This window comes from Pezoporus flaviventris, unplaced genomic scaffold, assembly GCF_033815535.1.
Source record: "Pezoporus flaviventris isolate CSIRO_AGI_PZ_B2104156 unplaced genomic scaffold, CSIRO_AGI_Pfla_v1 ptg000002l, whole genome shotgun sequence".
Lineage (NCBI taxonomy): Eukaryota > Metazoa > Chordata > Aves > Psittaciformes > Psittacidae > Pezoporus > Pezoporus flaviventris.
This window is the reverse complement of record NW_026892550.1, coordinates 69,690,488-69,828,703: the sequence shown is the minus strand read 5'-3', so window position 1 is coordinate 69,828,703 and position 138,216 is coordinate 69,690,488. Positions and strand designations below refer to the sequence as shown.

Below are 138,216 nucleotides of genomic sequence, written 5' to 3'. Positions count from 1 at the left end.
TGGGGGAGCAGGGGGTTGCACCTCCTCCGCGGCACCTTCTGATGGAAGGGGAGAAAAGGAAGGGGGTGGGGGTGGGGGGTGGGGGGAAACCCTGTGCTCCCGCGAGTTGGGGGGGGGAACGAGTTGTAATCTTCCCCCGGTTTCAACCGACCGGGGACGTCTGTTCCTAGTTTCTCCGTTGCTACCGCGGCAGTTTTCTTTTCTGCCTTGTATCTTTTTATACAGTTCATTACTTCCCTCCGTGGTTTACCGAGTTTCTTTGCCTTTTTATAATCATTAAGCACTGAGTCAAATAGTTCATCACCAAACTTTCGCCACTCACTCTCCTCAAATATTGTATTAGGATCTGCAAAAAAAATCCCTTAGCCTTCCCTAGCCGCTAGACCTGCTAGCTGCTTTAGAGTCTCAGGCTCAATTCCCCGCTTTATAAAAAGCACTGTAAAAAGTTCAGGGCTCAGTTCCCCGCTCTTATAAAAAGCACTGTAATAAGTCCAGGGCTACCTCTCGGTCCATTTTCATGGCCAGCCTTTTCCGGATCATCTTCTTCTGGGTCGTCCTGTAACCTCGGTCTCCGGATCGGCCTCCCGACGCAGCAGTGTCTGGTTCGCCCCAGCGGCGGATTCCTTTCGGTTAGTCCGAGCACCCGGGTCCGTCACGCCACCGCAGCAGCATTGCCCGCGCTTCCCGGCCACTGCCGCCGGCGCCGCTCACTCGCCGTTCCGGGTCCCCGTCGAGCGGGGCCGTGTATCCGGGTCCCCGTTAAACCGGGGCCCTGTATCCGGGTCCCCGTCGACCGGGGCCCTGTATCTGGGTCCCCGCTAGTCGGGGCCCTGTATCCCGGGTCCCCGCTAGTCGGGGCCCTGTATCTGGGTCCCCGTCGACCGGGGCCCTGTATCCGGGTCCCCGTCGACCGGGGCCCTGTATCCCGGGTCCCTGCTAGTCGGGGCCCTGTATTCCGGGTCCCCGCTAGTCGGAGCCCTGTAATCCGGGTCCCCAGCGACCAGGGCCCTGTAGTCTGCGTCCCTGTTCGGGCGCCATTTGTAAGCGGCGAGGAAAAGCAGACACGCTAACCCAATATGGGTGATAAGCAGCTTCTGCTTTATTTGTGACGCAGTTCACATATATATAGGAGTGGTATTCAGCCACTCCTTCTTGGCACAACAGTATTGGTTAGCCCCCCCACAGCTTCCTCCACATTCTCCTCCCAGGTCCGATCTCCGGCCACCTGTGGGGGCCACCCCCTGCCTTGCTTGCACAGTCCTCCAGAACTCTATGGTCCTGCTCTTAGAGTCATTCTGCAACAGCACCTAAAGACTAGATTTTATGGGGAGGAAAAAAAATATTAACGTAGGGACAGCATCTGCAACCAATGGGATTCACCTTCTTCTACCCCATAAATATTAATTTTGGCATTTTGAGCCTGTGTCGTGGAGCCAACATCATGGAGCCCCTTGAGAGGCAGGAGGGAAGTCTGCACTGGAGATGTGTCATGGTTTCAACCCAGCCGGCAGCTAAGGACCACGGGGCCACTTGCTCACCCCTGTTCTGTTCCCCTGGGTCAGCTGTCCTGTCTCTGCTTCCTCCTGGCTTCCCCTCCTCCCTGGCAGAGCATGAGACTCAGAAAGTCCTTGGTCAGACTAAACATTACTTAGCAACAACTAAAAACATCGGTGTTATCAGCGTCGTTCCGAGGCTAAAGTCAAAAACACAGCACTGCACCAGCTACTAAGAAGGAGAAAAATGACGGCTACTGCTGGACCCAGGACAGTAAGGAAACATTTTTCCTTGCTACCTGCAAGTGTAAACTCAACATCCCCAAGCTTTCATACACATAGCCCTTTACAAAATCTTAACTACTTCCATTGCCAGATAACATGCCCACCATTTTGGAGTCTGTCCTGGACTTCTGGGTGGCCCACTGCATGCTGCCTGGTGCTCTTCAGATACAGCCCAGCAAGGGTTCCCAGTCCCTCTCCCCCTCCTGTCTCCAGACCAGAGAGCACTGTCCCTTCCCTTTGCTGCAGCAGCAAGGGAGCACTGGAAAAAGAAGCGGGCAAGACTACTGGGAAAACGGTGACAAGCTATTCCGCTGTCGGGAAGGAGCAGTGCTCTCAAACAGCTGTGTGTGCAAGGCACTGCAGCAGGTCTGCATGTGCCTCCCTTGGGTGCTGTCCCCAAGCAATGGGGTGGTGCTGGCCACCTCCAGCCAGTGGCCCAGTGTCAAGGAGGAAGCCTCGGCCACGGGGCAGCAGTTCCAAAGGTGATGACCCGCAGAGAATGTCACTGTCAGCTCATTGTGATGTGTGCGGAGAGCTGACAGGGAAGCAAAGACCTACTGAGGAGGCCACTGCCAGTGACTGTGGCCACCCTGTGGGCAGAGGGACAGTTGCCCCACATGCAGGCACCTCACATGGCGCACTGGGGTCATATTTCTTCTCCCAGCTGGGCACAGCAGATGATCCTGAGGTACCCCGGACACCACAGGGTGCAGATGGCGTCTTCTTCCTGGGAGAGGAAACGTTGCAGCTCAGAGCTGGACAAAGCAGCAGCTTTTCTCCCCAGCCTTGTTTCTAGCGACTACCTCGGGACCAGCTTTCAGGCAGTCCACGGAGTGCTGCTCTTTGCAGATATTTCAGGTAGGGTGCGCAGGGAGGAGCAACTGTGACATCGAGGAACGTGAGCCATTCTGGCACACACCAGGCCCTTTGGAGCCCTGCCCCTGCTGCTGATAGTGAGTGGCCATAATGAATGCTGAGGTCTTCTGCTGGGATTCCCAAAAAGGATGGGCTATCATGGGTGGTTAAGCACTGCTGCAACCCACACTGTGTTGGGGCATGGGAAGGTGCCGGGCTGGGCACCCCGGCTGGCCAGTGTGGAACTGGCTGCCAGGTCCTTTGGTCCCCAGGGCATTCATTTCCTGATTTCTGGGTGTCTCTGTTGCAGATTTCACCTCTTTGACAGAGCACTGTATCTGGAAGGGTGGTTCACAGAGAGGCACTGATGAGTTGGCGGAAGACCTCAATCACTACCTGTGTGACGTTTTGGAGGGTAAGAGCCATGCTGCAGGACTGCCTGGCGGCAGGCCATAGGGCTGCTCATGGAATGGGGAGGCTGGTATCCTGGGCAACCTAGTCCTGCTTCCTTGGAAGGGCTGGGACTTTCTGTGGCCTGGAGGAACAGTGAGAACAGCCAGGCTCTCCTGGCAAGTCAGGACAAGTGCAGGTCCTTTCTGCTCCCCACTGTGGCCAAGGAGGCACCCACTTTCTCAGCAGCCACCTCTGTGCTTCTGATGGGAACACCCAGCTCCATGGTGCCTGGGGGCCCAGAGCAGGCTGAGAGCACCAAGCAAGTGCCAGCGCACAAGTGACCTGGACATGCTGGCACTGGCGTTGTGTGGGAAAGACAGGGAGAGACAGAGACCCTTCCAAGCCCATTTTCTCAGGGGATGTCTTGACCCTTCTGAGCTGATTATGAGCACATTCTGGACACCCCTTTGGCAGCATTTGTAAAGAAAAGCAGAAGAGGCCTCGAAGAGGATGAAGGGTCTAGAGCATCTCTCCTACAAGGAAAGGCTGGGGGAACTGGGCCTGTTTAGCCTAGGGAAGAGAAGGCTTCAGGGGATCTTACAGTAATGTGTCTAAAACTTCAAGGGAGGGAGCAGATTAGACAGAGCTAGGCTCTTTCCAGTGGTGCTCATTGTCAGGACCAGAGGCCATGCCATGGGCACGCACTGAAGCACAGCAGTTTCCCTCTGTAAGTTGGGAAACACTTTTTGGCTGTGAGGGGTGACTGACTGATTGCCAGGGAGCTTGAGAAATCTTCCTCTTTTGGCTCTTCCAAAGCCATCTAGCCAGCGTCCTGGGCAGCTGGCTCTGCCCCGCTTGAGAGCAGGGTTGGACCAGATGGACCCCAGAGGTTCCTTCCAGCCTCCACCATTCTGAAAATTAGGTGGCAGCTTGAGGCCATGCCTCTGTGCCTTCTGTGCAGGTACCAGGGCTGCAGCCCCTGGGAGCCTGGGAGGCAGGCCAGGGTGGTGCTTTTCCTAAGCTGTGCCGGATAGTGCACCATCGCCTGGGTGCTCCGCTCTGAGCACGGGGGCTTCCTTTGTGGATTATGGAAGAAGGTGTCCACATGACTCTTCCTTTCCTTCCCTCTGTCTCCAGACATGCTGACTCTTGGAGGTGACATCTTGAAGTTTGCTGGTACGTACTTAGGATGATGATGCCCATGGGTATTAATCTGCAGCACGGGACTGCTGTGGCAGCTCTGCTGTCCTCCTTCAGAGGCTCTGTGCAGCACCTTGAGCCATCTTCCTGGCCACTCTCATACGCCTTTGCAGCGCCCTTTCTCAGGCTTCTCTTCCCACCCTGGGCCTGCAGTTTGGCTTCGGCAAGGGTGGTGGCTCCCCTCCCTCTGCCTCAGCTTGCAGGGCTCTGTGCTGGGGGTGAGGGCAGAGGCAGCACTGAGAGGAGGAGACCTACTAGAAGGTGAAGCCGAAGGCATTTATTGGAGTGCTGGTGAGGGACGGGGGGACGGGGGAATGGAGGGACGGGCTGGTGACAGCACAGCTCAGGCTGCCAGGCTGCAAGAGGAGGAGGAGTCCCAGCGAGTCCAGAGGTCCTCCAGAGGCCTATGGCCTCCCACAAGTCCATCTTTTTCAGCACGTCATCTGGTTTCTGCTGTCCCTGCCATGGAGCGTAGGTCAGGGAGAGTCAGGTCTCAGCAGAGCCTTGACGTTCCCTTGCTTTCCCCAGGGGATGCTGTGCTGCTGCTGTGGAGAGCAAGACCCAGTGAGATGGCCAAGACCATCAGCCTTGTGGTGCACTGTAGCTGGCAGATCCAGAAGAAGTACCGGAGGCATGACATGCTCGTGGGTCAGAAATTCCGACTTAAGATAGGTACAAGTGCTGTGCCAGGTGCAGATCTGTGGCACTCTCCTGTGCTTCACACTGGCAGGGAATGCGGGGATCCCCGCCTGGGGCTAGCGCCAAAGGAAAGCATCTCCTGCAAGCATTCAAGGGGCCACCTGTAGTTGGACACCAGACCACTGGGTTTGTGTGCGTTCACAGTTAGAATTAAACCTGGCAAGGGATCTGAAAGATAACAGGAAGAGCTTCTATAGGTATGTAGCAAATAAAAAGACAGACTAGGGCAACATGGGCCCTCTCCAGAAGCTATCAGGAGAACTGGCTACCCTGGATTTGGAGAAGGCTGAGGTTCTTAATGACTTCTTTGCCTCAGCCGTCACTGGCAAATGCTCTGAGCACACCACCCAAGTCCTGGAAGGCAGATGCAGGGACTGTGAGAATGAAGACCTTCGGCCCACTGTAGGAGGGGATCTGGTTCAAGATCATCCTAAGAACCTGAATGTGCACAAACCCATGGGAACTGATGCAGTCCGTCTGCGGTTCCTGAAGGAGCTGGTGAATGAAGTTGCAACTGTCCATCATATTTGAAAAATCATGGCAGTCATGTCAAGTTCCTGACGACTGGAAAAAGGGAAATATAACCCCCATTTTCAAGAAGGGGAAAATGGATGACCCAGGGAACTACAGACCAGTCAGTCTCACCTCTGTGCCTGGCAAAATCTTGGAGCAGATTCTCCTGGAAGGCATGCTAAGGCACATGAAAAACAACAAGGTGCTTGGTGACAGCCAGCATGGCTTCACTAAGGGGAAATCCTGCCTGACCAATTTGGCGGCCTTTTGGGTGACATGGTCTAGTGCGAGATGGCAGTGGGGTTGGATCTAGGTGATCTTAAGGTCCTTTCCAGCCCTCACTGTTCTATGGTTTTATGATTCTGTGAAGCTCAAAGGAAGAGCAGGTGTCAGGTTGAATACTGGGGTCTTTGAGCATCTGCTGTCGGCCAGATGCCTGCAGGAGGAACTTATCCCTTCATTTTTCAGGTGGAGGCAGCTTTGCATCCTTTTCCGTGTTGGATTCTCCCCTGCCTTTCACAAAGAGCAAAGGAGAGCTGCATTGCTTAAGGCTGTGAGAAGGGTTTTGCAGGCTGCAGTTTTTCTTGAGCAGACAGCTACAACCCGCCTGCATGTAAAGGGGGTGGGCGGTGATCAGGGGCTTGGTTTGCTGGGTTTCTGGGGCAGGTTAAGACAGCCAGCACTCTCAACACAGTGTCACTGTCCACTTGGTTTGTCTATTTCTTAACACCCATTTAAGGGTCCTGTGTCAGTAGCCCCTCGAGAAGGATGGAGGATGCCCTCCCCCTCCATAATGACCATCTCCCCACTGGGGTTCAGATTGGCTTCTGAACAGCTGAAATGCTGGAGGCTGTAGAGCTCTGCTTCTCCCTCTCTCTCTCCCAGGGATCTCTGCAGGGAATATGCACCACCTGAGGTTTGGAGACGAGAGGCAGCAGTACTTCTGTGTCATTGGCAAGGCCCTGGAGGATGTCTGTGAGGCCGAAAAGCTTGCGGAAGCAGGTGAAATTGTCCTCTCAGCCTCCTGCTGGGAGCTATGTGAGAAGCACAGGCTCAGAACCAGCCATATTGCGGGCAAAACAGCTGTGAAGGTAGGTGGATGGGACAGCATCTAGAGCCATTCTGAGGACCTGGACCTGAAGGAGGGAGGCCTCAGAAAGCTGAAGAGCTGAATGTGGAGAGAGTTGTAGCTCTGAAAGGGGAGAGCAGCTGATGCTCTTGTCCTTTTATGTTAGGAGTAACTCTGGGCTGGGCTTGCTTGGTTTGAGGGGTCAGGAGGCACTGGAAGAGTTTTGGCCCCACCAGCAGTGTCCTCCGTGGGTCACGGAGCTGTTGACAGCTGGGGGATGCTTGGAAGACGTCTGCTCAGCTCCAGGGTTTCTGAGGAAGCACTGCTGTCCTGTCCAGCCAGATAGGCTTCTTCTCCCCTTTTCTGGACAGTGACAGTGGAGGGCAGGATCTGTCCCCTGGGACTCCTGGAGAAGCCAGTGTCAAGTGCTTTCCTTCTGTGTACCTTCAGGTTACGGGCATGAACCAGATGTCTCTGTCGGAATGCCAAAATGTTTTAGACAAGCTTCCACAGAAGGAGAAGTGCTGCTTCACGGAAAACGAATGTGAGTGCCAGATTCACCTTGTTTTGGTTTTGCTTGGAAACGTGGGGCCTGGCTGCTGCAGGGGTCAGGGATGAACTACCGCTCCCCTCTTCCCCTCTCAGTTAGCAGTCATGCTTTTGGCCCTCTTGTGCATCAGCTGGGGCAGTTGCTGCTGCTGCCATCTCCTTCCAGGGGACAGCTCTGCCCTAAGCACCTGCAGGTGGCAACACAAGCAAACGCAGGAGTCTCTCCCCTGTTGCCAGTGCTAGCCCCTGCTTTCCAACAGCTCGTAGTCCCATCTTCCCACAGCAACCATGTGTGTTTCCTCTCCGCAGATGCTGTCAGGCCTGCTCTTTTCTTGAACCCTGATACTGATGTGGGAGACATACTTAGTTACATCCCAAAAGCTGTTCTCAGGAAGGTACGCCTGGGCCGTTGCTGCTGGGGCTGCTTTTTTTGCAGGGCAGAAGAAGTGGTGCATTCAGAGAGGGAGTTTCCATGAGAGCAAGCCAAACAAAGAAAATGCATCCCGAGATGACAATGTGGGCAAATTGGGCCAAGGGGCACAGGTGCTGCACCACTGGATGAGTTGTCCTCAGAGAGATGGGTGGTGGGGCAGACATTTGCATCTCTTGTCTTTTCTGTGGGTATGGCTCTTCATGTTCTGTGGACGTGATGGCAGGATAGAGGGGAGAATCCACTGAAGCCCCATGAGCATCGCTCAGTGTCACCACTCATGTCCGTAACTGTCCCAAGATGGGGTGTTACCGGAGCGCCCTTCTCGCCTTTGTCATTTGTGTTCTGATTTGGTATCTGACTGCTGCAAGCTGGGCAGCCTGCCGACCATTTAAACCGAGAGGAGGATCTTCTCTTCCCCTACTAGTACCTGCTATTGCCAGGACACCAGCTCTCCCTTTGTACCTGGCGTGGGCAGCCCCTGGGAGAGCAGGCTTGTGAAGCCGTCATGCTCTTGTCTTCCAGCTTGAAGACAGAGTGCCGCAGGACTTCCTCTGTGAGCTACGGCCAGTCACCATCCTCTTCCTCCACCTGAATTTTGATACAAAGGACATAGTATCTTTCCGCAGTGTCCTCAGTGAAGTCAGCAGCCTGATGCAGGAAATCGTCTGTCCTCACAAGGGTGAAGTGAACAAAGTCTTCCTGTTTGACAAAGTGAGTGTGAGGTGGAATCATCTCCCCCCAACCCAAGAGGGTGGATACTGAGCAAGAGGGGAAGGTTCCTTCTTAGGCATTGTGGCAAGATGTGCTGCATCTGTCCTTGGCAGGGCTGTACATTCCTTTGTGTGTTCGGACTCCCTGGAGTAAAGCTGGCCCATGAGAGCATTCATGCCTTGCAGAGTGCTTTTCAGATCTTCAACTCGTGCTCCAAGATCATTGCAAAAACAGGGTGAGTGTCTGGTGGGGCTGAGGGAGCGCATGCTGCCTGGGCCAGCGTAAAGCAGAGGAAGAAAGAGTGTTGCGTCTAGCTTACCCTCCCCTGTCCTCCCTTCCTTGGCAGGAAGGAAACAGTGCCCTGAGAGGTGGCAGGCAACCCCTGGGCTTATCCCTGGGCAGCCAGGCAGAGTGTCTCCAAGCACACCCTGCTAGCCACCATGCTGGAATGAGCCCTAGTGAAGGCGAGAGGCTCCTTGGTGCCAGAAGCAGCACCTTCTGGGTGACTGGCCTGTGAACAGTGATGGGGCCTAGACACCTGATCTTACATTGCTGTCATCACAGGCAGTGACGCTGTGGCACCTTCTTCCCTCCCTCTTTTCCCACTGGTCACAGGTCACAGCTCAGGGAAGGGGGTCTCAGGAGAAGTGCCCAAAAGTTCCTGCCTGTGCTCTAAGCCCTGTTCCTTGTCCTTGCCGCCTGGGTCCTTTACAGCCCTGAGCTCTCTGTACCCCGAACCCCAGGCTGGCAGGGCAGGATGGCCAGTGGCCCAGGCTAGTGCTGAGGGGAGATGCGGGAAGAGATGAAGCTGGGTGGGCAGGACTGCACCTGGAGCGCTTCTGAAGCCGTGTTGTTTCCCTGTGTGCCAGGACAGTGTCTGTGTCTGTTACCAGTGGGATGGCGTTCTGTGGCCTCATTGGCCACCCTCTGAGGCACGAGTACACAGGTACAAGCACGTGTGTGCGGTGTGGGAAACTGGCGTGAGCTGTTGGGAAGAGGAAGACAGGCTGGGGAGAGTGCCTGTCCAACAACCAGCCAGGAATGGCCCAGGCAGCACCAGTCCTGGGCTGGGGTGGGACACTGGGCTCCACAGCTGGTTGTTCCCCTGGGATCTGCTTAACCCACTGTGGGGCTGCGGGTGTCGGATGTAGGGCAGCCGTTGGTCTGGAAGGGCACTGTGGAGCTGGTGGCACAGGTACATCACTGTGTGCTCTTTCTTCATCTCTCTGGCAGTCATTGGCCAGAAGGTGAACTTGGCAGCCCGGATGATGATGAGCTACTCTGGGCTGGTGACCTGTGATACCACAACCTGTGCCAGCTCTGGGCTGCCCTCTTGCTACTTCAAGGAGCTGCCGGAGAGAAAGATGAAAGGCTTCAAACATCCTGTCACTGTCTATCAATATGTGGGGATCACCACCAACAGGTGAGTGTCCTCTTGAGAAGTCTGGATGAGGGGATGGTGGCATCAAGGGTCCAGCTTGGCCAGCATAGAGGAGTTCTGCAGAGAGAGCAGAAGCCGCTCTCCATTCACTGTGGATGAGACGGTCAGAAGCCCTGGTGTAGGAGGCTTTTTACCTCTCTTCCCTGCTGTTTCCTCTTGCTGGGAGAGTGGGAGTGAAACCACAGGAATGGGGAAGGTTTTGTTTTGGTAGACACAACCTGGCTTTCAGGCTCTGTCCAAATGGCTTTCAAACTGTGCTTTCCGTGCTGTGCTCGCTCTACCACATGCCCTGGTAATGCTGACCCAAGAAGGTTTTGTCCTAGCTGCTCTTGAGTGGGAAGCTTTGGGCCAGTCTGGTTCCCATGGATAAAGGTGGACCCTCAGGACATTCTTCATCATGTCTTCCTCCTCAAACCTGGGCTCTTCCTCTGGGCCAGGATTTGACCTTCTTTTTGGATGATGGTTTGAATGTTAGTCTCTGAAAATACAGGAAGACTTAAGCCAGAGGTGCCAGGTGCTTGGAATCCCAGCCCATTGGGTCCTTGTTTCCAAGACTCTCGGTTTTTCCTAGCCAACGCAGTAAAGATATCTGCTAACCAGCAGCTCACTCTTGCTTCTTTCACATGTCTCTGGGTCTGGCCTCTGTTGACGGACTCTCAATATATTCTCTTGTCCTGGTGTGGCTGTTGGGTTTCTTAATGCTTAAAGCTCTCTCAGCATGCCAGCTTGAACTTTGGTGGGGGGGAGCATGCAGGGGATAACATGCTGCTCGAAAGAAAAACAGGTACCCTGAGGAGCACATCCAGCCCCTCCATGCCAGGCTGCTTCTTGATGTCCCTTGGCTTCTAACCAGCTAACTGACTTGTACTTTCTTTTTCCCCTGCTCCTAGCATATTTGGCATGGCTCTTGCCATGAAGATGCCAGAGAACGCCTCCTTGCTGGGTATGTGGAGAATGCCTTGCTCTTCTGAACCCCAGTTTCTTCCCCTCAGTAACATGTATTGGGAACGGAAAAGGTTTTGCTGGGGATAATGTTGCCTGCAGAGGCCCTGAGGAAGTGCTGGCTCTCTCAGTGCCTACTTAGTTGATATCTTTGGGGTGGGAAGCAGGGTGAGGCGCTCGGTGATCCCAGGCAGGCTCCAGACCTGATAGGAAGGTTTGTTTCAAGCTGCTCACACCCTGGGGGCTAAACCAGTCCCACATCCTTGGGATCAGGAAAGAGATTTCCTTCTGCTAGACTGATGGGGAGTTTTGGTGGTTGGTTCTCCCCCTTGTACTCCTCAGAGGTGCTTTCTTGGCAGCATCTGCTTGTAAACATGGAAAAGTCAAGCATCATGGACGCCTTTAATCACTCAGTGTCTTGCTGGATGTTTTGGGCCCTGTCATGGGTTAACCCCGGTAGGGAACTCAGCCCCACACGGCTGCTCACTCCCCACAGTGGGATGGGGAAGAGAATTGGAAGGGTAAAAGTGAGCCCACTGGATACGGACAGCTTAATAGGTAAAGCAGCTGCTGTGCATCCATGACAGGCAAAATCAGGCATTCTTTCACTGCCTCCTGGTGGCAGGCAGGTGTCCAGCCATTCCCAGGAAAGCAGAGCTTCAACATGTGTATCAAGGACTTGGGAAGACAAACACAGGAACTCGTAATGTGCCCCCTTCCTCCTCCTTTTCCCCAGCTTTTCTTGCGAAGCACTCATCATATGCAATGAAATAAGCCAGCTGGGGTCTGCTGTTGCAGCTGTGCCCCATCCCAACTTCTTGTGCACCCCCAGCCTGCTTTTGCTGGCAGGGTGGCATGAGAAATAGAAAATGCCTTGATGCTGTGCAAGCCCTCTTCAGCAAGAACTAAAACACGGTTGTGTATCAACACTGATGTGCTCTGTGGCCAGTCGTACAGCCAGGAGAAGATGTTCTAAGTCTGTTTGGGACACAGCTGCCTGAAGCAACTCAGATCATCCCTTCCAGCCTTGTACTGGATCCCTGAGGGGGGATTTGCATGGGGCTGTCTGAATCTCTGTGGGACAGGGCATCCGCTACCACTCTGAGGAAGGCAGAGGTGCAAAAGCTGGGACAAGAGGGTTGGAAGGCAGCAGGGGTATCGTAGGCTGCCAGATGTGGTAGTGGGAGGGAAGCTGTGGTGGAGGGTACCAGCCAAAGGGACGGCTCTTTGCTTTCTAGCATGCCCCAGCAGCTCATTTTCTTGTTTGTCTTCACAGGTCGGAAGAAGGAGATTGACCTCTTTGTCAACTGCTTGGAAGCCTCTAACCGTTTTGGACAAAGACACATACTGGCATTTGAGGGCGCAAGGGGCGCTGGGAAGAGCCAATTACTTAATCACCTGTCCCAGTTAGGCCAGTCTGCTGGCTGCAGGTACAGGGTTTTGTCCTGTAGTTTTGGGACACTGCTTCTTTCCATCCCTGAGAGCCATGGAACACTCCAGCCCCTTGGCCAGTGTGCCTTGGCCTTGGACTGAAGCCTCCTCAAAAAGCCTCATGGAGGCATTCCATAGTTATCTCCTGCGTGCTCTGCTCCTACCCCTGTCTCTTTGGGGTGTTGGAGGTGCTTCTTGACCTGTGGTGTTTCCTCCTTCACAAATAGAAGGAAAAAGCCCAAACTCGGTGCTTTGCATTGGATTCCAGATGCAACATATAGCAGGGTGGCCTGTCTCAGAAGCCCTGCTTGCCCCCTGACTGTTTCCCAGAAGGAATACTGGGCCAGAAAAGCCTCTCTGTGGCTGAGAGGCAGACTGCTAAGGTCTGGAGCCCAAAGGCAAACTCCACTTGCTCCATGATCACCTCTTAGCTCTGCAAGTCCCTCTGCAGTAGGGAGGTAGGGAGACATGGACCAGCGCTGCAGAAACCAGAAGGGGTCTGGACCTAGCTCTCCCAGTGGCTTGGCAGCAACTGCCTCTCTGTGCCCTTTCTCTTACAAGGAGTGAAACTCCCGGTACCACTTTGAAGTGGGAGGCTGAAGAGTTCCCCCTAAAGGCAACTCCAGCTCTTTTGTCTTAGAAGACTTGGGCCGTTGGGGATCTCAGTGCCTTTTGCTTTTGCATGGCAGGGTATTTGGCATGGAACTGCTAGAGGTCAACGTGAGGCAGTCCTTCTCTGCCATGCGTATTCTGATGGCCAGGGTGATGGGCCTCCATGAGTGTGAATCGTGCAGTGCCAGGGAGCACGTGCTACGGACAAATCTCAACGGGATAATCGAAGAGAGCAACTACTGCCTCCTCAATGACATCTTCCTTGTCAAGGTGAGAGCGAGAGGCCTCTCTGACCCTGGAGAAGGCTTTCTCCTGAGCCCTTCTGGTTCTTCAGCAGTCTTCTAAGGCTGCTGGAGTGCCTTAGCTCAGGGGGAGGGATTGCAGGGGGTCACAGCACATGTTTCCCATTCCTGGCCCCGGGGGCTGCCTGTATGTGGTGACTTAATGTCCCGCGCTGCATCTGGCAGTGCCTGGTGCCTTGTTCGGCATTCTGGAAGCAGCACTGGAATGAGGCTGGGTCTGACCTTGTGCTGAGGTCATTGCTGTGTGAGTGGTCTGCTCCAGCCAGCCCAAGATCCCACAGTCAGAGAACCAGCTCTTCAGCCCACCGCCAAGATGCAGCTCTGCCTGAGCCTCTGCTTTAGGCTCTAGTTGAAGTCCCACTGTGGCCTCTTGCACCCGTGCTGGGGAGAGGGAAGGTGCTGAGGCAGAGCAGGGAGGGTTTGCTCTGCCATCTTGCTTGGTGGGTAGGTGTAGCGAGCCCTGGAGACATGTTTCTCCCTGACTTTGCTTTTCTGTCTAGTTTCCCATTTCAGACAAGGTTCGCCAAATGCATGAAATGCAAAGGAAAGAGGAATTGCATTCAACCTGGGCAAAAGTGCTAGAGAAGGTGAGCATTTCTCCTTTTCTCCTTCTGGGTCAGAGGAGGAAAACAACCCTGCTGGCTCTGGGCTCTGCGCCACAGCAGTGTGAGTGGGTGGGAGGACCTGGTCCTTGCCCTCTAGGGCCTGAGAAACCCCCCATGTTCTCTCCATAGCCCGACAAGCATACTAGTAACTTTCCTCCCTTAAAGCGTTCCCTGGAGGAGAGAGAATTCTGCGTTCCCTTGCCCAAGCTCCCTCCTTCTGCAGGGCAGGTGATGTTAAGCATGACCTGAAAATCTCAAAGAAATTAGGCATTGGGAAGCTTCCAAGCACGGAGTTGGTTGGGGTGAGACTTGAGAGCATCCTCTCAAGAGACAGAGGCAAAATCTCCTTCCCTGTAAGACACTTGAGAATCCACTGGATTCCCCTCAGAACAACTCTTTTTTTTCCAGACCATTGACAGAAATGCCATATTTGTCATCGACAATGCCCATTTCATTGACCCCGCCTCCTGGAGTATCATGGCACCTCTGCTCTGGAACATCTCTGTCTTCATGGTCATGAGCTTATGTCCCGGCTTTGCAAGAACCGAGAGCTTTCACAAAGCCACAGCAAACAACCTGATGTCCCATAAAATCATCTGCTTTCAACTAGAGAAGCTGAAACCTTCAGCTGTGGTGCAGAAGCTCTGCCAGGACCTTGGAGTGGTCAGCATCCCTAGGGCTTTAGTGAGGTAAGTTGGAGCAGGGGAGCTCCCTGGACACGAAGCATAGGAGCTGCCAACCCTTTGCTGTTTCACAAGGAGGAAGGGAGGAAGACCCCCAAGGCCAAGCATATCTGGGGTGTGAAAAGGGCTTGGTCTAAGTGGCCAGGCTGTGTGGCAGATTCCCTGGGGCAGAGGTCTGCCCTGCTGCCAGAGAGCACCTAAGCTCCTGAGGAGAGGAAAGGCAGGGCTTGCTGCTCTGTGCTTTGGGCACTGTCTGCAAGTCTTTCCCCAGGGACTTCAGCAAAGGCTGGAGGTTCAGGGGGGCCAAAAACCACATGCCAGCAGGAGGACCTCCCTTTCAGAAGTGAGGTGTAGCTGTGACAAAGATGCTGGCTCCCCAGCTATGCCTGAGTGGCTTGCTACCCACCTCAACTGTTTTTCCTTTTAGGGTGGCGAGTCACTGGAACATGTTGTCCAAAGATGTGGTGAATGCTCCACCCCTGGGAGGGTTCAAGGTCGGGTTGGACAGAGCCTTGGGCGACATGGTCTAGTGTGAGGTGTCCTTGCCCATGGGAGGGGGTTGGAACTAGATGATCCTAAGGTCCTTTCCAAACCAACCCATTCTATGATTCTACTTCTCTTGTGCTGATCACTGCTGGATCTGTTCCTGCCCAGGTTCCTTGTCCAAAGAAGCTTGGGGATCCCGTATTACTTGGAGGAGCTGGTGCACTTCCTTCGTTGCAACGACATGCTCTTGTTCCGCACCAAGAAGTGGGGTGAAAAAGCAGAGGACAGCTGGGAGAACCTGAACAGTAAGAACCTTTGCCACTGACTAATGAGTTGCTGTGTTGCATTCCCTACAGCACAAACTTGCCCCTTCATTGCCCCATGGATTAGGGGCAGAGTAAGATCTTGCAGCAGATCATGCAGAACTTGGCCTGGCAGAGGCACGGGCTTCTGTGTGCCTTGTTGTCAGGACAGCCAAAGCAGTGGCTCACAAGTTGTGGCTTGGAGGGGCCTCAGTTCTTGGGGCTAAACCTCAGGGGAAATGGTTCTGGACCACGTAGGTTGTGGTCGTGAGACGTTCTCATGAGCACAGAACTTATGTTGGCCAAATGCTAGCTTAACTGAGAACAAACTCCAGCTTGAGGTGAGGGCCAGGAGCGGGAAACTTCCAGTGAAAACTATTTTGCTCTGCTTAGAGAGCATGTTCAGCACCCGCAGGTCAGTGCACCTGTACTGTGTGGTGTGAAGGGGCCTTGGACTATTTCAGGTGAACTTGGAAACATTTTCAGGCTGCAGGTCACTTTGCAAATTGCCTCATTCCTTCTCTCTTGCTCCACCTAGCTTTTGCAGTCTTGGAGTCATCCCTCACAGCAAGCTCAAGGTCCAGAGCAGGGGCTGCGGCCATGATCTGCATTGTAAGGCCAGGCGTGAACCTGGACAGCACCATGCTGCCCAGTAACTTGAAAGGTGAGGGGCAGAGAGCCACTCTGCTGGCTCTTGGCTGTGCCGCAGGGGCTGGAGGGAGGCTGGGCATCACTGTGCTGCAGAGTCACCCTCTCAGCTTTGGGGCTGTCCTTGGAAAAGGTGGCTCTGCTCCAACCAGCAACAGTCCTGGCATTGTGGGCAACCATTTTTCCTTCCTGTGTGTGGAGCAGCTTGAGCCTGCTGGTTGCTTTCCAGCAGCAGGTAGAAGAGGAAAAGTTGTTGATGCAACACTAAAATGACTCCCTTTTCTCACAGAAGCAAATCTTCTACTGGGACAAAAATTTGACTTGCCTCTGACTCACCTTTGAACACAGCTTCTATCTTGCTACTTTCTTTTTGAGTTCCCCAGCTAACAGTGGTTTCATGGCATGTTGTGGTGGTTTAAGCCCAGCCACGCATCTCACACTGTCACTCCCCCCCACCCCCCCACCCCCCCTCCCGGAGGGATGGGGAGGAGAATGGAAAGAATGTAACTCCAATGGGTTGAGATAAGAACAGTTCAGTAACTAAGGTATAACACAAACCACTACTGCTACCACCAATAATAATAATGATAAGGGAAATAACAAGGGAAGAGAATACAACCGCTCACCACCTGCCAACCGATACCCAGTCCGACCAAGCAGTGATCTAACCCTTCCTGGTAACTGCCCCCAGTTTACATCCTGGGCATGATGTGCTGTGGTATGGAATACCTCTTTGGCTAGTCTGGGTCAGCTGTCCTGTCTCTGCTTCCTCCTGGCTTCCCCTCCTCCCTGGCAGAGCATGAGACTCAGAAGATCCTTGGTCAGACTAAACATTACTTAGCAACAACTAAAAACATCGGTGTTACAAGCGTTGTTCCGAGGCTAAAGTCAAAAACACAGCAGTGCACCAGCTACTAAGAAGGAGAAAAATGACTGCTACTGCTGAACCCAAGACACACGTAATTAAAAAAAATAAACCACTTTCCTGTGGATTTTCATGGAAGTTCACCTGTAGCCAGGGGAACTGTCAATGACTGTTGAATGTCCCTCCTGTCTGTCAGTAGCCATTTGTATGAACCTTGAAGAAACATTCCTGCTCTTAAGTTGTTTTGCCCAAAGCAACCCAAGAAGAAAAGTCAAAGAAAAGAAGAGTAAGGTCTGGCTGAGTTGAGACAACCTTTCTCGGGAGCTCTGAGTTCACCTCTGAGGTGGTGAAAGTTGTCTGTTCCCTGCTTGCAGGGCTGGCAAAAACCTAGTCCAGGTTTGGCAGGGCACATTGTGGGACGCATGTACCTGCTGGATCCTGCCCTATCCCAGTGGGGGAGTGTGTCTGTTGAGTGTCTCACTTTTTCCCAGGCCCTGTGAACTGCAAATCCAGTAGGAGCGGAGCCATTGTGCAGACACCTGTCCTGGGCTGCAATTGCCCAGAAGTGGCCAGTGTAGGGCCAAAGCCTATCCTGTTCATGCGTCGAATCTTTGCAGTGCCTCCAGCCTCAGTGTGGGGAAGAGGTAGGACTGAGACGTGTGGCTTCTCCTTGACAGAGATTGTGCTGGCTCAGCTGGACGAGATCACCCCACTGGAGCAGACTGTTTTGAAGTTTGCAGCCATCATCGGGCCGGTGTTCACTACCCAGCTGCTGTCATACATTCTTCCGATTAGAATGAGGCACAAGATGACTACCTTGTTGGACAGTCTAGTGAGTGACAACATCCTCAAGTGGACGGAGAGCACTGAGGAGCCAGAAGACGTCCAAGATCCTAGCAAGGAGCCAGCCACCCCTCCGCAGGCAGAGATTGGTAAGTGGTAGCAGTGGGGTGGACAAGGAGCTCCCAGATGGGCTCCTAAGGGCGTGGCGTGATTCCCTTCCTGTGAGGGCTGGCATGGCTGTTGGGGATGGGTTTGTCAAAGCTGTTACAAGTCAGTCTGAAAGCACACTAGGTTTGCACTGGAGGGAAGTTCCCACCAGCTGTCCCAAATGCCTCTGCTCCCCTGAATCCAAGTGCTGCTCGTAGCGCAGGCATGGGACGAGTGGAATCCCTGACATCCTCTCCCAGCCACCTGCAGCATCCAGACAAAAGATGCCCTCCAGAATGGCCCAGGGTCTTCAGCAAGCTTTTATTGGGCTTTGATTACCCTGTGATGCAGGGTTCCTGCTCAGGAGGCTGGTGGCTGCCATGCCAAGAGCGGGGAGAAAGTGCTGGCTGGGGCTTGCTTTGGCTGGCAACAACATCCCCAGCTCCTGCCTGGACCAGTGCAGCTGAGAACTGCATCCCCAAGGCTGTGCTAGCATCAGCCCTTTCACCCCATGCTGCAGGGCTTGGCGTGCAGCAGCACTGTTGCTATTCAGGATGTGCACCGAGGCATGACTGGCTCCCCATCTGGCCACAGCTTGGGCTCATACAAAGGCCCTTTGCCTTGCAGGTGTGGAGACCTCCCCCCCAAGCAAGCAGAGTGTGGGGTGTCCATTTGGTGTGCTGATGTTCCATAAGCCGCTGCTGCGGGAGGCTGCCTACGAGCTGTGGGTCCAGAAACAGCGGGTCACCCTGCACTCCAAGTGTGCTGCCTTCCTGGAGCGGTATGCACACAAATGCCAGAGCTGCGGCCAAGGGGACTTTATTGTCTTCCACCGCTTCGCTGTCAGCAGCACCCAGGACAAAGGGAGCTGTAAGGACTTTGATGATGGGGATGACCCACACACCTGGAAGGCCTTGGTGCTGGCTGGAAAACAGCTGAAGAAGGAGAGGTTTTACATCTCTGCAGGTATGCTGTGCACCATGCTCTGTAATTTGGGCCCTCCGGGAGCCCAGGGATTGGTGCTGGGGGTCGAGTGGGAGTAGATCTGCTAGGAACGAGCCCAGCAGGAGTGGACACCCACTGCAGACTTTCCTCAGTGTGTTAGCACCTTGCAAGGATCCTTGCAGGCCTACTGGGAGAGGGAGAGCAACTCTTATCCCAGGATACATGTGGGAGGTGTCCCTGGTTTTCTTTCAAGGTATTACAGATACTCAGGAGGAGCAGGAGCAGCAGCAGCAGCAAGCTTTTGTGGAAGAGGATTTTGGGTGAGCAGACAAGGTTCTGATTCTTTTTGAAGCGAGTGAGTTCAGGGTGTGCAGAGGAGACAAAGAAAATGCTGGCTTTTGGCTGTCAGCTGTGACTCTAGCTTAGCGAAGAGCCTTTCCGTGGGGTGGGAGCTGAGAGGAGATGGCTGTGGAGATGAGTGAGTGCTTAAGGACGCCCACGGCTCAGTGTCAAAGAAGCCCTCGCTTTCCAGTTCCTGCAGAGTAGTACTGCAAAATCTACAGGGAAAAAGCCACCACAAGGGCTCAGGTGGTTTGCCTGTGGGAGGTGACAGAAAGCCTAGCTTCTTCCTTACTCCCTCCTCCCAAAGGACTTGTATGACTAGTACCTGTCTGTGGCTTCCTGCTCTGCTTTGCACAAAGGGCTTTTGATGTTGTCTCTGGGAAGGAAGACCACTCTAGATGATACCCTTGTATTCTTTGCTCTCTTCTTCCCCTGGGCACTGTCCTCTGGGTAGTGCGACTGACAGAGAGGACAACAATGCGCTCTCATGTGACTGCAAAGGCATCGTGGAGTCAGTGCTTGTGCCATTGGTTCACCACTACACAACACTGGGCAATGCTGCCAGAGCCTTTTACTATCTTCTGGAGACTGCAGCTGCCTACCTGCATGTCTCCAACTACTACATGGTGAGTCGCCCTGCTTGCAGTGTGTCCTGCCTGGCTCTGGGAAGGACAAGTTTGCGTTGCACTAGGACACGACTTTGTGGGTCCTTGGAAGGAAGATGTTGAGCTCTGAGCCTCACTTCTTCCTTTGGTTTGCCTCTTGTGTGGGAAGAGGCATTGGGTGCTGTGCCCTTAGCATGAGGGGCATTAGCAGGGAGGAGGCCTGAACGATCAGTGGTGCCTGTGCTCTGAGGCACACAGTCAAAAACATGACTGTTTGTGCAGGTATCACCAGGGGAAGAAACAGACCCTCTGAAGACAGATGCCAGAGGCAATGGGGGAGGACAAGGGTAGCCATGGGCTCTGCACTAATCTCACCTGCTCTCCGTGTGCTTTCACAAAGGCCCTCAGGAAGCTGAGCGAAGCAGATATCCTGAGGAACTCTCTAAAGAGTAAAGCGAATGTGATATCCCGCTTTGAAGATGCCACCTTCTTCAGCCTCAAAGGGGAGGTAAAGGCGCGGTCTGGAGGGATCTCCTGAGTGATGGAGCTGGATGCCTTCCCCAGATGCAGTGGACAGGAGAGCTCTGGCTTCTCTGGCCACTGGCAGATCCCTGCAGTCTCTTGGGCATCTAGTCCACATTGCGATGTTTCCCTTTTCCTGTGCAGGTCTGCTATGGTGTGGGACGCACAGAGCTGGCAAAGAAAATGATCAGAAAGGCTTTGAGCCTGCTTGGAAGGCCATTTCCCCGGAACCGCGCTGAAGACTTTGTCAGGTCGCAGGTTGAAAAATTGCAGTGTGCCGCTTATGTTGCCAGAAGAGCATCTTCCCTTCCACAGAAGGCCCAGTAAGAAACACGACCAAGAACCCGGGGGAGAAAGAGTTATTTCCTACCTGGTCACAGGCATATGGGCACAGACCTGACGAGGCTTGAGGCCACACAGAGCAATGTGAGGGTAGAACAGGGAACGATAAAGTTCCTCTCTCCCTCCCTCCCTCTGAGGCCCTTGGAACAAAGCATACCTTAGGGTATCAAAGCAGCTTGCAGCCAGGGATGTGTCTGCTGGCACGAGTTGTGGCAGTGGATTGGTGCTGGCTGGGAAGAGAGAGCTGTACTGAAAAGGGGTGGGGGGGCTGGAGGCAGGACCAGGGCATGGAGAAGGAGCAGTAAGAGGAGCTTGGCCCCCCTGGTGCTGTCAGGCCAACATCCTCTCTAGCGGCCAGCTTCCCACTGTGGTACTTGTTGTTTGCCCCTTTCCCTTCTGGCAGCTCCCCCTCCATCAGCTCTATTTCCTCCAAGGAAGTGTAACGGTCTTGTCTGGCACCCGTTTTGCCCCCTGGCCCTGTCTGACCCAGCTCATAGGCTCTAGCCTGTAGAGCTAAAGCCTCTGGGCCTAGCAGTTTCTCTTGCTTGGCAGGAAGAAGAAGCTCGCCTGGCTGCTGCGGCAGAGCCGCTGTCTTTCCTTACTGGAGCACCTCTTCAGGCTGGAGGGCACTTCTGCTGGATGGAGGCTGTCCTGCCTGGCAGCGCGCATGAGGGCCAGCACAGACAGGGCAGTGGACTTGTATCTGTCAGCAGCCTGCACGAGCTATGATGCTGGCTTGGAAATGATCATATAGTTCATTACCACCATCTATCTTACATTTGGAGAAAGACGGTACTCTCCAAATATTTGTAGTACCGTAAGAAGCAATACATACAAATTATTAAATATTCATGTGTCCCTTCGCATTCAGATTAAATCCTTTTATTGTTACAGGATCTGTAAATATCTCCCAGGACACAGAAGGGAAAGGACAGGAGAAGCAGGCAGTTACTTGGGAGTATTTGCTGGGCTTGGTTGGTTTTTGTTGCGTCCCTAATGAAGAGTCCATCCCCAGCATCCCTATAGCCCCCGTTCAGATACTGGAAGGCTGCTATGAGGTCTCCACGCAGCCTTCTCTTCTCCAGGCTGAACAGCCCCAACTTTCTCAGCCTGTCTTCATACGGGAGGTGCTCCAGTCCCCTGATCATCCTCGTGGCCCTCCTCTGGACTTGTTCCAACATTTCCATGTCCTTTTTATGTTGAGGACAATGGAACTGCACACAATACTCCAAGTGAGGTCTCATGAGAGCAGAGTAGAGGGGCAGGATCCCCTCCTTTGACCTGCTGGTCATGTTCCTTTTGAGCATTTGGTCAATGAGAAACTGAACCTGAGCCGGCTTCAGTGTGCGCTCACAGCCCAGAAAGCAAACCATATCCTGGGCTGCATCAAAAGGAGCAGGACAGAGAAGGGAAAGGACAGGAGAAGTAGGCATTTATTTGGGAGTATTTGCTGGGCTTGGTTGGTTTTTGTTGGGTTTTTGTTGTTTTTTTTTCATTTTACTTATTGTTTAAATTGATTTTAAAATTATCTACCTCTTTTCGCAAGGATTTTCCAGCCAAGTGCAGTCATTTTAAAAGAGCTTTTAAAATCCTGTTGCATTATAGAAGTCTATTATATAAAAGCATGTATTAGTTTTCACGTAATACTATGAATACTATCTTCAGCCCAGTGGTCTCATCTAAACAAATCCAGTGGCTCCCTGGATTAAATCCTTTGCAAGCATTCAATATCATCCAAGTCTTAACAAGTTAGAAGAGCCATGAGGTGGAAGTTCACACCTGGAGGCAGGGAAATGAGCAACTTCCAGTACTTTTTACCAGCAGTGGTAGTCACCTGATGGTAAAAAGGGTCCTCAGACTGACAGGTACAGCTTCACTGACATGTCCATCTGGTGTATACACTGTACATTTCCCATCCTCAGTCCAAGTGAAGTGTCTCACCTCACCCACGTGTTACTGGTACAGCCCAGATGCCCTACGGCCTTCCTTGGAACTTCTTGAACGTGTGCATTTGTTGATCTCCTTCGCTCCAGAGTCAGTGGAGCACTGCTAGTGCTGCCGCTGTGCGGCCTCTTGCAGGGCTGGGAGAGTCCTGGGGGCCGGGGCCTTCTCTTTGGGGTCAGCAGGACCCTGCGGAGGGCGGCTGCAGCGGGATCTGCCGGTTCCAGGGCACAGGGTGCACTGACCCCCCCTTGTGACGTCGCGTGTGGCGAGGCCAGCCTGGCTCATGCCTGGGGTCCTGCTGCGCACGCTGCGAGGTCTGCAGGGTCGAGCGAGGCTTCTCCTGTTGCTCTGGGTGCTCTGGGGCTGCTGTCAGCAGCACTCGCTGCCCATCCCAGAGCCATCACCAGTGTTTGCCTGGCCCTGCCCGGCTCAGGTAGACGCAGCGCATGACATGTGGAGAAACATTAAAAAAGCAGCAGAAAATCAAGGTGATGTAAACCTGCCCCAAAATCTGAATGCTACATATCCCGTCCGTCACGAGGCGAAGCGACGGGAAGGAAAATGGCGCTCCCGCGAGAACCGGGCGGAGGCAGCGGCGGCGGCTTTCCTCCGGCGAGGGGCTGCGCCTGGTGGCGGCGGGACAAGAAGCTGCAGAGCACGGGCGTGCCGCCTCCACCTCCGCGTTGCGGGAAGGAACAAGGATGTCAGAACTGGAAAGAGGATGTTGATAAGAAAGATCAGGTACACCTTTTGCCCGATGTCGTAAACGTAACCGCAAGGCAGACACAGAGGTGCTTGGCTAATTGCTTGGAAGCGTATAAATGTCGTGTAATCCTTGTAATAAGCAATCCAGCTTGTACTCTACCTCTGGGTCCGTGCCTTCCATCCTCACAGTCAGGAGCACAGGCAAGCTGTTTGGTGCATTTAGACTGCTGCGAGGGGCCAGCTCCACCGCCTTGAGCACTGAACCTCGCCTGGAGCCCCAGCCACTTGCGGCTTTCCGCCCCGCTGCGGATGGGCTGGGGTGCGAGGGCCATGAGACTCCAACCGAGCACTTGGCTGGCCCCAGCAGCACCTGTACAAGTTACCGGCTGAGCCAGGCCTTGGGCGATGTGGCCTTTTCCCTGGCCATGAGCTGAGGTCCTTTCTTCTGGAGAAGCTGTGGCTCCCCCATCGCTGGCAGTGCTCAAGGCCAGGCTCGTCAGGGCTTGGAGCAACCTGCTCTAGTGGAAGGTGACCCTGCCCGTGGCAGGGGGTTGGGACTGGATGAGCTTTAAGGTCGCTTGTAACCCAAACCAGTCTGGGATACTATGATTCTGTGACATGAAGAGCAAAAGCTGCGTGCTCACTGTGCTCAGGGCTGTGGTTTCAGCTCCTGGAGGAGCTTACCAGAGCCACCTTCCTTTGCCAGGTACAGTGGGAGCACGTGTCAGTGGCTGAGGGTGGGAGTCCCAGTGTGATATCCAGCCCAGCCACATCCAGTCCTCTGCAGCTGGGCAGGGATCCTGGTAAGAGAGCCACGCTCATACCAGCCTTGGGCTCTGGGGCGTCGAGAGAGCTGCCTCTCCAAAGGACGGGTAGTCTCGTTGCCGGAAGGGTGCTGGTCCATGCCGCTGGCAGCTTTATGGCCACTTACAGGTGGTTTCATTTCCAGCCGCAGCAAAACTTGAGGGTAACTTCAGGACAACAAGCCTCCTGAGCGAGATGTAAAATGGAAAAGTTGAATCTGAGATGGTATTTCCGCCCCCTGGAGTGGTCTGAGGGGATGCCCCGGGGCTGAGGTGCAGAAAGAAGGTGGAAACAACGGAAAGGCTGTCCCGGACGAGAGAGGGGTTGAGGTGATGGGGGCTCCTGAGGGAAACACTGCTCCCAGATTTCCAGGAGCCTGCAGGTCTACATTAGCTCCAAATGAGAGGGGTTTCCCGTAACGAAAATGCTGCTCCCAGCCCTGTAGGTGGCTGCAGAGGTTCAGAGCTGCGGTGTGGGGAGGGTGCCTCTCCCTGAGGAGAGTGTGTGGGGCTGTGGAAGTGGGTGGAAAGGGCTGTGTGTGAAATAAAGGTTTTGGGAACCTGTGGAACAGTGGAAGGGGAAGGTTTGAGTGGGAGACGGTGGCGTGGGGTGGTTTTGGGGGTAACTGGGGAAGGGGCTTGAAACCTGGGTTTGAGGGAAAGACAAAGCGGATGGAAGAGCTGACCTGAACAAACAGCTTCAGGGAAGCTTCAAGCACAGCATGACTGGCCTTGCCTCTTCCCTGTGCATTTTGCAGGCTGCAGTTACCTTGATTATTGATAGAGTTCCATTTTTCCCACATGAAGGGTGAATATTGCTTCCCCAGACAGCTGTTACCTCGCAGTAGCCGGTAAAACACCAAGAAAGTATGTTCAGAGGAAGGAATGGGTGGGTCTTGTGGCTCAGCAGGATCCCCTTTAGCACCCAAGCTATTTTCATACCTTTGGGGTTCCCCCCCCCCCCCCCCCCCCTCCCCCCCGCCTTGCTCTCTCCCCCTTCAACTTCCCCAGTTTGTTTCTTTATGATTTTTAAGGAAATTACTTAGGTTCGGTTTAGGGCATTCCTCCATCCCGGTTTGAGTGTTAGCCCGTTCCATCATCCTTCACTGTAATAACCGTATTTCGTGGTTTAAGCTGAGCCTGTAACCCAGAACCACACAGCCGCTCGCTCTTTCCTCTCCCTTCTTCCTCCCCCTGCTTCCCCTGAGCTCACCTGGTTTTGTCAAAGTTCATTCCTTGTTGGGATGATGGTCGGAGGGAAGTCAGGGTCAGTTGATGGTGACGTGAGGAGAGTTCTGCTGCTGCTGCTGGCTTTTCCCATGACTTTATTCTCCACTGATGATCATGACAGCACATTTCTTCTTTTCAAAGCCCAGAGTGGTGGGGATGGGCATCCAGCTGATGGGCTATAAAAGTGTTATATACCAGGCAACAGCATATAATTGAGTTCATTGGCTGTTTTCCCCCCAGACTGAATCTCCTTGAGGTACACACGGGAATTCCCCATCTTCCCCCATCACCCACCAAGTATATCCGGGTCCCTGAGCAAAAGCAGTCCCACGAGTGGGTCTGCCTTTACCTGAAGCAGGAATAACCCAGACCGTCTTCTCCAGCAAATTCTTCATGTGCACCACAGGAACTTTATCCCCTTCTACAGTATGTGAAAGTTCTGACTGGGCTGGGCCAGCCCTGTTGGCAGATCCTCTGGTGTTGACCAACCAGGTGGCCTTTGGTAAGTGTGTATCCCAATGCTTGAAAGTCCCACCACCCATTCCTCTCAGTGTAGTTTTTAACATCGTACCGTTCGATTTCCCAGAGGCTGGTGCATGGTAGGGGATGTGATATACCCACTCAATGCCATGCTCTTTGGCCCAAGCGTCTATAAGGTTATTCCAGAAATGAGTCCCATTGTCTGACTCAATTCTCTGTGGGGTGCTGTGTCACCACAAAATCTGTTTCTCAAGGCCCAGGATAGTGTTCCGGGCAGTGGCGTGGGGCACGGCGTGTGTCTCCAGCCATCCGGTGGTTGCTTCCACCACGGTAAGCACATGGTGCTTGCCTTGGCGGGTTGGTGGGAGTGTGATACAATCAATCTACCAGGCCTCCCCATATTTGTACTTCAGCCATCGTCCTCCATACCAAAGAGGCTTTAACCGCTTGGCTTGCTTAACTGCAGCACGTTTCACACTCATGAATAACCTTGGCAATAGTGTCCATTGTTAAGTTCACCCCTTGATCACGAGCCCATCTGTATGTTACATCTCTGCCTTGATGGCATGAGGTGTCTTAGCAACAGCTAAAAACACCGGTGTGTTACCGCATTATTCTCAGACTAAAGTCAAAAACACAGCACTGCACCAGCTAGTAAGAAGGATGAAAATGACTGCTACTGCTGAACCCAGCACACCATACTGATGAAGAGTCTCATTTGTCGGTTTTATGTGCGTGGTCTGGCTGTTGGGTGCCACTGGGATCCTGGCAAAGTGATCTGGGAGAAGCGGGAAGGAAAATATCCATGTCTGTGTGGTCTTAATAGTAATCAATCAGTGCACTGCGTGATATGCCTGCACTTTCTTGCTTCAGCAGGCGGCTTTAACCTCATTTAGGTCAGTGTGAATGTATCCTGGAGGGGTCATTTCCCAGATTTTCCCCCTCTGAAAGCTGGAAGATTTTGTCTTAGGGGGGATTTTTAACCTGAGAAGCAGTGAGACTAAACTGGATTGATTTAAGTGCTCTGGGACAGAGCAAAACAGAAAATAGTGCAAGGCATCGCTGCAGAGTTGATTACTTCTTGTGTAAGAGCCACTGCTTGGGGTTCATCTCCTTCTCCCCTCTGCATTAAACAGCTCTGAGCCCTGATGTTTTTTCGGCACTGGACCAGCTCGACCTTGGTGGGGTTCCAGCAGTGAAGATGAGTGGCATTGGTTGGTGTTGGCTGTGGTTGGAGAGAGAAACGCCCCCAAATGGACCCCAGTAACGTCCCCCCAGGTACAAAGGGCATGTGCCAGCCACTCTGTGGCTCTCAACAAGGTCCCGGCCTGGCCTCTCACGCAGGAATGACTCTTCCTGGTCAATCCTATGAAACATGCCTAATGATTGCATTTGATCCTGCCTACCCCTGCCTGTGTCTGGCAGCATCAGACCTGCAGCAGAACAGACCCTCAATGCAGGGAACGTGTAGCACAGGCAAGCCTGCTCCTCCACTCCTGGGGTTATCCCAGCTTTACTACGTTATTTTTCATGAGGATTCAAGAATTAACTGGGGAAATGAACTGGTGGCACCTTGTAAGCGGCGAGGAGAATCAGACAGGCCAACCCAATATGGGTGATAAGCAACTTCTACCTTATTTGTGACGCAGTTCACACATATATAGGAGTGGTATTCAGCCACTCCTTCTTGGCGCAACAGTATTGGTTAGCCCCCCCACAGCTTCCTCCACATTGTCCTCCCAGGTCCGGTCTCCGACCACCTGTGGGGGCCACCCCCTGCCTTGCTTGCACAGTCCTCCAGAACTCTATGGTCCTGCTCTTAGAGTCATTCTGCAACAATTCCCCCCTTTTTCTTTGTGCAAGCAAGGCATTATGGGTTATTCTGTTCACCTGTTTTATCACACAACTATAAACAAGTCTAATAGCTACGATGATTAACCTAATCATGATACATAAGTGCAATACTTTTAAACAGCAGTGTCTGACTCAACCTGTAATGCCCCGTGAAGACAACCATCTAGTTATTCTTAGGATATTGCTCATTTACTATTGCTGGGTAAGCTGAGCCAGGGTTCTCAGCTGTGCGTGCATCGAATTAACATAATCAGAGAGACTCATACAAGACATTCCATCAGACTCTTCACATCCATGTCCCTGTTCCAACAACAAAAGGTTCTGCAGTGTTGCATGTCTTACAGAGTCAACATTAAAACAAATCGGGAATTGCCTTCGATGTAGAATTGTCTGCTTAGCAACTCAGCAACCCAGTCTGCTTAGTTGAGCTGAAGCACTTACAGTGATTTGGCATATTATGATTGGATACATGTTTTGAAGACCCTTAGTGACTAACATATAATTGCTTAAACACAGCTGTGAGAACTCAACCTTGAAAGCTTGCCAACAGTCCACAGTTCTCATTAACTTGGTGAATTCCAGCCTCTTATCTTGCTTGCTTAAGCTTCTTCGGGCCTCCCATGGCCTTGCTGTATCTTTCAGGACTATTCAAAGTTTATGTACCACTTATGCATTCTCCTGTGAGAACACCGTCTCCACATCTTCCCCCTTTATGTTTTATATATGGTTTGGGTGGCTCTACTTGAGCAGGGGATCCGGGCTAGATTATATTTCCAACATACGCCAACTAGAGGCTGCCTGGGCCTGCCCCTTTTTTCTGCTGTATGGCTCTCTGATAACAGGCTGTATAGCTCTCTGATCCTTCACATCAAGGTCTGGCATGGCATGTGTCCCCACCGCTCCACGCCTGCTGGGTTGCAGCCAACAGCGGAGCTAAAGGTTCTTCTTGGTGGCAAACACAGAAGCCAACCCAGTCTTGCCCTTGATTGTGGTAGCAGGCATTTGGTCAGCCTCAGTCCTTGCACCTTGTTGTCAATGCACAGTTTCACCTGCTTCATCCAGTAACAAGTTGCTACTACAGCAAGGCACACACACATTTACATTAGCAGAGTAACTGTTACAGGGTGCAGCAGCATGTTGAAGATGCTGATGGCAGTGAGGGACTAGCCAAAGAAATTTCTTACCAGTGGAATTCTCCCCCCCTCTTAAATTTGTTCCATCACCTGCTTTATAACACTACCATTGTATTAAAATTTTTCTAGCTTTTGCCTTAGCATTTTCTAGCAGCTACTGCAAATTTCCATACTCTAACATCTCTTTTACAAGTGACAAATCTATACAGTACAAGGTGCAGTTTCTTATTAGCAACTAGCTAGTAAATACAGGTGGTTTTATACACAAAATCACAACCTCTAATAATAGCTATTTTACAAGCACACATATTCAGGATGTTACTTTTCAGTTGCCCCCAAGTGATGTTTTGCAGTTATTTGTTCTTTCTCTTCCTCTATCTCATTCTGCTTGGGGTAATCACGGTCAGCTCCTGTAGCTGAGGCATCAGGTTTATCCATTCGTCTGTCCAGCTCATGGCAAGGCTTGACAAACTTTGCAGGCAGTCACCATGGACCTGTAGGCAGGAGGACACCAATATACCCCCTCCCCCAGGTTATCAGTTCTTCAGTTCTTGAGAAGTAGACGGGTTAAACAGGTTAAGTGCAGCATCATTACTCTCTCTCCCTCCCCCCCTCTTTTTAAGTCCCTGCAAAAGCCATCATTACTCCCACTACAGTCCCACGTACAGAACGTGGCACAAGGACCCTGTGGAGACTAACAGCAAACCAGCTCCGAGAAGCATCACTGCAGTGCGAGGTGGCAGGCTCAACCTTAGCGGGCGTCCCCGCAGAGGCTCTGCCTCCCCCACATCGTATGAGGCTTGGGCTTTTATACTGACCAAAATGCACACTCATTCCGACACAGGTGGCCAGCCTGTGCTGGAAGAAGTGGCCAGCAGTATCTACAGAGGTCTCCAAGGGTTGATAGAAACCTGGACATACTTATATTTACCAACTTCTAGTACATGAGTATCACAGAGAAACTGTATGGGCTCCCCCTGTCAGTTGCAAGAAAAAATCATAACATACACAGCTTGAGTATAAGAGGATTGTAACGCATACGTGGTCACTGTTTGTCAGGCCTCCTTAACTATTTTGAGATCAAGAGCTTCCCACTCTTTAGCCCCCTGCTGTGTAGTAAACACAGGATATGCAAAGATGCCCATTGCAGAAAATTCCCCGGTAATGTTCACCTCTTTGATTATCCATTGTTACAACTGAGCGTCTCCAGGGCCAGTAAGTCTGAGCAGACCCACCCGGGAGACGAAGAGTCAGGGTCTGGAAGCAGAGGATATAAATCTGGCTCGGATTCAGGGGATTCGGGGGCTGATCCTGCGCCGAACTCGGGGTCTCCGGTGCTCGCAGCTGTGTCTTTCTTATCAGATGTATCTCGTTCGGTATGTAGCCATCTGCAGACCTGGCTCCTCCGTGACTGAGTTAAAAATTTTTTCACTCTAGGGCATAGTGGGTTGGAGAGGCTCGCGGTTCCTTTAAATCTCCCGCTCGCGCATGATCCCTATTTTCTACTGCGTGCTTCAAAGTGGCGCCGCAATCGATCCGGCGCCGAGGCACCGCCCTCTTTCTTTCGGATTCCTCGGCATTTATCATACGTATACCTTCTAATATACTTTCTCTGTCCTTTTCAAAGTCCCTACTTTCGGAACTGGGGTGGTGGGGGAGCAGGGGGTTGCACCTCCTCCGCGGCACCTTCTGATGGAAGGGGAGAAAAGGAAGGGGGTGGGGGTGGGGGGTGGGGGGAAACCCTGTGCTCCCGCGAGTTGGGGGGGGGAACGAGTTGTAATCTTCCCCCGGTTTCAACCGACCGGGGACGTCTGTTCCTAGTTTCTCCGTTGCTACCGCGGCAGTTTTCTTTTCTGCCTTGTATCTTTTTATACAGTTCATTACTTCCCTCCGTGGTTTACCGAGTTTCTTTGCCTTTTTATAATCATTAAGCACTGAGTCAAATAGTTCATCACCAAACTTTCGCCACTCACTCTCCTCAAATATTGTATTAGGATCTGCAAAAAAAATCCCTTAGCCTTCCCTAGCCGCTAGACCTGCTAGCTGCTTTAGAGTCTCAGGCTCAATTCCCCGCTTTATAAAAAGCACTGTAAAAAGTTCAGGGCTCAGTTCCCCGCTCTTATAAAAAGCACTGTAATAAGTCCAGGGCTACCTCTCGGTCCATTTTCATGGCCAGCCTTTTCCGGATCATCTTCTTCTGGGTCGTCCTGTAACCTCGGTCTCCGGATCGGCCTCCCGACGCAGCAGTGTCTGGTTCGCCCCAGCGGCGGATTCCTTTCGGTTAGTCCGAGCACCCGGGTCCGTCACGCCACCGCAGCAGCATTGCCCGCGCTTCCCGGCCACTGCCGCCGGCGCCGCTCACTCGCCGTTCCGGGTCCCCGTCGAGCGGGGCCGTGTATCCGGGTCCCCGTTAAACCGGGGCCCTGTATCCGGGTCCCCGTCGACCGGGGCCCTGTATCTGGGTCCCCGCTAGTCGGGGCCCTGTATCCCGGGTCCCCGCTAGTCGGGGCCCTGTATCTGGGTCCCCGTCGACCGGGGCCCTGTATCCGGGTCCCCGTCGACCGGGGCCCTGTATCCCGGGTCCCTGCTAGTCGGGGCCCTGTATTCCGGGTCCCCGCTAGTCGGAGCCCTGTAATCCGGGTCCCCAGCGACCAGGGCCCTGTAGTCTGCGTCCCTGTTCGGGCGCCATTTGTAAGCGGCGAGGAAAAGCAGACACGCTAACCCAATATGGGTGATAAGCAGCTTCTGCTTTATTTGTGACGCAGTTCACATATATATAGGAGTGGTATTCAGCCACTCCTTCTTGGCACAACAGTATTGGTTAGCCCCCCCACAGCTTCCTCCACATTCTCCTCCCAGGTCCGATCTCCGGCCACCTGTGGGGGCCACCCCCTGCCTTGCTTGCACAGTCCTCCAGAACTCTATGGTCCTGCTCTTAGAGTCATTCTGCAACAGCACCTAAAGACTAGATTTTATGGGGAGGAAAAAAAATATTAACGTAGGGACAGCATCTGCAACCAATGGGATTCACCTTCTTCTACCCCATAAATATTAATTTTGGCATTTTGAGCCTGTGTCGTGGAGCCAACATCATGGAGCCCCTTGAGAGGCAGGAGGGAAGTCTGCACTGGAGATGTGTCATGGTTTCAACCCAGCCGGCAGCTAAGGACCACGGGGCCACTTGCTCACCCCTGTTCTGTTCCCCTGGGTCAGCTGTCCTGTCTCTGCTTCCTCCTGGCTTCCCCTCCTCCCTGGCAGAGCATGAGACTCAGAAAGTCCTTGGTCAGACTAAACATTACTTAGCAACAACTAAAAACATCGGTGTTATCAGCGTCGTTCCGAGGCTAAAGTCAAAAACACAGCACTGCACCAGCTACTAAGAAGGAGAAAAATGACGGCTACTGCTGGACCCAGGACAGTAAGGAAACATTTTTCCTTGCTACCTGCAAGTGTAAACTCAACATCCCCAAGCTTTCATACACATAGCCCTTTACAAAATCTTAACTACTTCCATTGCCAGATAACATGCCCACCATTTTGGAGTCTGTCCTGGACTTCTGGGTGGCCCACTGCATGCTGCCTGGTGCTCTTCAGATACAGCCCAGCAAGGGTTCCCAGTCCCTCTCCCCCTCCTGTCTCCAGACCAGAGAGCACTGTCCCTTCCCTTTGCTGCAGCAGCAAGGGAGCACTGGAAAAAGAAGCGGGCAAGACTACTGGGAAAACGGTGACAAGCTATTCCGCTGTCGGGAAGGAGCAGTGCTCTCAAACAGCTGTGTGTGCAAGGCACTGCAGCAGGTCTGCATGTGCCTCCCTTGGGTGCTGTCCCCAAGCAATGGGGTGGTGCTGGCCACCTCCAGCCAGTGGCCCAGTGTCAAGGAGGAAGCCTCGGCCACGGGGCAGCAGTTCCAAAGGTGATGACCCGCAGAGAATGTCACTGTCAGCTCATTGTGATGTGTGCGGAGAGCTGACAGGGAAGCAAAGACCTACTGAGGAGGCCACTGCCAGTGACTGTGGCCACCCTGTGGGCAGAGGGACAGTTGCCCCACATGCAGGCACCTCACATGGCGCACTGGGGTCATATTTCTTCTCCCAGCTGGGCACAGCAGATGATCCTGAGGTACCCCGGACACCACAGGGTGCAGATGGCGTCTTCTTCCTGGGAGAGGAAACGTTGCAGCTCAGAGCTGGACAAAGCAGCAGCTTTTCTCCCCAGCCTTGTTTCTAGCGACTACCTCGGGACCAGCTTTCAGGCAGTCCACGGAGTGCTGCTCTTTGCAGATATTTCAGGTAGGGTGCGCAGGGAGGAGCAACTGTGACATCGAGGAACGTGAGCCATTCTGGCACACACCAGGCCCTTTGGAGCCCTGCCCCTGCTGCTGATAGTGAGTGGCCATAATGAATGCTGAGGTCTTCTGCTGGGATTCCCAAAAAGGATGGGCTATCATGGGTGGTTAAGCACTGCTGCAACCCACACTGTGTTGGGGCATGGGAAGGTGCCGGGCTGGGCACCCCGGCTGGCCAGTGTGGAACTGGCTGCCAGGTCCTTTGGTCCCCAGGGCATTCATTTCCTGATTTCTGGGTGTCTCTGTTACAGATTTCACCTCTTTGACAGAGCACTGTATCTGGAAGGGTGGTTCACAGAGAGGCACTGATGAGTTGGCGGAAGACCTCAATCACTACCTGTGTGACGTTTTGGAGGGTAAGAGCCATGCTGCAGGACTGCCTGGCGGCAGGCCATAGGGCTGCTCATGGAATGGGGAGGCTGGTATCCTGGGCAACCTAGTCCTGCTTCCTTGGAAGGGCTGGGACTTTCTGTGGCCTGGAGGAACAGTGAGAACGGCCAGGCTCTCCTGGCAAGTCAGGACAAGTGCAGGTCCTTTCTGCTCCCCACTGTGGCCAAGGAGGCACCCACTTTCTCAGCAGCCACCTCTGTGCTTCTGATGGGAACACCCAGCTCCATGGTGCCTGGGGGCCCAGAGCAGGCTGAGAGCACCAAGCAAGTGCCAGCGCACAAGTGACCTGGACATGCTGGCACTGGCGTTGTGTGGGAAAGACAGGGAGAGACAGAGACCCTTCCAAGCCCATTTTCTCAGGGGATGTCTTGACCCTTCTGAGCTGATTATGAGCACATTCTGGACACCCCTTTGGCAGCATTTGTAAAGAAAAGCAGAAGAGGCCTCGAAGAGGATGAAGGGTCTAGAGCATCTCTCCTACAAGGAAAGGCTGGGGGAACTGGGCCTGTTTAGCCTAGGGAAGAGAAGGCTTCAGGGGATCTTACAGTAATGTGTCTAAAACTTCAAGGGAGGGAGCAGATTAGACAGAGCTAGGCTCTTTCCAGTGGTGCTCATTGTCAGGACCAGAGGCCATGCCATGGGCACGCACTGAAGCACAGCAGTTTCCCTCTGTAAGTTGGGAAACACTTTTTGGCTGTGAGGGGTGACTGACTGATTGCCAGGGAGCTTGAGAAATCTTCCTCTTTTGGCTCTTCCAAAGCCATCTAGCCAGCGTCCTGGGCAGCTGGCTCTGCCCCGCTTGAGAGCAGGGTTGGACCAGATGGACCCCAGAGGTTCCTTCCAGCCTCCACCATTCTGAAAATTAGGTGGCAGCTTGAGGCCATGCCTCTGTGCCTTCTGTGCAGGTACCAGGGCTGCAGCCCCTGGGAGCCTGGGAGGCAGGCCAGGGTGGTGCTTTTCCTAAGCTGTGCCGGATAGTGCACCATCGCCTGGGTGCTCCGCTCTGAGCACGGGGGCTTCCTTTGTGGATTATGGAAGAAGGTGTCCACATGACTCTTCCTTTCCTTCCCTCTGTCTCCAGACATGCTGACTCTTGGAGGTGACATCTTGAAGTTTGCTGGTACGTACTTAGGATGATGATGCCCATGGGTATTAATCTGCAGCACGGGACTGCTGTGGCAGCTCTGCTGTCCTCCTTCAGAGGCTCTGTGCAGCACCTTGAGCCGTCTTCCTGGCCACTCTCATACGCCTTTGCAGCGCACTTTCTCCAGGCTTCTCTTCCCACCCTGGGCCTGCAGTTTGGCTTCGGCAAGGGTGGTGGCTCCCCTCCCTCTGCCTCAGCTTGCAGGGCTCTGTGCTGGGGGTGAGGGCAGAGGCAGCACTGAGAGGAGGAGACCTACTAGAAGGTGAAGCCGAAGGCATTTATTGGAGTGCTGGTGAGGGACGGGGGGACGGGGGAATGGAGGGACGGGCTGGTGACAGCACAGCTCAGGCTGCCAGGCCGCAAGAGGAGGAGGAGTCCCAGCGAGTCCAGAGGTCCTCCAGAGGCCTATGGCCTCCCACAAGTCCATCTTTTTCAGCACGTCATCTGGTTTCTGCTGTCCCTGCCATGGAGCGTAGGTCAGGGAGAGTCAGGTCTCAGCAGAGCCTTGACGTTCCCTTGCTTTCCCCAGGGGATGCTGTGCTGCTGCTGTGGAGAGCAAGACCCAGTGAGATGGCCAAGACCATCAGCCTTGTGGTGCACTGTAGCTGGCAGATCCAGAAGAAGTACCGGAGGCATGACATGCTCGTGGGTCAGAAATTCCGACTTAAGATAGGTACAAGTGCTGTGCCAGGTGCAGATCTGTGGCACTCTCCTGTGCTTCACACTGGCAGGGAATGCGGGGATCCCCGCCTGGGGCTAGCGCCAAAGGAAAGCATCTCCTGCAAGCATTCAAGGGGCCACCTGTAGCTGGACACCAGACCACTGGGTTTGTGTGCGTTCACAGTTAGAATTAAACCTGGCAAGGGATCTGAAAGATAACAGGAAGAGCTTCTATAGGTATGTAGCAAATAAAAAGACAGACTAGGGCAACATGGGCCCTCTCCAGAAGCTATCAGGAGAACTGGCTACCCTGGATTTGGAGAAGGCTGAGGTTCTTAATGACTTCTTTGCCTCAGCCGTCACTGGCAAATGCTCTGAGCACACCACCCAAGTCCTGGAAGGCAGATGCAGGGACTGTGAGAATGAAGACCTTCGGCCCACTGTAGGAGGGGATCTGGTTCAAGATCATCCTAAGAACCTGAATGTGCACAAACCCATGGGAACTGATGCAGTCCGTCTGCGGTTCCTGAAGGAGCTGGTGAATGAAGTTGCAACTGTCCATCATATTTGAAAAATCATGGCAGTCATGTCAAGTTCCTGACGACTGGAAAAAGGGAAATATAACCCCCATTTTCAAGAAGGGGAAAATGGATGACCCAGGGAACTACAGACCAGTCAGTCTCACCTCTGTGCCTGGCAAAATCTTGGAGCAGATTCTCCTGGAAGGCATGCTAAGGCACATGAAAAACAACAAGGTGCTTGGTGACAGCCAGCATGGCTTCACTAAGGGGAAATCCTGCCTGACCAATTTGGCGGCCTTTTGGGTGACATGGTCTAGTGCGAGATGGCAGTGGGGTTGGATCTAGGTGATCTTAAGGTCCTTTCCAGCCCTCACTGTTCTATGGTTTTATGATTCTGTGAAGCTCAAAGGAAGAGCAGGTGTCAGGTTGAATACTGGGGTCTTTGAGCATCTGCTGTCGGCCAGATGCCTGCAGGAGGAACTTATCCCTTCATTTTTCAGGTGGAGGCAGCTTTGCATCCTTTTCCGTGTTGGATTCTCCCCTGCCTTTCACAAAGAGCAAAGGAGAGCTGCATTGCTTAAGGCTGTGAGAAGGGTTTTGCAGGCTGTAGTTTTTCTTGAGCAGACAGCTACAACCCGCCTGCATGTAAAGGGGGTGGGCGGTGATCAGGGGCTTGGTTTGCTGGGTTTCTGGGGCAGGTTAAGACAGCCAGCACTCTCAACACAGTGTCACTGTCCACTTGGTTTGTCTATTTCTTAACACCCATTTAAGGGTCCTGTGTCAGTAGCCCCTCGAGAAGGATGGAGGATGCCCTCCCCCTCCATAATGACCATCTCCCCACTGGGGTTCAGATTGGCTTCTGAACAGCTGAAATGCTGGAGGCTGTAGAGCTCTGCTTCTCCCTCTCTCTCTCCCAGGGATCTCTGCAGGGAATATGCACCACCTGAGGTTTGGAGACGAGAGGCAGCAGTACTTCTGTGTCATTGGCAAGGCCCTGGAGGATGTCTGTGAGGCCGAAAAGCTTGCGGAAGCAGGTGAAATTGTCCTCTCAGCCTCCTGCTGGGAGCTATGTGAGAAGCACAGGCTCAGAACCAGCCATATTGCGGGCAAAACAGCTGTGAAGGTAGGTGGATGGGACAGCATCTAGAGCCATTCTGAGGACCTGGACCTGAAGGAGGGAGGCCTCAGAAAGCTGAAGAGCTGAATGTGGAGAGAGTTGTAGCTCTGAAAGGGGAGAGCAGCTGATGCTCTTGTCCTTTTATGTTAGGAGTAACTCTGGGCTGGGCTTGCTTGGTTTGAGGGGTCAGGAGGCACTGGAAGAGTTTTGGCCCCACCAGCAGTGTCCTCCGTGGGTCACGGAGCTGTTGACAGCTGGGGGATGCTTGGAAGACGTCTGCTCAGCTCCAGGGTTTCTGAGGAAGCACTGCTGTCCTGTCCAGCCAGATAGGCTTCTTCTCCCCTTTTCTGGACAGTGACAGTGGAGGGCAGGATCTGTCCCCTGGGACTCCTGGAGAAGCCAGTGTCAAGTGCTTTCCTTCTGTGTACCTTCAGGTTACGGGCATGAACCAGATGTCTCTGTCGGAATGCCAAAATGTTTTAGACAAGCTTCCACAGAAGGAGAAGTGCTGCTTCACGGAAAACGAATGTGAGTGCCAGATTCACCTTGTTTTGGTTTTGCTTGGAAACATGGGGCCTGGCTGCTGCAGGGGTCAGGGATGAACTACCGCTCCCCTCTTCCCCTCTCAGTTAGCAGTCATGCTTTTGGCCCTCTTGTGCATCAGCTGGGGCAGTTGCTGCTGCTGCCATCTCCTTCCAGGGGACAGCTCTGCCCTAAGCACCTGCAGGTGGCAACACAAGCAAACGCAGGAGTCTCTCCCCTGTTGCCAGTGCTAGCCCCTGCTTTCCAACAGCTCGTAGTCCCATCTTCCCACAGCAACCATGTGTGTTTCCTCTCCGCAGATGCTGTCAGGCCTGCTCTTTTCTTGAACCCTGATACTGATGTGGGAGACATACTTAGTTACATCCCAAAAGCTGTTCTCAGGAAGGTACGCCTGGGCTGTTGCTGCTGGGGCTGCTTTTTTTGCAGGGCAGAAGAAGTGGTGCATTCAGAGAGGGAGTTTCCATGAGAGCAAGCCAAACAAAGAAAATGCATCCCGAGATGACAATGTGGGCAAATTAGGCCAAGGGGCACAGGTGCTGCACCACTGGATGAGTTGTCCTCAGAGAGATGGGTGGTGGGGCAGACATTTGCATCTCTTGTCTTTTCTGTGGGTATGGCTCTTCATGTTCTGTGGACGTGATGGCAGGATAGAGGGGAGAATCCACTGAAGCCCCATGAGCATCGCTCAGTGTCACCACTCATGTCCGTAACTGTCCCAAGATGGGGTGTTACCGGAGCGCCCTTCTCGCCTTTGTCATTTGTGTTCTGATTTGGTATCTGACTGCTGCAAGCTGGGCAGCCTGCCGACCATTTAAACCGAGAGGAGGATCTTCTCTTCCCCTACTAGTACCTGCTATTGCCAGGACACCAGCTCTCCCTTTGTACCTGGCGTGGGCAGCCCCTGGGAGAGCAGGCTTGTGAAGCCGTCATGCTCTTGTCTTCCAGCTTGAAGACAGAGTGCCGCAGGACTTCCTCTGTGAGCTACGGCCAGTCACCATCCTCTTCCTCCACCTGAATTTTGATACAAAGGACATAGTATCTTTCCGCAGTGTCCTCAGTGAAGTCAGCAGCCTGATGCAGGAAATCGTCTGTCCTCACAAGGGTGAAGTGAACAAAGTCTTCCTGTTTGACAAAGTGAGTGTGAGGTGGAATCATCTCCCCCCAACCCAAGAGGGTGGATACTGAGCAAGAGGGGAAGGTTCCTTCTTAGGCATTGTGGCAAGATGTGCTGCATCTGTCCTTGGCAGGGCTGTACATTCCTTTGTGTGTTCGGACTCCCTGGAGTAAAGCTGGCCCATGAGAGCATTCATGCCTTGCAGAGTGCTTTTCAGATCTTCAACTCGTGCTCCAAGATCATTGCAAAAACAGGGTGAGTGTCTGGTGGGGCTGAGGGAGCGCATGCTGCCTGGGCCAGCGTAAAGCAGAGGAAGAAAGAGTGTTGCGTCTAGCTTACCCTCCCCTGTCCTCCCTTCCTTGGCAGGAAGGAAACAGTGCCCTGAGAGGTGGCAGGCAACCCCTGGGCTTATCCCTGGGCAGCCAGGCAGAGTGTCTCCAAGCACACCCTGCTAGCCACCATGCTGGAATGAGCCCTAGTGAAGGCGAGAGGCTCCTTGGTGCCAGAAGCAGCACCTTCTGGGTGACTGGCCTGTGAACAGTGATGGGGCCTAGACACCTGATCTTACATTGCTGTCATCACAGGCAGTGACGCTGTGGCACCTTCTTCCCTCCCTCTTTTCCCACTGGTCACAGGTCACAGCTCAGGGAAGGGGGTCTCAGGAGAAGTGCCCAAAAGTTCCTGCCTGTGCTCTAAGCCCTGTTCCTTGTCCTTGCCGCCTGGGTCCTTTACAGCCCTGAGCTCTCTGTACCCCGAACCCCAGGCTGGCAGGGCAGGATGGCCAGTGGCCCAGGCTAGTGCTGAGGGGAGATGCGGGAAGAGATGAAGCTGGGTGGGCAGGACTGCACCTGGAGCGCTTCTGAAGCCGTGTTGTTTCCCTGTGTGCCAGGACAGTGTCTGTGTCTGTTACCAGTGGGATGGCGTTCTGTGGCCTCATTGGCCACCCTCTGAGGCACGAGTACACAGGTACAAGCACGTGTGTGCGGTGTGGGAAACTGGCGTGAGCTGTTGGGAAGAGGAAGACAGGCTGGGGAGAGTGCCTGTCCAACAACCAGCCAGGAATGGCCCAGGCAGCACCAGTCCTGGGCTGGGGTGGGACACTGGGCTCCACAGCTGGTTGTTCCCCTGGGATCTGCTTAACCCACTGTGGGGCTGCGGGTGTCGGATGTAGGGCAGCCGTTGGTCTGGAAGGGCACTGTGGAGCTGGTGGCACAGGTACATCACTGTGTGCTCTTTCTTCATCTCTCTGGCAGTCATTGGCCAGAAGGTGAACTTGGCAGCCCGGATGATGATGAGCTACTCTGGGCTGGTGACCTGTGATACCACAACCTGTGCCAGCTCTGGGCTGCCCTCTTGCTACTTCAAGGAGCTGCCGGAGAGAAAGATGAAAGGCTTCAAACATCCTGTCACTGTCTATCAATATGTGGGGATCACCACCAACAGGTGAGTGTCCTCTTGAGAAGTCTGGATGAGGGGATGGTGGCATCAAGGGTCCAGCTTGGCCAGCATAGAGGAGTTCTGCAGAGAGAGCAGAAGCCGCTCTCCATTCACTGTGGATGAGACGGTCAGAAGCCCTGGTGTAGGAGGCTTTTTACCTCTCTTCCCTGCTGTTTCCTCTTGCTGGGAGAGTGGGAGTGAAACCACAGGAATGGGGAAGGTTTTGTTTTGGTAGACACAACCTGGCTTTCAGGCTCTGTCCAAATGGCTTTCAAACTGTGCTTTCCGTGCTGTGCTCGCTCTACCACATGCCCTGGTAATGCTGACCCAAGAAGGTTTTGTCCTAGCTGCTCTTGAGTGGGAAGCTTTGGGCCAGTCTGGTTCCCATGGATAAAGGTGGACCCTCAGGACATTCTTCATCATGTCTTCCTCCTCAAACCTGGGCTCTTCCTCTGGGCCAGGATTTGACCTTCTTTTTGGATGATGGTTTGAATGTTAGTCTCTGAAAATACAGGAAGACTTAAGCCAGAGGTGCCAGGTGCTTGGAATCCCAGCCCATTGGGTCCTTGTTTCCAAGACTCTCGGTTTTTCCTGGCCAACGCAGTAAAGATATCTGCTAACCAGCAGCTCACTCTTGCTTCTTTCACATGTCTCTGGGTCTGGCCTCTGTTGACGGACTCTCAATATATTCTCTTGTCCTGGTGTGGCTGTTGGGTTTCTTAATGCTTAAAGCTCTCTCAGCATGCCAGCTTGAACTTTGGTGGGGGGGAGCATGCAGGGGATAACATGCTGCTCGAAAGAAAAACAGGTACCCTGAGGAGCACATCCAGCCCCTCCATGCCAGGCTGCTTCTTGATGTCCCTTGGCTTCTAACCAGCTAACTGACTTGTACTTTCTTTTTCCCCTGCTCCTAGCATATTTGGCATGGCTCTTGCCATGAAGATGCCAGAGAACGCCTCCTTGCTGGGTATGTGGAGAATGCCTTGCTCTTCTGAACCCCAGTTTCTTCCCCTCAGTAACATGTATTGGGAACGGAAAAGGTTTTGCTGGGGATAATGTTGCCTGCAGAGGCCCTGAGGAAGTGCTGGCTCTCTCAGTGCCTACTTAGTTGATATCTTTGGGGTGGGAAGCAGGGTGAGGCGCTCGGTGATCCCAGGCAGGCTCCAGACCTGATAGGAAGGTTTGTTTCAAGCTGCTCACACCCTGGGGGCTAAACCAGTCCCACATCCTTGGGATCAGGAAAGAGATTTCCTTCTGCTAGACTGATGGGGAGTTTTGGTGGTTGGTTCTCCCCCTTGTACTCCTCAGAGGTGCTTTCTTGGCAGCATCTGCTTGTAAACATGGAAAAGTCAAGCATCACGGACGCCTTTAATCACTCAGTGTCTTGCTGGATGTTTTGGGCCCTGTCATGGGTTAACCCCGGTAGGGAACTCAGCCCCACACGGCTGCTCACTCCCCACAGTGGGATGGGGAAGAGAATTGGAAGGGTAAAAGTGAGCCCACTGGATACGGACAGCTTAATAGGTAAAGCAGCTGCTGTGCATCCATGACAGGCAAAATCAGGCATTCTTTCACTGCCTCCTGGTGGCAGGCAGGTGTCCAGCCATTCCCAGGAAAGCAGAGCTTCAACATGTGTATCAAGGACTTGGGAAGACAAACACAGGAACTCGTAATGTGCCCCCTTCCTCCTCCTTTTCCCCAGCTTTTCTTGCGAAGCACAGCATCATATGCAATGAAATAAGCCAGCTGGGGTCTGCTGTTGCAGCTGTGCCCCATCCCAACTTCTTGTGCACCCCCAGCCTGCTTTTGCTGGCAGGGTGGCATGAGAAATAGAAAATGCCTTGATGCTGTGCAAGCCCTCTTCAGCAAGAACTAAAACACGGTTGTGTATCAACACTGATGTGCTCTGTGGCCAGTCGTACAGCCAGGAGAAGATGTTCTAAGTCTGTTTGGGACACAGCTGCCTGAAGCAACTCAGATCATCCCTTCCAGCCTTGTACTGGATCCCTGAGGGGGGATTTGCACGGGGCTGTCTGAATCTCTGTGGGACAGGGCATCCGCTACCACTCTGAGGAAGGCAGAGGTGCAAAAGCTGGGACAAGAGGGTTGGAAGGCAGCAGGGGTATCGTAGGCTGCCAGATGTGGTAGTGGGAGGGAAGCTGTGGTGGAGGGTACCAGCCAAAGGGACGGCTCTTTGCTTTCTAGCATGCCCCAGCAGCTCATTTTCTTGTTTGTCTTCACAGGTCGGAAGAAGGAGATTGACCTCTTTGTCAACTGCTTGGAAGCCTCTAACCGTTTTGGACAAAGACACATACTGGCATTTGAGGGCGCAAGGGGCGCTGGGAAGAGCCAATTACTTAATCACCTGTCCCAGTTAGGCCAGTCTGCTGGCTGCAGGTACAGGGTTTTGTCCTGTAGTTTTGGGACACTGCTTCTTTCCATCCCTGAGAGCCATGGAACGCTCCAGCCCCTTGGCCAGTGTGCCTTGGCCTTGGACTGAAGCCTCCTCAAAAAGCCTCATGGAGGCATTCCATAGTTATCTCCTGCGTGCTCTGCTCCTACCCCTGTCTCTTTGGGGTGTTGGAGGTGCTTCTTGACCTGTGGTGTTTCCTCCTTCACAAATAGAAGGAAAAAGCCCAAACTCGGTGCTTTGCATTGGATTCCAGATGCAACATATAGCAGGGTGGCCTGTCTCAGAAGCCCTGCTTGCCCCCTGACTGTTTCCCAGAAGGAATACTGGGCCAGAAAAGCCTCTCTGTGGCTGAGAGGCAGACTGCTAAGGTCTGGAGCCCAAAGGCAAACTCCACTTGCTCCATGATCACCTCTTAGCTCTGCAAGTCCCTCTGCAGTAGGGAGGTAGGGAGACATGGACCAGCGCTGCAGAAACCAGAAGGGGTCTGGACCTAGCTCTCCCAGTGGCTTGGCAGCAACTGCCTCTCTGTGCCCTTTCTCTTACAAGGAGTGAAACTCCCGGTACCACTTTGAAGTGGGAGGCTGAAGAGTTCCCCCTAAAGGCAACTCCAGCTCTTTTGTCTTAGAAGACTTGGGCCGTTGGGGATCTCAGTGCCTTTTGCTTTTGCATGGCAGGGTATTTGGCATGGAACTGCTAGAGGTCAACGTGAGGCAGTCCTTCTCTGCCATGCGTATTCTGATGGCCAGGGTGATGGGCCTCCATGAGTGTGAATCGTGCAGTGCCAGGGAGCACGTGCTACGGACAAATCTCAACGGGATAATCGAAGAGAGCAACTACTGCCTCCTCAATGACATCTTCCTTGTCAAGGTGAGAGCGAGAGGCCTCTCTGACCCTGGAGAAGGCTTTCTCCTGAGCCCTTCTGGTTCTTCAGCAGTCTTCTAAGGCTGCTGGAGTGCCTTAGCTCAGGGGGAGGGATTGCAGGGGGTCACAGCACATGTTTCCCATTCCTGGCCCCGGGGGCTGCCTGTATGTGGTGACTTAATGTCCCGCGCTGCATCTGGCAGTGCCTGGTGCCTTGTTCGGCATTCTGGAAGCAGCACTGGAATGAGGCTGGGTCTGACCTTGTGCTGAGGTCATTGCTGTGTGAGTGGTCTGCTCCAGCCAGCCCAAGATCCCACAGTCAGAGAACCAGCTCTTCAGCCCACCGCCAAGATGCAGCTCTGCCTGAGCCTCTGCTTTAGGCTCTAGTTGAAGTCCCACTGTGGCCTCTTGCACCCGTGCTGGGGAGAGGGAAGGTGCTGAGGCAGAGCAGGGAGGGTTTGCTCTGCCATCTTGCTTGGTGGGTAGGTGTAGCGAGCCCTGGAGACATGTTTCTCCCTGACTTTGCTTTTCTGTCTAGTTTCCCATTTCAGACAAGGTTCGCCAAATGCATGAAATGCAAAGGAAAGAGGAATTGCATTCAACCTGGGCAAAAGTGCTAGAGAAGGTGAGCATTTCTCCTTTTCTCCTTCTGGGTCAGAGGAGGAAAACAACCCTGCTGGCTCTGGGCTCTGCGCCACAGCAGTGTGAGTGGGTGGGAGGACCTGGTCCTTGCCCTCTAGGGCCTGAGAAACCCCCCATGTTCTCTCCATAGCCCGACAAGCATACTAGTAACTTTCCTCCCTTAAAGCGTTCCCTGGAGGAGAGAGAATTCTGCGTTCCCTTGCCCAAGCTCCCTCCTTCTGCAGGGCAGGTGATGTTAAGCATGACCTGAAAATCTCAAAGAAATTAGGCATTGGGAAGCTTCCAAGCACGGAGTTGGTTGGGGTGAGACTTGAGAGCATCCTCTCAAGAGACAGAGGCAAAATCTCCTTCCCTGTAAGACACTTGAGAATCCACTGGATTCCCCTCAGAACAACTCTTTTTTTTCCAGACCATTGACAGAAATGCCATATTTGTCATCGACAATGCCCATTTCATTGACCCCGCCTCCTGGAGTATCATGGCACCTCTGCTCTGGAACATCTCTGTCTTCATGGTCATGAGCTTATGTCCCGGCTTTGCAAGAACCGAGAGCTTTCACAAAGCCACAGCAAACAACCTGATGTCCCATAAAATCATCTGCTTTCAACTAGAGAAGCTGAAACCTTCAGCTGTGGTGCAGAAGCTCTGCCAGGACCTTGGAGTGGTCAGCATCCCTAGGGCTTTAGTGAGGTAAGTTGGAGCAGGGGAGCTCCCTGGACACAAAGCATAGGAGCTGCCAACCCTTTGCTGTTTCACAAGGAGGAAGGGAGGAAGACCCCCAAGGCCAAGCATATCTGGGGTGTGAAAAGGGCTTGGTCTAAGTGGCCAGGCTGTGTGGCAGATTCCCTGGGGCAGAGGTCTGCCCTGCTGCCAGAGAGCACCTAAGCTCCTGAGGAGAGGAAAGGCAGGGCTTGCTGCTCTGTGCTTTGGGCACTGTCTGCAAGTCTTTCCCCAGGGACTTCAGCAAAGGCTGGAGGTTCAGGGGGGCCAAAAACCACATGCCAGCAGGAGGACCTCCCTTTCAGAAGTGAGGTGTAGCTGTGACAAAGATGCTGGCTCCCCAGCTATGCCTGAGTGGCTTGCTACCCACCTCAACTGTTTTTCCTTTTAGGGTGGCGAGTCACTGGAACATGTTGTCCAAAGATGTGGTGAATGCTCCACCCCTGGGAGGGTTCAAGGTCGGGTTGGACAGAGCCTTGGGCGACATGGTCTAGTGTGAGGTGTCCTTGCCCATGGGAGGGGGTTGGAACTAGATGATCCTAAGGTCCTTTCCAAACCAACCCATTCTATGATTCTACTTCTCTTGTGCTGATCACTGCTGGATCTGTTCCTGCCCAGGTTCCTGGTCCAAAGAAGCTTGGGGATCCCGTATTACTTGGAGGAGCTGGTGCACTTCCTTCGTTGCAACGACATGCTCTTGTTCCGCACCAAGAAGTGGGGTGAAAAAGCAGAGGACAGCTGGGAGAACCTGAACAGTAAGAACCTTTGCCACTGACTAATGAGTTGCTGTGTTGCATTCCCTACAGCACAAACTTGCCCCTTCATTGCCCCATGGATTAGGGGCAGAGTAAGATCTTGCAGCAGATCATGCAGAACTTGGCCTGGCAGAGGCACGGGCTTCTGTGTGCCTTGTTGTCAGGACAGCCAAAGCAGTGGCTCACAAGTTGTGGCTTGGAGGGGCCTCAGTTCTTGGGGCTAAACCTCAGGGGAAATGGTTCTGGACCACGTAGGTTGTGGTCGTGAGACGTTCTCATGAGCACAGAACTTATGTTGGCCAAATGCTAGCTTAACTGAGAACAAACTCCAGCTTGAGGTGAGGGCCAGGAGCGGGAAACTTCCAGTGAAAACTATTTTGCTCTGCTTAGAGAGCATGTTCAGCACCCGCAGGTCAGTGCACCTGTACTGTGTGGTGTGAAGGCGCCTTGGACTATTTCAGGTGAACTTGGAAACATTTTCAGGCTGCAGGTCACTTTGCAAATTGCCTCATTCCTTCTCTCTTGCTCCACCTAGCTTTTGCAGTCTTGGAGTCATCCCTCACAGCAAGCTCAAGGTCCAGAGCAGGGGCTGCGGCCATGATCTGCATTGTAAGGCCAGGCGTGAACCTGGACAGCACCATGCTGCCCAGTAACTTGAAAGGTGAGGGGCAGAGAGCCACTCTGCTGGCTCTTGGCTGTGCCGCAGGGGCTGGAGGGAGGCTGGGCATCACTGTGCTGCAGAGTCACCCTCTCAGCTTTGGGGCTGTCCTTGGAAAAGGTGGCTCTGCTCCAACCAGCAACAGTCCTGGCATTGTGGGCAACCATTTTTCCTTCCTGTGTGTGGAGCAGCTTGAGCCTGCTGGTTGCTTTCCAGCAGCAGGTAGAAGAGGAAAAGTTGTTGATGCAACACTAAAATGACTCCCTTTTCTCACAGAAGCAAATCTTCTACTGGGACAAAAATTTGACTTGCCTCTGACTCACCTTTGAACACAGCTTCTATCTTGCTACTTTCTTTTTGAGTTCCCCAGCTAACAGTGGTTTCATGGCATGTTGTGGTGGTTTAAGCCCAGCCACGCATCTCACACTGTCACTCCCCCCCACCCCCCCACCCCCCCTCCCGGAGGGATGGGGAGGAGAATGGAAAGAATGTAACTCCAATGGGTTGAGATAAGAACAGTTCAGTAACTAAGGTATAACACAAACCACTACTGCTACCACCAATAATAATAATGATAAGGGAAATAACAAGGGAAGAGAATACAACCGCTCACCACCTGCCAACCGATACCCAGTCCGACCAAGCAGTGATCTAACCCTTCCTGGTAACTGCCCCCAGTTTACATCCTGGGCATGATGTGCTGTGGTATGGAATACCTCTTTGGCTAGTCTGGGTCAGCTGTCCTGTCTCTGCTTCCTCCTGGCTTCCCCTCCTCCCTGGCAGAGCATGAGACTCAGAAGATCCTTGGTCAGACTAAACATTACTTAGCAACAACTAAAAACATCGGTGTTACAAGCGTTGTTCCGAGGCTAAAGTCAAAAACACAGCAGTGCACCAGCTACTAAGAAGGAGAAAAATGACTGCTACTGCTGAACCCAAGACACACGTAATTAAAAAAAATAAACCACTTTCCTGTGGATTTTCATGGAAGTTCACCTGTAGCCAGGGGAACTGTCAATGACTGTTGAATGTCCCTCCTGTCTGTCAGTAGCCATTTGTATGAACCTTGAAGAAACATTCCTGCTCTTAAGTTGTTTTGCCCAAAGCAACCCAAGAAGAAAAGTCAAAGAAAAGAAGAGTAAGGTCTGGCTGAGTTGAGACAACCTTTCTCGGGAGCTCTGAGTTCACCTCTGAGGTGGTGAAAGTTGTCTGTTCCCTGCTTGCAGGGCTGGCAAAAACCTAGTCCAGGTTTGGCAGGGCACATTGTGGGACGCATGTACCTGCTGGATCCTGCCCTATCCCAGTGGGGGAGTGTGTCTGTTGAGTGTCTCACTTTTTCCCAGGCCCTGTGAACTGCAAATCCAGTAGGAGCGGAGCCATTGTGCAGACACCTGTCCTGGGCTGCAATTGCCCAGAAGTGGCCAGTGTAGGGCCAAAGCCTATCCTGTTCATGCGTCGAATCTTTGCAGTGCCTCCAGCCTCAGTGTGGGGAAGAGGTAGGACTGAGACGTGTGGCTTCTCCTTGACAGAGATTGTGCTGGCTCAGCTGGACGAGATCACCCCACTGGAGCAGACTGTTTTGAAGTTTGCAGCCATCATCGGGCCGGTGTTCACTACCCAGCTGCTGTCATACATTCTTCCGATTAGAATGAGGCACAAGATGACTACCTTGTTGGACAGTCTAGTGAGTGACAACATCCTCAAGTGGACGGAGAGCACTGAGGAGCCAGAAGACGTCCAAGATCCTAGCAAGGAGCCAGCCACCCCTCCGCAGGCAGAGATTGGTAAGTGGTAGCAGTGGGGTGGACAAGGAGCTCCCAGATGGGCTCCTAAGGGCGTGGCGTGATTCCCTTCCTGTGAGGGCTGGCATGGCTGTTGGGGATGGGTTTGTCAAAGCTGTTACAAGTCAGTCTGAAAGCACACTAGGTTTGCACTGGAGGGAAGTTCCCACCAGCTGTCCCAAATGCCTCTGCTCCCCTGAATCCAAGTGCTGCTCGTAGCGCAGGCATGGGACGAGTGGAATCCCTGACATCCTCTCCCAGCCACCTGCAGCATCCAGACAAAAGATGCCCTCCAGAATGGCCCAGGGTCTTCAGCAAGCTTTTATTGGGCTTTGATTACCCTGTGATGCAGGGTTCCTGCTCAGGAGGCTGGTGGCTGCCATGCCAAGAGCGGGGAGAAAGTGCTGGCTGGGGCTTGCTTTGGCTGGCAACAACATCCCCAGCTCCTGCCTGGACCAGTGCAGCTGAGAACTGCATCCCCGAGGCTGTGCTAGCATCAGCCCTTTCACCCCATGCTGCAGGGCTTGGCGTGCAGCAGCACTGTTGCTATTCAGGATCTGCACCGAGGCATGACTGGCTCCCCATCTGGCCACAGCTTGGGCTCATACAAAGGCCCTTTGCCTTGCAGGTGTGGAGACCTCCCCCCCAAGCAAGCAGAGTGTGGGGTGTCCATTTGGTGTGCTGATGTTCCATAAGCCGCTGCTGCGGGAGGCTGCCTACGAGCTGTGGGTCCAGAAACAGCGGGTCACCCTGCACTCCAAGTGTGCTGCCTTCCTGGAGCGGTATGCACACAAATGCCAGAGCTGCGGCCAAGGGGACTTTATTGTCTTCCACCGCTTCGCTGTCAGCAGCACCCAGGACAAAGGGAGCTGTAAGGACTTTGATGATGGGGATGACCCACACACCTGGAAGGCCTTGGTGCTGGCTGGAAAACAGCTGAAGAAGGAGAGGTTTTACATCTCTGCAGGTATGCTGTGCACCATGCTCTGTAATTTGGGCCCTCCGGGAGCCCAGGGATTGGTGCTGGGGGTCGAGTGGGAGTAGATCTGCTAGGAACGAGCCCAGCAGGAGTGGACACCCACTGCAGACTTTCCTCAGTGTGTTAGCACCTTGCAAGGATCCTTGCAGGCCTACTGGGAGAGGGAGAGCAACTCTTATCCCAGGATACATGTGGGAGGTGTCCCTGGTTTTCTTTCAAGGTATTACAGATACTCAGGAGGAGCAGGAGCAGCAGCAGCAGCAAGCTTTTGTGGAAGAGGATTTTGGGTGAGCAGACAAGGTTCTGATTCTTTTTGAAGCGAGTGAGTTCAGGGTGTGCAGAGGAGACAAAGAAAATGCTGGCTTTTGGCTGTCAGCTGTGACTCTAGCTTAGCGAAGAGGCTTTCCGTGGGGTGGGAGCTGAGAGGAGATGGCTGTGGAGATGAGTGAGTGCTTAAGGACGCCCACGGCTCAGTGTCAAAGAAGCCCTCGCTTTCCAGTTCCTGCAGAGTAGTACTGCAAAATCTACAGGGAAAAAGCCACCACAAGGGCTCAGGTGGTTTGCCTGTGGGAGGTGACAGAAAGCCTAGCTTCTTCCTTACTCCCTCCTCCCAAAGGACTTGTATGACTAGTACCTGTCTGTGGCTTCCTGCTCTGCTTTGCACAAAGGGCTTTTGATGTTGTCTCTGGGAAGGAAGACCACTCTAGATGATACCCTTGTATTCTTTGCTCTCTTCTTCCCCTGGGCACTGTCCTCTGGGTAGTGCGACTGACAGAGAGGACAACAATGCGCTCTCATGTGACTGCAAAGGCATCGTGGAGTCAGTGCTTGTGCCATTGGTTCACCACTACACAACACTGGGCAATGCTGCCAGAGCCTTTTACTATCTTCTGGAGACTGCAGCTGCCTACCTGCATGTCTCCAACTACTACATGGTGAGTCGCCCTGCTTGCAGTGTGTCCTGCCTGGCTCTGGGAAGGACAAGTTTGCGTTGCACTAGGACACGACTTTGTGGGTCCTTGGAAGGAAGATGTTGAGCTCTGAGCCTCACTTCTTCCTTTGGTTTGCCTCTTGTGTGGGAAGAGGCATTGGGTGCTGTGCCCTTAGCATGAGGGGCATTAGCAGGGAGGAGGCCTGAACGATCCGTGGTGCCTGTGCTCTGAGGCACACAGTCAAAAACATGACTGTTTGTGCAGGTATCACCAGGGGAAGAAACAGACCCTCTGAAGACAGATGCCAGAGGCAATGGGGGAGGACAAGGGTAGCCATGGGCTCTGCACTAATCTCACCTGCTCTCCGTGTGCTTTCACAAAGGCCCTCAGGAAGCTGAGCGAAGCAGATATCCTGAGGAACTCTCTAAAGAGTAAAGCGAATGTGATATCCCGCTTTGAAGATGCCACCTTCTTCAGCCTCAAAGGGGAGGTAAAGGCGCGGTCTGGAGGGATCTCCTGAGTGATGGAGCTGGATGCCTTCCCCAGATGCAGTGGACAGGAGAGCTCTGGCTTCTCTGGCCACTGGCAGATCCCTGCAGTCTCTTGGGCATCTAGTCCACATTGCGATGTTTCCCTTTTCCTGTGCAGGTCTGCTATGGTGTGGGACGCACAGAGCTGGCAAAGAAAATGATCAGAAAGGCTTTGAGCCTGCTTGGAAGGCCATTTCCCCGGAACCGCGCTGAAGACTTTGTCAGGTCGCAGGTTGAAAAATTGCAGTGTGCCGCTTATGTTGCCAGAAGAGCATCTTCCCTTCCACAGAAGGCCCAGTAAGAAACACGACCAAGAACCCGGGGGAGAAAGAGTTATTTCCTACCTGGTCACAGGCATATGGGCACAGACCTGACGAGGCTTGAGGCCACACAGAGCAATGTGAGGGTAGAACAGGGAACGATAAAGTTCCTCTCTCCCTCCCTCCCTCTGAGGCCCTTGGAACAAAGCATACCTTAGGGTATCAAAGCAGCTTGCAGCCAGGGATGTGTCTGCTGGCACGAGTTGTGGCAGTGGATTGGTGCTGGCTGGGAAGAGAGAGCTGTACTGAAAAGGGGTGGGGGGGCTGGAGGCAGGACCAGGGCATGGAGAAGGAGCAGTAAGAGGAGCTTGGCCCCCCTGGTGCTGTCAGGCCAACATCCTCTCTAGCGGCCAGCTTCCCACTGTGGTACTTGTTGTTTGCCCCTTTCCCTTCTGGCAGCTCCCCCTCCATCAGCTCTATTTCCTCCAAGGAAGTGTAACGGTCTTGTCTGGCACCCGTTTTGCCCCCTGGCCCTGTCTGACCCAGCTCATAGGCTCTAGCCTGTAGAGCTAAAGCCTCTGGGCCTAGCAGTTTCTCTTGCTTGGCAGGAAGAAGAAGCTCGCCTGGCTGCTGCGGCAGAGCCGCTGTCTTTCCTTACTGGAGCACCTCTTCAGGCTGGAGGGCACTTCTGCTGGATGGAGGCTGTCCTGCCTGGCAGCGCGCATGAGGGCCAGCACAGACAGGGCAGTGGACTTGTATCTGTCAGCAGCCTGCACGAGCTATGATGCTGGCTTGGAAATGATCATATAGTTCATTACCACCATCTATCTTACATTTGGAGAAAGACGGTACTCTCCAAATATTTGTAGTACCGTAAGAAGCAATACATACAAATTATTAAATATTCATGTGTCCCTTCGCATTCAGATTAAATCCTTTTATTGTTACAGGATCTGTAAATATCTCCCAGGACACAGAAGGGAAAGGACAGGAGAAGCAGGCAGTTACTTGGGAGTATTTGCTGGGCTTGGTTGGTTTTTGTTGCGTCCCTAATGAAGAGTCCATCCCCAGCATCCCTATAGCCCCCGTTCAGATACTGGAAGGCTGCTATGAGGTCTCCACGCAGCCTTCTCTTCTCCAGGCTGAACAGCCCCAACTTTCTCAGCCTGTCTTCATACGGGAGGTGCTCCAGTCCCCTGATCATCCTCGTGGCCCTCCTCTGGACTTGTTCCAACAGTTCCATATCCTTTTTATGTTGAGGACAATGGAACTGCACACAATACTCCAAGTGAGGTCTCATGAGAGCAGAGTAGAGGGGCAGGATCCCCTCCTTTGACCTGCTGGTCATGTTCCTTTTGAGCATTTGGTCAATGAGAAACTGAACCTGAGCCGGCTTCAGTGTGCGCTCACAGCCCAGAAAGCAAACCATATCCTGGGCTGCATCAAAAGGAGCAGGACAGAGAAGGGAAAGGACAGGAGAAGTAGGCATTTATTTGGGAGTATTTGCTGGGCTTGGTTGGTTTTTGTTGGGTTTTTGTTGTTTTTTTTTCATTTTACTTATTGTTTAAATTGATTTTAAAATTATCTACCTCTTTTCGCAAGGATTTTCCAGCCAAGTGCAGTCATTTTAAAAGAGCTTTTAAAATCCTGTTGCATTATAGAAGTCTATTATATAAAAGCATGTATTAGTTTTCACGTAATACTATGAATACTATCTTCAGCCCAGTGGTCTCATCTAAACAAATCCAGTGGCTCCCTGGATTAAATCCTTTGCAAGCATTCAATATCATCCAAGTCTTAACAAGTTAGAAGAGCCATGAGGTGGAAGTTCACACCTGGAGGCAGGGAAATGAGCAACTTCCAGTACTTTTTACCAGCAGTGGTAGTCACCTGATGGTAAAAAGGGTCCTCAGACTGACAGGTACAGCTTCACTGACATGTCCATCTGGTGTATACACTGTACATTTCCCATCCTCAGTCCAAGTGAAGTGTCTCACCTCACCCACGTGTTACTGGTACAGCCCAGATGCCCTACGGCCTTCCTTGGAACTTCTTGAACGTGTGCATTTGTTGATCTCCTTCGCTCCAGAGTCAGTGGAGCACTGCTAGTGCTGCCGCTGTGCGGCCTCTTGCAGGGCTGGGAGAGTCCTGGGGGCCGGGGCCTTCTCTTTGGGGTCAGCAGGACCCTGCGGAGGGCGGCTGCAGCGGGATCTGCCGGTTCCAGGGCACAGGGTGCACTGACCCCCCCTTGTGACGTCGCGTGTGGCGAGGCCAGCCTGGCTCGTGCCTGGGGTCCTGCTGCGCACGCTGCGAGGTCTGCAGGGTCGAGCGAGGCTTCTCCTGTTGCTCTGGGTGCTCTGGGGCTGCTGTCAGCAGCACTCGCTGCCCATCCCAGAGCCATCACCAGTGTTTGCCTGGCCCTGCCCGGCTCAGGTAGACGCAGCGCATGACATGTGGAGAAACATTAAAAAAGCAGCAGAAAATCAAGGTGATGTAAACCTGCCCCAAAATCTGAATGCTACATATCCCGTCCGTCACGAGGCGAAGCGACGGGAAGGAAAATGGCGCTCCCGCGAGAACCGGGCGGAGGCAGCGGCGGCGGCTTTCCTCCGGCGAGGGGCTGCGCCTGGTGGCGGCGGGACAAGAAGCTGCAGAGCACGGGCGTGCCGCCTCCACCTCCGCGTTGCGGGAAGGAACAAGGATGTCAGAACTGGAAAGAGGATGTTGATAAGAAAGATCAGGTACACCTTTTGCCCGATGTCGTAAACGTAACCGCAAGGCAGACACAGAGGTGCTTGGCTAATTGCTTGGAAGCGTATAAATGTCGTGTAATCCTTGTAATAAGCAATCCAGCTTGTACTCTACCTCTGGGTCCGTGCCTTCCATCCTCACAGTCAGGAGCACAGGCAAGCTGTTTGGTGCATTTAGACTGCTGCGAGGGGCCAGCTCCACCGCCTTGAGCACTGAACCTCGCCTGGAGCCCCAGCCACTTGCGGCTTTCCGCCCCGCTGCGGATGGGCTGGGGTGCGAGGGCCATGAGACTCCAACCGAGCACTTGGCTGGCCCCAGCAGCACCTGTACAAGTTACCGGCTGAGCCAGGCCTTGGGCGATGTGGCCTTTTCCCTGGCCATGAGCTGAGGTCCTTTCTTCTGGAGAAGCTGTGGCTCCCCCATCGCTGGCAGTGCTCAAGGCCAGGCTCGTCAGGGCTTGGAGCAACCTGCTCTAGTGGAAGGTGACCCTGCCCGTGGCAGGGGGTTGGGACTGGATGAGCTTTAAGGTCGCTTGTAACCCAAACCAGTCTGGGATACTATGATTCTGTGACATGAAGAGCAAAAGCTGCGTGCTCACTGTGCTCAGGGCTGTGGTTTCAGCTCCTGGAGGAGCTTACCAGAGCCACCTTCCTTTGCCAGGTACAGTGGGAGCACGTGTCAGTGGCTGAGGGTGGGAGTCCCAGTGTGATATCCAGCCCAGCCACATCCAGTCCTCTGCAGCTGGGCAGGGATCCTGGTAAGAGAGCCACGCTCATACCAGCCTTGGGCTCTGGGGCGTCGAGAGAGCTGCCTCTCCAAAGGACGGGTAGTCTCGTTGCCGGAAGGGTGCTGGTCCATGCCGCTGGCAGCTTTATGGCCACTTACAGGTGGTTTCATTTCCAGCCGCAGCAAAACTTGAGGGTAACTTCAGGACAACAAGCCTCCTGAGCGAGATGTAAAATGGAAAAGTTGAATCTGAGATGGTATTTCCGCCCCCTGGAGTGGTCTGAGGGGATGCCCCGGGGCTGAGGTGCAGAAAGAAGGTGGAAACAACGGAAAGGCTGTCCCGGACGAGAGAGGGGTTGAGGTGATGGGGGCTCCTGAGGGAAACACTGCTCCCAGATTTCCAGGAGCCTGCAGGTCTACATTAGCTCCAAATGAGAGGGGTTTCCCGTAACGAAAATGCTGCTCCCAGCCCTGTAGGTGGCTGCAGAGGTTCAGAGCTGCGGTGTGGGGAGGGTGCCTCTCCCTGAGGAGAGTGTGTGGGGCTGTGGAAGTGGGTGGAAAGGGCTGTGTGTGAAATAAAGGTTTTGGGAACCTGTGGAACAGTGGAAGGGGAAGGTTTGAGTGGGAGACGGTGGCGTGGGGTGGTTTTGGGGGTAACTGGGGAAGGGGCTTGAAACCTGGGTTTGAGGGAAAGACAAAGCGGATGGAAGAGCTGACCTGAACAAACAGCTTCAGGGAAGCTTCAAGCACAGCATGACTGGCCTTGCCTCTTCCCTGTGCATTTTGCAGGCTGCAGTTACCTTGATTATTGATAGAGTTCCATTTTTCCCACATGAAGGGTGAATATTGCTTCCCCAGACAGCTGTTACCTCGCAGTAGCCGGTAAAACACCAAGAAAGTATGTTCAGAGGAAGGAATGGGTGGGTCTTGTGGCTCAGCAGGATCCCCTTTAGCACCCAAGCTATTTTCATACCTTTGGGGTTCCCCCCCCCCCCCCCCCCCTCCCCCCCGCCTTGCTCTCTCCCCCTTCAACTTCCCCAGTTTGTTTCTTTATGATTTTTAAGGAAATTACTTAGGTTCGGTTTAGGGCATTCCTCCATCCCGGTTTGAGTGTTAGCCCGTTCCATCATCCTTCACTGTAATAACCGTATTTCGTGGTTTAAGCTGAGCCTGTAACCCAGAACCACACAGCCGCTCGCTCTTTCCTCTCCCTTCTTCCTCCCCCTGCTTCCCCTGAGCTCACCTGGTTTTGTCAAAGTTCATTCCTTGTTGGGATGATGGTCGGAGGGAAGTCAGGGTCAGTTGATGGTGACGTGAGGAGAGTTCTGCTGCTGCTGCTGGCTTTTCCCATGACTTTATTCTCCACTGATGATCATGACAGCACATTTCTTCTTTTCAAAGCCCAGAGTGGTGGGGATGGGCATCCAGCTGATGGGCTATAAAAGTGTTATATACCAGGCAACAGCATATAATTGAGTTCATTGGCTGTTTTCCCCCCAGACTGAATCTCCTTGAGGTACACACGGGAATTCCCCATCTTCCCCCATCACCCACCAAGTATATCCGGGTCCCTGAGCAAAAGCAGTCCCACGAGTGGGTCTGCCTTTACCTGAAGCAGGAATAACCCAGACCGTCTTCTCCAGCAAATTCTTCATGTGCACCACAGGAACTTTATCCCCTTCTACAGTATGTGAAAGTTCTGACTGGGCTGGGCCAGCCCTGTTGGCAGATCCTCTGGTGTTGACCAACCAGGTGGCCTTTGGTAAGTGTGTATCCCAATGCTTGAAAGTCCCACCACCCATTCCTCTCAGTGTAGTTTTTAACATCGTACCGTTCGATTTCCCAGAGGCTGGTGCATGGTAGGGGATGTGATATACCCACTCAATGCCATGCTCTTTGGCCCAAGCGTCTATAAGGTTATTCCAGAAATGAGTCCCATTGTCTGACTCAATTCTCTGTGGGGTGCTGTGTCACCACAAAATCTGTTTCTCAAGGCCCAGGATAGTGTTCCGGGCAGTGGCGTGGGGCACGGCGTGTGTCTCCAGCCATCCGGTGGTTGCTTCCACCACGGTAAGCACATGGTGCTTGCCTTGGCGGGTTGGTGGGAGTGTGATACAATCAATCTGCCAGGCCTCCCCATATTTGTACTTCAGCCATCGTCCTCCATACCAAAGAGGCTTTAACCGCTTGGCTTGCTTAACTGCAGCACGTTTCACACTCATGAGTAACCTTGGCAATAGTGTCCATTGTTAAGGTCACCCCTTGATCACGAGCCCATCTGTATGTTACATCTCTGCCTTGATGGCATGAGGTGTCTTAGCAACAGCTAAAAACACCGGTGTGTTACCGCATTATTCTCAGACTAAAGTCAAAAACACAGCACTGCACCAGCTAGTAAGAAGGATGAAAATGACTGCTACTGCTGAACCCAGCACACCATACTGATGAAGAGTCTCATTTGTCGGTTTTATGTGCGTGGTCTGGCTGTTGGGTGCCACTGGGATCCTGGCAAAGTGATCTGGGAGAAGCGGGAAGGAAAATATCCATGTCTGTGTGGTCTTAATAGTAATCAATCAGTGCACTGCGTGATATGCCTGCACTTTCTTGCTTCAGCAGGCGGCTTTAACCTCATTTAGGTCAGTGTGAATGTATCCTGGAGGGGTCATTTCCCAGATTTTCCCCCTCTGAAAGCTGGAAGATTTTGTCTTAGGGGGGATTTTTAACCTGAGAAGCAGTGAGACTAAACTGGATTGATTTAAGTGCTCTGGGACAGAGCAAAACAGAAAATAGTGCAAGGCATCGCTGCAGAGTTGATTACTTCTTGTGTAAGAGCCACTGCTTGGGGTTCATCTCCTTCTCCCCTCTGCATTAAACAGCTCTGAGCCCTGATGTTTTTTCGGCACTGGACCAGCTCGACCTTGGTGGGGTTCCAGCAGTGAAGATGAGTGGCATTGGTTGGTGTTGGCTGTGGTTGGAGAGAGAAACGCCCCCAAATGGACCCCAGTAACGTCCCCCCAGGTACAAAGGGCATGTGCCAGCCACTCTGTGGCTCTCAACAAGGTCCCGGCCTGGCCTCTCACGCAGGAATGACTCTTCCTGGTCAATCCTATGAAACATGCCTAATGATTGCATTTGATCCTGCCTACCCCTGCCTGTGTCTGGCAGCATCAGACCTGCAGCAGAACAGACCCTCAATGCAGGGAACGTGTAGCACAGGCAAGCCTGCTCCTCCACTCCTGGGGTTATCCCAGCTTTACTACGTTATTTTTCATGAGGATTCAAGAATTAACTGGGGAAATGAACTGGTGGCACCTTGTAAGCGGCGAGGAGAATCAGACAGGCCAACCCAATATGGGTGATAAGCAACTTCTACCTTATTTGTGACGCAGTTCACACATATATAGGAGTGGTATTCAGCCACTCCTTCTTGGCGCAACAGTATTGGTTAGCCCCCCCACAGCTTCCTCCACATTGTCCTCCCAGGTCCGGTCTCCGACCACCTGTGGGGGCCACCCCCTGCCTTGCTTGCACAGTCCTCCAGAACTCTATGGTCCTGCTCTTAGAGTCATTCTGCAACAATTCCCCCCTTTTTCTTTGTGCAAGCAAGGCATTATGGGTTATTCTGTTCACCTGTTTTATCACACAACTATAAACAAGTCTAATAGCTACGATGATTAACCTAATCATGATACATAAGTGCAATACTTTTAAACAGCAGTGTCTGACTCAACCTGTAATGCCCCGTGAAGACAACCATCTAGTTATTCTTAGGATATTGCTCATTTACTATTGCTGGGTAAGCTGAGCCAGGGTTCTCAGCTGTGCGTGCATCGAATTAACATAATCAGAGAGACTCATACAAGACATTCCATCAGACTCTTCACATCCATGTCCCTGTTCCAACAACAAAAGGTTCTGCAGTGTTGCATGTCTTACAGAGTCAACATTAAAACAAATCGGGAATTGCCTTCGATGTAGAATTGTCTGCTTAGCAACTCAGCAACCCAGTCTGCTTAGTTGAGCTGAAGCACTTACAGTGATTTGGCATATTATGATTGGATACATGTTTTGAAGACCCTTAGTGACTAACATATAATTGCTTAAACACAGCTGTGAGAACTCAACCTTGAAAGCTTGCCAACAGTCCACAGTTCTCATTAACTTGGTGAATTCCAGCCTCTTATCTTGCTTGCTTAAGCTTCTTCGGGCCTCCCATGGCCTTGCTGTATCTTTCAGGACTATTCAAAGTTTATGTACCACTTATGCATTCTCCTGTGAGAACACCGTCTCCACATCTTCCCCCTTTATGTTTTATATATGGTTTGGGTGGCTCTACTTGAGCAGGGGATCCGGGCTAGATTATATTTCCAACATACGCCAACCAGAGGCTGCCTGGGCCTGCCCCTTTTTTCTGCTGTATGGCTCTCTGATAACAGGCTGTATAGCTCTCTGATCCTTCACATCAAGGTCTGGCATGGCATGTGTCCCCACCGCTCCACGCCTGCTGGGTTGCAGCCAACAGCGGAGCTAAAGGTTCTTCTTGGTGGCAAACACAGAAGCCAACCCAGTCTTGCCCTTGATTGTGGTAGCAGGCATTTGGTCAGCCTCAGTCCTTGCACCTTGTTGTCAATGCACAGTTTCACCTGCTTCATCCAGTAACAAGTTGCTACTACAGCAAGGCACACACACATTTACATTAGCAGAGTAACTGTTACAGGGTGCAGCAGCATGTTGAAGATGCTGATGGCAGTGAGGGACTAGCCAAAGAAATTTCTTACCAGTGGAATTCTCCCCCCTCTTAAATTTGTTCCATCACCTGCTTTATAACACTACCATTGTATTAAAATTTTTCTAGCTTTTGCCTTAGCATTTTCTAGCAGCTACTGCAAATTTCCATACTCTAACATCTCTTTTACAAGTGACAAATCTATACAGTACAAGGTGCAGTTTCTTATTAGCACCTAGCTAGTAAATACAGGTGGTTTTATACACAAAATCACAACCTCTAATAATAGCTATTTTACAAGCACACATATTCAGGATGTTACTTTTCAGTTGCCCCCAAGTGATGTTTTGCAGTTATTTGTTCTTTCTCTTCCTCTATCTCATTCTGCTTGGGGTAATCACGGTCAGCTCCTGTAGCTGAGGCATCAGGTTTATCCATTCGTCTGTCCAGCTCATGGCAAGGCTTGACAAACTTTGCAGGCAGTCACCATGGACCTGTAGGCAGGAGGACACCAATATACCCCCTCCCCCAGGTTATCAGTTCTTCAGTTCTTGAGAAGTAGACGGGTTAAACAGGTTAAGTGCAGCATCATTACTCTCTCTCCCTCCCCCCCTCTTTTTAAGTCCCTGCAAAAGCCATCATTACTCCCACTACAGTCCCACGTACAGAACGTGGCACAAGGACCCTGTGGAGACTAACAGCAAACCAGCTCCGAGAAGCATCACTGCAGTGCGAGGTGGCAGGCTCAACCTTAGCGGGCGTCCCCGCAGAGGCTCTGCCTCCCCCACATCGTATGAGGCTTGGGCTTTTATACTGACCAAAATGCACACTCATTCCGACACAGGTGGCCAGCCTGTGCTGGAAGAAGTGGCCAGCAGTATCTACAGAGGTCTCCAAGGGTTGATAGAAACCTGGACATACTTATATTTACCAACTTCTAGTACATGAGTATCACAGAGAAACTGTATGGGCTCCCCCTGTCAGTTGCAAGAAAAAATCATAACATATATAGCTTGAGTATAAGAGGATTGTAACGCATACGTGGTCACTGTTTGTCAGGCCTCCTTAACTATTTTGAGATCAAGAGCTTCCCACTCTTTAGCCCCCTGCTGTGTAGTAAACACAGGATATGCAAAGATGCCCATTGCAGAAAATTCCCCGGTAATGTTCACCTCTTTGATTATCCATTGTTACAACTGAGCGTCTCCAGGGCCAGTAAGTCTGAGCAGACCCACCCGGGAGACGAAGAGTCAGGGTCTGGAAGCAGAGGATATAAATCTGGCTCGGATTCAGGGGATTCGGGGGCTGATCCTGCGCCGAACTCGGGGTCTCCGTTGCTCGCAGCTGTGTCTTTCTTATCAGATGTATCTCGTTCGGTATGTAGCCATCTGCAGACCTGGCTCCTCCGTGACTGAGTTAAAAATTTTTTCACTCTAGGGCATAGTGGGTTGGAGAGGCTCGCGGTTCCTTTAAATCTCCCGCTCGCGCATGATCCCTATTTTCTACTGCGTGCTTCAAAGTGGCGCCGCAATCGATCCGGCGCCGAGGCACCGCCCTCTTTCTTTCGGATTCCTCGGCATTTATCATACGTATACCTTCTAATATACTTTCTCTGTCCTTTTCAAAGTCCCTACTTTCGGAACTGGGGTGGTGGGGGAGCAGGGGGTTGCACCTCCTCCGCGGCACCTTCTGATGGAAGGGGAGAAAAGGAAGGGGGTGGGGGTGGGGGGTGGGGGGAAACCCTGTGCTCCCGCGAGTTGGGGGGGGGAACGAGTTGTAATCTTCCCCCGGTTTCAACCGACCGGGGACGTCTGTTCCTAGTTTCTCCGTTGCTACCGCGGCAGTTTTCTTTTCTGCCTTGTATCTTTTTATACAGTTCATTACTTCCCTCCGTGGTTTACCGAGTTTCTTTGCCTTTTTATAATCATTAAGCACTGAGTCAAATAGTTCATCACCAAACTTTCGCCACTCACTCTCCTCAAATATTGTATTAGGATCTGCAAAAAAAATCCCTTAGCCTTCCCTAGCCGCTAGACCTGCTAGCTGCTTTAGAGTCTCAGGCTCAATTCCCCGCTTTATAAAAAGCACTGTAAAAAGTTCAGGGCTCAGTTCCCCGCTCTTATAAAAAGCACTGTAATAAGTCCAGGGCTACCTCTCGGTCCATTTTCATGGCCAGCCTTTTCCGGATCATCTTCTTCTGGGTCGTCCTGTAACCTCGGTCTCCGGATCGGCCTCCCGACGCAGCAGTGTCTGGTTCGCCCCAGCGGCGGATTCCTTTCGGTTAGTCCGAGCACCCGGGTCCGTCACGCCACCGCAGCAGCATTGCCCGCGCTTCCCGGCCACTGCCGCCGGCGCCGCTCACTCGCCGTTCCGGGTCCCCGTCGAGCGGGGCCGTGTATCCGGGTCCCCGTTAAACCGGGGCCCTGTATCCGGGTCCCCGCTAGTCGGGGCCCTGTATCCGGGTCCCCGTCGACCGGGGCCCTGTATCTGGGTCCCCGCTAGTCGGGGCCCTGTATCCCGGGTCCCCGCTAGTCGGGGCCCTGTATCTGGGTCCCCGTCGACCGGGGCCCTGTATCCGGGTCCCCGTCGACCGGGGCCCTGTATCCCGGGTCCCTGCTAGTCGGGGCCCTGTATTCCGGGTCCCCGCTAGTCGGAGCCCTGTAATCCGGGTCCCCAGCGACCAGGGCCCTGTAGTCTGCGTCCCTGTTCGGGCGCCATTTGTAAGCGGCGAGGAAAAGCAGACACGCTAACCCAATATGGGTGATAAGCAGCTTCTGCTTTATTTGTGACGCAGTTCACATATATATAGGAGTGGTATTCAGCCACTCCTTCTTGGCACAACAGTATTGGTTAGCCCCCCCACAGCTTCCTCCACATTCTCCTCCCAGGTCCGATCTCCGGCCACCTGTGGGGGCCACCCCCTGCCTTGCTTGCACAGTCCTCCAGAACTCTATGGTCCTGCTCTTAGAGTCATTCTGCAACAGCACCTAAAGACTAGATTTTATGGGGAGGAAAAAAAATATTAACGTAGGGACAGCATCTGCAACCAATGGGATTCACCTTCTTCTACCCCATAAATATTAATTTTGGCATTTTGAGCCTGTGTCGTGGAGCCAACATCATGGAGCCCCTTGAGAGGCAGGAGGGAAGTCTGCACTGGAGATGTGTCATGGTTTCAACCCAGCCGGCAGCTAAGGACCACGGGGCCACTTGCTCACCCCTGTTCTGTTCCCCTGGGTCAGCTGTCCTGTCTCTGCTTCCTCCTGGCTTCCCCTCCTCCCTGGCAGAGCATGAGACTCAGAAAGTCCTTGGTCAGACTAAACATTACTTAGCAACAACTAAAAACATCGGTGTTATCAGCGTCGTTCCGAGGCTAAAGTCAAAAACACAGCACTGCACCAGCTACTAAGAAGGAGAAAAATGACGGCTACTGCTGGACCCAGGACAGTAAGGAAACATTTTTCCTTGCTACCTGCAAGTGTAAACTCAACATCCCCAAGCTTTCATACACATAGCCCTTTACAAAATCTTAACTACTTCCATTGCCAGATAACATGCCCACCATTTTGGAGTCTGTCCTGGACTTCTGGGTGGCCCACTGCATGCTGCCTGGTGCTCTTCAGATACAGCCCAGCAAGGGTTCCCAGTCCCTCTCCCCCTCCTGTCTCCAGACCAGAGAGCACTGTCCCTTCCCTTTGCTGCAGCAGCAAGGGAGCACTGGAAAAAGAAGCGGGCAAGACTACTGGGAAAACGGTGACAAGCTATTCCGCTGTCGGGAAGGAGCAGTGCTCTCAAACAGCTGTGTGTGCAAGGCACTGCAGCAGGTCTGCATGTGCCTCCCTTGGGTGCTGTCCCCAAGCAATGGGGTGGTGCTGGCCACCTCCAGCCAGTGGCCCAGTGTCAAGGAGGAAGCCTCGGCCACGGGGCAGCAGTTCCAAAGGTGATGACCCGCAGAGAATGTCACTGTCAGCTCATTGTGATGTGTGCGGAGAGCTGACAGGGAAGCAAAGACCTACTGAGGAGGCCACTGCCAGTGACTGTGGCCACCCTGTGGGCAGAGGGACAGTTGCCCCACATGCAGGCACCTCACATGGCGCACTGGGGTCATATTTCTTCTCCCAGCTGGGCACAGCAGATGATCCTGAGGTACCCCGGACACCACAGGGTGCAGATGGCGTCTTCTTCCTGGGAGAGGAAACGTTGCAGCTCAGAGCTGGACAAAGCAGCAGCTTTTCTCCCCAGCCTTGTTTCTAGCGACTACCTCGGGACCAGCTTTCAGGCAGTCCACGGAGTGCTGCTCTTTGCAGATATTTCAGGTAGGGTGCGCAGGGAGGAGCAACTGTGACATCGAGGAACGTGAGCCATTCTGGCACACACCAGGCCCTTTGGAGCCCTGCCCCTGCTGCTGATAGTGAGTGGCCATAATGAATGCTGAGGTCTTCTGCTGGGATTCCCAAAAAGGATGGGCTATCATGGGTGGTTAAGCACTGCTGCAACCCACACTGTGTTGGGGCATGGGAAGGTGCCGGGCTGGGCACCCCGGCTGGCCAGTGTGGAACTGGCTGCCAGGTCCTTTGGTCCCCAGGGCATTCATTTCCTGATTTCTGGGTGTCTCTGTTGCAGATTTCACCTCTTTGACAGAGCACTGTATCTGGAAGGGTGGTTCACAGAGAGGCACTGATGAGTTGGCGGAAGACCTCAATCACTACCTGTGTGACGTTTTGGAGGGTAAGAGCCATGCTGCAGGACTGCCTGGCGGCAGGCCATAGGGCTGCTCATGGAATGGGGAGGCTGGTATCCTGGGCAACCTAGTCCTGCTTCCTTGGAAGGGCTGGGACTTTCTGTGGCCTGGAGGAACAGTGAGAACAGCCAGGCTCTCCTGGCAAGTCAGGACAAGTGCAGGTCCTTTCTGCTCCCCACTGTGGCCAAGGAGGCACCCACTTTCTCAGCAGCCACCTCTGTGCTTCTGATGGGAACACCCAGCTCCATGGTGCCTGGGGGCCCAGAGCAGGCTGAGAGCACCAAGCAAGTGCCAGCGCACAAGTGACCTGGACATGCTGGCACTGGCGTTGTGTGGGAAAGACAGGGAGAGACAGAGACCCTTCCAAGCCCATTTTCTCAGGGGATGTCTTGACCCTTCTGAGCTGATTATGAGCACATTCTGGACACCCCTTTGGCAGCATTTGTAAAGAAAAGCAGAAGAGGCCTCGAAGAGGATGAAGGGTCTAGAGCATCTCTCCTACAAGGAAAGGCTGGGGGAACTGGGCCTGTTTAGCCTAGGGAAGAGAAGGCTTCAGGGGGGATCTTACAGTAATGTGTCTAAAACTTCAAGGGAGGGAGCAGATTAGACAGAGCTAGGCTCTTTCCAGTGGTGCTCATTGTCAGGACCAGAGGCCATGCCATGGGCACGCACTGAAGCACAGCAGTTTCCCTCTGTAAGTTGGGAAACACTTTTTGGCTGTGAGGGGTGACTGACTGATTGCCAGGGAGCTTGAGAAATCTTCCTCTTTTGGCTCTTCCAAAGCCATCTAGCCAGCGTCCTGGGCAGCTGGCTCTGCCCCGCTTGAGAGCAGGGTTGGACCAGATGGACCCCAGAGGTTCCTTCCAGCCTCCACCATTCTGAAAATTAGGTGGCAGCTTGAGGCCATGCCTCTGTGCCTTCTGTGCAGGTACCAGGGCTGCAGCCCCTGGGAGCCTGGGAGGCAGGCCAGGGTGGTGCTTTTCCTAAGCTGTGCCGGATAGTGCACCGTCGCCTGGGTGCTCCGCTCTGAGCACGGGGGCTTCCTTTGTGGATTATGGAAGAAGGTGTCCACATGACTCTTCCTTTCCTTCCCTCTGTCTCCAGACATGCTGACTCTTGGAGGTGACATCTTGAAGTTTGCTGGTACGTACTTAGGATGATGATGCCCATGGGTATTAATCTGCAGCACGGGACTGCTGTGGCAGCTCTGCTGTCCTCCTTCAGAGGCTCTGTGCAGCACCTTGAGCCATCTTCCTGGCCACTCTCATACGCCTTTGCAGCGCCCTTTCTCCAGGCTTCTCTTCCCACCCTGGGCCTGCAGTTTGGCTTCGGCAAGGGTGGTGGCTCCCCTCCCTCTGCCTCAGCTTGCAGGGCTCTGTGCTGGGGGTGAGGGCAGAGGCAGCACTGAGAGGAGGAGACCTACTAGAAGGTGAAGCCGAAGGCATTTATTGGAGTGCTGGTGAGGGACGGGGGGACGGGGGAATGGAGGGACGGGCTGGTGACAGCACAGCTCAGGCTGCCAGGCCGCAAGAGGAGGAGGAGTCCCAGCAAGTCCAGAGGTCCTCCAGAGGCCTATGGCCTCCCACAAGTCCATCTTTTTCAGCACGTCATCTGGTTTCTGCTGTCCCTGCCATGGAGCGTAGGTCAGGGAGAGTCAGGTCTCAGCAGAGCCTTGACGTTCCCTTGCTTTCCCCAGGGGATGCTGTGCTGCTGCTGTGGAGAGCAAGACCCAGTGAGATGGCCAAGACCATCAGCCTTGTGGTGCACTGTAGCTGGCAGATCCAGAAGAAGTACCGGAGGCATGACATGCTCGTGGGTCAGAAATTCCGACTTAAGATAGGTACAAGTGCTGTGCCAGGTGCAGATCTGTGGCACTCTCCTGTGCTTCACACTGGCAGGGAATGCGGGGATCCCCGCCTGGGGCTAGCGCCAAAGGAAAGCATCTCCTGCAAGCATTCAAGGGGCCACCTGTAGTTGGACACCAGACCACTGGGTTTGTGTGCGTTCACAGTTAGAATTAAACCTGGCAAGGGATCTGAAAGATAACAGGAAGAGCTTCTATAGGTATGTAGCAAATAAAAAGACAGACTAGGGCAACATGGGCCCTCTCCAGAAGCTATCAGGAGAACTGGCTACCCTGGATTTGGAGAAGGCTGAGGTTCTTAATGACTTCTTTGCCTCAGCCGTCACTGGCAAATGCTCTGAGCACACCACCCAAGTCCTGGAAGGCAGATGCAGGGACTGTGAGAATGAAGACCTTCGGCCCACTGTAGGAGGGGATCTGGTTCAAGATCATCCTAAGAACCTGAATGTGCACAAACCCATGGGAACTGATGCAGTCCGTCTGCGGTTCCTGAAGGAGCTGGTGAATGAAGTTGCAACTGTCCATCATATTTGAAAAATCATGGCAGTCATGTCAAGTCCCTGACGACTGGAAAAAGGGAAATATAACCCCCATTTTCAAGAAGGGGAAAATGGATGACCCAGGGAACTACAGACCAGTCAGTCTCACCTCTGTGCCTGGCAAAATCTTGGAGCAGATTCTCCTGGAAGGCATGCTAAGGCACATGAAAAACAACAAGGTGCTTGGTGACAGCCAGCATGGCTTCACTAAGGGGAAATCCTGCCTGACCAATTTGGCGGCCTTTTGGGTGACATGGTCTAGTGCGAGATGGCAGTGGGGTTGGATCTAGGTGATCTTAAGGTCCTTTCCAGCCCTCACTGTTCTATGGTTTTATGATTCTGTGAAGCTCAAAGGAAGAGCAGGTGTCAGGTTGAATACTGGGGTCTTTGAGCATCTGCTGTCGGCCAGATGCCTGCAGGAGGAACTTATCCCTTCATTTTTCAGGTGGAGGCAGCTTTGCATCCTTTTCCGTGTTGGATTCTCCCCTGCCTTTCACAAAGAGCAAAGGAGAGCTGCATTGCTTAAGGCTGTGAGAAGGGTTTTGCAGGCTGTAATTTTTCTTGAGCAGACAGCTACAACCCGCCTGCATGTAAAGGGGGTGGGCGGTGATCAGGGGCTTGGTTTGCTGGGTTTCTGGGGCAGGTTAAGACAGCCAGCACTCTCAACACAGTGTCACTGTCCACTTGGTTTGTCTATTTCTTAACACCCATTTAAGGGTCCTGTGTCAGTAGCCCCTCGAGAAGGATGGAGGATGCCCTCCCCCTCCATAATGACCATCTCCCCACTGGGGTTCAGATTGGCTTCTGAACAGCTGAAATGCTGGAGGCTGTAGAGCTCTGCTTCTCCCTCTCTCTCTCCCAGGGATCTCTGCAGGGAATATGCACCACCTGAGGTTTGGAGACGAGAGGCAGCAGTACTTCTGTGTCATTGGCAAGGCCCTGGAGGATGTCTGTGAGGCCGAAAAGCTTGCGGAAGCAGGTGAAATTGTCCTCTCAGCCTCCTGCTGGGAGCTATGTGAGAAGCACAGGCTCAGAACCAGCCATATTGCGGGCAAAACAGCTGTGAAGGTAGGTGGATGGGACAGCATCTAGAGCCATTCTGAGGACCTGGACCTGAAGGAGGGAGGCCTCAGAAAGCTGAAGAGCTGAATGTGGAGAGAGTTGTAGCTCTGAAAGGGGAGAGCAGCTGATGCTCTTGTCCTTTTATGTTAGGAGTAACTCTGGGCTGGGCTTGCTTGGTTTGAGGGGTCAGGAGGCACTGGAAGAGTTTTGGCCCCACCAGCAGTGTCCTCCGTGGGTCACGGAGCTGTTGACAGCTGGGGGATGCTTGGAAGACGTCTGCTCAGCTCCAGGGTTTCTGAGGAAGCACTGCTGTCCTGTCCAGCCAGATAGGCTTCTTCTCCCCTTTTCTGGACAGTGACAGTGGAGGGCAGGATCTGTCCCCTGGGACTCCTGGAGAAGCCAGTGTCAAGTGCTTTCCTTCTGTGTACCTTCAGGTTACGGGCATGAACCAGATGTCTCTGTCGGAATGCCAAAATGTTTTAGACAAGCTTCCACAGAAGGACAAGTGCTGCTTCACGGAAAACGAATGTGAGTGCCAGATTCACCTTGTTTTGGTTTTGCTTGGAAACATGGGGCCTGGCTGCTGCAGGGGTCAGGGATGAACTACCGCTCCCCTCTTCCCCTCTCAGTTAGCAGTCATGCTTTTGGCCCTCTTGTGCATCAGCTGGGGCAGTTGCTGCTGCTGCCATCTCCTTCCAGGGGACAGCTCTGCCCTAAGCACCTGCAGGTGGCAACACAAGCAAACGCAGGAGTCTCTCCCCTGTTGCCAGTGCTAGCCCCTGCTTTCCAACAGCTCGTAGTCCCATCTTCCCACAGCAACCATGTGTGTTTCCTCTCCGCAGATGCTGTCAGGCCTGCTCTTTTCTTGAACCCTGATACTGATGTGGGAGACATACTTAGTTACATCCCAAAAGCTGTTCTCAGGAAGGTACGCCTGGGCCGTTGCTGCTGGGGCTGCTTTTTTTGCAGGGCAGAAGAAGTGGTGCATTCAGAGAGGGAGTTTCCATGAGAGCAAGCCAAACAAAGAAAATGCATCCCGAGATGACAATGTGGGCAAATTAGGCCAAGGGGCACAGGTGCTGCACCACTGGATGAGTTGTCCTCAGAGAGATGGGTGGTGGGGCAGACATTTGCATCTCTTGTCTTTTCTGTGGGTATGGCTCTTCATGTTCTGTGGACGTGATGGCAGGATAGAGGGGAGAATCCACTGAAGCCCCATGAGCATCGCTCAGTGTCACCACTCATGTCCGTAACTGTCCCAAGATGGGGTGTTACCGGAGCGCCCTTCTCGCCTTTGTCATTTGTGTTCTGATTTGGTATCTGACTGCTGCAAGCTGGGCAGCCTGCCGACCATTTAAACCGAGAGGAGGATCTTCTCTTCCCCTACTAGTACCTGCTATTGCCAGGACACCAGCTCTCCCTTTGTACCTGGCGTGGGCAGCCCCTGGGAGAGCAGGCTTGTGAAGCCGTCATGCTCTTGTCTTCCAGCTTGAAGACAGAGTGCCGCAGGACTTCCTCTGTGAGCTACGGCCAGTCACCATCCTCTTCCTCCACCTGAATTTTGATACAAAGGACATAGTATCTTTCCGCAGTGTCCTCAGTGAAGTCAGCAGCCTGATGCAGGAAATCGTCTGTCCTCACAAGGGTGAAGTGAACAAAGTCTTCCTGTTTGACAAAGTGAGTGTGAGGTGGAATCATCTCCCCCCAACCCAAGAGGGTGGATACTGAGCAAGAGGGGAAGGTTCCTTCTTAGGCATTGTGGCAAGATGTGCTGCATCTGTCCTTGGCAGGGCTGTACATTCCTTTGTGTGTTCGGACTCCCTGGAGTAAAGCTGGCCCATGAGAGCATTCATGCCTTGCAGAGTGCTTTTCAGATCTTCAACTCGTGCTCCAAGATCATTGCAAAAACAGGGTGAGTGTCTGGTGGGGCTGAGGGAGCGCATGCTGCCTGGGCCAGCGTAAAGCAGAGGAAGAAAGAGTGTTGCGTCTAGCTTACCCTCCCCTGTCCTCCCTTCCTTGGCAGGAAGGAAACAGTGCCCTGAGAGGTGGCAGGCAACCCCTGGGCTTATCCCTGGGCAGCCAGGCAGAGTGTCTCCAAGCACACCCTGCTAGCCACCATGCTGGAATGAGCCCTAGTGAAGGCGAGAGGCTCCTTGGTGCCAGAAGCAGCACCTTCTGGGTGACTGGCCTGTGAACAGTGATGGGGCCTAGACACCTGATCTTACATTGCTGTCATCACAGGCAGTGACGCTGTGGCACCTTCTTCCCTCCCTCTTTTCCCACTGGTCACAGGTCACAGCTCAGGGAAGGGGGTCTCAGGAGAAGTGCCCAAAAGTTCCTGCCTGTGCTCTAAGCCCTGTTCCTTGTCCTTGCCGCCTGGGTCCTTTACAGCCCTGAGCTCTCTGTACCCCGAACCCCAGGCTGGCAGGGCAGGATTGCCAGTGGCCCAGGCTAGTGCTGAGGGGAGATGCGGGAAGAGATGAAGCTGGGTGGGCAGGACTGCACCTGGAGCGCTTCTGAAGCCGTGTTGTTTCCCTGTGTGCCAGGACAGTGTCTGTGTCTGTTACCAGTGGGATGGCGTTCTGTGGCCTCATTGGCCACCCTCTGAGGCACGAGTACACAGGTACAAGCACGTGTGTGCGGTGTGGGAAACTGGCGTGAGCTGTTGGGAAGAGGAAGACAGGCTGGGGAGAGTGCCTGTCCAACAACCAGCCAGGAATGGCCCAGGCAGCACCAGTCCTGGGCTGGGGTGGGACACTGGGCTCCACAGCTGGTTGTTCCCCTGGGATCTGCTTAACCCACTGTGGGGCTGCGGGTGTCGGATGTAGGGCAGCCGTTGGTCTGGAAGGGCACTGTGGAGCTGGTGGCACAGGTACATCACTGTGTGCTCTTTCTTCATCTCTCTGGCAGTCATTGGCCAGAAGGTGAACTTGGCAGCCCGGATGATGATGAGCTACTCTGGGCTGGTGACCTGTGATACCACAACCTGTGCCAGCTCTGGGCTGCCCTCTTGCTACTTCAAGGAGCTGCCGGAGAGAAAGATGAAAGGCTTCAAACATCCTGTCACTGTCTATCAATATGTGGGGATCACCACCAACAGGTGAGTGTCCTCTTGAGAAGTCTGGATGAGGGGATGGTGGCATCAAGGGTCCAGCTTGGCCAGCATAGAGGAGTTCTGCAGAGAGAGCAGAAGCCGCTCTCCATTCACTGTGGATGAGACGGTCAGAAGCCCTGGTGTAGGAGGCTTTTTACCTCTCTTCCCTGCTGTTTCCTCTTGCTGGGAGAGTGGGAGTGAAACCACAGGAATGGGGAAGGTTTTGTTTTGGTAGACACAACCTGGCTTTCAGGCTCTGTCCAAATGGCTTTCAAACTGTGCTTTCCGTGCTGTGCTCGCTCTACCACATGCCCTGGTAATGCTGACCCAAGAAGGTTTTGTCCTAGCTGCTCTTGAGTGGGAAGCTTTGGGCCAGTCTGGTTCCCATGGATAAAGGTGGACCCTCAGGACATTCTTCATCATGTCTTCCTCCTCAAACCTGGGCTCTTCCTCTGGGCCAGGATTTGACCTTCTTTTTGGATGATGGTTTGAATGTTAGTCTCTGAAAATACAGGAAGACTTAAGCCAGAGGTGCCAGGTGCTTGGAATCCCAGCCCATTGGGTCCTTGTTTCCAAGACTCTCGGTTTTTCCTGGCCAACGCAGTAAAGATATCTGCTAACCAGCAGCTCACTCTTGCTTCTTTCACATGTCTCTGGGTCTGGCCTCTGTTGACGGACTCTCAATATATTCTCTTGTCCTGGTGTGGCTGTTGGGTTTCTTAATGCTTAAAGCTCTCTCAGCATGCCAGCTTGAACTTTGGTGGGGGGGAGCATGCAGGGGATAACATGCTGCTCGAAAGAAAAACAGGTACCCTGAGGAGCACATCCAGCCCCTCCATGCCAGGCTGCTTCTTGATGTCCCTTGGCTTCTAACCAGCTAACTGACTTGTACTTTCTTTTTCCCCTGCTCCTAGCATATTTGGCATGGCTCTTGCCATGAAGATGCCAGAGAACGCCTCCTTGCTGGGTATGTGGAGAATGCCTTGCTCTTCTGAACCCCAGTTTCTTCCCCTCAGTAACATGTATTGGGAACGGAAAAGGTTTTGCTGGGGATAATGTTGCCTGCAGAGGCCCTGAGGAAGTGCTGGCTCTCTCAGTGCCTACTTAGTTGATATCTTTGGGGTGGGAAGCAGGGTGAGGCGCTCGGTGATCCCAGGCAGGCTCCAGACCTGATAGGAAGGTTTGTTTCAAGCTGCTCACACCCTGGGGGCTAAACCAGTCCCACATCCTTGGGATCAGGAAAGAGATTTCCTTCTGCTAGACTGATGGGGAGTTTTGGTGGTTGGTTCTCCCCCTTGTACTCCTCAGAGGTGCTTTCTTGGCAGCATCTGCTTGTAAACATGGAAAAGTCAAGCATCACGGACGCCTTTAATCACTCAGTGTCTTGCTGGATGTTTTGGGCCCTGTCATGGGTTAACCCCGGTAGGGAACTCAGCCCCACACGGCTGCTCACTCCCCACAGTGGGATGGGGAAGAGAATTGGAAGGGTAAAAGTGAGCCCACTGGATACGGACAGCTTAATAGGTAAAGCAGCTGCTGTGCATCCATGACAGGCAAAATCAGGCATTCTTTCACTGCCTCCTGGTGGCAGGCAGGTGTCCAGCCATTCCCAGGAAAGCAGAGCTTCAACATGTGTATCAAGGACTTGGGAAGACAAACACAGGAACTCGTAATGTGCCCCCTTCCTCCTCCTTTTCCCCAGCTTTTCTTGCGAAGCACAGCATCATATGCAATGAAATAAGCCAGCTGGGGTCTGCTGTTGCAGCTGTGCCCCATCCCAACTTCTTGTGCACCCCCAGCCTGCTTTTGCTGGCAGGGTGGCATGAGAAATAGAAAATGCCTTGATGCTGTGCAAGCCCTCTTCAGCAAGAACTAAAACACGGTTGTGTATCAACACTGATGTGCTCTGTGGCCAGTCGTACAGCCAGGAGAAGATGTTCTAAGTCTGTTTGGGACACAGCTGCCTGAAGCAACTCAGATCATCCCTTCCAGCCTTGTACTGGATCCCTGAGGGGGGATTTGCACGGGGCTGTCTGAATCTCTGTGGGACAGGGCATCCGCTACCACTCTGAGGAAGGCAGAGGTGCAAAAGCTGGGACAAGAGGGTTGGAAGGCAGCAGGGGTATCGTAGGCTGCCAGATGTGGTAGTGGGAGGGAAGCTGTGGTGGAGGGTACCAGCCAAAGGGACGGCTCTTTGCTTTCTAGCATGCCCCAGCAGCTCATTTTCTTGTTTGTCTTCACAGGTCGGAAGAAGGAGATTGACCTCTTTGTCAACTGCTTGGAAGCCTCTAACCGTTTTGGACAAAGACACATACTGGCATTTGAGGGCGCAAGGGGCGCTGGGAAGAGCCAATTACTTAATCACCTGTCCCAGTTAGGCCAGTCTGCTGGCTGCAGGTACAGGGTTTTGTCCTGTAGTTTTGGGACACTGCTTCTTTCCATCCCTGAGAGCCATGGAACGCTCCAGCCCCTTGGCCAGTGTGCCTTGGCCTTGGACTGAAGCCTCCTCAAAAAGCCTCATGGAGGCATTCCATAGTTATCTCCTGCGTGCTCTGCTCCTACCCCTGTCTCTTTGGGGTGTTGGAGGTGCTTCTTGACCTGTGGTGTTTCCTCCTTCACAAATAGAAGGAAAAAGCCCAAACTCGGTGCTTTGCATTGGATTCCAGATGCAACATATAGCAGGGTGGCCTGTCTCAGAAGCCCTGCTTGCCCCCTGACTGTTTCCCAGAAGGAATACTGGGCCAGAAAAGCCTCTCTGTGGCTGAGAGGCAGACTGCTAAGGTCTGGAGCCCAAAGGCAAACTCCACTTGCTCCATGATCACCTCTTAGCTCTGCAAGTCCCTCTGCAGTAGGGAGGTAGGGAGACATGGACCAGCGCTGCAGAAACCAGAAGGGGTCTGGACCTAGCTCTCCCAGTGGCTTGGCAGCAACTGCCTCTCTGTGCCCTTTCTCTTACAAGGAGTGAAACTCCCGGTACCACTTTGAAGTGGGAGGCTGAAGAGTTCCCCCTAAAGGCAACTCCAGCTCTTTTGTCTTAGAAGACTTGGGCCGTTGGGGATCTCAGTGCCTTTTGCTTTTGCATGGCAGGGTATTTGGCATGGAACTGCTAGAGGTCAACGTGAGGCAGTCCTTCTCTGCCATGCGTATTCTGATGGCCAGGGTGATGGGCCTCCATGAGTGTGAATCGTGCAGTGCCAGGGAGCACGTGCTACGGACAAATCTCAACGGGATAATCGAAGAGAGCAACTACTGCCTCCTCAATGACATCTTCCTTGTCAAGGTGAGAGCGAGAGGCCTCTCTGACCCTGGAGAAGGCTTTCTCCTGAGCCCTTCTGGTTCTTCAGCAGTCTTCTAAGGCTGCTGGAGTGCCTTAGCTCAGGGGGAGGGATTGCAGGGGGTCACAGCACATGTTTCCCATTCCTGGCCCCGGGGGCTGCCTGTATGTGGTGACTTAATGTCCCGCGCTGCATCTGGCAGTGCCTGGTGCCTTGTTCGGCATTCTGGAAGCAGCACTGGAATGAGGCTGGGTCTGACCTTGTGCTGAGGTCATTGCTGTGTGAGTGGTCTGCTCCAGCCAGCCCAAGATCCCACAGTCAGAGAACCAGCTCTTCAGCCCACCGCCAAGATGCAGCTCTGCCTGAGCCTCTGCTTTAGGCTCTAGTTGAAGTCCCACTGTGGCCTCTTGCACCCGTGCTGGGGAGAGGGAAGGTGCTGAGGCAGAGCAGGGAGGGTTTGCTCTGCCATCTTGCTTGGTGGGTAGGTGTAGCGAGCCCTGGAGACATGTTTCTCCCTGACTTTGCTTTTCTGTCTAGTTTCCCATTTCAGACAAGGTTCGCCAAATGCATGAAATGCAAAGGAAAGAGGAATTGCATTCAACCTGGGCAAAAGTGCTAGAGAAGGTGAGCATTTCTCCTTTTCTCCTTCTGGGTCAGAGGAGGAAAACAACCCTGCTGGCTCTGGGCTCTGCGCCACAGCAGTGTGAGTGGGTGGGAGGACCTGGTCCTTGCCCTCTAGGGCCTGAGAAACCCCCCATGTTCTCTCCATAGCCCGACAAGCATACTAGTAACTTTCCTCCCTTAAAGCGTTCCCTGGAGGAGAGAGAATTCTGCGTTCCCTTGCCCAAGCTCCCTCCTTCTGCAGGGCAGGTGATGTTAAGCATGACCTGAAAATCTCAAAGAAATTAGGCATTGGGAAGCTTCCAAGCACGGAGTTGGTTGGGGTGAGACTTGAGAGCATCCTCTCAAGAGACAGAGGCAAAATCTCCTTCCCTGTAAGACACTTGAGAATCCACTGGATTCCCCTCAGAACAACTCTTTTTTTTCCAGACCATTGACAGAAATGCCATATTTGTCATCGACAATGCCCATTTCATTGACCCCGCCTCCTGGAGTATCATGGCACCTCTGCTCTGGAACATCTCTGTCTTCATGGTCATGAGCTTATGTCCCGGCTTTGCAAGAACCGAGAGCTTTCACAAAGCCACAGCAAACAACCTGATGTCCCATAAAATCATCTGCTTTCAACTAGAGAAGCTGAAACCTTCAGCTGTGGTGCAGAAGCTCTGCCAGGACCTTAGAGTGGTCAGCATCCCTAGGGCTTTAGTGAGGTAAGTTGGAGCAGGGGAGCTCCCTGGACACGAAGCATAGGAGCTGCCAACCCTTTGCTGTTTCACAAGGAGGAAGGGAGGAAGACCCCCAAGGCCAAGCATATCTGGGGTGTGAAAAGGGCTTGGTCTAAGTGGCCAGGCTGTGTGGCAGATTCCCTGGGGCAGAGGTCTGCCCTGCTGCCAGAGAGCACCTAAGCTCCTGAGGAGAGGAAAGGCAGGGCTTGCTGCTCTGTGCTTTGGGCACTGTCTGCAAGTCTTTCCCCAGGGACTTCAGCAAAGGCTGGAGGTTCAGGGGGGCCAAAAACCACATGCCAGCAGGAGGACCTCCCTTTCAGAAGTGAGGTGTAGCTGTGACAAAGATGCTGGCTCCCCAGCTATGCCTGAGTGGCTTGCTACCCACCTCAACTGTTTTTCCTTTTAGGGTGGCGAGTCACTGGAACATGTTGTCCAAAGATGTGGTGAATGCTCCACCCCTGGGAGGGTTCAAGGTCGGGTTGGACAGAGCCTTGGGCGACATGGTCTAGTGTGAGGTGTCCTTGCCCATGGGAGGGGGTTGGAACTAGATGATCCTAAGGTCCTTTCCAAACCAACCCATTCTATGATTCTACTTCTCTTGTGCTGATCACTGCTGGATCTGTTCCTGCCCAGGTTCCTTGTCCAAAGAAGCTTGGGGATCCCGTATTACTTGGAGGAGCTGGTGCACTTCCTTCGTTGCAACGACATGCTCTTGTTCCGCACCAAGAAGTGGGGTGAAAAAGCAGAGGACAGCTGGGAGAACCTGAACAGTAAGAACCTTTGCCACTGACTAATGAGTTGCTGTGTTGCATTCCCTACAGCACAAACTTGCCCCTTCATTGCCCCATGGATTAGGGGCAGAGTAAGATCTTGCAGCAGATCATGCAGAACTTGGCCTGGCAGAGGCACGGGCTTCTGTGTGCCTTGTTGTCAGGACAGCCAAAGCAGTGGCTCACAAGTTGTGGCTTGGAGGGGCCTCAGTTCTTGGGGCTAAACCTCAGGGGAAATGGTTCTGGACCACGTAGGTTGTGGTCGTGAGACGTTCTCATGAGCACAGAACTTATGTTGGCCAAATGCTAGCTTAACTGAGAACAAACTCCAGCTTGAGGTGAGGGCCAGGAGCGGGAAACTTCCAGTGAAAACTATTTTGCTCTGCTCAGAGAGCATGTTCAGCACCCGCAGGTCAGTGCACCTGTACTGTGTGGTGTGAAGGGGCCTTGGACTATTTCAGGTGAACTTGGAAACATTTTCAGGCTGCAGGTCACTTTGCAAATTGCCTCATTCCTTCTCTCTTGCTCCACCTAGCTTTTGCAGTCTTGGAGTCATCCCTCACAGCAAGCTCAAGGTCCAGAGCAGGGGCTGCGGCCATGATCTGCATTGTAAGGCCAGGCGTGAACCTGGACAGCACCATGCTGCCCAGTAACTTGAAAGGTGAGGGGCAGAGAGCCACTCTGCTGGCTCTTGGCTGTGCCGCAGGGGCTGGAGGGAGGCTGGGCATCACTGTGCTGCAGAGTCACCCTCTCAGCTTTGGGGCTGGAAAAGGTGGCTCTGCTCCAACCAGCAACAGTCCTGGCATTGTGGGCAACCATTTTTCCTTCCTGTGTGTGGAGCAGCTTGAGCCTGCTGGTTGCTTTCCAGCAGCAGGTAGAAGAGGAAAAGTTGTTGATGCAACACTAAAATGACTCCCTTTTCTCACAGAAGCAAATCTTCTACTGGGACAAAAATTTGACTTGCCTCTGACTCACCTTTGAACACAGCTTCCATCTTGCTACTTTCTTTTTGAGTTCCCCAGCTAACAGTGGTTTCATGGCATGTTGTGGTGGTTTAAGCCCAGCCACGCATCTCACACTGTCACTCCCCCCCACCCCCCCACCCCCCCTCCCGGAGGGATGGGGAGGAGAATGGAAAGAATGTAACTCCAATGGGTTGAGATAAGAACAGTTCAGTAACTAAGGTATAACACAAACCACTACTGCTACCACCAATAATAATAATGATAAGGGAAATAACAAGGGAAGAGAATACAACCGCTCACCACCTGCCAACCGATACCCAGTCCGACCAAGCAGTGATCTAACCCTTCCTGGTAACTGCCCCCAGTTTACATCCTGGGCATGATGTGCTGTGGTATGGAATACCTCTTTGGCTAGTCTGGGTCAGCTGTCCTGTCTCTGCTTCCTCCTGGCTTCCCCTCCTCCCTGGCAGAGCATGAGACTCAGAAGATCCTTGGTCAGACTAAACATTACTTAGCAACAACTAAAAACATCGGTGTTACAAGCGTTGTTCCGAGGCTAAAGTCAAAAACACAGCAGTGCACCAGCTACTAAGAAGGAGAAAAATGGCTGCTACTGCTGAACCCAAGACACACGTAATTAAAAAAAATAAACCACTTTCCTGTGGATTTTCATGGAAGTTCACCTGTAGCCAGGGGAACTGTCAATGACTGTTGAATGTCCCTCCTGTCTGTCAGTAGCCATTTGTATGAACCTTGAAGAAACATTCCTGCTCTTAAGTTGTTTTGCCCAAAGCAACCCAAGAAGAAAAGTCAAAGAAAAGAAGAGTAAGGTCTGGCTGAGTTGAGACAACCTTTCTCGGGAGCTCTGAGTTCACCTCTGAGGTGGTGAAAGTTGTCTGTTCCCTGCTTGCAGGGCTGGCAAAAACCTAGTCCAGGTTTGGCAGGGCACATTGTGGGACGCATGTACCTGCTGGATCCTGCCCTATCCCAGTGGGGGAGTGTGTCTGTTGAGTGTCTCACTTTTTCCCAGGCCCTGTGAACTGCAAATCCAGTAGGAGCGGAGCCATTGTGCAGACACCTGTCCTGGGCTGCAATTGCCCAGAAGTGGCCAGTGTAGGGCCAAAGCCTATCCTGTTCATGCGTCGAATCTTTGCAGTGCCTCCAGCCTCAGTGTGGGGAAGAGGTAGGACTGAGACGTGTGGCTTCTCCTTGACAGAGATTGTGCTGGCTCAGCTGGACGAGATCACCCCACTGGAGCAGACTGTTTTGAAGTTTGCAGCCATCATCGGGCCGGTGTTCACTACCCAGCTGCTGTCATACATTCTTCCGATTAGAATGAGGCACAAGATGACTACCTTGTTGGACAGTCTAGTGAGTGACAACATCCTCAAGTGGACGGAGAGCACTGAGGAGCCAGAAGACGTCCAAGATCCTAGCAAGGAGCCAGCCACCCCTCCGCAGGCAGAGATTGGTAAGTGGTAGCAGTGGGGTGGACAAGGAGCTCCCAGATGGGCTCCTAAGGGCGTGGCGTGATTCCCTTCCTGTGAGGGCTGGCATGGCTGTTGGGGATGGGTTTGTCAAAGCTGTTACAAGTCAGTCTGAAAGCACACTAGGTTTGCACTGGAGGGAAGTTCCCACCAGCTGTCCCAAATGCCTCTGCTCCCCTGAATCCAAGTGCTGCTCGTAGCGCAGGCATGGGACGAGTGGAATCCCTGACATCCTCTCCCAGCCACCTGCAGCATCCAGACAAAAGATGCCCTCCAGAATGGCCCAGGGTCTTCAGCAAGCTTTTATTGGGCTTTGATTACCCTGTGATGCAGGGTTCCTGCTCAGGAGGCTGGTGGCTGCCATGCCAAGAGCGGGGAGAAAGTGCTGGCTGGGGCTTGCTTTGGCTGGCAACAACATCCCCAGCTCCTGCCTGGACCAGTGCAGCTGAGAACTGCATCCCCAAGGCTGTGCTAGCATCAGCCCTTTCACCCCATGCTGCAGGGCTTGGCGTGCAGCAGCACTGTTGCTATTCAGGATGTGCACCGAGGCATGACTGGCTCCCCATCTGGCCACAGCTTGGGCTCATACAAAGGCCCTTTGCCTTGCAGGTGTGGAGACCTCCCCCCCAAGCAAGCAGAGTGTGGGGTGTCCATTTGGTGTGCTGATGTTCCATAAGCCGCTGCTGCGGGAGGCTGCCTACGAGCTGTGGGTCCAGAAACAGCGGGTCACCCTGCACTCCAAGTGTGCTGCCTTCCTGGAGCGGTATGCACACAAATGCCAGAGCTGCGGCCAAGGGGACTTTATTGTCTTCCACCGCTTCGCTGTCAGCAGCACCCAGGACAAAGGGAGCTGTAAGGACTTTGATGATGGGGATGACCCACACACCTGGAAGGCCTTGGTGCTGGCTGGAAAACAGCTGAAGAAGGAGAGGTTTTACATCTCTGCAGGTATGCTGTGCACCATGCTCTGTAATTTGGGCCCTCCGGGAGCCCAGGGATTGGTGCTGGGGGTCGAGTGGGAGTAGATCTGCTAGGAACGAGCCCAGCAGGAGTGGACACCCACTGCAGACTTTCCTCAGTGTGTTAGCACCTTGCAAGGATCCTTGCAGGCCTACTGGGAGAGGGAGAGCAACTCTTATCCCAGGATACATGTGGGAGGTGTCCCTGGTTTTCTTTCAAGGTATTACAGATACTCAGGAGGAGCAGGAGCAGCAGCAGCAGCAAGCTTTTGTGGAAGAGGATTTTGGGTGAGCAGACAAGGTTCTGATTCTTTTTGAAGCGAGTGAGTTCAGGGTGTGCAGAGGAGACAAAGAAAATGCTGGCTTTTGGCTGTCAGCTGTGACTCTAGCTTAGCGAAGAGGCTTTCCGTGGGGTGGGAGCTGAGAGGAGATGGCTGTGGAGATGAGTGAGTGCTTAAGGACGCCCACGGCTCAGTGTCAAAGAAGCCCTCGCTTTCCAGTTCCTGCAGAGTAGTACTGCAAAATCTACAGGGAAAAAGCCACCACAAGGGCTCAGGTGGTTTGCCTGTGGGAGGTGACAGAAAGCCTAGCTTCTTCCTTACTCCCTCCTCCCAAAGGACTTGTATGACTAGTACCTGTCTGTGGCTTCCTGCTCTGCTTTGCACAAAGGGCTTTTGATGTTGTCTCTGGGAAGGAAGACCACTCTAGATGATACCCTTGTATTCTTTGCTCTCTTCTTCCCCTGGGCACTGTCCTCTGGGTAGTGCGACTGACAGAGAGGACAACAATGCGCTCTCATGTGACTGCAAAGGCATCGTGGAGTCAGTGCTTGTGCCATTGGTTCACCACTACACAACACTGGGCAATGCTGCCAGAGCCTTTTACTATCTTCTGGAGACTGCAGCTGCCTACCTGCATGTCTCCAACTACTACATGGTGAGTCGCCCTGCTTGCAGTGTGTCCTGCCTGGCTCTGGGAAGGACAAGTTTGCGTTGCACTAGGACACGACTTTGTGGGTCCTTGGAAGGAAGATGTTGAGCTCTGAGCCTCACTTCTTCCTTTGGTTTGCCTCTTGTGTGGGAAGAGGCATTGGGTGCTGTGCCCTTAGCATGAGGGGCATTAGCAGGGAGGAGGCCTGAACGATCAGTGGTGCCTGTGCTCTGAGGCACACAGTCAAAAACATGACTGTTTGTGCAGGTATCACCAGGGGAAGAAACAGACCCTCTGAAGACAGATGCCAGAGGCAATGGGGGAGGACAAGGGTAGCCATGGGCTCTGCACTAATCTCACCTGCTCTCCGTGTGCTTTCACAAAGGCCCTCAGGAAGCTGAGCGAAGCAGATATCCTGAGGAACTCTCTAAAGAGTAAAGCGAATGTGATATCCCGCTTTGAAGATGCCACCTTCTTCAGCCTCAAAGGGGAGGTAAAGGCGCGGTCTGGAGGGATCTCCTGAGTGATGGAGCTGGATGCCTTCCCCAGATGCAGTGGACAGGAGAGCTCTGGCTTCTCTGGCCACTGGCAGATCCCTGCAGTCTCTTGGGCATCTAGTCCACATTGCGATGTTTCCCTTTTCCTGTGCAGGTCTGCTATGGTGTGGGACGCACAGAGCTGGCAAAGAAAATGATCAGAAAGGCTTTGAGCCTGCTTGGAAGGCCATTTCCCCGGAACCGCGCTGAAGACTTTGTCAGGTCGCAGGTTGAAAAATTGCAGTGTGCCGCTTATGTTGCCAGAAGAGCATCTTCCCTTCCACAGAAGGCCCAGTAAGAAACACGACCAAGAACCCGGGGGAGAAAGAGTTATTTCCTACCTGGTCACAGGCATATGGGCACAGACCTGACGAGGCTTGAGGCCACACAGAGCAATGTGAGGGTAGAACAGGGAACGATAAAGTTCCTCTCTCCCTCCCTCCCTCTGAGGCCCTTGGAACAAAGCATACCTTAGGGTATCAAAGCAGCTTGCAGCCAGGGATGTGTCTGCTGGCACGAGTTGTGGCAGTGGATTGGTGCTGGCTGGGAAGAGAGAGCTGTACTGAAAAGGGGTGGGGGGGCTGGAGGCAGGACCAGGGCATGGAGAAGGAGCAGTAAGAGGAGCTTGGCCCCCCTGGTGCTGTCAGGCCAACATCCTCTCTAGCGGCCAGCTTCCCACTGTGGTACTTGTTGTTTGCCCCTTTCCCTTCTGGCAGCTCCCCCTCCATCAGCTCTATTTCCTCCAAGGAAGTGTAACGGTCTTGTCTGGCACCCGTTTTGCCCCCTGGCCCTGTCTGACCCAGCTCATAGGCTCTAGCCTGTAGAGCTAAAGCCTCTGGGCCTAGCAGTTTCTCTTGCTTGGCAGGAAGAAGAAGCTCGCCTGGCTGCTGCGGCAGAGCCGCTGTCTTTCCTTACTGGAGCACCTCTTCAGGCTGGAGGGCACTTCTGCTGGATGGAGGCTGTCCTGCCTGGCAGCGCGCATGAGGGCCAGCACAGACAGGGCAGTGGACTTGTATCTGTCAGCAGCCTGCACGAGCTATGATGCTGGCTTGGAAATGATCATATAGTTCATTACCACCATCTATCTTACATTTGGAGAAAGACGGTACTCTCCAAATATTTGTAGTACCGTAAGAAGCAATACATACAAATTATTAAATATTCATGTGTCCCTTCGCATTCAGATTAAATCCTTTTATTGTTACAGGATCTGTAAATATCTCCCAGGACACAGAAGGGAAAGGACAGGAGAAGCAGGCAGTTACTTGGGAGTATTTGCTGGGCTTGGTTGGTTTTTGTTGCATCCCTAATGAAGAGTCCATCCCCAGCATCCCTATAGCCCCCGTTCAGATACTGGAAGGCTGCTATGAGGTCTCCACGCAGCCTTCTCTTCTCCAGGCTGAACAGCCCCAACTTTCTCAGCCTGTCTTCATACGGGAGGTGCTCCAGTCCCCTGATCATCCTCGTGGCCCTCCTCTGGACTTGTTCCAACATTTCCATGTCCTTTTTATGTTGAGGACACCGGAACTGCACACAATACTCCAAGTGAGGTCTCATGAGAGCAGAGTAGAGGGGCAGGATCCCCTCCTTTGACCTGCTGGTCATGTTCCTTTTGAGCATTTGGTCAATGAGAAACTGAACCTGAGCCGGCTTCAGTGTGCGCTCACAGCCCAGAAAGCAAACCATATCCTGGGCTGCATCAAAAGGAGCAGGACAGAGAAGGGAAAGGACAGGAGAAGTAGGCATTTATTTGGGAGTATTTGCTGGGCTTGGTTGGTTTTTGTTGGGTTTTTGTTGGTTTTTTTTCCATTTTACTTATTGTTTAAATTGATTTTAAAATTATCTACCTCTTTTCGCAAGGATTTTCCAGCCAAGTGCAGTCATTTTAAAAGAGCTTTTAAAATCCTGTTGCATTATAGAAGTCTATTATATAAAAGCATGTATTAGTTTTCACTTAATACTATGAATACTATCTTCAGCCCAGTGGTCTCATCTAAACAAATCCAGTGGCTCCCTGGATTAAATCCTTTGCAAGCATTCAATATCATCCAAGTCTTAACAAGTTAGAAGAGCCATGAGGTGGAAGTTCACACCTGGAGGCAGGGAAATGAGCAACTTCCAGTACTTTTTACCGGCAGTGGTAGTCACCTGATGGTAAAAAGGGTCCTCAGACTGACAGGTACAGCTTCACTGACATGTCCATCTGGTGTATACACTGTACATTTCCCATCCTCAGTCCAAGTGAAGTGTCTCACCTCACCCACGTGTTACTGGTACAGCCCAGATGCCCTACGGCCTTCCTTGGAACTTCTTGAACGTGTGCATTTGTTGATCTCCTTCGCTCCAGAGTCAGTGGAGCACTGCTAGTGCTGCCGCTGTGCGGCCTCTTGCAGGGCTGGGAGAGTCCTGGGGGCCGGGGCCTTCTCTTTGGGGTCAGCAGGACCCTGCGGAGGGCGGCTGCAGCGGGATCTGCCGGTTCCAGGGCACAGGGTGCACTGACCCCCCCTTGTGACGTCGCGTGTGGCGAGGCCAGCCTGGCTCGTGCCTGGGGTCCTGCTGCGCACGCTGCGAGGTCTGCAGGGTCGAGCGAGGCTTCTCCTGTTGCTCTGGGTGCTCTGGGGCTGCTGTCAGCAGCACTCGCTGCCCATCCCAGAGCCATCACCAGTGTTTGCCTGGCCCTGCCCGGCTCAGGTAGACGCAGCGCATGACATGTGGAGAAACATTAAAAAAGCAGCAGAAAATCAAGGTGATGTAAACCTGCCCCAAAATCTGAATGCTACATATCCCGTCCGTCACGAGGCGAAGCGACGGGAAGGAAAATGGCGCTCCCGCGAGAACCGGGCGGAGGCAGCGGCGGCGGCTTTCCTCCGGCCGAGGGGCTGCGCCTGGTGGCGGCGGGACAAGAAGCTGCAGAGCACGGGCGTGCCGCCTCCACCTCCGCGTTGCGGGAAGGAACAAGGATGTCAGAACTGGAAAGAGGATGTTGATAAGAAAGATCAGGTACACCTTTTGCCCGATGTCGTAAACGTAACCGCAAGGCAGACACAGAGGTGCTTGGCTAATTGCTTGGAAGCGTATAAATGTCGTGTAATCCTTGTAATAAGCAATCCAGCTTGTACTCTACCTCTGGGTCCGTGCCTTCCATCCTCACAGTCAGGAGCACAGGCAAGCTGTTTGGTGCATTTAGACTGCTGCGAGGGGCCAGCTCCACCGCCTTGAGCACTGAACCTCGCCTGGAGCCCCAGCCACTTGCGGCTTTCCGCCCCGCTGCGGATGGGCTGGGGTGCGAGGGCCATGAGACTCCAACCGAGCACTTGGCTGGCCCCAGCAGCACCTGTACAAGTTACCGGCTGAGCCAGGCCTTGGGCGATGTGGCCTTTCCCCTGGCCATGAGCTGAGGTCCTTTCTTCTGGAGAAGCTGTGGCTCCCCCATCGCTGGCAGTGCTCAAGGCCAGGCTCGTCAGGGCTTGGAGCAACCTGCTCTAGTGGAAGGTGACCCTGCCCGTGGCAGGGGGTTGGGACTGGATGAGCTTTAAGGTCGCTTGTAACCCAAACCAGTCTGGGATACTATGATTCTGTGACATGAAGAGCAAAAGCTGCGTGCTCACTGTGCTCAGGGCTGTGGTTTCAGCTCCTGGAGGAGCTTACCAGAGCCACCTTCCTTTGCCAGGTACAGTGGGAGCACGTGTCAGTGGCTGAGGGTGGGAGTCCCAGTGTGATATCCAGCCCAGCCACATCCAGTCCTCTGCAGCTGGGCAGGGATCCTGGTAAGAGAGCCACGCTCATACCAGCCTTGGGCTCTGGGGCGTCGAGAGAGCTGCCTCTCCAAAGGACGGGTAGTCTCGTTGCCGGAAGGGTGCTGGTCCATGCCGCTGGCAGCTTTATGGCCACTTACAGGTGGTTTCATTTCCAGCCGCAGCAAAACTTGAGGGTAACTTCAGGACAACAAGCCTCCTGAGCGAGATGTAAAATGGAAAAGTTGAATCTGAGATGGTATTTCCGCCCCCTGGAGTGGTCTGAGGGGATGCCCCGGGGCTGAGGTGCAGAAAGAAGGTGGAAACAACGGAAAGGCTGTCCCGGACGAGAGAGGGGTTGAGGTGATGGGGGCTCCTGAGGGAAACACTGCTCCCAGATTTCCAGGAGCCTGCAGGTCTACATTAGCTCCAAATGAGAGGGGTTTCCCGTAACGAAAATGCTGCTCCCAGCCCTGTAGGTGGCTGCAGAGGTTCAGAGCTGCGGTGTGGGGAGGGTGCCTCTCCCTGAGGAGAGTGTGTGGGGCTGTGGAAGTGGGTGGAAAGGGCTGTGTGTGAAATAAAGGTTTTGGGAACCTGTGGAACAGTGGAAGGGGAAGGTTTGAGTGGGAGACGGTGGCGTGGGGTGGTTTTGGGGAGGTTTGAGTGGGAGACGGTGGCGTGGGGTGGTTTTGGGGGTAACTGGGGAAGGGGCTTGAAACCTGGGTTTGAGGGAAAGACAAAGCGGATGGAAGAGCTGACCTGAACAAACAGCTTCAGGGAAGCTTCAAGCACAGCATGACTGGCCTTGCCTCTTCCCTGTGCATTTTGCAGGCTGCAGTTACCTTGATTATTGATAGAGTTCCATTTTTCCCACATGAAGGGTGAATATTGCTTCCCCAGACAGCTGTTACCTCGCAGTAGCCGGTAAAACACCAAGAAAGTATGTTCAGAGGAAGGAATGGGTGGGTCTTGTGGCTCAGCAGGATCCCCTTTAGCACCCAAGCTATTTTCATACCTTTGGGGTTCCCCCCCCCCCCCCCTCCCCCCCGCCTTGCTCTCTCCCCCTTCAACTTCCCCAGTTTGTTTCTTTATGATTTTTAAGGAAATTACTTAGGTTCGGTTTAGGGCATTCCTCCATCCCGGTTTGAGTGTTAGCCCGTTCCATCATCCTTCACTGTAATAACCGTATTTCGTGGTTTAAGCTGAGCCTGTAACCCAGAACCACACAGCCGCTCGCTCTTTCCTCTCCCTTCTTCCTCCCCCTGCTTCCCCTGAGCTCACCTGGTTTTGTCAAAGTTCATTCCTTGTTGGGATGATGGTCGGAGGGAAGTCAGGGTCAGTTGATGGTGACGTGAGGAGAGTTCTGCTGCTGCTGCTGGCTTTTCCCATGACTTTATTCTCCACTGATGATCATGACAGCACATTTCTTCTTTTCAAAGCCCAGAGTGGTGGGGATGGGCATCCAGCTGATGGGCTATAAAAGTGTTATATACCAGGCAACAGCATATAATTGAGTTCATTGGCTGTTTTCCCCCCAGACTGAATCTCCTTGAGGTACACACGGGAATTCCCCATCTTCCCCCATCACCCACCAAGTATATCCGGGTCCCTGAGCAAAAGCAGTCCCACGAGTGGGTCTGCCTTTACCTGAAGCAGGAATAACCCAGACCGTCTTCTCCAGCAAATTCTTCATGTGCACCACAGGAACTTTATCCCCTTCTACAGTATGTGAAAGTTCTGACTGGGCTGGGCCAGCCCTGTTGGCAGATCCTCTGGTGTTGACCAACCAGGTGGCCTTTGGTAAGTGTGTATCCCAATGCTTGAAAGTCCCACCACCCATTCCTCTCAGTGTAGTTTTTAACATCGTACCGTTCGATTTCCCAGAGGCTGGTGCATGGTAGGGGATGTGATATACCCACTCAATGCCATGCTCTTTGGCCCAAGCGTCTATAAGGTTATTCCAGAAATGAGTCCCATTGTCTGACTCAGTTCTCTGTGGGGTGCTGTGTCACCACAAAATCTGTTTCTCAAGGCCCAGGATAGTGTTCCGGGCAGTGGCGTGGGGCACGGCGTGTGTCTCCAGCCATCCGGTGGTTGCTTCCACCACGGTAAGCACATGGTGCTTGCCTTGGCGGGTTGGTGGGAGTGTGATACAATCAATCTGCCAGGCCTCCCCATATTTGTACTTCAGCCATCGTCCTCCATACCAAAGAGGCTTTAACCGCTTGGCTTGCTTAACTGCAGCACGTTTCACACTCATGAGTAACCTTGGCAATAGTGTCCATTGTTAAGTTCACCCCTTGATCACGAGCCCATCTGTATGTTACATCTCTGCCTTGATGGCATGAGGTGTCTTAGCAACAGCTAAAAACACCGGTGTGTTACCGCATTATTCTCAGACTAAAGTCAAAAACACAGCACTGCACCAGCTAGTAAGAAGGATGAAAATGACTGCTACTGCTGAACCCAGCACACCATACTGATGAAGAGTCTCATTTGTCGGTTTTATGTGCGTGGTCTGGCTGTTGGGTGCCACTGGGATCCTGGCAAAGTGATCTGGGAGAAGCGGGAAGGAAAATATCCATGTCTGTGTGGTCTTAATAGTAATCAATCAGTGCACTGCGTGATATGCCTGCACTTTCTTGCTTCAGCAGGCGGCTTTAACCTCATTTAGGTCAGTGTGAATGTATCCTGGAGGGGTCATTTCCCAGATTTTCCCCCTCTGAAAGCTGGAAGATTTTGTCTTAGGGGGGATTTTTAACCTGAGAAGCAGTGAGACTAAACTGGATTGATTTAAGTGCTCTGGGACAGAGCAAAACAGAAAATAATGCAAGGCATCGCTGCAGAGTTGATTACTTCTTGTGTAAGAGCCACTGCTTGGGGTTCATCTCCTTCTCCCCTCTGCATTAAACAGCTCTGAGCCCTGATGTTTTTTCGGCACTGGACCAGCTCGACCTTGGTGGGGTTCCAGCAGTGAAGATGAGTGGCATTGGTTGGTGTTGGCTGTGGTTGGAGAGAGAAACGCCCCCAAATCGACCCCAGTAACGTCCCCCCAGGTACAAAGGGCATGTGCCAGCCACTCTGTGGCTCTCAACAAGGTCCCGGCCTGGCCTCTCACGCAGGAATGACTCTTCCTGGTCAATCCTATGAAACATGCCTAATGATTGCATTTGATCCTGCCTACCCCTGCCTGTGTCTGGCAGCGTCAGACCTGCAGCAGAACAGACCCTCAATGCAGGGAACGTGTAGCACAGGCAAGCCTGCTCCTCCACTCCTGGGGTTATCCCAGCTTTACTACGTTATTTTTCATGAGGATTCAAGAATTAACTGGGGAAATGAACTGGTGGCACCTTGTAAGCGGCGAGGAGAATCAGACAGGCCAACCCAATATGGGTGATAAGCAACTTCTACCTTATTTGTGACGCAGTTCACACATATATAGGAGTGGTATTCAGCCACTCCTTCTTGGCGCAACAGTATTGGTTAGCCCCCCCACAGCTTCCTCCACATTGTCCTCCCAGGTCCGGTCTCCGACCACCTGTGGGGGCCACCCCCTGCCTTGCTTGCACAGTCCTCCAGAACTCTATGGTCCTGCTCTTAGAGTCATTCTGCAACAATTCCCCCCTTTTTCTTTGTGCAAGCAAGGCATTATGGGTTATTCTGTTCACCTGTTTTATCACACAACTATAAACAAGTCTAATAGCTACGATGATTAACCTAATCATGATACATAAGTGCAATACTTTTAAACAGCAGTGTCTGACTCAACCTGTAATGCCCCGTGAAGACAACCATCTAGTTATTCTTAGGATATTGCTCATTTACTATTGCTGGGTAAGCTGAGCCAGGGTTCTCAGCTGTGCGTGCATCGAATTAACATAATCAGAGAGACTCATACAACACATTCCATCAGACTCTTCACATCCATGTCCCTGTTCCAACAACAAAAGGTTCTGCAGTGTTGCATGTCTTACAGAGTCAACATTAAAACAAATCGGGAATTGCCTTCGATGTAGAATTGTCTGCTTAGCAACTCAGCAACCCAGTCTGCTTAGTTGAGCTGAAGCACTTACAGTGATTTGGCATATTATGATTGGATACATGTTTTGAAGACCCTTAGTGACTAACATATAATTGCTTAAACACAGCTGTGAGAACTCAACCTTGAAAGCTTGCCAACAGTCCACAGTTCTCATTAACTTGGTGAATTCCAGCCTCTTATCTTGCTTGCTTAAGCTTCTTCGGGCCTCCCATGGCCTTGCTGTATCTTTCAGGACTATTCAAAGTTTATGTACCACTTATGCATTCTCCTGTGAGAACACCGTCTCCACATCTTCCCCCTTTATGTTTTATATATGGTTTGGGTGGCTCTACTTGAGCAGGGGATCCGGGCTAGATTATATTTCCAACATACGCCAACTAGAGGCTGCCTGGGCCTGCCCCTTTTTTCTGCTGTATGGCTCTCTGATAACAGGCTGTATAGCTCTCTGATCCTTCACATCAAGGTCTGGCATGGCATGTGTGCCCACCGCTCCACGCCTGCTGGGTTGCAGCCAACAGCGGAGCTAAAGGTTCTTCTTGGTGGCAAACACAGAAGCCAACCCAGTCTTGCCCTTGATTGTGGTAGCAGGCATTTGGTCAGCCTCAGTCCTTGCACCTTGTTGTCAATGCACAGTTTCACCTGCTTCATCCAGTAACAAGTTGCTACTACAGCAAGGCACACACACATTTACATTAGCAGAGTAACTGTTACAGGGTGCAGCAGCATGTTGAAGATGCTGATGGCAGTGAGGGACTAGCCAAAGAAATTTCTTACCAGTGGAATTCTCCCCCCCTCTTAAATTTGTTCCATCACCTGCTTTATAACACTACCATTGTATTAAAATTTTTCTAGCTTTTGCCTTAGCATTTTCTAGCAGCTACTGCAAATTTCCATACTCTAACATCTCTTTTACAAGTGACAAATCTATACAGTACAAGGTGCAGTTTCTTATTAGCACCTAGCTAGTAAATACAGGTGGTTTTATACACAAAATCACAACCTCTAATAATAGCTATTTTACAAGCACACATATTCAGGATGTTACTTTTCAGTTGCCCCCAAGTGATGTTTTGCAGTTATTTGTTCTTTCTCTTCCTCTATCTCATTCTGCTTGGGGTAATCACGGTCAGCTCCTGTAGCTGAGGCATCAGGTTTATCCATTCGTCTGTCCAGCTCATGGCAAGGCTTGACAAACTTTGCAGGCAGTCACCATGGACCTGTAGGCAGGAGGACACCAATATACCCCCTCCCCCAGGTTATCAGTTCTTCAGTTCTTGAGAAGTAGACGGGTTAAACAGGTTAAGTGCAGCATCATTACTCTCTCTCCCTCCCCCCCTCTTTTTAAGTCCCTGCAAAAGCCATCATTACTCCCACTACAGTCCCACGTACAGAACGTGGCACAAGGACCCTGTGGACACTAACAGCAAACCAGCTCCGAGAAGCATCACTGCAGTGCGAGGTGGCAGGCTCAACCTTAGCGGGCGTCCCCGCAGAGGCTCTGCCTCCCCCACATCGTATGAGGCTTGGGCTTTTATACTGACCAAAATGCACACTCATTCCGACACAGGTGGCCAGCCTGTGCTGGAAGAAGTGGCCAGCAGTATCTACAGAGGTCTCCAAGGGTTGATAGAAACCTGGGCATACTTATATTTACCAACTTCTAGTACATGAGTATCACAGAGAAACTGTATGGGCTCCCCCTGTCAGTTGCAAGAAAAAATCATAACATATATAGCTTGAGTATAAGAGGATTGTAACGCATACGTGGTCACTGTTTGTCAGGCCTCCTTAACTATTTTGAGATCAAGAGCTTCCCACTCTTTAGCCCCCTGCTGTGTAGTAAACACAGGATATGCAAAGATGCCCATTGCAGAAAATTCCCCGGTAATGTTCACCTCTTTGATTATCCATTGTTACAACTGAGCGTCTCCAGGGCCAGTAAGTCTGAGCAGACCCACCCGGGAGACGAAGAGTCAGGGTCTGGAAGCAGAGGATATAAATCTGGCTCGGATTCAGGGGATTCGGGGGCTGATCCTGCGCCGAACTCGGGGTCTCCGTTGCTCGCAGCTGTGTCTTTCTTATCAGATGTATCTCGTTCGGTATGTAGCCATCTGCAGACCTGGCTCCTCCGTGACTGAGTTAAAAATTTTTTCACTCTAGGGCATAGTGGGTTGGAGAGGCTCGCGGTTCCTTTAAATCTCCCGCTCGCGCATGATCCCTATTTTCTACTGCGTGCTTCAAAGTGGCGCCGCAATCGATCCGGCGCCGAGGCACCGCCCTCTTTCTTTCGGATTCCTCGGCATTTATCATACGTATACCTTCTAATATACTTTCTCTGTCCTTTTCAAAGTCCCTACTTTCGGAACTGGGGTGGTGGGGGAGCAGGGGGTTGCACCTCCTCCGCGGCACCTTCTGATGGAAGGGGAGAAAAGGAAGGGGGTGGGGGTGGGGGGTGGGGGGAAACCCTGTGCTCCCGCGAGTTGGGGGGGGGAACGAGTTGTAATCTTCCCCCGGTTTCAACCGACCGGGGACGTCTGTTCCTAGTTTCTCCGTTGCTACCGCGGCAGTTTTCTTTTCTGCCTTGTATCTTTTTATACAGTTCATTACTTCCCTCCGTGGTTTACCGAGTTTCTTTGCCTTTTTATAATCATTAAGCACTGAGTCAAATAGTTCATCACCAAACTTTCGCCACTCACTCTCCTCAAATATTGTATTAGGATCTGCAAAAAAAATCCCTTAGCCTTCCCTAGCCGCTAGACCTGCTAGCTGCTTTAGAGTCTCAGGCTCAATTCCCCGCTTTATAAAAAGCACTGTAAAAAGTTCAGGGCTCAGTTCCCCGCTCTTATAAAAAGCACTGTAATAAGTCCAGGGCTACCTCTCGGTCCATTTTCATGGCCAGCCTTTTCCGGATCATCTTCTTCTGGGTCGTCCTGTAACCTCGGTCTCCGGATCGGCCTCCCGACGCAGCAGTGTCTGGTTCGCCCCAGCGGCGGATTCCTTTCGGTTAGTCCGAGCACCCGGGTCCGTCACGCCACCGCAGCAGCATTGCCCGCGCTTCCCGGCCACTGCCGCCGGCGCCGCTCACTCGCCGTTCCGGGTCCCCGTCGAGCGGGGCCGTGTATCCGGGTCCCCGTTAAACCGGGGCCCTGTATCCGGGTCCCCGCTAGTCGGGGCCCTGTATCCGGGTCCCCGTCGACCGGGGCCCTGTATCTGGGTCCCCGCTAGTCGGGGCCCTGTATCCCGGGTCCCCGCTAGTCGGAGCCCTGTAATCCGGGTCCCCAGCGACCAGGGCCCTGTAGTCTGCGTCCCTGTTCGGGCGCCATTTGTAAGCGGCGAGGAAAAGCAGACACGCTAACCCAATATGGGTGATAAGCAGCTTCTGCTTTATTTGTGACGCAGTTCACATATATATAGGAGTGGTATTCAGCCACTCCTTCTTGGCACAACAGTATTGGTTAGCCCCCCCACAGCTTCCTCCACATTCTCCTCCCAGGTCCGATCTCCGGCCACCTGTGGGGGCCACCCCCTGCCTTGCTTGCACAGTCCTCCAGAACTCTATGGTCCTGCTCTTAGAGTCATTCTGCTACAGCACCTAAAGACTAGATTTTATGGGGAGGAAAAAAAATATTAACGTAGGGACAGCATCTGCAACCAATGGGATTCACCTTCTTCTACCCCATAAATATTAATTTTGGCATTTTGAGCCTGTGTCGTGGAGCCAACATCATGGAGCCCCTTGAGAGGCAGGAGGGAAGTCTGCACTGGAGATGTGTCATGGTTTCAACCCAGCCGGCAGCTAAGGACCACGGGGCCACTTGCTCACCCCTGTTCTGTTCCCCTGGGTCAGCTGTCCTGTCTCTGCTTCCTCCTGGCTTCCCCTCCTCCCTGGCAGAGCATGAGACTCAGAAAGTCCTTGGTCAGACTAAACATTACTTAGCAACAACTAAAAACATCGGTGTTATCAGCGTCGTTCCGAGGCTAAAGTCAAAAACACAGCAGTGCACCAGCTACTAAGAAGGAGAAAAATGACGGCTACTGCTGGACCCAGGACAGTAAGGAAACATTTTTCCTTGCTACCTGCAAGTGTAAACTCAACATCCCCAAGCTTTCATACACATAGCCCTTTACAAAATCTTAACTACTTCCATTGCCAGATAACATGCCCACCATTTTGGAGTCTGTCCTGGACTTCTGGGTGGCCCACTGCATGCTGCCTGGTGCTCTTCAGATACAGCCCAGCAAGGGTTCCCAGTCCCTCTCCCCCTCCTGTCTCCAGACCAGAGAGCACTGTCCCTTCCCTTTGCTGCAGCAGCAAGGGAGCACTGGAAAAAGAAGCGGGCAAGACTACTGGGAAAACGGTGACAAGCTATTCCGCTGTCGGGAAGGAGCAGTGCTCTCAAACAGCTGTGTGTGCAAGGCACTGCAGCAGGTCTGCATGTGCCTCCCTTGGGTGCTGTCCCCAAGCAATGGGGTGGTGCTGGCCACCTCCAGCCAGTGGCCCAGTGTCAAGGAGGAAGCCTCGGCCACGGGGCAGCAGTTCCAAAGGTGATGACCCGCAGAGAATGTCACTGTCAGCTCATTGTGATGTGTGCGGAGAGCTGACAGGGAAGCAAAGACCTACTGAGGAGGCCACTGCCAGTGACTGTGGCCACCCTGTGGGCAGAGGGACAGTTGCCCCACATGCAGGCACCTCACATGGCGCACTGGGGTCATATTTCTTCTCCCAGCTGGGCACAGCAGATGATCCTGAGGTACCCCGGACACCACAGGGTGCAGATGGCGTCTTCTTCCTGGGAGAGGAAACGTTGCAGCTCAGAGCTGGACAAAGCAGCAGCTTTTCTCCCCAGCCTTGTTTCTAGCGACTACCTCGGGACCAGCTTTCAGGCAGTCCACGGAGTGCTGCTCTTTGCAGATATTTCAGGTAGGGTGCGCAGGGAGGAGCAACTGTGACATCGAGGAACGTGAGCCATTCTGGCACACACCAGGCCCTTTGGAGCCCTGCCCCTGCTGCTGATAGTGAGTGGCCATAATGAATGCTGAGAGGTCTTCTGCTGGGATTCCCAAAAAGGATGGGCTATCATGGGTGGTTAAGCACTGCTGCAACCCACACTGTGTTGGGGCATGGGAAGGTGCCGGGCTGGGCACCCCGGCTGGCCAGTGTGGAACTGGCTGCCAGGTCCTTTGGTCCCCAGGGCATTCATTTCCTGATTTCTGGGTGTCTCTGTTACAGATTTCACCTCTTTGACAGAGCACTGTATCTGGAAGGGTGGTTCACAGAGAGGCACTGATGAGTTGGCGGAAGACCTCAATCACTACCTGTGTGACGTTTTGGAGGGTAAGAGCCATGCTGCAGGACTGCCTGGCGGCAGGCCATAGGGCTGCTCATGGAATGGGGAGGCTGGTATCCTGGGCAACCTAGTCCTGCTTCCTTGGAAGGGCTGGGACTTTCTGTGGCCTGGAGGAACAGTGAGAACGGCCAGGCTCTCCTGGCAAGTCAGGACAAGTGCAGGTCCTTTCTGCTCCCCACTGTGGCCAAGGAGGCACCCACTTTCTCAGCAGCCACCTCTGTGCTTCTGATGGGAACACCCAGCTCCATGGTGCCTGGGGGCCCAGAGCAGGCTGAGAGCACCAAGCAAGTGCCAGCGCACAAGTGACCTGGACATGCTGGCACTGGCGTTGTGTGGGAAAGACAGGGAGAGACAGAGACCCTTCCAAGCCCATTTTCTCAGGGGATGTCTTGACCCTTCTGAGCTGATTATGAGCACATTCTGGACACCCCTTTGGCAGCATTTGTAAAGAAAAGCAGAAGAGGCCTCGAAGAGGATGAAGGGTCTAGAGCATCTCTCCTACAAGGAAAGGCTGGGGGAACTGGGCCTGTTTAGCCTAGGGAAGAGAAGGCTTCAGGGGGGATCTTACAGTAATGTGTCTAAAACTTCAAGGGAGGGAGCAGATTAGACAGAGCTAGGCTCTTTCCAGTGGTGCTCATTGTCAGGACCAGAGGCCATGCCATGGGCACGCACTGAAGCACAGCAGTTTCCCTCTGTAAGTTGGGAAACACTTTTTGGCTGTGAGAGGTGACTGACTGATTGCCAGGGAGCTTGAGAAATCTTCCTCTTTTGGCTCTTCCAAAGCCATCTAGCCAGCGTCCTGGGCAGCTGGCTCTGCCCCGCTTGAGAGCAGGGTTGGACCAGATGGACCCCAGAGGTTCCTTCCAGCCTCCACCATTCTGAAAATTAGGTGGCAGCTTGAGGCCATGCCTCTGTGCCTTCTGTGCAGGTACCAGGGCTGCAGCCCCTGGGAGCCTGGGAGGCAGGCCAGGGTGGTGCTTTTCCTAAGCTGTGCCGGATAGTGCACCATCGCCTGGGTGCTCCGCTCTGAGCACGGGGGCTTCCTTTGTGGATTATGGAAGAAGGTGTCCACATGACTCTTCCTTTCCTTCCCTCTGTCTCCAGACATGCTGACTCTTGGAGGTGACATCTTGAAGTTTGCTGGTACGTACTTAGGATGATGATGCCCATGGGTATTAATCTGCAGCACGGGACTGCTGTGGCAGCTCTGCTGTCCTCCTTCAGAGGCTCTGTGCAGCACCTTGAGCCATCTTCCTGGCCACTCTCATACGCCTTTGCAGCGCCCTTTCTCCAGGCTTCTCTTCCCACCCTGGGCCTGCAGTTTGGCTTCGGCAAGGGTGGTGGCTCCCCTCCCTCTGCCTCAGCTTGCAGGGCTCTGTGCTGGGGGTGAGGGCAGAGGCAGCACTGAGAGGAGGAGACCTACTAGAAGGTGAAGCCGAAGGCATTTATTGGAGTGCTGGTGAGGGACGGGGGGACGGGGGAATGGAGGGACGGGCTGGTGACAGCACAGCTCAGGCTGCCAGGCCGCAAGAGGAGGAGGAGTCCCAGCGAGTCCAGAGGTCCTCCAGAGGCCTATGGCCTCCCACAAGTCCATCTTTTTCAGCACGTCATCTGGTTTCTGCTGTCCCTGCCATGGAGCGTAGGTCAGGGAGAGTCAGGTCTCAGCAGAGCCTTGACGTTCCCTTGCTTTCCCCAGGGGATGCTGTGCTGCTGCTGTGGAGAGCAAGACCCAGTGAGATGGCCAAGACCATCAGCCTTGTGGTGCACTGTAGCTGGCAGATCCAGAAGAAGTACCGGAGGCATGACATGCTCGTGGGTCAGAAATTCCGACTTAAGATAGGTACAAGTGCTGTGCCAGGTGCAGATCTGTGGCACTCTCCTGTGCTTCACACTGGCAGGGAATGCGGGGATCCCCGCCTGGGGCTAGCGCCAAAGGAAAGCATCTCCTGCAAGCATTCAAGGGGCCACCTGTAGTTGGACACCAGACCACTGGGTTTGTGTGCGTTCACAGTTAGAATTAAACCTGGCAAGGGATCTGAAAGATAACAGGAAGAGCTTCTATAGGTATGTAGCAAATAAAAAGACAGACTAGGGCAACATGGGCCCTCTCCAGAAGCTATCAGGAGAACTGGCTACCCTGGATTTGGAGAAGGCTGAGGTTCTTAATGACTTCTTTGCCTCAGCCGTCACTGGCAAATGCTCTGAGCACACCACCCAAGTCCTGGAAGGCAGATGCAGGGACTGTGAGAATGAAGACCTTCGGCCCACTGTAGGAGGGGATCTGGTTCAAGATCATCCTAAGAACCTGAATGTGCACAAACCCATGGGAACTGATGCAGTCCATCTGCGGTTCCTGAAGGAGCTGGTGAATGAAGTTGCAACTGTCCATCATATTTGAAAAATCATGGCAGTCATGTCAAGTCCCTGACGACTGGAAAAAGGGAAATATAACCCCCATTTTCAAGAAGGGGAAAATGGATGACCCAGGGAACTACAGACCAGTCAGTCTCACCTCTGTGCCTGGCAAAATCTTGGAGCAGATTCTCCTGGAAGGCATGCTAAGGCACATGAAAAACAACAAGGTGCTGGGTGACAGCCAGCATGGCTTCACTAAGGGGAAATCCTGCCTGACCAATTTGGCGGCCTTTTGGGTGACATGGTCTAGTGCGAGATGGCAGTGGGGTTGGATCTAGGTGATCTTAAGGTCCTTTCCAGCCCTCACTGTTCTATGGTTTTATGATTCTGTGAAGCTCAAAGGAAGAGCAGGTGTCAGGTTGAATACTGGGGTCTTTGAGCATCTGCTGTCGGCCAGATGCCTGCAGGAGGAACTTATCCCTTCATTTTTCAGGTGGAGGCAGCTTTGCATCCTTTTCCGTGTTGGATTCTCCCCTGCCTTTCACAAAGAGCAAAGGAGAGCTGCATTGCTTAAGGCTGTGAGAAGGGTTTTGCAGGCTGTAGTTTTTCTTGAGCAGACAGCTACAACCCGCCTGCATGTAAAGGGGGTGGGCGGTGATCAGGGGCTTGGTTTGCTGGGTTTCTGGGGCAGGTTAAGACAGCCAGCACTCTCAACACAGTGTCACTGTCCACTTGGTTTGTCTATTTCTTAACACCCATTTAAGGGTCCTGTGTCAGTAGCCCCTCGAGAAGGATGGAGGATGCCCTCCCCCTCCATAATGACCATCTCCCCACTGGGGTTCAGATTGGCTTCTGAACAGCTGAAATGCTGGAGGCTGTAGAGCTCTGCTTCTCCCTCTCTCTCTCCCAGGGATCTCTGCAGGGAATATGCACCACCTGAGGTTTGGAGACGAGAGGCAGCAGTACTTCTGTGTCATTGGCAAGGCCCTGGAGGATGTCTGTGAGGCCGAAAAGCTTGCGGAAGCAGGTGAAATTGTCCTCTCAGCCTCCTGCTGGGAGCTATGTGAGAAGCACAGGCTCAGAACCAGCCATATTGCGGGCAAAACAGCTGTGAAGGTAGGTGGATGGGACAGCATCTAGAGCCATTCTGAGGACCTGGACCTGAAGGAGGGAGGCCTCAGAAAGCTGAAGAGCTGAATGTGGAGAGAGTTGTAGCTCTGAAAGGGGAGAGCAGCTGATGCTCTTGTCCTTTTATGTTAGGAGTAACTCTGGGCTGGGCTTGCTTGGTCTGAGGGGTCAGGAGGCACTGGAAGAGTTTTGGCCCCACCAGCAGTGTCCTCCGTGGGTCACGGAGCTGTTGACAGCTGGGGGATGCTTGGAAGACGTCTGCTCAGCTCCAGGGTTTCTGAGGAAGCACTGCTGTCCTGTCCAGCCAGATAGGCTTCTTCTCCCCTTTTCTGGACAGTGACAGTGGAGGGCAGGATCTGTCCCCTGGGACTCCTGGAGAAGCCAGTGTCAAGTGCTTTCCTTCTGTGTACCTTCAGGTTACGGGCATGAACCAGATGTCTCTGTCGGAATGCCAAAATGTTTTAGACAAGCTTCCACAGAAGGAGAAGTGCTGCTTCACGGAAAACGAATGTGAGTGCCAGATTCACCTTGTTTTGGTTTTGCTTGGAAACGTGGGGCCTGGCTGCTGCAGGGGTCAGGGATGAACTACCGCTCCCCTCTTCCCCTCTCAGTTAGCAGTCATGCTTTTGGCCCTCTTGTGCATCAGCTGGGGCAGTTGCTGCTGCTGCCATCTCCTTCCAGGGGACAGCTCTGCCCTAAGCACCTGCAGGTGGCAACACAAGCAAACGCAGGAGTCTCTCCCCTGTTGCCAGTGCTAGCCCCTGCTTTCCAACAGCTCGTAGTCCCATCTTCCCACAGCAACCATGTGTGTTTCCTCTCCGCAGATGCTGTCAGGCCTGCTCTTTTCTTGAACCCTGATACTGATGTGGGAGACATACTTAGTTACATCCCAAAAGCTGTTCTCAGGAAGGTACGCCTGGGCCGTTGCTGCTGGGGCTGCTTTTTTTGCAGGGCAGAAGAAGTGGTGCATTCAGAGAGGGAGTTTCCATGAGAGCAAGCCAAACAAAGAAAATGCATCCCGAGATGACAATGTGGGCAAATTGGGCCAAGGGGCACAGGTGCTGCACCACTGGATGAGTTGTCCTCAGAGAGATGGGTGGTGGGGCAGACATTTGCATCTCTTGTCTTTTCTGTGGGTATGGCTCTTCATGTTCTGTGGACGTGATGGCAGGATAGAGGGGAGAATCCACTGAAGCCCCATGAGCATCGCTCAGTGTCACCACTCATGTCCGTAACTGTCCCAAGATGGGGTGTTACCGGAGCGCCCTTCTCGCCTTTGTCATTTGTGTTCTGATTTGGTATCTGACTGCTGCAAGCTGGGCAGCCTGCCGACCATTTAAACCGAGAGGAGGATCTTCTCTTCCCCTACTAGTACCTGCTATTGCCAGGACACCAGCTCTCCCTTTGTACCTGGCGTGGGCAGCCCCTGGGAGAGCAGGCTTGTGAAGCCGTCATGCTCTTGTCTTCCAGCTTGAAGACAGAGTGCCGCAGGACTTCCTCTGTGAGCTACGGCCAGTCACCATCCTCTTCCTCCACCTGAATTTTGATACAAAGGACATAGTATCTTTCCGCAGTGTCCTCAGTGAAGTCAGCAGCCTGATGCAGGAAATCGTCTGTCCTCACAAGGGTGAAGTGAACAAAGTCTTCCTGTTTGACAAAGTGAGTGTGAGGTGGAATCATCTCCCCCCAACCCAAGAGGGTGGATACTGAGCAAGAGGGGAAGGTTCCTTCTTAGGCATTGTGGCAAGATGTGCTGCATCTGTCCTTGGCAGGGCTGTACATTCCTTTGTGTGTTCGGACTCCCTGGAGTAAAGCTGGCCCATGAGAGCATTCATGCCTTGCAGAGTGCTTTTCAGATCTTCAACTCGTGCTCCAAGATCATTGCAAAAACAGGGTGAGTGTCTGGTGGGGCTGAGGGAGCGCATGCTGCCTGGGCCAGCGTAAAGCAGAGGAAGAAAGAGTGTTGCGTCTAGCTTACCCTCCCCTGTCCTCCCTTCCTTGGCAGGAAGGAAACAGTGCCCTGAGAGGTGGCAGGCAACCCCTGGGCTTATCCCTGGGCAGCCAGGCAGAGTGTCTCCAAGCACACCCTGCTAGCCACCATGCTGGAATGAGCCCTAGTGAAGGCGAGAGGCTCCTTGGTGCCAGAAGCAGCACCTTCTGGGTGACTGGCCTGTGAACAGTGATGGGGCCTAGACACCTGATCTTACATTGCTGTCATCACAGGCAGTGACGCTGTGGCACCTTCTTCCCTCCCTCTTTTCCCACTGGTCACAGGTCACAGCTCAGGGAAGGGGGTCTCAGGAGAAGTGCCCAAAAGTTCCTGCCTGTGCTCTAAGCCCTGTTCCTTGTCCTTGCCGCCTGGGTCCTTTACAGCCCTGAGCTCTCTGTACCCCGAACCCCAGGCTGGCAGGGCAGGATGGCCAGTGGCCCAGGCTAGTGCTGAGGGGAGATGCGGGAAGAGATGAAGCTGGGTGGGCAGGACTGCACCTGGAGCGCTTCTGAAGCCGTGTTGTTTCCCTGTGTGCCAGGACAGTGTCTGTGTCTGTTACCAGTGGGATGGCGTTCTGTGGCCTCATTGGCCACCCTCTGAGGCACGAGTACACAGGTACAAGCACGTGTGTGCGGTGTGGGAAACTGGCGTGAGCTGTTGGGAAGAGGAAGACAGGCTGGGGAGAGTGCCTGTCCAACAACCAGCCAGGAATGGCCCAGGCAGCACCAGTCCTGGGCTGGGGTGGGACACTGGGCTCCACAGCTGGTTGTTCCCCTGGGATCTGCTTAACCCACTGTGGGGCTGCGGGTGTCGGATGTAGGGCAGCCGTTGGTCTGGAAGGGCACTGTGGAGCTGGTGGCACAGGTACATCACTGTGTGCTCTTTCTTCATCTCTCTGGCAGTCATTGGCCAGAAGGTGAACTTGGCAGCCCGGATGATGATGAGCTACTCTGGGCTGGTGACCTGTGATACCACAACCTGTGCCAGCTCTGGGCTGCCCTCTTGCTACTTCAAGGAGCTGCCGGAGAGAAAGATGAAAGGCTTCAAACATCCTGTCACTGTCTATCAATATGTGGGGATCACCACCAACAGGTGAGTGTCCTCTTGAGAAGTCTGGATGAGGGGATGGTGGCATCAAGGGTCCAGCTTGGCCAGCATAGAGGAGTTCTGCAGAGAGAGCAGAAGCCGCTCTCCATTCACTGTGGATGAGACGGTCAGAAGCCCTGGTGTAGGAGGCTTTTTACCTCTCTTCCCTGCTGTTTCCTCTTGCTGGGAGAGTGGGAGTGAAACCACAGGAATGGGGAAGGTTTTGTTTTGGTAGACACAACCTGGCTTTCAGGCTCTGTCCAAATGGCTTTCAAACTGTGCTTTCCGTGCTGTGCTCGCTCTACCACATGCCCTGGTAATGCTGACCCAAGAAGGTTTTGTCCTAGCTGCTCTTGAGTGGGAAGCTTTGGGCCAGTCTGGTTCCCATGGATAAAGGTGGACCCTCAGGACATTCTTCATCATGTCTTCCTCCTCAAACCTGGGCTCTTCCTCTGGGCCAGGATTTGACCTTCTTTTTGGATGATGGTTTGAATGTTAGTCTCTGAAAATACAGGAAGACTTAAGCCAGAGGTGCCAGGTGCTTGGAATCCCAGCCCATTGGGTCCTTGTTTCCAAGACTCTCGGTTTTTCCTGGCCAACGCAGTAAAGATATCTGCTAACCAGCAGCTCACTCTTGCTTCTTTCACATGTCTCTGGGTCTGGCCTCTGTTGACGGACTCTCAATATATTCTCTTGTCCTGGTGTGGCTGTTGGGTTTCTTAATGCTTAAAGCTCTCTCAGCATGCCAGCTTGAACTTTGGTGGGGGGGAGCATGCAGGGGATAACATGCTGCTCGAAAGAAAAACAGGTACCCTGAGGAGCACATCCAGCCCCTCCATGCCAGGCTGCTTCTTGATGTCCCTTGGCTTCTAACCAGCTAACTGACTTGTACTTTCTTTTTCCCCTGCTCCTAGCATATTTGGCATGGCTCTTGCCATGAAGATGCCAGAGAACGCCTCCTTGCTGGGTATGTGGAGAATGCCTTGCTCTTCTGAACCCCAGTTTCTTCCCCTCAGTAACATGTATTGGGAACGGAAAAGGTTTTGCTGGGGATAATGTTGCCTGCAGAGGCCCTGAGGAAGTGCTGGCTCTCTCAGTGCCTACTTAGTTGATATCTTTGGGGTGGGAAGCAGGGTGAGGCGCTCGGTGATCCCAGGCAGGCTCCAGACCTGATAGGAAGGTTTGTTTCAAGCTGCTCACACCCTGGGGGCTAAACCAGTCCCACATCCTTGGGATCAGGAAAGAGATTTCCTTCTGCTAGACTGATGGGGAGTTTTGGTGGTTGGTTCTCCCCCTTGTACTCCTCAGAGGTGCTTTCTTGGCAGCATCTGCTTGTAAACATGGAAAAGTCAAGCATCACGGACGCCTTTAATCACTCAGTGTCTTGCTGGATGTTTTGGGCCCTGTCATGGGTTAACCCCGGTAGGGAACTCAGCCCCACACGGCTGCTCACTCCCCACAGTGGGATGGGGAAGAGAATTGGAAGGGTAAAAGTGAGCCCACTGGATACGGACAGCTTAATAGGTAAAGCAGCTGCTGTGCATCCATGACAGGCAAAATCAGGCATTCTTTCACTGCCTCCTGGTGGCAGGCAGGTGTCCAGCCATTCCCAGGAAAGCAGAGCTTCAACATGTGTATCAAGGACTTGGGAAGACAAACACAGGAACTCGTAATGTGCCCCCTTCCTCCTCCTTTTCCCCAGCTTTTCTTGCGAAGCACAGCATCATATGCAATGAAATAAGCCAGCTGGGGTCTGCTGTTGCAGCTGTGCCCCATCCCAACTTCTTGTGCACCCCCAGCCTGCTTTTGCTGGCAGGGTGGCATGAGAAATAGAAAATGCCTTGATGCTGTGCAAGCCCTCTTCAGCAAGAACTAAAACACGGTTGTGTATCAACACTGATGTGCTCTGTGGCCAGTCGTACAGCCAGGAGAAGATGTTCTAAGTCTGTTTGGGACACAGCTGCCTGAAGCAACTCAGATCATCCCTTCCAGCCTTGTACTGGATCCCTGAGGGGGGATTTGCACGGGGCTGTCTGAATCTCTGTGGGACAGGGCATCCGCTACCACTCTGAGGAAGGCAGAGGTGCAAAAGCTGGGACAAGAGGGTTGGAAGGCAGCAGGGGTATCGTAGGCTGCCAGATGTGGTAGTGGGAGGGAAGCTGTGGTGGAGGGTACCAGCCAAAGGGACGGCTCTTTGCTTTCTAGCATGCCCCAGCAGCTCATTTTCTTGTTTGTCTTCACAGGTCGGAAGAAGGAGATTGACCTCTTTGTCAACTGCTTGGAAGCCTCTAACCGTTTTGGACAAAGACACATACTGGCATTTGAGGGCGCAAGGGGCGCTGGGAAGAGCCAATTACTTAATCACCTGTCCCAGTTAGGCCAGTCTGCTGGCTGCAGGTACAGGGTTTTGTCCTGTAGTTTTGGGACACTGCTTCTTTCCATCCCTGAGAGCCATGGAACGCTCCAGCCCCTTGGCCAGTGTGCCTTGGCCTTGGACTGAAGCCTCCTCAAAAAGCCTCATGGAGGCATTCCATAGTTATCTCCTGCGTGCTCTGCTCCTACCCCTGTCTCTTTGGGGTGTTGGAGGTGCTTCTTGACCTGTGGTGTTTCCTCCTTCACAAATAGAAGGAAAAAGCCCAAACTCGGTGCTTTGCATTGGATTCCAGATGCAACATATAGCAGGGTGGCCTGTCTCAGAAGCCCTGCTTGCCCCCTGACTGTTTCCCAGAAGGAATACTGGGCCAGAAAAGCCTCTCTGTGGCTGAGAGGCAGACTGCTAAGGTCTGGAGCCCAAAGGCAAACTCCACTTGCTCCATGATCACCTCTTAGCTCTGCAAGTCCCTCTGCAGTAGGGAGGTAGGGAGACATGGACCAGCGCTGCAGAAACCAGAAGGGGTCTGGACCTAGCTCTCCCAGTGGCTTGGCAGCAACTGCCTCTCTGTGCCCTTTCTCTTACAAGGAGTGAAACTCCCGGTACCACTTTGAAGTGGGAGGCTGAAGAGTTCCCCCTAAAGGCAACTCCAGCTCTTTTGTCTTAGAAGACTTGGGCCGTTGGGGATCTCAGTGCCTTTTGCTTTTGCATGGCAGGGTATTTGGCATGGAACTGCTAGAGGTCAACGTGAGGCAGTCCTTCTCTGCCATGCGTATTCTGATGGCCAGGGTGATGGGCCTCCATGAGTGTGAATCGTGCAGTGCCAGGGAGCACGTGCTACGGACAAATCTCAACGGGATAATCGAAGAGAGCAACTACTGCCTCCTCAATGACATCTTCCTTGTCAAGGTGAGAGCGAGAGGCCTCTCTGACCCTGGAGAAGGCTTTCTCCTGAGCCCTTCTGGTTCTTCAGCAGTCTTCTAAGGCTGCTGGAGTGCCTTAGCTCAGGGGGAGGGATTGCAGGGGGTCACAGCACATGTTTCCCATTCCTGGCCCCGGGGGCTGCCTGTATGTGGTGACTTAATGTCCCGCGCTGCATCTGGCAGTGCCTGGTGCCTTGTTCGGCATTCTGGAAGCAGCACTGGAATGAGGCTGGGTCTGACCTTGTGCTGAGGTCATTGCTGTGTGAGTGGTCTGCTCCAGCCAGCCCAAGATCCCACAGTCAGAGAACCAGCTCTTCAGCCCACCGCCAAGATGCAGCTCTGCCTGAGCCTCTGCTTTAGGCTCTAGTTGAAGTCCCACTGTGGCCTCTTGCACCCGTGCTGGGGAGAGGGAAGGTGCTGAGGCAGAGCAGGGAGGGTTTGCTCTGCCATCTTGCTTGGTGGGTAGGTGTAGCGAGCCCTGGAGACATGTTTCTCCCTGACTTTGCTTTTCTGTCTAGTTTCCCATTTCAGACAAGGTTCGCCAAATGCATGAAATGCAAAGGAAAGAGGAATTGCATTCAACCTGGGCAAAAGTGCTAGAGAAGGTGAGCATTTCTCCTTTTCTCCTTCTGGGTCAGAGGAGGAAAACAACCCTGCTGGCTCTGGGCTCTGCGCCACAGCAGTGTGAGTGGGTGGGAGGACCTGGTCCTTGCCCTCTAGGGCCTGAGAAACCCCCCATGTTCTCTCCATAGCCCGACAAGCATACTAGTAACTTTCCTCCCTTAAAGCGTTCCCTGGAGGAGAGAGAATTCTGCGTTCCCTTGCCCAAGCTCCCTCCTTCTGCAGGGCAGGTGATGTTAAGCATGACCTGAAAATCTCAAAGAAATTAGGCATTGGGAAGCTTCCAAGCACGGAGTTGGTTGGGGTGAGACTTGAGAGCATCCTCTCAAGAGACAGAGGCAAAATCTCCTTCCCTGTAAGACACTTGAGAATCCACTGGATTCCCCTCAGAACAACTCTTTTTTTTCCAGACCATTGACAGAAATGCCATATTTGTCATCGACAATGCCCATTTCATTGACCCCGCCTCCTGGAGTATCATGGCACCTCTGCTCTGGAACATCTCTGTCTTCATGGTCATGAGCTTATGTCCCGGCTTTGCAAGAACCGAGAGCTTTCACAAAGCCACAGCAAACAACCTGATGTCCCATAAAATCATCTGCTTTCAACTAGAGAAGCTGAAACCTTCAGCTGTGGTGCAGAAGCTCTGCCAGGACCTTGGAGTGGTCAGCATCCCTAGGGCTTTAGTGAGGTAAGTTGGAGCAGGGGAGCTCCCTGGACACGAAGCATAGGAGCTGCCAACCCTTTGCTGTTTCACAAGGAGGAAGGGAGGAAGACCCCCAAGGCCAAGCATATCTGGGGTGTGAAAAGGGCTTGGTCTAAGTGGCCAGGCTGTGTGGCAGATTCCCTGGGGCAGAGGTCTGCCCTGCTGCCAGAGAGCACCTAAGCTCCTGAGGAGAGGAAAGGCAGGGCTTGCTGCTCTGTGCTTTGGGCACTGTCTGCAAGTCTTTCCCCAGGGACTTCAGCAAAGGCTGGAGGTTCAGGGGGGCCAAAAACCACATGCCAGCAGGAGGACCTCCCTTTCAGAAGTGAGGTGTAGCTGTGACAAAGATGCTGGCTCCCCAGCTATGCCTGAGTGGCTTGCTACCCACCTCAACTGTTTTTCCTTTTAGGGTGGCGAGTCACTGGAACATGTTGTCCAAAGATGTGGTGAATGCTCCACCCCTGGGAGGGTTCAAGGTCGGGTTGGACAGAGCCTTGGGCGACATGGTCTAGTGTGAGGTGTCCTTGCCCATGGGAGGGGGTTGGAACTAGATGATCCTAAGGTCCTTTCCAAACCAACCCATTCTATGATTCTACTTCTCTTGTGCTGATCACTGCTGGATCTGTTCCTGCCCAGGTTCCTGGTCCAAAGAAGCTTGGGGATCCCGTATTACTTGGAGGAGCTGGTGCACTTCCTTCGTTGCAACGACATGCTCTTGTTCCGCACCAAGAAGTGGGGTGAAAAAGCAGAGGACAGCTGGGAGAACCTGAACAGTAAGAACCTTTGCCACTGACTAATGAGTTGCTGTGTTGCATTCCCTACAGCACAAACTTGCCCCTTCATTGCCCCATGGATTAGGGGCAGAGTAAGATCTTGCAGCAGATCATGCAGAACTTGGCCTGGCAGAGGCACGGGCTTCTGTGTGCCTTGTTGTCAGGACAGCCAAAGCAGTGGCTCACAAGTTGTGGCTTGGAGGGGCCTCAGTTCTTGGGGCTAAACCTCAGGGGAAATGGTTCTGGACCACGTAGGTTGTGGTCGTGAGACGTTCTCATGAGCACAGAACTTATGTTGGCCAAATGCTAGCTTAACTGAGAACAAACTCCAGCTTGAGGTGAGGGCCAGGAGCGGGAAACTTCCAGTGAAAACTATTTTGCTCTGCTTAGAGAGCATGTTCAGCACCCGCAGGTCAGTGCACCTGTACTGTGTGGTGTGAAGGGGCCTTGGACTATTTCAGGTGAACTTGGAAACATTTTCAGGCTGCAGGTCACTTTGCAAATTGCCTCATTCCTTCTCTCTTGCTCCACCTAGCTTTTGCAGTCTTGGAGTCATCCCTCACAGCAAGCTCAAGGTCCAGAGCAGGGGCTGCGGCCATGATCTGCATTGTAAGGCCAGGCGTGAACCTGGACAGCACCATGCTGCCCAGTAACTTGAAAGGTGAGGGGCAGAGAGCCACTCTGCTGGCTCTTGGCTGTGCCGCAGGGGCTGGAGGGAGGCTGGGCATCACTGTGCTGCAGAGTCACCCTCTCAGCTTTGGGGCTGTCCTTGGAAAAGGTGGCTCTGCTCCAACCAGCAACAGTCCTGGCATTGTGGGCAACCATTTTTCCTTCCTGTGTGTGGAGCAGCTTGAGCCTGCTGGTTGCTTTCCAGCAGCAGGTAGAAGAGGAAAAGTTGTTGATGCAACACTAAAATGACTCCCTTTTCTCACAGAAGCAAATCTTCTACTGGGACAAAAATTTGACTTGCCTCTGACTCACCTTTGAACACAGCTTCTATCTTGCTACTTTCTTTTTGAGTTCCCCAGCTAACAGTGGTTTCATGGCATGTTGTGGTGGTTTAAGCCCAGCCACGCATCTCACACTGTCACTCCCCCCCACCCCCCCACCCCCCCTCCCGGAGGGATGGGGAGGAGAATGGAAAGAATGTAACTCCAATGGGTTGAGATAAGAACAGTTCAGTAACTAAGGTATAACACAAACCACTACTGCTACCACCAATAATAATAATGATAAGGGAAATAACAAGGGAAGAGAATACAACCGCTCACCACCTGCCAACCGATACCCAGTCCGACCAAGCAGTGATCTAACCCTTCCTGGTAACTGCCCCCAGTTTACATCCTGGGCATGATGTGCTGTGGTATGGAATACCTCTTTGGCTAGTCTGGGTCAGCTGTCCTGTCTCTGCTTCCTCCTGGCTTCCCCTCCTCCCTGGCAGAGCATGAGACTCAGAAGATCCTTGGTCAGACTAAACATTACTTAGCAACAACTAAAAACATCGGTGTTACAAGCGTTGTTCCGAGGCTAAAGTCAAAAACACAGCAGTGCACCAGCTACTAAGAAGGAGAAAAATGACTGCTACTGCTGAACCCAAGACACACGTAATTAAAAAAAATAAACCACTTTCCTGTGGATTTTCATGGAAGTTCACCTGTAGCCAGGGGAACTGTCAATGACTGTTGAATGTCCCTCCTGTCTGTCAGTAGCCATTTGTATGAACCTTGAAGAAACATTCCTGCTCTTAAGTTGTTTTGCCCAAAGCAACCCAAGAAGAAAAGTCAAAGAAAAGAAGAGTAAGGTCTGGCTGAGTTGAGACAACCTTTCTCGGGAGCTCTGAGTTCACCTCTGAGGTGGTGAAAGTTGTCTGTTCCCTGCTTGCAGGGCTGGCAAAAACCTAGTCCAGGTTTGGCAGGGCACATTGTGGGACGCATGTACCTGCTGGATCCTGCCCTATCCCAGTGGGGGAGTGTGTCTGTTGAGTGTCTCACTTTTTCCCAGGCCCTGTGAACTGCAAATCCAGTAGGAGCGGAGCCATTGTGCAGACACCTGTCCTGGGCTGCAATTGCCCAGAAGTGGCCAGTGTAGGGCCAAAGCCTATCCTGTTCATGCGTCGAATCTTTGCAGTGCCTCCAGCCTCAGTGTGGGGAAGAGGTAGGACTGAGACGTGTGGCTTCTCCTTGACAGAGATTGTGCTGGCTCAGCTGGACGAGATCACCCCACTGGAGCAGACTGTTTTGAAGTTTGCAGCCATCATCGGGCCGGTGTTCACTACCCAGCTGCTGTCATACATTCTTCCGATTAGAATGAGGCACAAGATGACTACCTTGTTGGACAGTCTAGTGAGTGACAACATCCTCAAGTGGACGGAGAGCACTGAGGAGCCAGAAGACGTCCAAGATCCTAGCAAGGAGCCAGCCACCCCTCCGCAGGCAGAGATTGGTAAGTGGTAGCAGTGGGGTGGACAAGGAGCTCCCAGATGGGCTCCTAAGGGCGTGGCGTGATTCCCTTCCTGTGAGGGCTGGCATGGCTGTTGGGGATGGGTTTGTCAAAGCTGTTACAAGTCAGTCTGAAAGCACACTAGGTTTGCACTGGAGGGAAGTTCCCACCAGCTGTCCCAAATGCCTCTGCTCCCCTGAATCCAAGTGCTGCTCGTAGCGCAGGCATGGGACGAGTGGAATCCCTGACATCCTCTCCCAGCCACCTGCAGCATCCAGACAAAAGATGCCCTCCAGAATGGCCCAGGGTCTTCAGCAAGCTTTTATTGGGCTTTGATTACCCTGTGATGCAGGGTTCCTGCTCAGGAGGCTGGTGGCTGCCATGCCAAGAGCGGGGAGAAAGTGCTGGCTGGGGCTTGCTTTGGCTGGCAACAACATCCCCAGCTCCTGCCTGGACCAGTGCAGCTGAGAACTGCATCCCCAAGGCTGTGCTAGCATCAGCCCTTTCACCCCATGCTGCAGGGCTTGGCGTGCAGCAGCACTGTTGCTATTCAGGATGTGCACCGAGGCATGACTGGCTCCCCATCTGGCCACAGCTTGGGCTCATACAAAGGCCCTTTGCCTTGCAGGTGTGGAGACCTCCCCCCCAAGCAAGCAGAGTGTGGGGTGTCCATTTGGTGTGCTGATGTTCCATAAGCCGCTGCTGCGGGAGGCTGCCTACGAGCTGTGGGTCCAGAAACAGCGGGTCACCCTGCACTCCAAGTGTGCTGCCTTCCTGGAGCGGTATGCACACAAATGCCAGAGCTGCGGCCAAGGGGACTTTATTGTCTTCCACCGCTTCGCTGTCAGCAGCACCCAGGACAAAGGGAGCTGTAAGGACTTTGATGATGGGGATGACCCACACACCTGGAAGGCCTTGGTGCTGGCTGGAAAACAGCTGAAGAAGGAGAGGTTTTACATCTCTGCAGGTATGCTGTGCACCATGCTCTGTAATTTGGGCCCTCCGGGAGCCCAGGGATTGGTGCTGGGGGTCGAGTGGGAGTAGATCTGCTAGGAACGAGCCCAGCAGGAGTGGACACCCACTGCAGACTTTCCTCAGTGTGTTAGCACCTTGCAAGGATCCTTGCAGGCCTACTGGGAGAGGGAGAGCAACTCTTATCCCAGGATACATGTGGGAGGTGTCCCTGGTTTTCTTTCAAGGTATTACAGATACTCAGGAGGAGCAGGAGCAGCAGCAGCAGCAAGCTTTTGTGGAAGAGGATTTTGGGTGAGCAGACAAGGTTCTGATTCTTTTTGAAGCGAGTGAGTTCAGGGTGTGCAGAGGAGACAAAGAAAATGCTGGCTTTTGGCTGTCAGCTGTGACTCTAGCTTAGCGAAGAGGCTTTCCGTGGGGTGGGAGCTGAGAGGAGATGGCTGTGGAGATGAGTGAGTGCTTAAGGACGCCCACGGCTCAGTGTCAAAGAAGCCCTCGCTTTCCAGTTCCTGCAGAGTAGTACTGCAAAATCTACAGGGAAAAAGCCACCACAAGGGCTCAGGTGGTTTGCCTGTGGGAGGTGACAGAAAGCCTAGCTTCTTCCTTACTCCCTCCTCCCAAAGGACTTGTATGACTAGTACCTGTCTGTGGCTTCCTGCTCTGCTTTGCACAAAGGGCTTTTGATGTTGTCTCTGGGAAGGAAGACCACTCTAGATGATACCCTTGTATTCTTTGCTCTCTTCTTCCCCTGGGCACTGTCCTCTGGGTAGTGCGACTGACAGAGAGGACAACAATGCGCTCTCATGTGACTGCAAAGGCATCGTGGAGTCAGTGCTTGTGCCATTGGTTCACCACTACACAACACTGGGCAATGCTGCCAGAGCCTTTTACTATCTTCTGGAGACTGCAGCTGCCTACCTGCATGTCTCCAACTACTACATGGTGAGTCGCCCTGCTTGCAGTGTGTCCTGCCTGGCTCTGGGAAGGACAAGTTTGCGTTGCACTAGGACACGACTTTGTGGGTCCTTGGAAGGAAGATGTTGAGCTCTGAGCCTCACTTCTTCCTTTGGTTTGCCTCTTGTGTGGGAAGAGGCATTGGGTGCTGTGCCCTTAGCATGAGGGGCATTAGCAGGGAGGAGGCCTGAACGATCCGTGGTGCCTGTGCTCTGAGGCACACAGTCAAAAACATGACTGTTTGTGCAGGTATCACCAGGGGAAGAAACAGACCCTCTGAAGACAGATGCCAGAGGCAATGGGGGAGGACAAGGGTAGCCATGGGCTCTGCACTAATCTCACCTGCTCTCCGTGTGCTTTCACAAAGGCCCTCAGGAAGCTGAGCGAAGCAGATATCCTGAGGAACTCTCTAAAGAGTAAAGCGAATGTGATATCCCGCTTTGAAGATGCCACCTTCTTCAGCCTCAAAGGGGAGGTAAAGGCGCGGTCTGGAGGGATCTCCTGAGTGATGGAGCTGGATGCCTTCCCCAGATGCAGTGGACAGGAGAGCTCTGGCTTCTCTGGCCACTGGCAGATCCCTGCAGTCTCTTGGGCATCTAGTCCACATTGCGATGTTTCCCTTTTCCTGTGCAGGTCTGCTATGGTGTGGGACGCACAGAGCTGGCAAAGAAAATGATCAGAAAGGCTTTGAGCCTGCTTGGAAGGCCATTTCCCCGGAACCGCGCTGAAGACTTTGTCAGGTCGCAGGTTGAAAAATTGCAGTGTGCCGCTTATGTTGCCAGAAGAGCATCTTCCCTTCCACAGAAGGCCCAGTAAGAAACACGACCAAGAACCCGGGGGAGAAAGAGTTATTTCCTACCTGGTCACAGGCATATGGGCACAGACCTGACGAGGCTTGAGGCCACACAGAGCAATGTGAGGGTAGAACAGGGAACGATAAAGTTCCTCTCTCCCTCCCTCCCTCTGAGGCCCTTGGAACAAAGCATACCTTAGGGTATCAAAGCAGCTTGCAGCCAGGGATGTGTCTGCTGGCACGAGTTGTGGCAGTGGATTGGTGCTGGCTGGGAAGAGAGAGCTGTACTGAAAAGGGGTGGGGGGGCTGGAGGCAGGACCAGGGCATGGAGAAGGAGCAGTAAGAGGAGCTTGGCCCCCCTGGTGCTGTCAGGCCAACATCCTCTCTAGCGGCCAGCTTCCCACTGTGGTACTTGTTGTTTGCCCCTTTCCCTTCTGGCAGCTCCCCCTCCATCAGCTCTATTTCCTCCAAGGAAGTGTAACGGTCTTGTCTGGCACCCGTTTTGCCCCCTGGCCCTGTCTGACCCAGCTCATAGGCTCTAGCCTGTAGAGCTAAAGCCTCTGGGCCTAGCAGTTTCTCTTGCTTGGCAGGAAGAAGAAGCTCGCCTGGCTGCTGCGGCAGAGCCGCTGTCTTTCCTTACTGGAGCACCTCTTCAGGCTGGAGGGCACTTCTGCTGGATGGAGGCTGTCCTGCCTGGCAGCGCGCATGAGGGCCAGCACAGACAGGGCAGTGGACTTGTATCTGTCAGCAGCCTGCACGAGCTATGATGCTGGCTTGGAAATGATCATATAGTTCATTACCACCATCTATCTTACATTTGGAGAAAGACGGTACTCTCCAAATATTTGTAGTACCGTAAGAAGCAATACATACAAATTATTAAATATTCATGTGTCCCTTCGCATTCAGATTAAATCCTTTTATTGTTACAGGATCTGTAAATATCTCCCAGGACACAGAAGGGAAAGGACAGGAGAAGCAGGCAGTTACTTGGGAGTATTTGCTGGGCTTGGTTGGTTTTTGTTGCGTCCCTAATGAAGAGTCCATCCCCAGCATCCCTATAGCCCCCGTTCAGATACTGGAAGGCTGCTATGAGGTCTCCACGCAGCCTTCTCTTCTCCAGGCTGAACAGCCCCAACTTTCTCAGCCTGTCTTCATACGGGAGGTGCTCCAGTCCCCTGATCATCCTCGTGGCCCTCCTCTGGACTTGTTCCAACAGTTCCATGTCCTTTTTATGTTGAGGACACCGGAACTGCACACAATACTCCAAGTGAGGTCTCATGAGAGCAGAGTAGAGGGGCAGGATCCCCTCCTTTGACCTGCTGGTCATGTTCCTTTTGAGCATTTGGTCAATGAGAAACTGAACCTGAGCCGGCTTCAGTGTGCGCTCACAGCCCAGAAAGCAAACCATATCCTGGGCTGCATCAAAAGGAGCAGGACAGAGAAGGGAAAGGACAGGAGAAGTAGGCATTTATTTGGGAGTATTTGCTGGGCTTGGTTGGTTTTTGTTGGGTTTTTGTTGGTTTTTTTTCCATTTTACTTATTGTTTAAATTGATTTTAAAATTATCTACCTCTTTTCGCAAGGATTTTCCAGCCAAGTGCAGTCATTTTAAAAGAGCTTTTAAAATCCTGTTGCATTATAGAAGTCTATTATATAAAAGCATGTATTAGTTTTCACGTAATACTATGAATACTATCTTCAGCCCAGTGGTCTCATCTAAACAAATCCAGTGGCTCCCTGGATTAAATCCTTTGCAAGCATTCAATATCATCCAAGTCTTAACAAGTTAGAAGAGCCATGAGGTGGAAGTTCACACCTGGAGGCAGGGAAATGAGCAACTTCCAGTACTTTTTACCGGCAGTGGTAGTCACCTGATGGTAAAAAGGGTCCTCAGACTGACAGGTACAGCTTCACTGACATGTCCATCTGGTGTATACACTGTACATTTCCCATCCTCAGTCCAAGTGAAGTGTCTCACCTCACCCACGTGTTACTGGTACAGCCCAGATGCCCTACGGCCTTCCTTGGAACTTCTTGAACGTGTGCATTTGTTGATCTCCTTCGCTCCAGAGTCAGTGGAGCACTGCTAGTGCTGCCGCTGTGCGGCCTCTTGCAGGGCTGGGAGAGTCCTGGGGGCCGGGGCCTTCTCTTTGGGGTCAGCAGGACCCTGCGGAGGGCGGCTGCAGCGGGATCTGCCGGTTCCAGGGCACAGGGTGCACTGACCCCCCCTTGTGACGTCGCGTGTGGCGAGGCCAGCCTGGCTCGTGCCTGGGGTCCTGCTGCGCACGCTGCGAGGTCTGCAGGGTCGAGCGAGGCTTCTCCTGTTGCTCTGGGTGCTCTGGGGCTGCTGTCAGCAGCACTCGCTGCCCATCCCAGAGCCATCACCAGTGTTTGCCTGGCCCTGCCCGGCTCAGGTAGACGCAGCGCATGACATGTGGAGAAACATTAAAAAAGCAGCAGAAAATCAAGGTGATGTAAACCTGCCCCAAAATCTGAATGCTACATATCCCGTCCGTCACGAGGCGAAGCGACGGGAAGGAAAATGGCGCTCCCGCGAGAACCGGGCGGAGGCAGCGGCGGCGGCTTTCCTCCGGCGAGGGGCTGCGCCTGGTGGCGGCGGGACAAGAAGCTGCAAAGCACGGGCGTGCCGCCTCCACCTCCGCGTTGCGGGAAGGAACAAGGATGTCAGAACTGGAAAGAGGATGTTGATAAGAAAGATCAGGTACACCTTTTGCCCGATGTCGTAAACGTAACCGCAAGGCAGACACAGAGGTGCTTGGCTAATTGCTTGGAAGCGTATAAATGTCGTGTAATCCTTGTAATAAGCAATCCAGCTTGTACTCTACCTCTGGGTCCGTGCCTTCCATCCTCACAGTCAGGAGCACAGGCAAGCTGTTTGGTGCATTTAGACTGCTGCGAGGGGCCAGCTCCACCGCCTTGAGCACTGAACCTCGCCTGGAGCCCCAGCCACTTGCGGCTTTCCGCCCCGCTGCGGATGGGCTGGGGTGCGAGGGCCATGAGACTCCAACCGAGCACTTGGCTGGCCCCAGCAGCACCTGTACAAGTTACCGGCTGAGCCAGGCCTTGGGCGATGTGGCCTTTTCCCTGGCCATGAGCTGAGGTCCTTTCTTCTGGAGAAGCTGTGGCTCCCCCATCGCTGGCAGTGCTCAAGGCCAGGCTCGTCAGGGCTTGGAGCAACCTGCTCTAGTGGAAGGTGACCCTGCCCGTGGCAGGGGGTTGGGACTGGATGAGCTTTAAGGTCACTTGTAACCCAAACCAGTCTGGGATACTATGATTCTGTGACATGAAGAGCAAAAGCTGCGTGCTCACTGTGCTCAGGGCTGTGGTTTCAGCTCCTGGAGGAGCTTACCAGAGCCACCTTCCTTTGCCAGGTACAGTGGGAGCACGTGTCAGTGGCTGAGGGTGGGAGTCCCAGTGTGATATCCAGCCCAGCCACATCCAGTCCTCTGCAGCTGGGCAGGGATCCTGGTAAGAGAGCCACGCTCATACCAGCCTTGGGCTCTGGGGCGTCGAGAGAGCTGCCTCTCCAAAGGACGGGTAGTCTCGTTGCCGGAAGGGTGCTGGTCCATGCCGCTGGCAGCTTTATGGCCACTTACAGGTGGTTTCATTTCCAGCCGCAGCAAAACTTGAGGGTAACTTCAGGACAACAAGCCTCCTGAGCGAGATGTAAAATGGAAAAGTTGAATCTGAGATGGTATTTCCGCCCCCTGGAGTGGTCTGAGGGGATGCCCCGGGGCTGAGGTGCAGAAAGAAGGTGGAAACAACGGAAAGGCTGTCCCGGACGAGAGAGGGGTTGAGGTGATGGGGGCTCCTGAGGGAAACACTGCTCCCAGATTTCCAGGAGCCTGCAGGTCTACATTAGCTCCAAATGAGAGTGGTTTCCTGTAACGAAAATGCTGCTCCCAGCCCTGTAGGTGGCTGCAGAGGTTCAGAGCTGCGGTGTGGGGAGGGTGCCTCTCCCTGAGGAGAGTGTGTGGGGCTGTGGAAGTGGGTGGAAAGGGCTGTGTGTGAAATAAAGGTTTTGGGAACCTGTGGAACAGTGGAAGGGGAAGGTTTGAGTGGGAGACGGTGGCGTGGGGTGGTTTTGGGGGTAACTGGGGAAGGGGCTTGAAACCTGGGTTTGAGGGAAAGACAAAGCGGATGGAAGAGCTGACCTGAACAAACAGCTTCAGGGAAGCTTCAAGCACAGCATGACTGGCCTTGCCTCTTCCCTGTGCATTTTGCAGGCTGCAGTTACCTTGATTATTGATAGAGTTCCATTTTTCCCACATGAAGGGTGAATATTGCTTCCCCAGACAGCTGTTACCTCGCAGTAGCCGGTAAAACACCAAGAAAGTATGTTCAGAGGAAGGAATGGGTGGGTCTTGTGGCTCAGCAGGATCCCCTTTAGCACCCAAGCTATTTTCATACCTTTGGGGTTCCCCCCCCCCCTCCCCCCCGCCTTGCTCTCTCCCCCTTCAACTTCCCCAGTTTGTTTCTTTATGATTTTTAAGGAAATTACTTAGGTTCGGTTTAGGGCATTCCTCCATCCCGGTTTGAGTGTTAGCCCGTTCCATCATCCTTCACTGTAATAACCGTATTTCGTGGTTTAAGCTGAGCCTGTAACCCAGAACCACACAGCCGCTCGCTCTTTCCTCTCCCTTCTTCCTCCCCCTGCTTCCCCTGAGCTCACCTGGTTTTGTCAAAGTTCATTCCTTGTTGGGATGATGGTCGGAGGGAAGTCAGGGTCAGTTGATGGTGACGTGAGGAGAGTTCTGCTGCTGCTGCTGGCTTTTCCCATGACTTTATTCTCCACTGATGATCATGACAGCACATTTCTTCTTTTCAAAGCCCAGAGTGGTGGGGATGGGCATCCAGCTGATGGGCTATAAAAGTGTTATATACCAGGCAACAGCATATAATTGAGTTCATTGGCTGTTTTCCCCCCAGACTGAATCTCCTTGAGGTACACACGGGAATTCCCCATCTTCCCCCATCACCCACCAAGTATATCCGGGTCCCTGAGCAAAAGCAGTCCCACGAGTGGGTCTGCCTTTACCTGAAGCAGGAATAACCCAGACCGTCTTCTCCAGCAAATTCTTCATGTGCACCACAGGAACTTTATCCCCTTCTACAGTATGTGAAAGTTCTGACTGGGCTGGGCCAGCCCTGTTGGCAGATCCTCTGGTGTTGACCAACCAGGTGGCCTTTGGTAAGTGTGTATCCCAATGCTTGAAAGTCCCACCACCCATTCCTCTCAGTGTAGTTTTTAACATCGTACCGTTCGATTTCCCAGAGGCTGGTGCATGGTAGGGGATGTGATATACCCACTCAATGCCATGCTCTTTGGCCCAAGTGTCTATAAGGTTATTCCAGAAATGAGTCCCATTGTCTGACTCAATTCTCTGTGGGGTGCTGTGTCACCACAAAATCTGTTTCTCAAGGCCCAGGATAGTGTTCCGGGCAGTGGCGTGGGGCACGGCGTGTGTCTCCAGCCATCCGGTGGTTGCTTCCACCACGGTAAGCACATGGTGCTTGCCTTGGCGGGTTGGTGGGAGTGTGATACAATCAATCTGCCAGGCCTCCCCATATTTGTACTTCAGCCATCGTCCTCCATACCAAAGAGGCTTTAACCGCTTGGCTTGCTTAACTGCAGCACGTTTCACACTCATGAATAACCTTGGCAATAGTGTCCATTGTTAAGTTCACCCCTTGATCACGAGCCCATCTGTATGTTACATCTCTGCCTTGATGGCATGAGGTGTCTTAGCAACAGCTAAAAACACCGGTGTGTTACCGCATTATTCTCAGACTAAAGTCAAAAACACACCACTGCACCAGCTAGTAAGAAGGATGAAAATGACTGCTACTGCTGAACCCAGCACACCATACTGATGAAGAGTCTCATTTGTCGGTTTTATGTGCGTGGTCTGGCTGTTGGGTGCCACTGGGATCCTGGCAAAGTGATCTGGGAGAAGCGGGAAGGAAAATATCCATGTCTGTGTGGTCTTAATAGTAATCAATCAGTGCACTGCGTGATATGCCTGCACTTTCTTGCTTCAGCAGGCGGCTTTAACCTCATTTAGGTCAGTGTGAATGTATCCTGGAGGGGTCATTTCCCAGATTTTCCCCCTCTGAAAGCTGGAAGATTTTGTCTTAGGGGGGATTTTTAACCTGAGAAGCAGTGAGACTAAACTGGATTGATTTAAGTGCTCTGGGACAGAGCAAAACAGAAAATAGTGCAAGGCATCGCTGCAGAGTTGATTACTTCTTGTGTAAGAGCCACTGCTTGGGGTTCATCTCCTTCTCCCCTCTGCATTAAACAGCTCTGAGCCCTGATGTTTTTTCGGCACTGGACCAGCTCGACCTTGGTGGGGTTCCAGCAGTGAAGATGAGTGGCATTGGTTGGTGTTGGCTGTGGTTGGAGAGAGAAACGCCCCCAAATGGACCCCAGTAACGTCCCCCCAGGTACAAAGGGCATGTGCCAGCCACTCTGTGGCTCTCAACAAGGTCCCGGCCTGGCCTCTCACGCAGGAATGACTCTTCCTGGTCAATCCTATGAAACATGCCTAATGATTGCATTTGATCCTGCCTACCCCTGCCTGTGTCTGGCAGCATCAGACCTGCAGCAGAACAGACCCTCAATGCAGGGAACGTGTAGCACAGGCAAGCCTGCTCCTCCACTCCTGGGGTTATCCCAGCTTTACTACGTTATTTTTCATGAGGATTCAAGAATTAACTGGGGAAATGAACTGGTGGCACCTTGTAAGCGGCGAGGAGAATCAGACAGGCCAACCCAATATGGGTGATAAGCAACTTCTACCTTATTTGTGACGCAGTTCACACATATATAGGAGTGGTATTCAGCCACTCCTTCTTGGCGCAACAGTATTGGTTAGCCCCCCCACAGCTTCCTCCACATTGTCCTCCCAGGTCCGGTCTCCGACCACCTGTGGGGGCCACCCCCTGCCTTGCTTGCACAGTCCTCCAGAACTCTATGGTCCTGCTCTTAGAGTCATTCTGCAACAATTCCCCCCTTTTTCTTTGTGCAAGCAAGGCATTATGGGTTATTCTGTTCACCTGTTTTATCACACAACTATAAACAAGTCTAATAGCTACGATGATTAACCTAATCATGATACATAAGTGCAATACTTTTAAACAGCAGTGTCTGACTCAACCTGTAATGCCCCGTGAAGACAACCATCTAGTTATTCTTAGGATATTGCTCATTTACTATTGCTGGGTAAGCTGAGCCAGGGTTCTCAGCTGTGCGTGCATCGAATTAACATAATCAGAGAGACTCATACAAGACATTCCATCAGACTCTTCACATCCATGTCCCTGTTCCAACAACAAAAGGTTCTGCAGTGTTGCATGTCTTACAGAGTCAACATTAAAACAAATCGGGAATTGCCTTCGATGTAGAATTGTCTGCTTAGCAACTCAGCAACCCAGTCTGCTTAGTTGAGCTGAAGCACTTACAGTGATTTGGCATATTATGATTGGATACATGTTTTGAAGACCCTTAGTGACTAACATATAATTGCTTAAACACAGCTGTGAGAACTCAACCTTGAAAGCTTGCCAACAGTCCACAGTTCTCATTAACTTGGTGAATTCCAGCCTCTTATCTTGCTTGCTTAAGCTTCTTCGGGCCTCCCATGGCCTTGCTGTATCTTTCAGGACTATTCAAAGTTTATGTACCACTTATGCATTCTCCTGTGAGAACACCGTCTCCACATCTTCCCCCTTTATGTTTTATATATGGTTTGGGTGGCTCTACTTGAGCAGGGGATCCGGGCTAGATTATATTTCCAACATACGCCAACCAGAGGCTGCCTGGGCCTGCCCCTTTTTTCTGCTGTATGGCTCTCTGATAACAGGCTGTATAGCTCTCTGATCCTTCACATCAAGGTCTGGCATGGCATGTGTCCCCACCGCTCCACGCCTGCTGGGTTGCAGCCAACAGCGGAGCTAAAGGTTCTTCTTGGTGGCAAACACAGAAGCCAACCCAGTCTTGCCCTTGATTGTGGTAGCAGGCATTTGGTCAGCCTCAGTCCTTGCACCTTGTTGTCAATGCACAGTTTCACCTGCTTCATCCAGTAACAAGTTGCTACTACAGCAAGGCACACACACATTTACATTAGCAGAGTAACTGTTACAGGGTGCAGCAGCATGTTGAAGATGCTGATGGCAGTGAGGGACTAGCCAAAGAAATTTCTTACCAGTGGAATTCTCCCCCCTCTTAAATTTGTTCCATCACCTGCTTTATAACACTACCATTGTATTAAAATTTTTCTAGCTTTTGCCTTAGCATTTTCTAGCAGCTACTGCAAATTTCCATACTCTAACATCTCTTTTACAAGTGACAAATCTATACAGTACAAGGTGCAGTTTCTTATTAGCACCTAGCTAGTAAATACAGGTGGTTTTATACACAAAATCACAACCTCTAATAATAGCTATTTTACAAGCACACATATTCAGGATGTTACTTTTCAGTTGCCCCCAAGTGATGTTTTGCAGTTATTTGTTCTTTCTCTTCCTCTATCTCATTCTGCTTGGGGTAATCACGGTCAGCTCCTGTAGCTGAGGCATCAGGTTTATCCATTCGTCTGTCCAGCTCATGGCAAGGCTTGACAAACTTTGCAGGCAGTCACCATGGACCTGTAGGCAGGAGGACACCAATATACCCCCTCCCCCAGGTTATCAGTTCTTCAGTTCTTGAGAAGTAGACGGGTTAAACAGGTTAAGTGCAGCATCATTACTCTCTCTCCCTCCCCCCCTCTTTTTAAGTCCCTGCAAAAGCCATCATTACTCCCACTACAGTCCCACGTACAGAACGTGGCACAAGGACCCTGTGGAGACTAACAGCAAACCAGCTCCGAGAAGCATCACTGCAGTGCGAGGTGGCAGGCTCAACCTTAGCGGGCGTCCCCGCAGAGGCTCTGCCTCCCCCACATCGTATGAGGCTTGGGCTTTTATACTGACCAAAATGCACACTCATTCCGACACAGGTGGCCAGCCTGTGCTGGAAGAAGTGGCCAGCAGTATCTACAGAGGTCTCCAAGGGTTGATAGAAACCTGGACATACTTATATTTACCAACTTCTAGTACATGAGTATCACAGAGAAACTGTATGGGCTCCCCCTGTCAGTTGCAAGAAAAAATCATAACATACACAGCTTGAGTATAAGAGGATTGTAACGCATACGTGGTCACTGTTTGTCAGGCCTCCTTAACTATTTTGAGATCAAGAGCTTCCCACTCTTTAGCCCCCTGCTGTGTAGTAAACACAGGATATGCAAAGATGCCCATTGCAGAAAATTCCCCGGTAATGTTCACCTCTTTGATTATCCATTGTTACAACTGAGCGTCTCCAGGGCCAGTAAGTCTGAGCAGACCCACCCGGGAGACGAAGAGTCAGGGTCTGGAAGCAGAGGATATAAATCTGGCTCGGATTCAGGGGATTCGGGGGCTGATCCTGCGCCGAACTCGGGGTCTCCGGTGCTCGCAGCTGTGTCTTTCTTATCAGATGTATCTCGTTCGGTATGTAGCCATCTGCAGACCTGGCTCCTCCGTGACTGAGTTAAAAATTTTTTCACTCTAGGGCATAGTGGGTTGGAGAGGCTCGCGGTTCCTTTAAATCTCCCGCTCGCGCATGATCCCTATTTTCTACTGCGTGCTTCAAAGTGGCGCCGCAATCGATCCGGCGCCGAGGCACCGCCCTCTTTCTTTCGGATTCCTCGGCATTTATCATACGTATACCTTCTAATATACTTTCTCTGTCCTTTTCAAAGTCCCTACTTTCGGAACTGGGGTGGTGGGGGAGCAGGGGGTTGCACCTCCTCCGCGGCACCTTCTGATGGAAGGGGAGAAAAGGAAGGGGGTGGGGGTGGGGGGTGGGGGGAAACCCTGTGCTCCCGCGAGTTGGGGGGGGGAACGAGTTGTAATCTTCCCCCGGTTTCAACCGACCGGGGACGTCTGTTCCTAGTTTCTCCGTTGCTACCGCGGCAGTTTTCTTTTCTGCCTTGTATCTTTTTATACAGTTCATTACTTCCCTCCGTGGTTTACCGAGTTTCTTTGCCTTTTTATAATCATTAAGCACTGAGTCAAATAGTTCATCACCAAACTTTCGCCACTCACTCTCCTCAAATATTGTATTAGGATCTGCAAAAAAAATCCCTTAGCCTTCCCTAGCCGCTAGACCTGCTAGCTGCTTTAGAGTCTCAGGCTCAATTCCCCGCTTTATAAAAAGCACTGTAAAAAGTTCAGGGCTCAGTTCCCCGCTCTTATAAAAAGCACTGTAATAAGTCCAGGGCTACCTCTCGGTCCATTTTCATGGCCAGCCTTTTCCGGATCATCTTCTTCTGGGTCGTCCTGTAACCTCGGTCTCCGGATCGGCCTCCCGACGCAGCAGTGTCTGGTTCGCCCCAGCGGCGGATTCCTTTCGGTTAGTCCGAGCACCCGGGTCCGTCACGCCACCGCAGCAGCATTGCCCGCGCTTCCCGGCCACTGCCGCCGGCGCCGCTCACTCGCCGTTCCGGGTCCCCGTCGAGCGGGGCCGTGTATCCGGGTCCCCGTTAAACCGGGGCCCTGTATCCGGGTCCCCGCTAGTCGGGGCCCTGTATCCGGGTCCCCGTCGACCGGGGCCCTGTATCTGGGTCCCCGCTAGTCGGGGCCCTGTATCCCGGGTCCCCGCTAGTCGGAGCCCTGTAATCCGGGTCCCCAGCGACCAGGGCCCTGTAGTCTGCGTCCCTGTTCGGGCGCCATTTGTAAGCGGCGAGGAAAAGCAGACACGCTAACCCAATATGGGTGATAAGCAGCTTCTGCTTTATTTGTGACGCAGTTCACATATATATAGGAGTGGTATTCAGCCACTCCTTCTTGGCACAACAGTATTGGTTAGCCCCCCCACAGCTTCCTCCACATTCTCCTCCCAGGTCCGATCTCCGGCCACCTGTGGGGGCCACCCCCTGCCTTGCTTGCACAGTCCTCCAGAACTCTATGGTCCTGCTCTTAGAGTCATTCTGCTACAGCACCTAAAGACTAGATTTTATGGGGAGGAAAAAAAATATTAACGTAGGGACAGCATCTGCAACCAATGGGATTCACCTTCTTCTACCCCATAAATATTAATTTTGGCATTTTGAGCCTGTGTCGTGGAGCCAACATCATGGAGCCCCTTGAGAGGCAGGAGGGAAGTCTGCACTGGAGATGTGTCATGGTTTCAACCCAGCCGGCAGCTAAGGACCACGGGGCCACTTGCTCACCCCTGTTCTGTTCCCCTGGGTCAGCTGTCCTGTCTCTGCTTCCTCCTGGCTTCCCCTCCTCCCTGGCAGAGCATGAGACTCAGAAAGTCCTTGGTCAGACTAAACATTACTTAGCAACAACTAAAAACATCGGTGTTATCAGCGTCGTTCCGAGGCTAAAGTCAAAAACACAGCAGTGCACCAGCTACTAAGAAGGAGAAAAATGACGGCTACTGCTGGACCCAGGACAGTAAGGAAACATTTTTCCTTGCTACCTGCAAGTGTAAACTCAACATCCCCAAGCTTTCATACACATAGCCCTTTACAAAATCTTAACTACTTCCATTGCCAGATAACATGCCCACCATTTTGGAGTCTGTCCTGGACTTCTGGGTGGCCCACTGCATGCTGCCTGGTGCTCTTCAGATACAGCCCAGCAAGGGTTCCCAGTCCCTCTCCCCCTCCTGTCTCCAGACCAGAGAGCACTGTCCCTTCCCTTTGCTGCAGCAGCAAGGGAGCACTGGAAAAAGAAGCGGGCAAGACTACTGGGAAAACGGTGACAAGCTATTCCGCTGTCGGAAAGGAGCAGTGCTCTCAAACAGCTGTGTGTGCAAGGCACTGCAGCAGGTCTGCATGTGCCTCCCTTGGGTGCTGTCCCCAAGCAATGGGGTGGTGCTGGCCACCTCCAGCCAGTGGCCCAGTGTCAAGGAGGAAGCCTCGGCCACGGGGCAGCAGTTCCAAAGGTGATGACCCGCAGAGAATGTCACTGTCAGCTCATTGTGATGTGTGCGGAGAGCTGACAGGGAAGCAAAGACCTACTGAGGAGGCCACTGCCAGTGACTGTGGCCACCCTGTGGGCAGAGGGACAGTTGCCCCACATGCAGGCACCTCACATGGCGCACTGGGGTCATATTTCTTCTCCCAGCTGGGCACAGCAGATGATCCTGAGGTACCCCGGACACCACAGGGTGCAGATGGCGTCTTCTTCCTGGGAGAGGAAACGTTGCAGCTCAGAGCTGGACAAAGCAGCAGCTTTTCTCCCCAGCCTTGTTTCTAGCGACTACCTCGGGACCAGCTTTCAGGCAGTCCACGGAGTGCTGCTCTTTGCAGATATTTCAGGTAGGGTGCGCAGGGAGGAGCAACTGTGACATCGAGGAACGTGAGCCATTCTGGCACACACCAGGCCCTTTGGAGCCCTGCCCCTGCTGCTGATAGTGAGTGGCCATAATGAATGCTGAGGTCTTCTGCTGGGATTCCCAAAAAGGATGGGCTATCATGGGTGGTTAAGCACTGCTGCAACCCACACTGTGTTGGGGCATGGGAAGGTGCCGGGCTGGGCACCCCGGCTGGCCAGTGTGGAACTGGCTGCCAGGTCCTTTGGTCCCCAGGGCATTCATTTCCTGATTTCTGGGTGTCTCTGTTGCAGATTTCACCTCTTTGACAGAGCACTGTATCTGGAAGGGTGGTTCACAGAGAGGCACTGATGAGTTGGCGGAAGACCTCAATCACTACCTGTGTGACGTTTTGGAGGGTAAGAGCCATGCTGCAGGACTGCCTGGCGGCAGGCCATAGGGCTGCTCATGGAATGGGGAGGCTGGTATCCTGGGCAACCTAGTCCTGCTTCCTTGGAAGGGCTGGGACTTTCTGTGGCCTGGAGGAACAGTGAGAACAGCCAGGCTCTCCTGGCAAGTCAGGACAAGTGCAGGTCCTTTCTGCTCCCCACTGTGGCCAAGGAGGCACCCACTTTCTCAGCAGCCACCTCTGTGCTTCTGATGGGAACACCCAGCTCCATGGTGCCTGGGGGCCCAGAGCAGGCTGAGAGCACCAAGCAAGTGCCAGCGCACAAGTGACCTGGACATGCTGGCACTGGCGTTGTGTGGGAAAGACAGGGAGAGACAGAGACCCTTCCAAGCCCATTTTCTCAGGGGATGTCTTGACCCTTCTGAGCTGATTATGAGCACATTCTGGACACCCCTTTGGCAGCATTTGTAAAGAAAAGCAGAAGAGGCCTCGAAGAGGATGAAGGGTCTAGAGCATCTCTCCTACAAGGAAAGGCTGGGGGAACTGGGCCTGTTTAGCCTAGGGAAGAGAAGGCTTCAGGGGATCTTACAGTAATGTGTCTAAAACTTCAAGGGAGGGAGCAGATTAGACAGAGCTAGGCTCTTTCCAGTGGTGCTCATTGTCAGGACCAGAGGCCATGCCATGGGCACGCACTGAAGCACAGCAGTTTCCCTCTGTAAGTTGGGAAACACTTTTTGGCTGTGAGGGGTGACTGACTGATTGCCAGGGAGCTTGAGAAATCTTCCTCTTTTGGCTCTTCCAAAGCCATCTAGCCAGCGTCCTGGGCAGCTGGCTCTGCCCCGCTTGAGAGCAGGGTTGGACCAGATGGACCCCAGAGGTTCCTTCCAGCCTCCACCATTCTGAAAATTAGGTGGCAGCTTGAGGCCATGCCTCTGTGCCTTCTGTGCAGGTACCAGGGCTGCAGCCCCTGGGAGCCTGGGAGGCAGGCCAGGGTGGTGCTTTTCCTAAGCTGTGCCGGATAGTGCACCATCGCCTGGGTGCTCCGCTCTGAGCACGGGGGCTTCCTTTGTGGATTATGGAAGAAGGTGTCCACATGACTCTTCCTTTCCTTCCCTCTGTCTCCAGACATGCTGACTCTTGGAGGTGACATCTTGAAGTTTGCTGGTACGTACTTAGGATGATGATGCCCATGGGTATTAATCTGCAGCACGGGACTGCTGTGGCAGCTCTGCTGTCCTCCTTCAGAGGCTCTGTGCAGCACCTTGAGCCATCTTCCTGGCCACTCTCATACGCCTTTGCAGCGCCCTTTCTCAGGCTTCTCTTCCCACCCTGGGCCTGCAGTTTGGCTTCGGCAAGGGTGGTGGCTCCCCTCCCTCTGCCTCAGCTTGCAGGGCTCTGTGCTGGGGGTGAGGGCAGAGGCAGCACTGAGAGGAGGAGACCTACTAGAAGGTGAAGCCGAAGGCATTTATTGGAGTGCTGGTGAGGGACGGGGGGACGGGGGAATGGAGGGACGGGCTGGTGACAGCACAGCTCAGGCTGCCAGGCCGCAAGAGGAGGAGGAGTCCCAGCGAGTCCAGAGGTCCTCCAGAGGCCTATGGCCTCCCACAAGTCCATCTTTTTCAGCACGTCATCTGGTTTCTGCTGTCCCTGCCATGGAGCGTAGGTCAGGGAGAGTCAGGTCTCAGCAGAGCCTTGACGTTCCCTTGCTTTCCCCAGGGGATGCTGTGCTGCTGCTGTGGAGAGCAAGACCCAGTGAGATGGCCAAGACCATCAGCCTTGTGGTGCACTGTAGCTGGCAGATCCAGAAGAAGTACCGGAGGCATGACATGCTCGTGGGTCAGAAATTCCGACTTAAGATAGGTACAAGTGCTGTGCCAGGTGCAGATCTGTGGCACTCTCCTGTGCTTCACACTGGCAGGGAATGCGGGGATCCCCGCCTGGGGCTAGCGCCAAAGGAAAGCATCTCCTGCAAGCATTCAAGGGGCCACCTGTAGTTGGACACCAGACCACTGGGTTTGTGTGCGTTCACAGTTAGAATTAAACCTGGCAAGGGATCTGAAAGATAACAGGAAGAGCTTCTATAGGTATGTAGCAAATAAAAAGACAGACTAGGGCAACATGGGCCCTCTCCAGAAGCTATCAGGAGAACTGGCTACCCTGGATTTGGAGAAGGCTGAGGTTCTTAATGACTTCTTTGCCTCAGCCATCACTGGCAAATGCTCTGAGCACACCACCCAAGTCCTGGAAGGCAGATGCAGGGACTGTGAGAATGAAGACCTTCGGCCCACTGTAGGAGGGGATCTGGTTCAAGATCATCCTAAGAACCTGAATGTGCACAAACCCATGGGAACTGATGCAGTCCGTCTGCGGTTCCTGAAGGAGCTGGTGAATGAAGTTGCAACTGTCCATCATATTTGAAAAATCATGGCAGTCATGTCAAGTTCCTGACGACTGGAAAAAGGGAAATATAACCCCCATTTTCAAGAAGGGGAAAATGGATGACCCAGGGAACTACAGACCAGTCAGTCTCACCTCTGTGCCTGGCAAAATCTTGGAGCAGATTCTCCTGGAAGGCATGCTAAGGCACATGAAAAACAACAAGGTGCTTGGTGACAGCCAGCATGGCTTCACTAAGGGGAAATCCTGCCTGACCAATTTGGCGGCCTTTTGGGTGACATGGTCTAGTGCGAGATGGCAGTGGGGTTGGATCTAGGTGATCTTAAGGTCCTTTCCAGCCCTCACTGTTCTATGGTTTTATGATTCTGTGAAGCTCAAAGGAAGAGCAGGTGTCAGGTTGAATACTGGGGTCTTTGAGCATCTGCTGTCGGCCAGATGCCTGCAGGAGGAACTTATCCCTTCATTTTTCAGGTGGAGGCAGCTTTGCATCCTTTTCCGTGTTGGATTCTCCCCTGCCTTTCACAAAGAGCAAAGGAGAGCTGCATTGCTTAAGGCTGTGAGAAGGGTTTTGCAGGCTGTAGTTTTTCTTGAGCAGACAGCTACAACCCGCCTGCATGTAAAGGGGGTGGGCGGTGATCAGGGGCTTGGTTTGCTGGGTTTCTGGGGCAGGTTAAGACAGCCAGCACTCTCAACACAGTGTCACTGTCCACTTGGTTTGTCTATTTCTTAACACCCATTTAAGGGTCCTGTGTCAGTAGCCCCTCGAGAAGGATGGAGGATGCCCTCCCCCTCCATAATGACCATCTCCCCACTGGGGTTCAGATTGGCTTCTGAACAGCTGAAATGCTGGAGGCTGTAGAGCTCTGCTTCTCCCTCTCTCTCTCCCAGGGATCTCTGCAGGGAATATGCACCACCTGAGGTTTGGAGACGAGAGGCAGCAGTACTTCTGTGTCATTGGCAAGGCCCTGGAGGATGTCTGTGAGGCCGAAAAGCTTGCGGAAGCAGGTGAAATTGTCCTCTCAGCCTCCTGCTGGGAGCTATGTGAGAAGCACAGGCTCAGAACCAGCCATATTGCGGGCAAAACAGCTGTGAAGGTAGGTGGATGGGACAGCATCTAGAGCCATTCTGAGGACCTGGACCTGAAGGAGGGAGGCCTCAGAAAGCTGAAGAGCTGAATGTGGAGAGAGTTGTAGCTCTGAAAGGGGAGAGCAGCTGATGCTCTTGTCCTTTTATGTTAGGAGTAACTCTGGGCTGGGCTTGCTTGGTTTGAGGGGTCAGGAGGCACTGGAAGAGTTTTGGCCCCACCAGCAGTGTCCTCCGTGGGTCACGGAGCTGTTGACAGCTGGGGGATGCTTGGAAGACGTCTGCTCAGCTCCAGGGTTTCTGAGGAAGCACTGCTGTCCTGTCCAGCCAGATAGGCTTCTTCTCCCCTTTTCTGGACAGTGACAGTGGAGGGCAGGATCTGTCCCCTGGGACTCCTGGAGAAGCCAGTGTCAAGTGCTTTCCTTCTGTGTACCTTCAGGTTACGGGCATGAACCAGATGTCTCTGTCGGAATGCCAAAATGTTTTAGACAAGCTTCCACAGAAGGAGAAGTGCTGCTTCACGGAAAACGAATGTGAGTGCCAGATTCACCTTGTTTTGGTTTTGCTTGGAAACGTGGGGCCTGGCTGCTGCAGGGGTCAGGGATGAACTACCGCTCCCCTCTTCCCCTCTCAGTTAGCAGTCATGCTTTTGGCCCTCTTGTGCATCAGCTGGGGCAGTTGCTGCTGCTGCCATCTCCTTCCAGGGGACAGCTCTGCCCTAAGCACCTGCAGGTGGCAACACAAGCAAACGCAGGAGTCTCTCCCCTGTTGCCAGTGCTAGCCCCTGCTTTCCAACAGCTCGTAGTCCCATCTTCCCACAGCAACCATGTGTGTTTCCTCTCCGCAGATGCTGTCAGGCCTGCTCTTTTCTTGAACCCTGATACTGATGTGGGAGACATACTTAGTTACATCCCAAAAGCTGTTCTCAGGAAGGTACGCCTGGGCCGTTGCTGCTGGGGCTGCTTTTTTTGCAGGGCAGAAGAAGTGGTGCATTCAGAGAGGGAGTTTCCATGAGAGCAAGCCAAACAAAGAAAATGCATCCCGAGATGACAATGTGGGCAAATTGGGCCAAGGGGCACAGGTGCTGCACCACTGGATGAGTTGTCCTCAGAGAGATGGGTGGTGGGGCAGACATTTGCATCTCTTGTCTTTTCTGTGGGTATGGCTCTTCATGTTCTGTGGACGTGATGGCAGGATAGAGGGGAGAATCCACTGAAGCCCCATGAGCATCGCTCAGTGTCACCACTCATGTCCGTAACTGTCCCAAGATGGGGTGTTACCGGAGCGCCCTTTTCGCCTTTGTCATTTGTGTTCTGATTTGGTATCTGACTGCTGCAAGCTGGGCAGCCTGCCGACCATTTAAACCGAGAGGAGGATCTTCTCTTCCCCTACTAGTACCTGCTATTGCCAGGACACCAGCTCTCCCTTTGTACCTGGCGTGGGCAGCCCCTGGGAGAGCAGGCTTGTGAAGCCGTCATGCTCTTGTCTTCCAGCTTGAAGACAGAGTGCCGCAGGACTTCCTCTGTGAGCTACGGCCAGTCACCATCCTCTTCCTCCACCTGAATTTTGATACAAAGGACATAGTATCTTTCCGCAGTGTCCTCAGTGAAGTCAGCAGCCTGATGCAGGAAATCGTCTGTCCTCACAAGGGTGAAGTGAACAAAGTCTTCCTGTTTGACAAAGTGAGTGTGAGGTGGAATCATCTCCCCCCAACCCAAGAGGGTGGATACTGAGCAAGAGGGGAAGGTTCCTTCTTAGGCATTGTGGCAAGATGTGCTGCATCTGTCCTTGGCAGGGCTGTACATTCCTTTGTGTGTTCGGACTCCCTGGAGTAAAGCTGGCCCATGAGAGCATTCATGCCTTGCAGAGTGCTTTTCAGATCTTCAACTCGTGCTCCAAGATCATTGCAAAAACAGGGTGAGTGTCTGGTGGGGCTGAGGGAGCGCATGCTGCCTGGGCCAGCGTAAAGCAGAGGAAGAAAGAGTGTTGCGTCTAGCTTACCCTCCCCTGTCCTCCCTTCCTTGGCAGGAAGGAAACAGTGCCCTGAGAGGTGGCAGGCAACCCCTGGGCTTATCCCTGGGCAGCCAGGCAGAGTGTCTCCAAGCACACCCTGCTAGCCACCATGCTGGAATGAGCCCTAGTGAAGGCGAGAGGCTCCTTGGTGCCAGAAGCAGCACCTTCTGGGTGACTGGCCTGTGAACAGTGATGGGGCCTAGACACCTGATCTTACATTGCTGTCATCACAGGCAGTGACGCTGTGGCACCTTCTTCCCTCCCTCTTTTCCCACTGGTCACAGGTCACAGCTCAGGGAAGGGGGTCTCAGGAGAAGTGCCCAAAAGTTCCTGCCTGTGCTCTAAGCCCTGTTCCTTGTCCTTGCCGCCTGGGTCCTTTACAGCCCTGAGCTCTCTGTACCCCGAACCCCAGGCTGGCAGGGCAGGATGGCCAGTGGCCCAGGCTAGTGCTGAGGGGAGATGCGGGAAGAGATGAAGCTGGGTGGGCAGGACTGCACCTGGAGCGCTTCTGAAGCCGTGTTGTTTCCCTGTGTGCCAGGACAGTGTCTGTGTCTGTTACCAGTGGGATGGCGTTCTGTGGCCTCATTGGCCACCCTCTGAGGCACGAGTACACAGGTACAAGCACGTGTGTGCGGTGTGGGAAACTGGCGTGAGCTGTTGGGAAGAGGAAGACAGGCTGGGGAGAGTGCCTGTCCAACAACCAGCCAGGAATGGCCCAGGCAGCACCAGTCCTGGGCTGGGGTGGGACACTGGGCTCCACAGCTGGTTGTTCCCCTGGGATCTGCTTAACCCACTGTGGGGCTGCGGGTGTCGGATGTAGGGCAGCCGTTGGTCTGGAAGGGCACTGTGGAGCTGGTGGCACAGGTACATCACTGTGTGCTCTTTCTTCATCTCTCTGGCAGTCATTGGCCAGAAGGTGAACTTGGCAGCCCGGATGATGATGAGCTACTCTGGGCTGGTGACCTGTGATACCACAACCTGTGCCAGCTCTGGGCTGCCCTCTTGCTACTTCAAGGAGCTGCCGGAGAGAAAGATGAAAGGCTTCAAACATCCTGTCACTGTCTATCAATATGTGGGGATCACCACCAACAGGTGAGTGTCCTCTTGAGAAGTCTGGATGAGGGGATGGTGGCATCAAGGGTCCAGCTTGGCCAGCATAGAGGAGTTCTGCAGAGAGAGCAGAAGCCGCTCTCCATTCACTGTGGATGAGACGGTCAGAAGCCCTGGTGTAGGAGGCTTTTTACCTCTCTTCCCTGCTGTTTCCTCTTGCTGGGAGAGTGGGAGTGAAACCACAGGAATGGGGAAGGTTTTGTTTTGGTAGACACAACCTGGCTTTCAGGCTCTGTCCAAATGGCTTTCAAACTGTGCTTTCCGTGCTGTGCTCGCTCTACCACATGCCCTGGTAATGCTGACCCAAGAAGGTTTTGTCCTAGCTGCTCTTGAGTGGGAAGCTTTGGGCCAGTCTGGTTCCCATGGATAAAGGTGGACCCTCAGGACATTCTTCATCATGTCTTCCTCCTCAAACCTGGGCTCTTCCTCTGGGCCAGGATTTGACCTTCTTTTTGGATGATGGTTTGAATGTTAGTCTCTGAAAATACAGGAAGACTTAAGCCAGAGGTGCCAGGTGCTTGGAATCCCAGCCCATTGGGTCCTTGTTTCCAAGACTCTCGGTTTTTCCTGGCCAACGCAGTAAAGATATCTGCTAACCAGCAGCTCACTCTTGCTTCTTTCACATGTCTCTGGGTCTGGCCTCTGTTGACGGACTCTCAATATATTCTCTTGTCCTGGTGTGGCTGTTGGGTTTCTTAATGCTTAAAGCTCTCTCAGCATGCCAGCTTGAACTTTGGTGGGGGGGAGCATGCAGGGGATAACATGCTGCTCGAAAGAAAAACAGGTACCCTGAGGAGCACATCCAGCCCCTCCATGCCAGGCTGCTTCTTGATGTCCCTTGGCTTCTAACCAGCTAACTGACTTGTACTTTCTTTTTCCCCTGCTCCTAGCATATTTGGCATGGCTCTTGCCATGAAGATGCCAGAGAACGCCTCCTTGCTGGGTATGTGGAGAATGCCTTGCTCTTCTGAACCCCAGTTTCTTCCCCTCAGTAACATGTATTGGGAACGGAAAAGGTTTTGCTGGGGATAATGTTGCCTGCAGAGGCCCTGAGGAAGTGCTGGCTCTCTCAGTGCCTACTTAGTTGATATCTTTGGGGTGGGAAGCAGGGTGAGGCGCTCGGTGATCCCAGGCAGGCTCCAGACCTGATAGGAAGGTTTGTTTCAAGCTGCTCACACCCTGGGGGCTAAACCAGTCCCACATCCTTGGGATCAGGAAAGAGATTTCCTTCTGCTAGACTGATGGGGAGTTTTGGTGGTTGGTTCTCCCCCTTGTACTCCTCAGAGGTGCTTTCTTGGCAGCATCTGCTTGTAAACATGGAAAAGTCAAGCATCACGGACGCCTTTAATCACTCAGTGTCTTGCTGGATGTTTTGGGCCCTGTCATGGGTTAACCCCGGTAGGGAACTCAGCCCCACACGGCTGCTCACTCCCCACAGTGGGATGGGGAAGAGAATTGGAAGGGTAAAAGTGAGCCCACTGGATACGGACAGCTTAATAGGTAAAGCAGCTGCTGTGCATCCATGACAGGCAAAATCAGGCATTCTTTCACTGCCTCCTGGTGGCAGGCAGGTGTCCAGCCATTCCCAGGAAAGCAGAGCTTCAACATGTGTATCAAGGACTTGGGAAGACAAACACAGGAACTCGTAATGTGCCCCCTTCCTCCTCCTTTTCCCCAGCTTTTCTTGCGAAGCACAGCATCATATGCAATGAAATAAGCCAGCTGGGGTCTGCTGTTGCAGCTGTGCCCCATCCCAACTTCTTGTGCACCCCCAGCCTGCTTTTGCTGGCAGGGTGGCATGAGAAATAGAAAATGCCTTGATGCTGTGCAAGCCCTCTTCAGCAAGAACTAAAACACGGTTGTGTATCAACACTGATGTGCTCTGTGGCCAGTCGTACAGCCAGGAGAAGATGTTCTAAGTCTGTTTGGGACACAGCTGCCTGAAGCAACTCAGATCATCCCTTCCAGCCTTGTACTGGATCCCTGAGGGGGGATTTGCACGGGGCTGTCTGAATCTCTGTGGGACAGGGCATCCGCTACCACTCTGAGGAAGGCAGAGGTGCAAAAGCTGGGACAAGAGGGTTGGAAGGCAGCAGGGGTATCGTAGGCTGCCAGATGTGGTAGTGGGAGGGAAGCTGTGGTGGAGGGTACCAGCCAAAGGGACGGCTCTTTGCTTTCTAGCATGCCCCAGCAGCTCATTTTCTTGTTTGTCTTCACAGGTCGGAAGAAGGAGATTGACCTCTTTGTCAACTGCTTGGAAGCCTCTAACCGTTTTGGACAAAGACACATACTGGCATTTGAGGGCGCAAGGGGCGCTGGGAAGAGCCAATTACTTAATCACCTGTCCCAGTTAGGCCAGTCTGCTGGCTGCAGGTACAGGGTTTTGTCCTGTAGTTTTGGGACACTGCTTCTTTCCATCCCTGAGAGCCATGGAACGCTCCAGCCCCTTGGCCAGTGTGCCTTGGCCTTGGACTGAAGCCTCCTCAAAAAGCCTCATGGAGGCATTCCATAGTTATCTCCTGCGTGCTCTGCTCCTACCCCTGTCTCTTTGGGGTGTTGGAGGTGCTTCTTGACCTGTGGTGTTTCCTCCTTCACAAATAGAAGGAAAAAGCCCAAACTCGGTGCTTTGCATTGGATTCCAGATGCAACATATAGCAGGGTGGCCTGTCTCAGAAGCCCTGCTTGCCCCCTGACTGTTTCCCAGAAGGAATACTGGGCCAGAAAAGCCTCTCTGTGGCTGAGAGGCAGACTGCTAAGGTCTGGAGCCCAAAGGCAAACTCCACTTGCTCCATGATCACCTCTTAGCTCTGCAAGTCCCTCTGCAGTAGGGAGGTAGGGAGACATGGACCAGCGCTGCAGAAACCAGAAGGGGTCTGGACCTAGCTCTCCCAGTGGCTTGGCAGCAACTGCCTCTCTGTGCCCTTTCTCTTACAAGGAGTGAAACTCCCGGTACCACTTTGAAGTGGGAGGCTGAAGAGTTCCCCCTAAAGGCAACTCCAGCTCTTTTGTCTTAGAAGACTTGGGCCGTTGGGGATCTCAGTGCCTTTTGCTTTTGCATGGCAGGGTATTTGGCATGGAACTGCTAGAGGTCAACGTGAGGCAGTCCTTCTCTGCCATGCGTATTCTGATGGCCAGGGTGATGGGCCTCCATGAGTGTGAATCGTGCAGTGCCAGGGAGCACGTGCTACGGACAAATCTCAACGGGATAATCGAAGAGAGCAACTACTGCCTCCTCAATGACATCTTCCTTGTCAAGGTGAGAGCGAGAGGCCTCTCTGACCCTGGAGAAGGCTTTCTCCTGAGCCCTTCTGGTTCTTCAGCAGTCTTCTAAGGCTGCTGGAGTGCCTTAGCTCAGGGGGAGGGATTGCAGGGGGTCACAGCACATGTTTCCCATTCCTGGCCCCGGGGGCTGCCTGTATGTGGTGACTTAATGTCCCGCGCTGCATCTGGCAGTGCCTGGTGCCTTGTTCGGCATTCTGGAAGCAGCACTGGAATGAGGCTGGGTCTGACCTTGTGCTGAGGTCATTGCTGTGTGAGTGGTCTGCTCCAGCCAGCCCAAGATCCCACAGTCAGAGAACCAGCTCTTCAGCCCACCGCCAAGATGCAGCTCTGCCTGAGCCTCTGCTTTAGGCTCTAGTTGAAGTCCCACTGTGGCCTCTTGCACCCGTGCTGGGGAGAGGGAAGGTGCTGAGGCAGAGCAGGGAGGGTTTGCTCTGCCATCTTGCTTGGTGGGTAGGTGTAGCGAGCCCTGGAGACATGTTTCTCCCTGACTTTGCTTTTCTGTCTAGTTTCCCATTTCAGACAAGGTTCGCCAAATGCATGAAATGCAAAGGAAAGAGGAATTGCATTCAACCTGGGCAAAAGTGCTAGAGAAGGTGAGCATTTCTCCTTTTCTCCTTCTGGGTCAGAGGAGGAAAACAACCCTGCTGGCTCTGGGCTCTGCGCCACAGCAGTGTGAGTGGGTGGGAGGACCTGGTCCTTGCCCTCTAGGGCCTGAGAAACCCCCCATGTTCTCTCCATAGCCCGACAAGCATACTAGTAACTTTCCTCCCTTAAAGCGTTCCCTGGAGGAGAGAGAATTCTGCGTTCCCTTGCCCAAGCTCCCTCCTTCTGCAGGGCAGGTGATGTTAAGCATGACCTGAAAATCTCAAAGAAATTAGGCATTGGGAAGCTTCCAAGCACGGAGTTGGTTGGGGTGAGACTTGAGAGCATCCTCTCAAGAGACAGAGGCAAAATCTCCTTCCCTGTAAGACACTTGAGAATCCACTGGATTCCCCTCAGAACAACTCTTTTTTTTCCAGACCATTGACAGAAATGCCATATTTGTCATCGACAATGCCCATTTCATTGACCCCGCCTCCTGGAGTATCATGGCACCTCTGCTCTGGAACATCTCTGTCTTCATGGTCATGAGCTTATGTCCCGGCTTTGCAAGAACCGAGAGCTTTCACAAAGCCACAGCAAACAACCTGATGTCCCATAAAATCATCTGCTTTCAACTAGAGAAGCTGAAACCTTCAGCTGTGGTGCAGAAGCTCTGCCAGGACCTTGGAGTGGTCAGCATCCCTAGGGCTTTAGTGAGGTAAGTTGGAGCAGGGGAGCTCCCTGGACACGAAGCATAGGAGCTGCCAACCCTTTGCTGTTTCACAAGGAGGAAGGGAGGAAGACCCCCAAGGCCAAGCATATCTGGGGTGTGAAAAGGGCTTGGTCTAAGTGGCCAGGCTGTGTGGCAGATTCCCTGGGGCAGAGGTCTGCCCTGCTGCCAGAGAGCACCTAAGCTCCTGAGGAGAGGAAAGGCAGGGCTTGCTGCTCTGTGCTTTGGGCACTGTCTGCAAGTCTTTCCCCAGGGACTTCAGCAAAGGCTGGAGGTTCAGGGGGGCCAAAAACCACATGCCAGCAGGAGGACCTCCCTTTCAGAAGTGAGGTGTAGCTGTGACAAAGATGCTGGCTCCCCAGCTATGCCTGAGTGGCTTGCTACCCACCTCAACTGTTTTTCCTTTTAGGGTGGCAAGTCACTGGAACATGTTGTCCAAAGATGTGGTGAATGCTCCACCCCTGGGAGGGTTCAAGGTCGGGTTGGACAGAGCCTTGGGCGACATGGTCTAGTGTGAGGTGTCCTTGCCCATGGGAGGGGGTTGGAACTAGATGATCCTAAGGTCCTTTCCAAACCAACCCATTCTATGATTCTACTTCTCTTGTGCTGATCACTGCTGGATCTGTTCCTGCCCAGGTTCCTGGTCCAAAGAAGCTTGGGGATCCCGTATTACTTGGAGGAGCTGGTGCACTTCCTTCGTTGCAACGACATGCTCTTGTTCCGCACCAAGAAGTGGGGTGAAAAAGCAGAGGACAGCTGGGAGAACCTGAACAGTAAGAACCTTTGCCACTGACTAATGAGTTGCTGTGTTGCATTCCCTACAGCACAAACTTGCCCCTTCATTGCCCCATGGATTAGGGGCAGAGTAAGATCTTGCAGCAGATCATGCAGAACTTGGCCTGGCAGAGGCACGGGCTTCTGTGTGCCTTGTTGTCAGGACAGCCAAAGCAGTGGCTCACAAGTTGTGGCTTGGAGGGGCCTCAGTTCTTGGGGCTAAACCTCAGGGGAAATGGTTCTGGACCACGTAGGTTGTGGTCGTGAGACGTTCTCATGAGCACAGAACTTATGTTGGCCAAATGCTAGCTTAACTGAGAACAAACTCCAGCTTGAGGTGAGGGCCAGGAGCGGGAAACTTCCAGTGAAAACTATTTTGCTCTGCTTAGAGAGCATGTTCAGCACCCGCAGGTCAGTGCACCTGTACTGTGTGGTGTGAAGGGGCCTTGGACTATTTCAGGTGAACTTGGAAACATTTTCAGGCTGCAGGTCACTTTGCAAATTGCCTCATTCCTTCTCTCTTGCTCCACCTAGCTTTTGCAGTCTTGGAGTCATCCCTCACAGCAAGCTCAAGGTCCAGAGCAGGGGCTGCGGCCATGATCTGCATTGTAAGGCCAGGCGTGAACCTGGACAGCACCATGCTGCCCAGTAACTTGAAAGGTGAGGGGCAGAGAGCCACTCTGCTGGCTCTTGGCTGTGCCGCAGGGGCTGGAGGGAGGCTGGGCATCACTGTGCTGCAGAGTCACCCTCTCAGCTTTGGGGCTGTCCTTGGAAAAGGTGGCTCTGCTCCAACCAGCAACAGTCCTGGCATTGTGGGCAACCATTTTTCCTTCCTGTGTGTGGAGCAGCTTGAGCCTGCTGGTTGCTTTCCAGCAGCAGGTAGAAGAGGAAAAGTTGTTGATGCAACACTAAAATGACTCCCTTTTCTCACAGAAGCAAATCTTCTACTGGGACAAAAATTTGACTTGCCTCTGACTCACCTTTGAACACAGCTTCTATCTTGCTACTTTCTTTTTGAGTTCCCCAGCTAACAGTGGTTTCATGGCATGTTGTGGTGGTTTAAGCCCAGCCACGCATCTCACACTGTCACTCCCCCCCACCCCCCCACCCCCCCTCCCGGAGGGATGGGGAGGAGAATGGAAAGAATGTAACTCCAATGGGTTGAGATAAGAACAGTTCAGTAACTAAGGTATAACACAAACCACTACTGCTACCACCAATAATAATAATGATAAGGGAAATAACAAGGGAAGAGAATACAACCGCTCACCACCTGCCAACCGATACCCAGTCCGACCAAGCAGTGATCTAACCCTTCCTGGTAACTGCCCCCAGTTTACATCCTGGGCATGATGTGCTGTGGTATGGAATACCTCTTTGGCTAGTCTGGGTCAGCTGTCCTGTCTCTGCTTCCTCCTGGCTTCCCCTCCTCCCTGGCAGAGCATGAGACTCAGAAGATCCTTGGTCAGACTAAACATTACTTAGCAACAACTAAAAACGTCGGTGTTACAAGCGTTGTTCCGAGGCTAAAGTCAAAAACACAGCAGTGCACCAGCTACTAAGAAGGAGAAAAATGACTGCTACTGCTGAACCCAAGACACACGTAATTAAAAAAAATAAACCACTTTCCTGTGGATTTTCATGGAAGTTCACCTGTAGCCAGGGGAACTGTCAATGACTGTTGAATGTCCCTCCTGTCTGTCAGTAGCCATTTGTATGAACCTTGAAGAAACATTCCTGCTCTTAAGTTGTTTTGCCCAAAGCAACCCAAGAAGAAAAGTCAAAGAAAAGAAGAGTAAGGTCTGGCTGAGTTGAGACAACCTTTCTCGGGAGCTCTGAGTTCACCTCTGAGGTGGTGAAAGTTGTCTGTTCCCTGCTTGCAGGGCTGGCAAAAACCTAGTCCAGGTTTGGCAGGGCACATTGTGGGACGCATGTACCTGCTGGATCCTGCCCTATCCCAGTGGGGGAGTGTGTCTGTTGAGTGTCTCACTTTTTCCCAGGCCCTGTGAACTGCAAATCCAGTAGGAGCGGAGCCATTGTGCAGACACCTGTCCTGGGCTGCAATTGCCCAGAAGTGGCCAGTGTAGGGCCAAAGCCTATCCTGTTCATGCGTCGAATCTTTGCAGTGCCTCCAGCCTCAGTGTGGGGAAGAGGTAGGACTGAGACGTGTGGCTTCTCCTTGACAGAGATTGTGCTGGCTCAGCTGGACGAGATCACCCCACTGGAGCAGACTGTTTTGAAGTTTGCAGCCATCATCGGGCCGGTGTTCACTACCCAGCTGCTGTCATACATTCTTCCGATTAGAATGAGGCACAAGATGACTACCTTGTTGGACAGTCTAGTGAGTGACAACATCCTCAAGTGGACGGAGAGCACTGAGGAGCCAGAAGACGTCCAAGATCCTAGCAAGGAGCCAGCCACCCCTCCGCAGGCAGAGATTGGTAAGTGGTAGCAGTGGGGTGGACAAGGAGCTCCCAGATGGGCTCCTAAGGGCGTGGCGTGATTCCCTTCCTGTGAGGGCTGGCATGGCTGTTGGGGATGGGTTTGTCAAAGCTGTTACAAGTCAGTCTGAAAGCACACTAGGTTTGCACTGGAGGGAAGTTCCCACCAGCTGTCCCAAATGCCTCTGCTCCCCTGAATCCAAGTGCTGCTCGTAGCGCAGGCATGGGACGAGTGGAATCCCTGACATCCTCTCCCAGCCACCTGCAGCATCCAGACAAAAGATGCCCTCCAGAATGGCCCAGGGTCTTCAGCAAGCTTTTATTGGGCTTTGATTACCCTGTGATGCAGGGTTCCTGCTCAGGAGGCTGGTGGCTGCCATGCCAAGAGCGGGGAGAAAGTGCTGGCTGGGGCTTGCTTTGGCTGGCAACAACATCCCCAGCTCCTGCCTGGACCAGTGCAGCTGAGAACTGCATCCCCAAGGCTGTGCTAGCATCAGCCCTTTCACCCCATGCTGCAGGGCTTGGCGTGCAGCAGCACTGTTGCTATTCAGGATGTGCACCGAGGCATGACTGGCTCCCCATCTGGCCACAGCTTGGGCTCATACAAAGGCCCTTTGCCTTGCAGGTGTGGAGACCTCCCCCCCAAGCAAGCAGAGTGTGGGGTGTCCATTTGGTGTGCTGATGTTCCATAAGCCGCTGCTGCAGGAGGCTGCCTACGAGCTGTGGGTCCGGAAACAGCGGGTCACCCTGCACTCCAAGTGTGCTGCCTTCCTGGAGCGGTATGCACACAAATGCCAGAGCTGCGGCCAAGGGGACTTTATTGTCTTCCACCGCTTCGCTGTCAGCAGCACCCAGGACAAAGGGAGCTGTA

At 53.0% G+C, this 138,216-nt stretch overlaps 4 protein-coding genes across 4 annotated transcripts; all 4 read left to right on the top strand.

Annotated features, from left to right (window-relative positions):
• Nucleotides 1-1,874: 1,874 nt before the first annotated feature.
• On the top strand, nt 1,875-20,957 carry LOC133274851 (adenylate cyclase type 10-like). The gene is made up of 26 exons (XM_061464348.1): nt 1,875-2,260; nt 2,443-2,636; nt 2,944-3,048; nt 4,164-4,202; nt 4,755-4,898; nt 6,324-6,529; nt 6,958-7,051; nt 7,366-7,451; nt 8,012-8,200; nt 8,314-8,435; nt 9,070-9,146; nt 9,434-9,623; nt 10,532-10,584; nt 11,860-12,013; nt 12,704-12,896; nt 13,429-13,515; nt 13,942-14,222; nt 14,871-15,007; nt 15,543-15,668; nt 17,195-17,449; nt 18,075-18,413; nt 18,646-18,712; nt 19,189-19,360; nt 19,740-19,847; nt 20,006-20,184; nt 20,756-20,957. Exons 1-26 carry the CDS (start codon nt 1,875-1,877, stop codon nt 20,955-20,957), a joined length of 4,185 nt encoding a protein of 1,394 aa, XP_061320332.1.
• A 10,920-nt stretch (nt 20,958-31,877) lies between these two features.
• Nucleotides 31,878-50,962, top strand: LOC133274850 (adenylate cyclase type 10-like). The gene is made up of 26 exons (XM_061464332.1): nt 31,878-32,263; nt 32,446-32,639; nt 32,947-33,051; nt 34,167-34,205; nt 34,759-34,902; nt 36,328-36,533; nt 36,962-37,055; nt 37,370-37,455; nt 38,016-38,204; nt 38,318-38,439; nt 39,074-39,150; nt 39,438-39,627; nt 40,536-40,588; nt 41,865-42,018; nt 42,709-42,901; nt 43,434-43,520; nt 43,947-44,227; nt 44,876-45,012; nt 45,548-45,673; nt 47,200-47,454; nt 48,080-48,418; nt 48,651-48,717; nt 49,194-49,365; nt 49,745-49,852; nt 50,011-50,189; nt 50,761-50,962. Exons 1-26 carry the CDS (start codon nt 31,878-31,880, stop codon nt 50,960-50,962), a joined length of 4,185 nt encoding a protein of 1,394 aa, XP_061320316.1.
• A 10,947-nt stretch (nt 50,963-61,909) lies between these two features.
• LOC133274843 (adenylate cyclase type 10-like) lies at nt 61,910-80,990 on the top strand. Its single transcript, XM_061464319.1, has 26 exons — nt 61,910-62,295; nt 62,478-62,671; nt 62,979-63,083; nt 64,201-64,239; nt 64,793-64,936; nt 66,362-66,567; nt 66,996-67,089; nt 67,404-67,489; nt 68,050-68,238; nt 68,352-68,473; nt 69,108-69,184; nt 69,472-69,661; nt 70,570-70,622; nt 71,899-72,052; nt 72,743-72,935; nt 73,468-73,554; nt 73,981-74,261; nt 74,910-75,046; nt 75,582-75,707; nt 77,228-77,482; nt 78,108-78,446; nt 78,679-78,745; nt 79,222-79,393; nt 79,773-79,880; nt 80,039-80,217; nt 80,789-80,990. The coding sequence occupies exons 1-26, from the start codon at nt 61,910-61,912 to the stop codon at nt 80,988-80,990; spliced, it is 4,185 nt and encodes a 1,394-aa protein (XP_061320303.1).
• Nucleotides 80,991-82,742: 1,752 nt separating this feature from the next.
• Nucleotides 82,743-110,947, top strand: LOC133274828 (adenylate cyclase type 10-like). The gene is made up of 27 exons (XM_061464310.1): nt 82,743-82,885; nt 92,164-92,244; nt 92,427-92,620; nt 92,930-93,034; nt 94,152-94,190; nt 94,744-94,887; nt 96,313-96,518; nt 96,947-97,040; nt 97,355-97,440; nt 98,001-98,189; nt 98,303-98,424; nt 99,059-99,135; nt 99,423-99,612; nt 100,521-100,573; nt 101,850-102,003; nt 102,694-102,886; nt 103,419-103,505; nt 103,932-104,212; nt 104,861-104,997; nt 105,533-105,658; nt 107,185-107,439; nt 108,065-108,403; nt 108,636-108,702; nt 109,179-109,350; nt 109,730-109,837; nt 109,996-110,174; nt 110,746-110,947. The coding sequence occupies exons 1-27, from the start codon at nt 82,743-82,745 to the stop codon at nt 110,945-110,947; spliced, it is 4,023 nt and encodes a 1,340-aa protein (XP_061320294.1).
• The last annotated feature ends 27,269 nt before the right edge of the window (nt 110,948-138,216 follow it).

Excerpts from the sequence above, each read along its gene's own strand:
- LOC133274851 (XM_061464348.1), top strand. The coding sequence starts at position 1,875 with ATGCCCACCATTTTGGAGTCTGTCCTGGACTTCTGGGTGGCCCACTGC. Across the intron at positions 8,436-9,069 it reads AAGATCATTGCAAAAACAGG|GACAGTGTCTGTGTCTGTTA; the intron begins GTGAGTGTCTGG and ends CCTGTGTGCCAG. Across the intron at positions 10,585-11,859 it reads AGAGAACGCCTCCTTGCTGG|GTCGGAAGAAGGAGATTGAC; the intron begins GTATGTGGAGAA and ends TTGTCTTCACAG.
- LOC133274850 (XM_061464332.1), top strand. The coding sequence starts at position 31,878 with ATGCCCACCATTTTGGAGTCTGTCCTGGACTTCTGGGTGGCCCACTGC. Across the intron at positions 43,521-43,946 it reads GGGCAAAAGTGCTAGAGAAG|ACCATTGACAGAAATGCCAT; the intron begins GTGAGCATTTCT and ends TTTTTTTTCCAG. Across the intron at positions 48,419-48,650 it reads GAGGTTTTACATCTCTGCAG|GTATTACAGATACTCAGGAG; the intron begins GTATGCTGTGCA and ends TTTTCTTTCAAG.
- LOC133274843 (XM_061464319.1), top strand. The coding sequence starts at position 61,910 with ATGCCCACCATTTTGGAGTCTGTCCTGGACTTCTGGGTGGCCCACTGC. Across the intron at positions 67,090-67,403 it reads CTGCTTCACGGAAAACGAAT|ATGCTGTCAGGCCTGCTCTT; the intron begins GTGAGTGCCAGA and ends TCCTCTCCGCAG. Across the intron at positions 68,474-69,107 it reads AAGATCATTGCAAAAACAGG|GACAGTGTCTGTGTCTGTTA; the intron begins GTGAGTGTCTGG and ends CCTGTGTGCCAG.
- LOC133274828 (XM_061464310.1), top strand. The coding sequence starts at position 82,743 with ATGGCGCTCCCGCGAGAACCGGGCGGAGGCAGCGGCGGCGGCTTTCCT. Across the intron at positions 96,519-96,946 it reads CGGGCAAAACAGCTGTGAAG|GTTACGGGCATGAACCAGAT; the intron begins GTAGGTGGATGG and ends GTGTACCTTCAG. Across the intron at positions 110,175-110,745 it reads TCCCTTCCACAGAAGGCCCA|GAAGAAGAAGCTCGCCTGGC; the intron begins GTAAGAAACACG and ends CTTGCTTGGCAG.